Here is a 135429-nt window from a genome sequence, read left to right as displayed (position 1 = left end):
ACCCACAGGTCACCCTCTGCCTGCAGCACTGCTGGCTCCAGGCCTGTCCCACAGAGGGGACACTTGGCTCAATGCCGAGCACTGTAAAGTCCCCTTGTCCTGATCCTTCAGCCCTGGGGGGATCTGTGCTGCCTTCCTTCACCTTCTCATGGAAGCCACTGCACCAATGACGTTGTGGATCCGAGTGATGTTCAGCATGTTGGAGATGGCGGCCACTCCACGGCCCTCTGCAGAGATCTGCAAGGAACAAGGGCTGACATGAGCCTTTCACACCCCTTGGACAGGGATGGGCATGGGAATGGAAATGGTGTCAACAGACACATGGACACGGGCTGTCCATTCTGTCCCTGTCTGCCCTCAGGCACTCAGAGACCTGCTTGCTTTAAAATACATTTGTCTCATTTTAGCCAAGTCTGTGGTGTGATGTGGCTGCCCCATCCCTGGAAGTGTCCCAGGCCAGGCTGGATGGGACTTGGAAAAGCCTGGTCTGGTGGAAGCTGTCACTGCCCATGGCAAGGGTTGGAATGAGATGAGCTTTAAGGTCCCTTCCAACCTGTCCTATCCTGGGATTCTCTTTCTATGACCAGAGAATTGGCTTTTGGAGACCGTGTCAGCATGATCAGTTGGTCCCTGCCGCCTGCTCCCACCTGCACATTCCACAAACTGTCCCTCTGCTGGCTCAGGAACCAGGATTAGAGAAATGACCAGCCTAAAATAACATTTTTTTTCTTGTCTTCTCTCACATCTTTTCCTGAACTCTTCTCAGCTCTGCCTCACACCGAGCCCCACCAGTGATTTGTTCTGTGATGTGGGCAGCCAAGCCACAGAGGTGGAAGAGAGGAAGTTTTCCAGTTGGGATCTCTGCTGAAAGCCCCAGGAGTGAGGGCCATGCCAGGGCAGCCCAGTCCCCAGGGCAGGGGAACTCTTACACACCAGCTCTGCTCTGGCTCCTTGCAGCCACAGCTCTGCTGTTGCCATCTGCCTCGTGCCCAGCTTGTCCTTCAGCCTTTGCACCTGGATGTTGTTCAGCTTCCCCTCCTCATCCCGAACCCTCAGGAAGAACAAGGACAGGCCTCTGGAGCCCTGGGTACACTGCAAGGCACAGAGCGGATTTTATTACAATGCAACAAGGAAGAAAAAGAATGCCCCTGCTCCTTCCCCTCGTTCCCCAGACAACAGAACTGGTTTACCTGTCCTTCAGCATCTGCTATCCTGGCCAGGGTCAGTGCCATGTCAGAATCAGCTGCTGATGTGAACCACTTAAATCCATACAGGCGATAGGTGCCATCCGGCTGCTTCCTGGCCACAGTCTCAGTGCCATTTGCTGAAAAAGAGGAGAAAATTTCCTGGTCTTGTGGGAACTTCTGTGTCAATCAATGCTGATTTTACAGAGTAAGCAGCAGCTCCTTTAAGGCACTTCTTGCTGTGAAGATGGAGCATGGGTTAGCTGTTAATCTCTTTCATTGACCCTCGATAAGAAATGCAGTGTGTATAATCCAGTTCTTCAGGAGTTACCTCAGCTAAGAACACAAAGGGCTCTGTGTGCACAAGAGGACAGACATTGGGTCTTTTGTTGGTTAAAAAGCAGAGCTGTGCAGAGGATTTGGATGATTTCTGCTGAAGTCCTAAAGCTTCCTGAAGCTCCCTGGCTTTTTAGGTTCCCCACATCCTTTGAGTTTTGTTCTCACTGCCACATCGGCTCCCACCCCACAGCACATACCTACATCAGAGCCACCCCTTCGCTCAGTCATCCACTGGCCAGAGGTCCAGAACTTCTCAGGGTCCCGGGATGTCAGACAGTCAAAAGCGTTTTTCAGAGATCCAGGAATACCCAGTGACTGTTTGAGGGGAGAGAAAATAAACTGAGATGATCATAACACAATAGTTGACATTGTACAGTTGCCTTAACTGCTGTGTTCAGGGCTCAGCCAGGCCATCTGGAAGCCAGGTGGGTCTCCTGCACTGCAGAGGATCTGCAGGTGCTGCTGAGAGCCTGGGAGCCAGCACAGCTCCCAGCAGCTGCTGCAGCACTGTGCAGACAGGATGTGCAGACCTGTGTTACAACACAGAGTGCTGAGCATCCCTATCCCCTTGGATTTCTGGAGAGAGACGTCTCAAACAGCCCATGTGCCAGCTTCATGTACGCTGGATGTCACCAGCACCCAGAAAGCTGCAGGGAAGAGGGAACTGCCTTGTGCTGCTTTAAGTTTTGGTGCATTTAAATGCCCAGGGTTGGCTACCTATAGGACATTTTCCTCTGAATCCTACATAGCCACTGAGGCAATGCAAAGGGGGTCACTAAGATGCAGAGCCAAATGTTCCAATTGGTAAAGTCTCGGTGGTTTGGTGAATTTATGTCAGGTATGGATCTGGCCTATTATAGCTAACTGCCACTCCAGAAAAATATGGGAAAACAAATCATCTTGTAGTAAAAATATATTCCTAGGATCATAGAAATACAGAATGGTTTGGGTTGCAAGGGATCTTCAAGCTCACCCAGTGCCCCCCCTGCCATGGGCAGAGACACCTTCTACTATCCCAGGTTGCTCCAAGCCCTGTCCAGCCTGGCCTTGGACACTTCCACTTGGGACACCTTTCCAGCTACCTGCAGTGCCACAGGTGCCATGTGCAGCAAAGGCCTTACTGAACACCGTGCTGTCAGCGAATATAAAAGTTGGCATGGGCACAGAGGCTTTGTACTTCATGGAGAAAGGCAGAGGGAGACAAAGCTGAGTCACAGAGCAAGGAAGGGCTGTGCCCAGAACCAGATGGATCAGTGCTCCTCCATCCTTGGCTGGTGCTCCTGCCTCTAACCTGCAGTGCCAGGACGTGGGCTGTGCCCTCAGGGACCAGCCAGGCTCATACCTCAATGACTTTGGCTGCCCCATCAGTCATGGCCAGTGGACAGCTGAAACCTCCAGAGGAGCTTGAGAACAAGTACAGTTTGACAGCCTGGTACAGGCGGCTGGGAGAGGGACAGACAGAGGGAAAACAGATGGGTTACACAGCAGTGCAACAGCACGAGGATAAAATACCTTGACTGGGAAAAGAGGAAAAATTACAGCCAGAACCGGTGAGGATCAGACCACTCATTTCTGAGAGAGCAAAAACTGTTCCAGCCAGGAAGAGGGAAGAGGAGCAGCAGAGTTTCTCAGTCCCAGTGGGACAGCCAGCACCAGGCCAGCCTGTGCAGTTTTTAACAATAAGAAATGTGGGTCTGTCTCCATGGTCTGGAATACAAAACACCTGTGAGTGAAACCCCACATCTTCAGCTGCATTACAACTAATGCTCACAAAGCTGGAGTGGTGCAGGGAACTGCCAGGCCCCACAATCAGGAAGGTGACATCAAAGAATATTATGATCAAGTGTGGGCCATTAGTTATGGCTTATCATTGGTGAGGTGGAACATTGCAGTGGACAGACAGAGCTGCTGGCAACAGCAGGAGGTGTGCTGGTGTCTGTGCAGCATCTGCTGCTGGTTACACAATCAGCTCAGTCCTGCAAAACGCTGAATAAACCTTGCTAAGAATAATCAGGAAGGCACTGAGTCATTCCCAATTTGCCCCAGTTACCTCCAGTTGGAGTATCTTTTCTCATAGGCCTCAGCAATCAGCCCTTCTTCTGCTGAAATCTCCTTCATCCTCCTCCACGCCGAGCAGGTGTGGATGTGATCCACGCGCCGCCCCCAGGCATCGAACTGCCGGAACACGGGGGGGTTCAGCTCACATTCCCAGCTCAGAGGTTGGATCTTGGTCAGCAGGCGGTTTCCAAACCTCTCCAGGTCCTGATGCACCTCCTCCAGGACCTGTGGAGCAGCAAGGAGAGCCCTTCAGCACATCCCAGCCTCAGTCCCAGTGGAAAGGCAGAGGACTGACCATGCTGTCCTGCAGTGCCAGTGGTCTCCTGCCCCTTGGCCCTTCCATGCATTCCATAACACAGCATGACAGCTCCCTCAGCCTCTGCTGGCACAGCTGTGCTCTGCGGTCACTTTTTCTCTATTTTCCCTCAAAATCACTTTTTCACGTTACTTTTGGCAGCGTGTCTGGATTTCACAAAAGACAGAAGCACTTTAGTGTCAAGGCTGAGAATGACACAGATGCACACGAGCAGGGGGGTTGGACGAGACGGTCTCCAGAGGTCCCTCAGCTGCTCTGTGATTTACTGCTGGAGAAGAATGCCAGGGGAAAGGCTGCCAAAACCGGAATGCCTTCATCTGTACAGGAAAACTTCCACTGGGCTCAGCAGCTACCTGCCTGTCAGATTAGAAAAGGAGGGATGGAGCAGCCTTTTCAGCTTCAGACTGGCACACAACATGTCTAGATTCAAATTCCCACCCTGCACCCAGGGATCTTTCCTGAAGGATCCTTCCTGAGGGATTCATGTGCCCTCATCTCTGCTGGGCTTGGCTGACCTGCATGGAGTAATATGTCTGTAGTTAATGGAGGGAAACCAGCACTCACAGAGGACTGATTGATTCCAACCCCCTCAGATCCCTATTTCAGGGTGACAGGAATTGCCTTTTGCAAGTTCTCTTCCATGTCTAGGAGTAAAGCCAAATGAAGTTACCCAGATTTAAAAAACCTGAATATTAGATGACTAAAATCAGGCAAGGAGGACACAACCTCCAGCTCTGTTGGACCTCATTGGCCTAAACACATCCAAGACTGTGTTGGGTCAAAGAATCACCTGATTTGCTTCCGTGAGAGGAATATTTTTTGCTGTTCTCTGCCTCTCAAGAGATGCTCATTCCCTCCTCAATAATATAATAAAGGAGGTGAATGCCATAATTGCTGCGCTGAAAATCGTGCAATAATAAACCCCGTTAATTTCCTGTTGATGAAATACAAACATGGCTTTTTCCTTTCCCTGCCTGTCCCTGTATTGACCTTCCATTAATCTACACCCTGTGTGATTGATTCCTTCCTCCCTCTGCCATTCCATGTGTGTGATGAGGATCAAACACACATTCTCCAGGTGCCACTCTGGATGTCTCTGTCCTCAGACCAGCCAGTTTTGCTTCAGCAGAACAACAAAACAGTGTTAAAAATCACAAAACAAGCCAAAAACCATGCACGAGAGCCTGTCAGCTGCTCCAGCTCATGCCACACTCATATTTGCCATGGGCATGCACCTCTAATATTTATCACTGTTTGACAACAATTTGAAGGTTGTTTCCAAGGCATAACCCAGGAATCCAAAGTTCATGGACTTTGCTGAAGCACAAGACTCTTTGAACTGTTGACCTGGTGGGTTTTTGCAGGCAGAAGAACATGAGTCTGCCAAGCAGATCTCCTGGTCTGAGTTCATACAAGGAATTCATACAACAATCCTTTCACCATCATCCATATTTCCTAAAACCTCCCAAGTGCTTCAATGGGAGGTCATGCCCTGACCACACACAGCCTGCCAAACCACCAAATTACCCAAAAAAATGTGTTTATTTCCAAGGTGAAGGAACAAAATCAAAACTCCTACACTTGTGACTGCTGAATGTCACACACAGCAGCCTTGGTGCTCCAAAGAAAGGACATTGGGATGTGCAGAGGACAAAATCATTTGGGTCAGGGCTGAGGCTGCTGGGAGGTCTCCTTCACCCTAATCTGTCCTTTGATGTCCCAAGCATGAAAATATGGGAAATGTGCAAATTAATGCACATTAGGAGTGCCAATAGACATCCTTTATATTAAAGAATGTATTTTCAGGGCAGCAAAGCCCGACAGATCCCTCTTCACAACAACACCCAGAAAAAGCAGATGCTTAATTCAGTCTTCTCCTTAAATCATCTTCAAACAGAGAAAGAAAATTTTTGTGCCATTTCAAGAAAATTTCTGTGTTTGACATGGAATAGCACAACAGGAATCATCCTCCAGCTTCGGTGGGACACCCAAAGCTTCAGGGGCTGCCGCTGTCCTGGAGAGGAAGGTGTTCCCATGGAGAGCAGGCTCAGTGCTGCAGGCAGCAGCCCGGGCTCTCCTTTCCAGCAGTGAGGCAACACTGCCCCGCTGGGACTGAGTGAAGAAACGAAAGGAAAATGCTGCTCCCGGTTGTCTGGGAGGTTTTGGAGGAAGGAGTGGAAGCAGCCTTGTTGTACGGATCCTTTTATTCTCTGGGAGACCTGAATCAGATTCTTCTGAAGGCGCAAATTACGAGCAGGACCTTCATGGTTACCCAAAGGCGTCCTCCTTTCCTGTCTTCTCTTCTGCCAAGAAGGCCACAGTGGTGCTTAGGCAGGCCTCATTCCTCTCTTTTGGGATGGCTGTGACAAGCTCCCAGCTCTGCCACCTCACTCTTCCCACACTGTGTCTGCCAGGCCTCACAGACCTGGAGAGCAAGCAGGGGAAGTGGGAGCCTCACTGAAAACCAGGTCCCCTCCCCTCTGATCATCTGGTGGCTTCTGCTGGAATAAATCATGGAGAGAGGTCACACTCTGCTCCATGAAAACTGCTCCCTGAAAAGTGGGAAGCACTTGTGGCTCTTGGGGTGATGGCACAGGCCAGCCACAGAGGTGAGCCTCCTCGCAGGGGTTCCTGTAGGACTGGAGCTCACAGCACAGACATCCAGAGCCTGGGGCCTCACCCCCCATCTGCACCCCTGACATCCATACAGAGCCTTTCCTGGCTGAAAAAATGAACCCAGAAATGCCACCAACCTGTGCTAGGAGCAAGCAAGCCCCAAGGGGCCTTTTCACCTTCTTGAGTACTTGGCTGAGAACAGCCCCAGTCCTTAGGAATTTTCCTTAAAACCCCTCTTTCCCTAGAAAGAGAGGTGGAGGAACAAATCAGAGTTTGCAAGCATCTTAGTCTGATTCCTCTCTCAGAAATTCCTTTGTCTACATGACCAGACAACAAATGCCCACACTGACAATATCAAACAGCAGTGCAACACCCAGCCCAGTCCCAGGAGCCCACTGAGCCATTGCTGTGTGTGTCCTGGCAGTGTTTGTCACCCCTGCCCTCAAACACAACAGGTTTTAAGGAATGCTGACAAATTCCCTCCAGTTAAACACTCAAAGGCACAAAAAGGCTCAGACAAATGCTCAATTCAGAGTCTGAAGCAGCACTCGGCAGGGTCCTGGTGGGTACACACAGGAATGCAAACTGACCTTGGGAGGAAGGTGTGTTTGCAAGTAACTCCGAAGCAAAGTGTCTTCCAAGTACTGGTTCCCAGTCTCAGGCTGCTCTTGGAAGAGGGCCTCTGTGTCTCTCCTTGAGAGGTGCATTTCCGAATCTTCTAACATTTGTTTTTCCTTCATGCCGGCCTGTTGCTCCTGCCCCACAGTCGTGTTGATTCCTTTAATACTCAGCATTTGGCAGCTGCCCCAAGGCACAAAGTGACCTGATTGCCAGGACTTGCAGGTGACACTGGATCTCCTCCAGGGCAAGCGACAGGCAAACATGATCCAGCACAGCCCTGGGGGTCACGCCTACAGCTCTCACTTGCAGACACCCTTCCTCGCCCAGCAGCAGCACAGTCCTGGTTTGTTTGTGTGTTGTGAAATTATTCTTGTAAAATCAATGAGGTCTTTTCTCCTCCCTCAGGGAGGAGCTTTCCAGCAGCTGTTGTTAACTGAACTAGGGAAAAGGTCTTGGGAAAGAGATCAGAAAACGGTCTGGAAAAACACAAGTGTGTTTGTTGTCCTATCAGCTGGGCAAATCATTATAACTGGACAGACTGGCATTTCCAGAGCTGGGGGACCTGGGAAGGGAGGAGTGTGCTCTCACGAGCATCCCCCTGAATTGCTTGGAGTAGAGATGAAAAGGAAAGAATAGGTTTCCTTATCTGAAGGATAATAAATTGCCTGGAGATGGGAAGAATTGGTTTAGGCAGATTATTCTGTAAATAAGATACAAGTGAAATAGAACCCATATTCCTTGCCTAGATTATGACACTGGCTCCAAAACACTGCTCTTTGTGAAGTCTCTGACACCTTTGAGTTGGGATGATACAAAGTCTCCCTCTCCCTAGAAAAGTACCAGAGTATTCTAAGAATGTGGATTTGAGTAACTTAAAATTCCACCTCCTTTGGGGTTATATGCTGCTAATAAACCCAGTATTTTTCTATAAAGTGATTTTAAACAGGTATGATACCACACTACTGCTCCTGCCATAGCTGTGCTCTTGCAGGACTTTGTCCTGCCCGAATTCCTGGGACAAGAGAGCAGGGATAGGGACAGGAGCAGAAGCAGGGACAGAGACATGGGCAGGGACGGGGACGGAGACAGGGACAGATAGAGAGGCAGAGCAAGGGCAGGGATAGCCTTGAGAACAGGGCCAGGTGACAAGGCACGAACAGGTGCAGGTGCAGAGCAGGGTTAAGCCTCCGCCTCAAGGCTTGGGCCGCCCCCGCCGCCTCCCGCCCTCAGCACCGCCCACGCCCGGGCGCCGTGGCCGAAGGAGCCCGCGGAGGGCGGTACAGGGGTGGGCGGTACAGGTAGGAGAACCGCCCGGCCGGACTGGGGCAGGACAAGGCTGCGCTTTAGGGCAGCCCTCAGCACTCTAGAGGTTCCGTGTCCCAGGAGGGCCCCCCATTGTCCTTCAGGGGCTCATCAGGGAGCTCCTTACGGGGCGCCTCGGAGGGCCGGAGTTCCTGAGGGACCCCTCAGTGCCTGAGGTCCGCCCGTGCCTCACAGCGCTTCCCAGCGCCTCAGGGGAGCTCCGCGCACCTCAGGGGACCCCAAGTACCTCAGGGAGCCGCTCCCGCTCCCCACGGGAGCCCCTCTCTGCCTCTGGGGCTTCCCCCGCGCCTCAGGGCTCCCTCAGGGCTCCCGCAGCGCCTCGCGGCTCCCGCGCTTCAGCCCCGCCGCCCCCTCGGGTCTCAGGGCTTCCTCACGGTGCTGCTGTGCGAGGGGCAGGACCCAGCCCCGTGTGCACTCCGGCCGGGCCTGGGCTTCTGCTCATAAAACCCCTCAGGAGCCTCTCAAAAAATGAGTAAAACCCATCTTCGGAGCCATGGCTGCCTTTTAAAGGGCTGTGGTTCTTCACCTTTCCAACATCAGGCACAAGGGGCAGAGTGAGGGGTGCAGGGCTGAGGGTGTCAGGGAGCAGCGGGTTCCTGAGGATGCAATTTGTCTTTTCCCTTTCAGTACTAATTTGCTGATACTCAGAGATAAGGTGGCTGCAGAGTGGGGGAGCGTTGGAGTTCCAGGGCAAGTTCTGTCCTTCCAGTCCTGGTGAGACGCTGATGCTAAAGTCTTGTACCTTGTACCTGAACAGCTGGGCTGTAATGGGTCAGCTTGGTCTGGGTGATGTTTCCTCCTCAGTAAATCAATATAAATGTGCTATGGCTTATAAACCATGTTTTCTTACATCTTTGACTCACCTAAATCAGCTTTATTTAGTTAATAACCTCACGTTGTAATTACAACACCTTTGTCTGCTTTGATTGCGTTCCAATCCTGCTCACAGTGCCTAGGTAAAAAAAAAAAAAGCTACTTTGCTAAAATATTTAACACATTAAAAATTTTGCAGGTGTGTATTTGCTTAAATATACTTTTATAGCTATAATCTGTCCTCATTACTAAATGAAGCGCTAAATTTAGCATAAAAGCTGTCACCGTGTTCCGATCAACGTGTCTTAATGACTGCCAACAAATGGAAACGAGGCTTCCACAGGAGAAAAAAAGGCACAAAAGGTGCAAATGCAGAACAAGGTTTGATCAGCTGAGTTAATAAAAGGCTGCATTAGGTCAGGAGTTAAATCACCCTGCCGTGTTTGTGCTATTACTTTAATTGTTACTGGGGAAGTTGAGTAGCTGCGGACACAGCACCGTCCCTCTGGGACCCGTTGGTGGTGTTTCCTTTCATTAACATCCCCCATTTACAATGAGATGTGGAGATCTCCCAGCAAGTCATTTTTCAAACCAGTTAATGCAGGCCTTGTTAATTCCAGCTAATGGAAGTTTTTAATCAGGATTGTCAGATGGTGCTAAATCAAGCACCTCACTCAAGTGAGAAACATGGAATATCCAGTGTTATTGCCTGTACCAATCAGCTCTCCATTCTGGTAAAATGAGTATTTTCCTCTTCAATCCAGGCTTGTCTAACTGAAACAATTGGTACTCTCCCTTTTTTTTTTCCTTTTTTTTTACCTTTCAAGGTGTCCCAGAAGAATCATTCCCTTATTCTGGCCAAGACTGATGTTAGCACGTTTCCTGCTTACCCTTGCTAAGTTATTAACTGCTATTGGCAGACCTCCAGTTCTTTCACATTCCCCCTCCACACTTTCTAATGGTTGTAGGAATTAACATTTGTGGTTTGGAATATGAGAAATGCATTCTGAAGTAGCACCGACTGACACCAGGTGCACTTGTGGCCCTGAATTTCAAATACTATTGATTGTTTACCAGTGTGCAGGAGTTTTCATGCTCTGCAGGCTCAGTGCCATGGAGTACCCTTGGTTTACTTTGCTTTACCTGTCCTTCCTGGCAATTGGCTTTCAAACTCTGAGGAATTTCATTCTTACTTTAATATAGATAAGAAATAGCAGTAACTGTGCTTTCTACGTGTCTCATGCCTTCTTTATTTTTCAGGGTTTAGTTACAAGTGGAAGGCAGGTCTTTGAAACACAGGATGGCTGCTCAGCAGCTACTCAAGCAAAAGAAAAAGCCCTCTAAGGTAAAAAATTAAAATATGGTGGTGCAGACAATCTTAGCTCTCGGTTTGGGACCTGGTACGCCTGTGCCTGCGGAGGCAGGAAACCCTTCTGTTGTCTGCACTGCTCTTAGCTGGATTCATTCCAATTCAGTGAGAGGCAGTGTGGGGCTCTGACATGATTTGACTCAATAAATGTAGGCTCATTAGGTGTGCACAGAGCTTTATTAGCAGGAAGAACAGCAATAAAGTAATAGAAGAACTAAATTTAGTGCAGTGTCCACTGCATTGTTCATGTTGGCATCACGCAGTGTGTATTTACTGTAGCTCCAGGTGCTGTTTTACAGCTTGAGTTAAAATCACTCTGTTGGCAACTCAGGCTGCTGTCAGAGCTCAAACCAGCAGCCTTTGGTACAGCAGTGGCTGCCACACCAGCCCTGGGCTTGTGTGACTCCACAATTAAAACTGCACACCTCTTCTGAGGGGTGGCTGTCTGTTAGGTGCCAGCATTGGTGCAGTGGAGGGGGTGGGAATGTGATAAAGGGGAGGGCACATCCAACCGGTGCACTCTGCATCTGGGTAATGATGTCAGATCTATTGATCTCTGCCCTTAAATCATTTAATCCACCCACCTCACACACGAGTCTTCCCTGCCTAGCTTAAACACCAGAGAAACCTTAAAATTTCACGTTACATTTCTAAGTTACCCTCTTCCCACCTGCTGAGACTTGTTTCTAAATATAATCTGTGTTACACTTAAGAAGGTGCTATTTCTGGCCTTGCCGTGCTTTTCCAGGAGGCAGTGCTGTTCCCTGAGAGCATCACCACAGAGCAGCAGTCCCTGGTGCTGGTGAAAAGGCTCCTGGCCATCTCTGTGTCCTGCATAACCTACATGAGGGGGCTGTTCCCAGAGAGCTCCTATGGCACTCGTTATCTGGATGGTAACACCTGCACTTTGTGCTGAGGGCTTCTTTCTACTCACTGCATTTTATCTATAATCTGCCTTATGTGTTATCTTCTGGCTGCACATGTGGGTGACTTCGCTTTGGGTGGGGGTTGGCTACAGATTCTCAAATCTTCTCAAGTCTGGGTGCAGACAGAATTTCTGACAGAGAGCATGGAAGACAACCCTGAGCTCCTGGCTTCTCTGTCAGTATTCCACTTGGTTTAGAGTTATTCCTTGGCATTGCCAGCCCCATGAATCAGGTCTCAGAGCCAGAAGAGTGACTTAAAACACAGAAAGTTTTAAAAATTTACTCTTACTGGAATGTTTCATTTTCTTTTGGATCTTTGAACCCATGAGGTTCACATTTCAAATTTTCATTGGGAGGCTGAAATTAGATTTGTCCATTTTCATAGAATTGTGGAATGGTTTGGGTTGGATGGGACTTTTTAAAGACCATCAAGTCCAACCCTCTGCCATGGGCAGGGACATCTTCCAGTAGACCAGGTTGCTCCAAGCCCCATCCAACCTGACCTTGAATATTTCCAGGAATGGAGCATCCACCTTCTCTGTGGGCAACCTGTGCCAGTGTTTTACCACCCTCATTATAAAAACCTGACTTACATCTAATCTACATCATCCCTCCTTCAGTGTAAAACAGTTTCATTGTTGGGATTTGGGGTTTATTTCCATGAAAACTATCTCATATGTGCTTTGGGAATCAGAACTTTTTAGGGAAAAAAAAGAACTTTCAGAGCCAAGCTCTTGTCACACAATTCCAAGAATTAGTGATGCTTTGATTCATGAACATCTTTATGATCATTCAAGGTGTGAAATGTCCCCATGCATTCCAGTCCATTTCTGTGTTGTCCCTTATGGCATTAGTTGCCCTGAAACATGTTCACATGTACTTTGCAGATTTAGTTGAGGGCACAGAAATCCCAAGTTGGTTCTTGACCCCCTAACCCTGAAAAGCCACTGGTCAAATGTCAGGTCTGTCTAGTGCCTCTTTGATGAGAGGTGTTAACACCTGGCCTGCTCACATCTTCAAGGGCCCCTTGGTTGAATCCCAAGGTGTTATTAATGGCCCTTTTCACCTGTAGGACAGGTGTGCCTTTTGCCATTCTGAATGCCTGGAAGCACAGGTAGAAGGAGCTGTGTGGAAAAACTTCACAGAAAGTTGATTCTGAGCACAGTCCTTGGGACATCACTTCTCATGGATGTTGGTGAAGTCTGAATGCAGAAGGGAAGGTGTTAAGGGGTGGTCAAGGATGGAGTGGAGAAGAAGAGAGAGGAGAGGATGAAGCTGCTGGTGTAATAAAGCTATAACTCCATCCCTTCTTCTGGGAGAGCCCAGAGCTTCTGAGGATAGCTCTGACATTTGCAAACCCAGCAATAAGCTTGTGTCAGCCCACCTGGGACTTGGTGGAAACCCAACATTTCCGCTCAGGAAGGACCTTCAGATAAAGCTTTTATCCAAAAAAGGGAGGATGGACTGGCTTAGTTTCAGTGTTTGCCCAAGAACTGTGATAAGGATTGTAACTATGTGCTAAATCTCGTTTTGCAGACCTCTGTCTAAAAATTCTCCGAGAAGATAAAAGCTGTCTGGGATCATTGCAGATAGTCAAGTGGTAAGTGAGTAACAGTGAAACCAAGACAAGATTGTGCTGAGTAGGAGACATCTGCCCCTGCATTCTTCTTCTTCCTGAACTGGAAAACATTGTGCCCTGGTGCCAGGGGAGCTCCCACTGCAGCTGGGGGTGCTTGGCCCCTGTGTAAGCAGGACAGAATTAGTGACTGAGATCATGTGAGTTCAAGGTCTGTGGAAGTGTTGGCTGCAGTGAGGTCATGGTCAGGCCCCAGAGCACATGTGGCAGCAGAGGTGCAGAGAGAGGGTAAAGACTGTCATGAGATCCTTTCTGTTGGGTTTAATTTTTTCTAGTTTCACTTTGATAGGGATTCTTGCGCTTGTTTTTCAGTATGTACAATATTTTATCTCCCTCTCTAAGAACCCCACAGTTTTCTTCAGGATGTATTTCACAGTTGGCATGTTCCCAACAAGCAGAAAAACTGTCCCTGATGTGCTAGGGAGATACCTTGCTGCACATCCTTTGACTCCAAGAGTAAATATCTGGCCACTGATGCTTCAAACAATATTTACTACTTTGAGAAAATCCATTGCGGTAAACTCTGCATCAGATAACAGATTTACAAGACCAGACATGTTCAGATTGAGCCGAACTCTGTACAAGGCTGATGGGAAAAGAGCCATCAAAGCTCTGGCTGGGGAGCTGGAACAGAGCACTGAGCAGGGACACACTCAGAGCCAGCCTTTGGCCTCCAATCCTTGTCTTGGTCAGGATTTAAGCAGGCTCTGGGCTGACAGGATAATGCCCCAGAAGTATAAACAGTGCACAGATGCAGAAAGGAAAATGCTGCCTTTGGGACTGACCTGAAAAGGACTTCACAAGTCCCAAATGTTGTTGGTTATATTGACCTAATTCCAGAAAAAAAAAATGCACTTTAACCCACATCTAATGAGTATGTTTACAGATCAGGAGATAAATATTGCTGGTTAGTATTAACATGTGTTTTTTTTTCCCTGGCAGGATTCAAGGTTGTTTTGATGCTTTGGAGAAGCAGTATGTGAGTGTTTTTTTCACTTTTTATTAGAGTGTCCTATTTCTTCATAAAGTAAGCACAAAACTTTCCTTCCATTCCTGCTGGATTTCTGTTGGGATTTTTGATGCACCCAAAACCTTTACAGCTGTGGGACAGGGGAAAGACCCTGCCCTGAGTATGAGATTTGGGATTTTATGCCTTGAGCTCAAATCCTGTCCACTTTCTCTGGGCTCTCCTGTCCATGGTGTGGGAACGAATTTGCAGCCTGCAATGGATTTTCCTTAATTCTGTGCTCTACATTTGTGTTCTCTTACATCTGATAGAGATCCTGCCAGGCAGAGCTGAGATCTGGATCTCCTTCCTGTTTTTGTTTTCTTGAGAGAGGTTCTGTGCTTCTGCTGTCCTTCATCTCCTTTCCCCTAATCTTTCCCCTTCATCTCATGTTCTCTAACCCTCCTGGCTTTTCTCTCAGGCTCAGAATTTATCCCTTTTTTTTCCCCCTTAATTCACCAAATAAGATATGTAACCGCTTCCAGGACAGAACCAGCTAGCAAGTGCTCATATTCCTTGCTGATTTTCACATAAAAGCTGCCCTGCACAGGCAAAAGCACCAGTTGCTGTGCTCTGTGTCTGCACTGTTCACCAGCCCAGCTCCTCCAGACCAGGTGGAGCACTGGTTCTTCTGGCACTGATGATCTGAGTGTTCCTCAGACATCAGTACTGCTGTCAGTGTGCACAATTGACAGTGTTGTGAACACAGTTTATTGCTTGCTGACAGCTCTAGGAGGTATTTAGCCCTTTGTTATTCATGTGAGACATAAATTAATTGTTTGACAAGGATTAAGGAAAAACTGAGGGATTTAATGCATGTTATAAGATTGTTTTTAAGGGCAGTCCCATGTGCAATTCCTTGATAGAGTATAAATTAAATACCTTTGGGGAATTTCCTAGCAGAAAGCAAATATTAACCTTCAGTAGGGATGGGTGCTCTTGTGAAGAGTTTTAAACCAGTATTTGGGGATTTGTTTGAAAGGAGTCCCAAGGGAGATTACTGAGCATGGAGTTGTTTTTTGGGAAACTGTGTCAAGCCAGGCAAACTGGCCACTAGGTGTTGCTGATGCTGTGCTGGGAAGAATCTGCAAAAAGGGTTTTAACTCCTGGTTTGTTGACTGTATCTATTCTTTCTCCCTGTGTAGGCAGCCGGGGTTTGATAGGACTTGCTTTTCCTTGCCCGCTAAGGTTAGATGTTGATTTTGTGTTTTGTTTTGGTTTTCTCTCCTTAGCTACACGTGGCTGTCCTTGCAGTAAGTAAATGAATACAAAGTGGTTTTCTCTCCCCTCCCCTGCTTGAAAGAGATACAGAGTCAAGGTTGTGTCAACCCACTTGTGCCTTTTTTAAGGAGAAGCCAAAATGTGTGTGATTTTTAATAGAGCTGTGACCTGTCTTAGATACAGTAAATGTAGAGTTCAAGGCTGCATGGGAATGTTTTTCTCAGCACGTCAGACTTCTGACTGAGGCCTTATTTGTCTCCTTAAACTCTAAGAGTGATTCCTGTCATGGAAGCTGCCATGTGCTCTCCATTTCCCCCTGCAGAGGGGTCCTCCTTATTAATCTGATCCTGGAGAAACCACACACTGGTTGTTCTCACTGTTGGCCCCAGCCCCCTGCAAAGCACCAGGAGCTTTGCTCACCATCCACCCTGTACATCATCTGAGCAGTTAAATCCCAGGCATCAATAGCTGCCTGTGAGGGCTGGAATGGGAATTAACCTCATTCCTCCAGTATTGCACGCATGAGTGTCTTCACCTGTCTTTGAAGTGGTAAGTATTGACTGCAGATAGAAGAAGGCTCTTTCCCAGCCATTCCTTTCTCTGATCCCACACTAAAGATAGCACAGTCTCTGCTGTAAACTGAAAAATCCTTGTTAGTCACTGGTTCAAGTTGTCCTAGGGAGAATGTCCTCACTGTGCTTTCTTGTAACAGATTTACACCAATCCCGAGGTAAGAAAGAGTCTTAATTAATCTTTGAGGCAGCTGAAGACATGGGTGAGTACACTTGTATTCAGAGTGGAGTGGAGGCTTAAGTCCTACCCTGACATAGCTCCTTGGTGACCCCATTTCTGTTCCTGTGCCTTCACTCCAGAGTGCCAGCTCAGTGAGCTGCACTGTGATCAAACACCCGGCTGAGGGCCCACCAGGGCCTCAGGCAGGGATGTTAGCAGACAACTAATGGGCATGTTCACAGTTTTGTTTTCTTTTCCCAAAGAGAAAAAATGGGAAATTCAACATTACTCATTTGCAAACCACCTTTTTAACAGCTCTGATGAAAAGAGCTGGTTTGTCATGCAGAGAGGTGTAGGACATAAGTCAGGAATCCCTTCAGTCCTGGATGGGTGTGTTGGGTGGTGCCTGTCCTTGGCCTCTCTGTGTTCCCTGTTGTGTTTCTGTTTGGTTTCACCTGGGGTGTGTGATCCAGGAGTGAGGGTCTGCATCCATGCTCTGGATCAGAGAACAGCTTCAGACCCTTTGCATCTGAACCTGGTTCCAGTTCTGCTGTGTGGCACCTCAGAGTCTGGGGACAGAGCGGGAGCTGAGCCATGCCAAGGCTGGGATTTGCAAGGAAAGCTCCGAGTTAAGACCTCAGCTGAGCTCCTACTAATCGACCTCATTGTCTCCAGAAAAAGTGAATTATAGGCATGGAATTGGTGTACAATAGACCCTTTCTCTTGGGGGGAAGCTGTCTGTTCTTCCTAATTGTTTTATTCTTTAATTCTTTTAAATGGAAAATCATCCACTATTTTTGTCTACCTCAAAGAGAGTCCGAGACCAGTGAAGTTCAGCTATTTCCCATGTAATATTGTTTGGATTTCCCTGTGGGAAGAGTCCTCCAGGCCCTTGTCCCCATTCAGAGCACGGGGCCAGGCTTCCCTCTGGCACTGGTCACCTGAGCAGCTTCCCAGTTTTCCTTTAGCAAGGGACACTGGGAGGACTGGCCAGCCCTGGAGCCTTGCTAGAGACTGAAGTAGGAAAGCCAGGCCCACAGAGGAAGTGGAAGGAGGAGGCAGGAAGTTTGTGATTTTGTTGTGATTCTTTCGGTGCTAGGTAAGATGCAGCTGTTAAGAGAATTTGCCAAAGCCTGTGCAAGCAGTAACAGAGTTAAAATTGTCAGCATGTCACTAGATAAATTCTGTGTGAAAGGCAGAGAGTGTGAAAGGACTCTCCAAGCTCAGGGCACTGCTGGACACATCTTGTTTCTCAAAGTGATCCATTTCTGCTTCTCTCTCTTGTTACATTTCTAGACAGTCACTGAAATGTATCAATTCAAATTCAAGTACAAAAACAAGGTGCCCCAGATGGACATCAGCAGGTAAGGATTTGGGTTGATTTCTCAGGGTTACATTAAAAACTGTGTTCTTGAAGCATTAAGAAGCTGCACTTTATGATTGCCCAGAGAGGTTGTGGACTCCCCATCCCTGAAAGTGTCCAAAGCAAGGTTGGATGGAGGAACCTGCTTTAGTGGAGGGTGTCTGTGCAGATGGCAGGGTGGGGAGCAGCATGAGCTTTAAGGTCATTCCAAACCATCCTGTGATTCTGTCGTTTGAGCAGGTCCAAGTCATTCAGCAGCTGTAAATACCATCAGAGTTGAGGATATTCTCCTTACAGGGTATGAACTGCTGGGAGGATGAGCTGAAATGCTCTTTCACAGCACCACGAGGCCCTCAGAGTACACCTGAGCCAAGGACAATTGACAGAAGTGGTGCTTCATCAGGGAAGCCATGCAGAAACCAGCCCAGTTGTTGAGCTTGCTGCTGTCTCAGCTAACAACCAGTGTTCTTGCACTTCCACCGGCAGCCTCATGCTTTCAGATGAAACTTGCTCAGTTTGAGCCCTTTCACCACGATCCTGTGCCCCGGATTTTTTTTCCCTTGAGCATTTGCATACGTGTGTTCTGCTTGAGCAGCCCTGTGTGGGTGACCTGAGAGAACTTTCACTTAGGGTGCCTGAGCTGATGGTGCAAAATATGTGGCAGGAAGAAGCAGCTTTTTGCCTCTTTTTGGCACTCTCTGTTAGGTATTTAAAGCTGTGTTTAGTAGGCCATAATCCTGTGGAGCTTCAAATAAATGCTATCAAAGGCCATTTGCTATAACCAAAGCAAAGAAAAATTATTAACCTGTTTTTACTTTGTTCTGCAGCTGGCACTGGTGAAAGATGGATCTTGGAACCTGCCTGGACAGCAAGAGAGCTCTGCTGTCTTGTGTGCTCCTCAGGAAGCTCCTCCCCAGCACTCCTGGAGTGTGCCCTTAGCTGCTCTTTCTCTAAACACATTCAAATAATCTTTAACCATAAGGCAAAATTATTTTCTTTTGGGCAAATCTGAATTATCTCTGGAATGACTTTTTGGCTGTGCCCGCCATTTCTGCTTCGAAGCTGCTGTCCAGTGTCCTCACACTGAGGGGAAGAGGAGATCTGGGATTTGAAGGATAATAGATAGTCCTTGAGTACTTTGGGGTTTTAATCAGCCTTACTCATTAATTCCTAGAAATAAGGACAGTCCCCACATGGAGCTTGGGTGTCCTTTGTGTGATCCAGGGAGAGGCCAAGCCATCTTCCTCTCATGCTTGAATGTGCTCTGAGGCTCCAGAGCCTGTGGCGCTGGATTCCTGGGCTCTGTTTCCGTGGGGATTGGCAGTGCTGTGGCAGGCTCATGCGTGTCCCTGCAGTCTTTAATAATCCAGAGTTCTGGCACAGATCAGGGAATTGTGTCATCTTTGCTATCAGCTCCTTCAGCTGATAATGCTGCCTTTTACACCTGCAGCAGCTGTCCTGTGCAAACTCGGAGTTAATCACTCTGGGAGAAAGGTTTTGTGAGGCTGCAGCATCACATCCAAGGGGTAAGGGGAAACTTTCTCCTAAATGGTCCTTGCCTTATTTTAAACAGATTTTGGAGGACTTCCTTGCCACTCCTTCCAAGGTTCTGTTCCTTATCTTCTGCTTTTTGACTCCCTCCTGCATCAAATTCTCAGTCTTATTCCCATATTGAAGCAGTGCTTGACCTGTTAATTCCTATGGACATCTCGTTTCTTTTTTTCTTATGAACTTCCCTTTTGCCATTTCTCATCTGCTAATCCCACAGTTTGTAATGGTGATGGATATTCCACCTTAGGCACTGCCAGCATTATCCTCTCACTGTAGGTTTCTGAACATGCAGGATTTAATCAAGGACCACAGTGCACATCTAATACCACAGAGTTTGGACTTCATGGTCTTAGAGGTCTTTTCCAACCTAAATGATGCTGTGATTCCATACCTTGGGGAGTCCAGCTGTTCCACAGCCACCCCACTTTCATGACCCAAAGAAGTTCAGCTGGAAGGGGGAATTGCTCTTAATTTGTTCCTTTCTGGGAGTCAGTCAGTCAGCTTTACTCTGGGATATTCTTGGGTTACTTTTTTACTGCTTTTGATGCAATTTGGGATGATTGTGTTGTGCACCCTCCAGCCCACACATACTGTTAGGGGTCGTAATGAAGGAGCTACACATCTTTATGACCCCTTCTCATTGAAATTTAGGGAAGTTCAGGTCCCTTAGTCACCCAGTGATTCATCTGCTCTGAAGTTGGCTGGCTCTGAGTTGCTCATCTCATCTACCTCAGTTTTAATCAAAGAGAAACAAACTCCTCTGGAGCGCCATTCATCCCACTCATGTCACCCATGGGTCTCTGTCTGGACTGCTGGCTTGGAGCAGCCAGCTGACATTTGGATGGGTGAAGGAAGTGAGAGGAATGCCCCTTTGTCACTGCTGAAAAATGTGCCTCTGAGCTGCTTTTTCTTACATGGAATTGAGTGAGAACATGCAATTCACTTCTCTTCAAAAACTGCAGAATGGACTTGAAAATAGCCCCTGTGATGAATCAGCTTTAGATGGGATCCTCAACTCATTCCTCTCATTCCTGAAATTGCTTAGGTGAAAGGCACTTGTTTTATGGTCCTTTGATCCAATTTAATCATGTTCAAACAAGTGAGTCATGACATTTGTATAATGGTTGCCCCAGCTCCGAAGTCTGTTCAAATGTAAATGCCAGGCCTCTGAGTTTGGAGCGGGTGTTCTGGGGATGCCACCCCATCCCTGGAGCCTGTTTCACTTCCCTGTTTATCTGGAAATCACATAAAGACATTGTAGCTTTGTCACTGGTGGTTTCAGACAAGTCAGTGGGTGCTCTGTGTGTGTAATTGGATCGTGAATATTCATGACTGAGGATAACAAATCCATTATTCTTCTTCCATTGCAGCAACCACAGGGAGTTTGTGGCTGGGCTGTGCAGCAAGGATGTCAAACATGCCAGCAGGCTCCTGCTCAGGACCCTGTACCTGCTCATGCAGGACCTGGGGCCACTGCCCAATGACATCACCCTGAGCATGAAACTCCTCTACTACAACCATGGTAGGTGGAGAGCAGGGTGTGCCCTGGGGGAGACTTCCATCAGTGTCTGTAATAAGTGTGAGCCCTGTGAATAAAATAAAGCATAGAAAAGGTGAGATGGGAGAAGCTGTTGGCTGATAGCACTGAGAAATGGTGTAACATAGTAAATCTTTCTGATGCACAGGGGTGGCAGATGTTTTTAGGAAAGGTTTGAAATCCATATAAGAAGTACAGCTATGTGGTGTGAAAGGGAAAAATCCTTCTTCCCTGGTTTGTTTTTGTTGTTTTGTTTTGTTTTGTTGGGAGTTTTTTTGTTTTGGTTTGGTTTTTTTTTTTTTTTAAGTTTATTTCCTTAAGGAACAAGCAATGTCAGGTTTTGCTCCAGCACTTTATTGGTATCTCAGCATCCTAAAGTAATTTTTTCTTTGAGCTCCCTGATAACATTTGCTCAGCTCATTTTATTCTTTGCATTCTCTCCCTTCCTCCTAAAAAAACCCAAAAACCTGGAATATTTTTAGTAGTTGATGGTACTTGAAGCTGGTTCATAACTGCTCTTTCTAAATCAGACTGAGGAGAGATGGAACTCAGTTTCCCTGACCTCATGGGGTTCCCTCTCCCTGTGCAGTCACTCCCAAGGATTACCAGCCCCCTGGCTTCAAGGAAGATGACAGCCCTGGTGACCTCTTGTTTGCTGGGGATCCCATCAACCTGAAAGTGGGCTCAGTCTCCACTGATTTCCACCTCATGAAAGTCAGAGTAACAACTGAGAAGAAGAGGGTGAAGAAGGCTGACAGCAACCTGATCCAGAAGAATGGCCCTACTGAGATCTCCCACCAAGGGCTGGACTGTGAGGAAGATGAGGAGGAGGAGGAGTGCACAAAGGTATAGAAATAGCTCTATCTGATTCTCTCCAGAAGAATAGAATTTATCTAGCAAAAACCTCCTTAAAAGAAACATGTTCCTTATGGATTTACGACCTGGGTATATTTTTTAGGTTATATATGTTAAGACAAAACATCATTTGTTTTACAGAATCACCCTTGCCCTGTCAGAGCAGATTCAAATGAGCATGAAGGGGACAGAAGTGACACCCATCCAGGCAGAAAAACAGAAGCATCTTCTTTATGCCTTGAAGATAAAGGTAAATGCCCAGTTTTAAAACTGAAGGAGCTTCTGCTCCTGATTATATCCCAGCATAATGTATTCCACACAATGCCCTGGGTAAGGTCTTTCAGTGCTGTTAATAACAGTAGGTTATTTGAGATATTAGAGAAAAAAATTGTTCCCTGGCAGGGTGGGCAGGCCCTGGCACAGGTGCCCAGAGCAGCTGGGGCTGCCCCTGGATCCCTGGCAGTGCCCAAGGCCAGGCTGGACATTGGGGCTGGGAGCATCCTGGGACAGTGGAAGGTCCCAGGTAGGGGGTGGCACTGGGTTGGTTTTAATGTCCCTTCCCACCCAACCCATTCCATGATTCTGTGATTCTCTAATATTTAAGTTTTGGATGAGCAAAGTTTGTCAGGCTGTTTGTGTCGGGTCAGACTGGACTGTAACAAAGGACTGGTTGATTATGCTTGGTTTGTTAACAGAAACATTTGATTTTGTATCAGTATCTTTGTACCTCTTTATCTCAGCAGTTTTTTTGAGATATGGAGGAAATGCCCAGATCATCAAAACTGAGTTACATTATCTCCATGTTCAACAAAGCTCTTTTCCTTTAGCTGTTACAGTTTGACTTTTGCTAATAACTTCCATGTGGGAAAAGCTACATTAAAATACATGAGAAAAAAAAGCCTTTTCTGTGCCTTTAATCAACCCAGCCTGTGCTATACCATGCTGTTTGACCTTCGAGGCTCTGGGATATAGCCTGTGGAACAATACCATCTAGTGACAAAATGGTAAATAGCATTCCTGGGATTGTCAGGCAGTAGGATAGAGCAGCTTCCCTGCCTGTGAAATCACCTTTGCAGGTCTTTCCCCTGCAGATTCCCCCATGACTAATAAGGAATTAACTCATCCTGCCATTTTTGCTGCTCTGGGGATTTTTACAGGATCCTCCTTCTCTAAACAGTTGCCTCATCTCATGACACCGAGACACTTTGGACACCCCCTCAAATTTTATTGAAACTGTCTGAAAGGTTAATAAATATTAACCAGGGGGAGATCTCCCCTCCTTTCCCCCACCCCTCACACTTAGGGCATGTCTAGACATAAGCTTTGTTTTCTTAGATCCAGGTTGAAAGGGAGATTTTAATTGATAGAGCTGCTGCAAGCTGATGTTCAGATGACACTTCATGCTGAAATCTCTCTTTCTAGGAATAAACTGCCACTGCTGGCAGTGTCTGAGAGCAAAGCTTACACAATTTCATGGGATTTCTGCCTCAGTGGTTTAGTCAGGCTTCCAGATTTTTATTTTTTTTTTAATTAAGCACTTTGCAGCTAATTTTACTTTGCTGTTTGGGTTGCAGGTAGCAAGAAGAGAGGAATCAAGGAGACAGACAGGATGCCTTGCTCAAGGGCGTGTCAGGAGGTGAGGAAGCTTTAGTGGTTCTGAGATACTCCAGGCACAGAGGAATACACTGCCATGGATCATTGCATCATCAAAGATGACACAAAATTCACTAACATTAGTGGATTTACTGTGCAGGGTAACAATACATAAAGGCTACAGAGTAAACATACTCTGTTTACTCAGAGATGTAAACATAAACTGGAAGCATTTAGGAAGAAGCTTTCCATGATCAGTTTATTTCCTCTGCCCAGTACTGGAATTTAATTCTATTCTCTGGAGTTGGTACCTCTGAGTAACACACACAGAGCCTATCTCTGTCCCAGCCAGGCTTGTTTACCTGTGGGTGGTTTTAGATTAAGGGTCTGAAATCACTACCCTATTTTAGGTCTGAAGGGTGTATTTTTTGCCTAATATGGTCTTCACCTCTCCCCTCCTGCTTCCAGACTTTCTTTACATGTGAGTCACAGGTACCTAATGATTCCTATCCCTTTTTGGTTACCCCTCTGGACTAGGAAGAATTATCCCCTAGAGGTACTGATCTCTTTTTTGATGGTTGTTGGGGCAACTCAGAGAATTAGGATAGACCAGGTAGGTTGTTTTAGATAAGTAAAAAATTAATCCCACCCTGAAGGCTGGCCAGCCAAACCCTGAGTCACCATCTGAACCCAAATTCACATGCAGAGGTTTGTTCAGTGACATGGCAAATCTCTGAATACCACAAGACTTGCCACTTGATCCTCCTCCCATTCAAATTAGCTGAGAATCATGTGAGCTTGAATGGTCAGAAACTGCATCTTTACAGGATAAGTTAACGAGAGTAGGAAATTGCTACTAAAATTTTCCCCGCCTCTGTTGAAAAGAATCCCGGGGTGTCTAACCCAGACAGCAACTGCAGACTGCAGCTCACCCTGTCATTCTAAAGGCATCTGTGAGGTATTTGCCTTGACTCTGGATCTTAGAAGTGAACTTGTGTGCCTAGGCTGGTATTTTTCAAACTTTAACCACATTTTTTTTTCGTGTCACATCCTCCGCTTTCCTTCTGATCATTGTTTATTCTGTCGTCTGTGAAAACAGGAGCCTTTTTTGTTTGCGACTCATGGTTGCCCCACTGATTCATGCTCTGACCTTCTTTTGGGGCTGTCACCATGGCCAGCACAGCACCAGACACCTCTCTCAGCATGTGCATTTCATTAGAATTCGGTAGCAGGAGTGAGAGTGTCTGAAGGTGGTGGAAACAGCATTAGTTGCTGAAAAATGGAAGAATCACTTTATCCATCATGTGCTTCCAAAGACTTTTAAAAAAATCCCAAGCCCTGGGAGATTCTTTTCTTAATGTATTCTTTGATGCTATTTTTAAAACCTCATAGCTTAGAAACTGGCTAATATTTCACCCTGTTTAGGGAAAAACAAAGTCAAGCCAGTAGTTAGAATCATCACTGTAAAGCCTGCACTAATAAAAATTCGACACTTTTTTCCATATGAGAGGGACTTTCCCTTCTTTTCTGAAGGAAGTGGTTAAAACAAATGACCATTGTGTATTCCATATGAATCAGGAAGCCAAACTGGTGGCTGAGGTTTGTCCTAAAAAATGAGGAGAAGCTGGGGTGGAAGTCTGTGAGTTAGGTGTTGTCTGACAGGGTCAGGTGTAGGTGAGATGAGGAGGAGCAGACCTGGTGGGGTGTGAATGTGAACACCTTGCTGCCATGCAGACACTATTAATAGTGTTTTCCAGCTCTTGGGTTGGGGTGGGAATGCCAAAATCTTCCGAACGAACCAGAACAATTTAGAGTGTCACAGAAAATTGCTGTCTGCACAGGGATTTGATATTCAAGAAGTTCTGAGTTCAAAACCGTTACCCACAGTCACAAGTTGCTTTTGGAAATGTGGGTGAGCGCATTTCTGCTCTTCAGCTGGAGTGAATCCTTCTGATTGCTTGGTTACCAAAAATAAAAACTGGAATTGAGTTTATTGGTCATTATCTTGCTGACCTAGAGCTCTTCAGGAAAAGCAGGAATGAAAGTATTAAAGGCTTATTTTTGTCTAATTGACATGGGAGAGGCGAAAGGATGTGGATCTGCCAAAAGAGAAGCAGCTCTTCCTGCCCAGTGAGAGCTGGAGCTGGCCTTTAGGAGTGGTCACAGAGAGTCTGTGACAGAGAGCTTTGCAGGTTGGGGAAAAATTTTCATGTACTCCACTGGCTTCTTATCTGCCATCTCATGATTGATGATCCTTGGGATCAAATGAGAGATTGCCCTTTCCCAGCAGAGCATCTCTGCACTTAATCATCCAGAGTTAGGCACCAGCATGTAAATTAGCTCACCTCTCCTGGCTTCAGGAGCCTTCTGATTGCATCAGCCAAGGGTTTGTCCTCCTGTGCTATCTTTGTGCATCTTCCTTCTTTCCACTGGCATTTTAGGAGCTAAGAAAGGTTGGGGGAAATAGAGAATTGCTGCCCATTAGTTTAACTAATAGAAATCTGCTAGAATTGGGTCCTGCACTGAATTTGGGATTACTTCTGAGTTCCTCAGCAAACTCTTCTATCCTCTTGTAAAGAACATCCTTGAATGTCCTTGTCCTGAAAATTGATTTTGGTCAGCTTTGTCTTCGTGTAAGCAAACATGTTGCAGTGGAATGAGTTTGGAATGGAACAGAACTGGAAGATGAGTAAAATCTGACCATGTGAACGCCTCTGCAGGCATTTATCTCCCATCAGGAAGCTGTGGGCTGAAGTTCTGGGGTGGTCCTTGGAGCACAGTCTCAGTGCACAGTGAGGCAGCCATGCAGGGAGCCCTGGCTCGCCCTGAGCTGGGAATGGTGTGGCTGGATCAGCACAGCACCAGGCAGCTCTGCCTCCCAAGTTTCTGGCTTCATCAGCTGCTGCCAGACACTGCTCCTGCTGCTGGGCTGGCCGTGCTTGTAGACTGCTGTGGGACATGAGGGAGACAAGTGTTGACACTTGGCATTGTGTGGGCATCCCAGTGGGACCAGGGATGGCTCAGGGGTTCTGCTCTGGGATTCACTGGCTGCTGTAGGCAGGCTCCTGCCATGTGAATCCCCTCTCCTGACAGGAGCTGTCTGCAGCTGAGATGTCTGGGGAGAGGTTCATACCTAAGTGTTGTGAATCAGGGCTGCTTTAGGCCTCAGAGGACAGTCTGTCTGGCCTCCAGCTGCTGCTCCTTGTGCAGAAGACTTGGCTACCTGGCCATGTGCTCCTTCTCCAAGAGGCTCTGTGTACACAGACTTTCATGGATGATGCAGTAATACCTGTCTAGTGTGTCAGGGATCAGTGTCAGTTACCCTGACAGAGACCTCAGACCCCCTTCCAGGGCCCAAAGGGACTCCAAGAGAGCTGGAGAGGGACTTGGAATAAGGGTCTGGAGGGACAGGACACAGGGAATGGCTTCCCACTGCCAGAGGGCAGGGCTGGATGGGATATTGGGAAGAAATTGTTCCCTGGGAGGGTGGAGAGGCCCTGGCACAGGGTGCCACAGGGTGTCCTGGATCCCTGGCAGTGCCCAAGGCCAGGCTGGACATTGGGGCTGGGAGCAGCCTGGGACAGTGGGAGGTGTCCCTGCCCATGGCAGGGGTGGCACTGGATGGGTTTTAAGGTCCCTTCCAGCCCAAACCATTCCATAGCTCCTGTGCCCTGCTGAGCTGCAGTGTTGTACACAGCTTCTTCCTGGCAGTGAAGGTCAGCACAAGTGTGTTCAACTGCAGAACAACAGCCTGGAGATCAGGACCTTTGTTGTCTGATTTTTCCCAGGCAAACCACATTCAGAAGTACCATGACAGAAGGCAGTTGAAGGATGAAACCTGCCATGTGCAGAGCAATAGGAAAGCATTTTTCTGTGGCAATGTCATTATCTTGAACTTTCACAGAAGAGAAAAAAAGCAGCAAGGTTTATCTCTGTCTGTCTATCAAGAGAGTGTATCTGATGAGAAGTTCCCAGAACATTTTCTCCTCCAAACTAGTTGAAGCTACACAGACCCAAGCAATGAAGAGAGAAAGATTCAGAGATGAGCTTGCCTCTCCTTCCTGTGAGCTCAGGCCATGCTGGGAGGAGTGAGACAGGGAGGTCAGGAAATTCCTGGCTTCTCTCAGTTCACGTCAGATCCTTAGCTGTATCTTGGGGCCATTCATCCCTTCCATGAGTTATCCCTGTCTAGTGTGCAGGAAACAGTTTCCTAGTGATCTCTGCATGCAGAGGTGAGGCCTGTCACCCCACAGATCCAGGGAGATTTAACCCTTGCACCCTCAGATTCCCTGGCAGCTCCCCCAGGGACATCTGCGGGAAGACGTGGCGCTTCCGTGCTGGCTGCCACTCCTTGTGTTCCTGCTGTGCAGTCTAGCAGCCAGACCCTCTGGAGAAATCCACATAAATTAAGGTTGGACACATCTAATATCCCATGAGGACCTGCTGGGTAGCAGCCTCATAGGCAGAAAGAGTGTCCATTGTCTTTTTCCCCTCAGTTACAGAGTTGGAATCAGAATTCTGGGAAATGATTGTGATCCAGCAATGAGAATGTCCCTCACGGAAGTGGACAGTGTGATTGAGGGCCCTGGAGGAGATTAGCAGGAGAGCTGTTGGTAATTTTGTCTTCTAACAGAAATTTTTGAAGGTGGAATTTTGGAATTTTTGAATTCTGGAAAGATCTGTTCATTATTCCTTTAAAAGCTACAAGATACACGACGTGCAGAATGGAGTGTGAGACAAAAGAGTGGCACTGAATGACAAAGGTTTATCAAGAGCTGAGGAAAAGGAAGAGGACTGGTGATAGTCAGTGATGTGTTGGCGTGGTTTCCTGGGCACATAAACATGGCAGCTTTCCACAGCAGCACCACACTGAGGGTCCCTCATTGTTCCACCTGTGTAAGTTGGCTTTCACAGTAACCAGCGTGATCCTCCTGCACAGATGGAAATCAGGAGGGATTCCTCTGATGTCAGTGTGACCACGGCACTGGAAACTGTTGGGAGCCCAGTGCTGGGGTTTAACCACAGAGCCACCCCTGCACAGGCACCAGGGTCAGCAGGGCCAACCAACCTGCTCAGAGCACAGGGGAAGGGAGAGCGTTCCTTGGGACCTGCTCCTCTCAGGTGGCGAGTATCTGCAAGGAAGGAGGCTCCACAACCTCCCTGGCTGACTTTCACCACTACTTGGTTGCCCTCACAGTAAAAAAATTAAAAGTTTGTCCTTATGTTTAAGTGGAATTTCTTGTATTTCCCTGAAGGTGCTCAAGGCCAGGTTAGATGGGCTGTGGAGCAACCTGGGCTAGTGGAAAGTGCCCCTGCTTATGACCGGGGAGTGGAATGAGAGGAGCTCTAAGATCCCTTCCAACACAAACCATTCTGGGAATCTGTGATTCTGTGGTTTCAGTTCGGGTCCATCTCCTCTCATCCTTCCACTGACACCATGATGTGTCCTGTGACCCTGGGATTTTGCTGTGCTTCGGAGCACGGAGCCGGCAGCTGTCAGTGAGCAGGCAGGAATTAGGTCTTAGGGGACCAATCTGAAGAGTCACCAGGTTGATTTTTGGAAGTGACAAGAGTTTGTTGTGCTGTTGAGTCAGTGGTAGCTGCAGCTGAAATCACAGGATGCCTCAGGTCACTCTGATTAACATCTCTGATGATGAGAGTCCTCCACACAAACTGTGTTGTCCTGACACCTGAGGGTCACTCTGCCTTTCTTCAGCAGCTCAGTCTTGTATCTCAGCCCTTATTCTTCCAGCTTGCTCGATGGAACTGCACTTCTTTTGACATTCATGTGCTTGTGAATTTGTGGTGATAGTTACAAGGTACCAAACAAAACCCTCCGTGTCCTGGACAAAGGGAACTCTTCTGAGGACATACAATCTGCCAAGTGCCAAACCCCAGCATGGGGCAGCCCAGGGACAAAGAGGGACACAGCCGAATGCTCTTGTGCAATTTTAGCTGTTCTGCATAAGATGCCTTGGGAAGCAAAACACATGTCAGGAGAGCTGTAAATTTTCTTCAATTTATGCTGGGAATTTTTGGCCGGAATATGTGGGGACACTGGGGATTGCAAGCTGCAGAGCACAAGAACCGGGTCCTGATTGTGTCTATCTAAGAATAGCAGTGTGGCTGTGGTCTGCTCACTCTGCTTCGTCCACCAGTCTGCCTTGGGAAGGCTTTAATCTAAGTCTAATCTATTTTTAGCCTGATATCTTCTCCAGACAACTCGCAGCTGTCCTGTGAGTTTTATGCCAGAAATTAGTAACACTTGTATGATTCACAAGTTAGCTGCAGTTCTACAGGAAAACTCCTGCGGCAAAATATTGCCTTTTTACACGTAGTAAAACAGGAGATTCACACTCACTGTGTGTTCATGATATGACCCAGACCCTGAACTCTGCCTTGGACTCAGAGTCAGGAGGTCATGGAGCTGCTGCCTTTGCTGCTTGCTCTGGGCTTGTCCCACCTGTCAGCGTGGTCCCTTTTTGGGGTGAGGGTGCAAGGGGCTGCACCTTGTTCTACCTGCTTCTGCAGCTCCTGGCTCATCCATGGGGCTGAGGTTGTGTGTGAGGAAATGCAACATTCTCACAGCCCAAGCTCTGACATCAGTTATTCAAGTGAAGCATCCCAGTACGTGGGAAAAATTAGAATTAATTAACTTCTGAAGTCTTTGATTGTATGTTTAATCAATGGGAGGGATTTCCTGCTTCTCACCACACCGTTGAAGAGGTTTACTTTCTGCTTCAAGTCAAATAAGCACATGTCGGATCTGACTTAATCCCCTTTAGAGCCACATTTCTGGGGAAGAGGCTGGAGTGTTTGGTTAAGGATGGGACCTGAAGTTGGACTTGGGGTCTGTTCCTGGCTCCAAGCTCCTAAGTGAGCTTGGGCAGGGACAGGCCAGGACACGTTGGCTGCAGTGAAATAGCTCTCACTGTTGACATCTGATTCATTGAATGGCTGAATAGTGCTTCTCTAGAGCCCTCCACGGCTTCCTTGGATGTTTTCACTCCTCATCTCAGGTTCCTGTGAGGTGCTCATGCTGCCTGTGGTAAAGGGCAGGAGACCTGGGGGGAGCTGGAGTGCAAGCAGCTGCTCATTGTGGCTATTTCTCCACCTTACAAGTATCCCATCCATGCAGGAAATTCTGGAGGAATAGCAAAGGGGTAAAACCTTCACTGAGTAGCTTTCTGGGCTGTGGAAGGTCCATTCCTCCGGAAATTAAAGCACCAGCTCGAGCTAGGTTTAAACAGAAGGAGAGCTGTCTCATCCAGGTGATGGGGCTGGGAGACTGGGAATTGTGCCCCTGCTTTGTTGTGTGGCCAGCAAGACAGGGTACAAACCCTGCAGCTGTGTTAGCTCTGCAGAGGTTTGGATGCAGGGTTTCCTCCTCTGGGCCCTTCACTTCAAAAATAGAAGGAAGCAGACGGGTTAAAACAATGTTAGGGAGAGGAAAGTAAATTGCTGCCAAAAATGCCAGTCGGAGCAGCTGAATATCAGGTGAGGAGCTGTAACACATGGATCTGTCCTCAAGCAAACACACCTTGGGCAGCCTTGGAAAGCTCTGTCAGCCTGACTGTGCAGGGTGAGGGAGAACCTGCCCAGCCCACTTTGGCACATTCTTGTTTTCTCTGCTTTTAGGGAAAGGAAATTGTACTTTTGCATTAAGCAACATTGTATGGCTCATAATGAAGAGGAGGGAAGAAAAACAAATTGAAACATGATAGAGAGGCGAAGGGAGGCTGTTGCAAAGTATTTTGCTGTTAATCCCTAATCAGAGCTATTTCACACATTAGAAAACCCATTGCTATGCAGAGATTGCCGAAGCCTCATTCCAAGGTCAGATGGAAAGCCAGCCTTGGTGACGTGAGTGGGGAATTCTATAATGACCACATCTTGTAATCTGAAGACCTTGTGCTCATCCCCGGGATGTGTTCTGGAGCAGCTCTTCATTAACTCCTTGTGCTTCCCCTGCTGCAGTTCCGGGGTTCCTGGTGCCTTGCAGTGACACTAGAGGGAGGCACTCCTGTTTGGGAGCAGCAATTCTCTTAGCACTCCTTTCCCTCGCCCTTCACCTCGCTGTCATCCAAGTGAACTTTGTTTTGGAGGAGAAGCTCTGCGCTGTGGTGTGTCCCCTCAGCTCCAGTGAGAGAGGCCACAGTGCCAGACTGTGCTTTGTCCCTTCTGGGTGGGCGACAGCCCACATTGCTCTCAGCAGTTCCAGATTATTATTGTAGAAATGCAAATATGTGACATGATAAGGAGGATAAGTGAGTTTGTCCCCTGGCACAGCCAACACTTCAGCTGTCGTCCTGGCTGTCCATCTCCCTGTGGTCTGTCTGAAGTGTCTGTTCCATTGACTCACTTATATTCTCACGTATATTTATCTGTGTCTTTTAACCTCTTGGGTCGCAGGCTAAGAGTATTTCTGGGAGAGGTTTGTGTCTTTCTAGAGGGAAGTTAAGCGTTTTGGGAAAATGTTTGCTTGGCTTAGTTATTTTTCACAGACTCACAGGTAGTTTTGAAGCCTGAGATTGACCAGCTCACACTGAATTCCCTGATGTACAAACAGAGGGACTGTGTGTCTTCTCCTGAAAGGCTGTGACAAATTTCACCTACAAGTGCCTCCTGCTTTTCCATATGTTGTGATTATCTGAGGTTGGTTGAGAAACAAATGCCCTGTCAGCTATTATATTCCTCAAGGATCTCCTTGCTCCTGCTATTTTCTGACAGTGATGGGGAGATGGGTCCTGTCCCCTTGCCACAAAATCCATTCCCTGTCCCTGAAGCCGAACCTGTTGCTTGCACAACTGTTACATTCCCAGCTCCATCCAGTACTCCAGTTTTGATTCCTTGCCTAATTGCTTTTCTGGAGAACAGGATCACACTGAGCAAAGCCAGGAGGATCCAGGCATACACATGACACTTTTGGAAGCTGTACTTTTTAACTCATGTTGCAGGAGCGTGCCCTGTGAGAATGATCCCTGTTTCTGATGGTTCTTACAGATAAACCTCCTGAACCTTGCCTTCAGCCAGGAAGAGGTAATAGGACCTGAGAAGAAAAGGAAGGTCAGTGAACCAGAGAAGCTGCCTCTGAATGGCAGGAGATTATGTTCGTTCTGACACACAATACATTTGGAAGGTGTGAGTTTGCATTGTCATCTGACTGGTACAGACCAATGTTTAACTCTTCCCCATCCCACGTGTATTTCTGCATGTTCATTTGTCTCGTGAAAACTCTGGATTGCCAAGAGAGAGCAAGCACCAGAACTGCCATGGCATTGCCAACCAGCTGCACTTGTTTGATGTTCTTAAGCTGAGAATTTATCATTCCACATGAACGGTGTCTGTGTGCTTCTTTCTGCCTCTTTCCCTCACACCCCCTGCCCCTCACTGGATAAGTCCTCTCCTCTGGGGCTGGACTGTCCTGTCACCCTGATTTAAGGCATTATTTCCAGATGAACTCTGATGTATCAATGCCAGCAGGCAGCATGTCTCATGATCCACCACACTGTACTTAACTTCATCCTTTCTGCTGTTTCCTGGAGCTTAGATTTTTTTTTCAATGAAGGGGTTTTATCTCTATTGAGTGCAGAGATAAACTAATCTGTACACATTTTCTGCTGGTGCTGGATATTTAGATTTTTCTTCTGACTCTGCAAGTAGTGTTGCCATGACTGTATTATCAGCTTATTTCTAAGTCAGCACCCCACCAAGGGGTGCCGAGGGGCTCAGCAGTTATGTGATATAAATTGTGTTGCAAAATACCCAGTTTAGAACCTGCTGTGAGAAAGGTACCTGGTGGCTGCAAATACAGGTAAGGAGAGCAACACATAACAGTATCTGATCCATAGAGTCTGGAGCTCTCATCTGCTGTGGCAGTATCCAAGATTGGCTGCAGACATCAGGGCCCTTCCTTCCTGCTGGAACAGGGATCTTTCCTTGCCTAAAGCTGCCAGGAGATGGGATTGATGCATCTCCCTTCTGTTTTGACTCTGCTTGGCCAGAAAGTTAAAAAGCTTGAGTTGAAAGCCAAGGCTGGACCTGCCTGACTGAGCAGAGGTAATGCCCAGACTGAGCCCCCCGAGATGTTCTGCCACCCTCCTTCTCCAGGCAGTGGAGTGTTGGATTGCAATCCTAAAGCCAATCCTGCAGATCACAGCAAACAGATCCTGCCTGTCCCTGAGCCCCCCACAGTGTCTGGCAGGTTCCATGGCCTGATACCTATTTCATAAAACCTGCAGAGCACCAGAATTCTCCATTTTATCCTCACTTTCACTCCATGTTCTCATTTTTGCACCTGTAGCCTAATAAGCCAGTTTGTTCACATGCCAGAGCCAGCCAGAAACTTTCCTTCTGCCCAGGTTTTGTAACAGTGTTTGCTCTCAGGGCTGCACATCCACAAGTGAGCCAGGCTCTGCACGTGGGCCTGCTGTCACCTCACAGCTCTGCCCTGGCACTGCTGGGCTCTGAGGGCCACATTCCTGCAGCCCTGACTGCACCCAAAGCTGTGTCATGCTGTTGGGTCACACACAGAGGTGAGAGTGAAGCATGGCTGTGATTATGGCTGCTCCAGCAAGGTGGTCTCACTGCTCTCCATGGGATTCCCAAGGTTTAGGGGCACATCAGCCTGTCTGGTGCAGACCGGGGGGTGCCAAGTGTCCTTTCCCCAGTGAAAGTGCACACACAGGTGTCCTGTCCCCAAGTGAAAGTGCACACACAGCCACCACCAGGTCAACCCACGCCTTCACTGGCCTTATGATGCCCTGGTCTCATAGCCAGGGCCAGGACTCACTGTCTCAGTTCACATGGGGTTCTAATCAGCTATTTTACGGTAATGACTTTTAGTCATTTTCATTTCAGGCTTAGTTAGAAGTAAAGCAAGTGATGATGAAGTGCCGCAGTAAGCATCTGATTTTTTTCCCCACTTGTGGTTACCATCATTTTCTAAGAAAAGTCTTTCCACTGCAGATTGGAATCATCTAAGCCACTTACACATATCCTTTTATTTATTGGTGATTCTGCTTGGCTAGTTAAAGGTGAAAAACCCTTTTTCTCTTGTGTTTCGGTCGCATTTCTAGTTAATACTCATTAACTGACTTAATGTATGTTACACATGATCAACCTGATTCACTACTGACATAAAACAGAAGCGATTCGTTAGTAACGGTCCCTTGCCAATTAGTGAACTAAATTACGTTTGAACAATTTTCTTCAAAGATTCTCCTCCTCCCCTCATGCATCATTTGGCAAGTCCCCTGCATGCTTACAGTAATTGTGTGCGTGCAGTGAAAGGAGACTGTTACCTCCTCAACCAAAATAAATGAATATGTGATCCTGGTGCTAATGCAGCACTGAGTAATACAAAGAATCACAGCCATCCTCCCTTTGATCACCCAAAGATCCCAACAGCAATTAAGATTTAAAACTGCTTAAAAAAACCCAGAATATTAGGAACATTCTGTAAGGGGAAAGTGAATGCTCCCCGGGTTTTTCAGAAAGCCAGCAAAGAAAGGGAACCTGTTCTCGTTTATCGCGACCGCAGGCTCTTCAGTCGCTGTGGTGTGGATATCCTCAACCTGCCGAGCCACAGCCAGGTGAGTGGGGCTTCTGGAAATCCTTCCTTCTTTCTGGGACAGCAGTTAACAAGAAGAGCAATCTGTTGGTTTCAAACTGAAAGTCAAACTGAAGTCAAACAGAAAATGCATCGTCTCAACCACATCCTTAAAAATAGCCTGTCCTCAACAGGAAAATAACCCCAGCCCCGGGGGCTGTTGCGGGAAACTGGTGGACAGGTATCAACATTTGATTTTCACCTGAAACCAGAGGATTCTTTTGAGATTTCCACAGCTGTGTGTGATCTAGAAAGAAATTTGATCTGATCACTGCTGCTGCTGTTTCAGTTTTGGAGATATGACAGAGAGGAGAAACATGACCAGGAGGAGGAGAAACGAAAATGAGTTCATGCTAAAAGCAGGAGAGTTCTGCCATTGATTTTAATGGGGCATGGAGGGGCCTCTATCCATGGTGGTGAAAAAAAAATCACTGTCCCAGTGAGCTGAGTGCTCATGTTTTCCCTCCAGTGGATTTAGGAAGTGACCCCAGTGGAATGTCTTGGCTATAACTTGCTCTGAAGGTGTTTAGAAATCAACCAATGTTTTCCTGAGTGTAATTCTAATCATCAATCTTTTACCCCAGGGGCTGTTCTGTGAGATTACCATCTCGGGATTTTGGCTGGAAGTTTAATTTTTGTAGGTTCTGCATTCTTCCCCTTGAGTCAGCAGGTAAGGTATGTGGCTGTGGCCTGCATTTGTCATGCCACAGGGCTGCCATTCTTGGGGGCCAAGGCCCTCGTGCCAAAAGCAATGTCACCCTGCTGGAATCCCACCCACGTGTGTCACCGGGCAAGGTCTTTTCTGTTAATGGATGAGTAAAATTTCACCAGGCTTTTGTTGTCATCACGAGGTAAGTAAGAGGGATTTGCATCTGAGCTGGCACATTTTCCAGAATCAGTTTCCAAGGCTAATTTAAGTCTGGTTGGCATGTAGATCTTTCCTTTAAGCGGAGGCTGAGATTCCGAAAGCTCACAGTTTTCCATAGGAAACGCCGCCCTGGGTGTCCGTGTGCCAGACAGGCCTGTTTGGCATTTCCCAGAGCATCAATGACCCACTGTTCTACTGCAGAATCCATTGGCTGATGGTGTGAATACCTGGCTGGGGAGCTGGCTGCACACTGGGAAAATAGGAATGCAAATACCCTGGCTGTGATCAGTGGATTCAGCACTCACATCCCTGGAGTGTCCAAAGCCAGGTTGGACAGGGCTTGGAGCACCCTGGGATAGTGGAAGGTGTCCCCATGGCAGGGGTGGGATGAGATGGGCTTTAAGGTCCCTTCTCATCCAAACCGTTCACAATTCTATGAATTAACGCCCTTCAGGAAGGTTTGTGGCTGTTTATAAGAAAAGCACCCAGCCCAGCCCTGGAAGGCTTTGGGCAAACACCAGAGGGAGAAGGGGGATGTGGGAGGCAAATACAAGGTACTGGTTTCTTTTCCAGGCATGTCATACTATATTCTGTTCATGGTACTTGTGTTTTGCTACAGGACGTGCAGTGAGGGGATGTTTACTGTGATGAAAGTCTGAGCTTGATAACAGGAAACCAAGTCCTTTGTGCAGTCGATTGACCTTGAATCACACACAGACCTTTTTTTCAGTAACAGAGGGTAAGACTGTGTAAAACACAGGAAAATGGTGTCTCCAGAAAACAAAACTGGCATTTGGAGTTGGCTAGAATGTGCCCAAACCTCTGCCAGCCTCAGCTCCCTGAATGTCAGCCCGAGCAGGTGGTCGAGGCACAGCCACGGGTCAGGGCCTTGTAGGAGAATCAGGGGGACAGTTGCTTTTTGTCCCTCAATACTTTTCCTTAAACGTTCACTCTAGACAGAAAAACGAAGCTGCATGTGCCTGTGGGTGAGGAGCAGTGCTGGGATGCAGGTGACCCTGCAGTGTGGGGACATTCAGCGGTTTAGGGAAGGACTCCCTCCCTCCCAGTCTTTCCCCACAGAGGGAGTGCTGGCCTTTGGGGCAGGAACCATCTCAGGAGCCCTTGCAGGAGCTTTGTCACAGGGGTTTGATCTGTTGGATATTTCCAAGAGCTTCCTCAGTGTTATTAAAACAGCACTGCAGAATGCAGCTCCATTAATAACCAATAATTCCAGAGTGTAGGAACTTCTGCTTACATGCAAAAACATGCTGAACTCTGCTCACACATCTCCAGCTATTCTCTGCTGCAGCTCTCCAGGCACAGAATAACAGAATGCTTTTCATGGAAAGGGACCTTAAAGCTCACCTCACTCCTCCCCCTGCCATGGGCAGGGACACTTCCCACTAGCCCAGGTTATTCCAGCCTGGCCTTGGGCACTGCCAGGGATCCAGGGGCAGCCCCAGCTGCTCTGGGCACCCTGTGCCAGGGCCTGCCCACCCTGCCAGGGAACAATTCCTAATTCCCAATATCCCATCCAGCCCTGCCCTCTGGCAGTGGAAGCCATTCCCTGTGTCCTGTCCTTCCATCCCTTGTCCCCAGTCCCTCTCCAGCTCTCCTGGAGCCCCTTTAGGCCCTGCAAGGGGCTCTGAGCTCTCCCTGGAGCCTTCTCCTCTCCAGGTGAGCACCCCCAGCTCTCCCAGCCTGGGTCCAGAGCAGAGGGGCTCCAGCCCTTGGAGCATCTCCATGGTTTCCTCTGGACTGGCTCCAGCAGCTCCACATTCTCCTTGTGCTGGGACTTGGAGGCAGCTCTGCAGGTGGGGTCTCACTGTGGAAGTTAATTTCCATCTTCCAGTCCCAATATCTTCCCTGCCATTAACTGAAGACTGGATCTTATCCATTGAAGGCCATCACTTGCTGTTCATTCCTCCTGGAGCACACTGTCCCACATCAGCAGGGCTCTGGTGACTCCCAGCTGTGTCCCCCAAGCAATGGGCTGGGAAGGGACAGCACAGGTAGTTACAACCTGTGTGTTCTCCTGAAAGCTTGAATCAGCTTCCCATGGGTTGGGTTAGTTTTCATCCAGAACCTTTCCCTGACCTGGCTCCCCCCATTGCCAGCAGCTGATGAGGGTGGAAGGGGAATTATCCATGGGGCAAGGACCCCAAGAACCTCTTGTTTTGGCCCAAACCTCCACATTGACCCAGCTCAAGAGGAGCCAGAGCCTGTAGCACAGCACAAAAACTCCTCAGAAAAAAATTTGGTGTTATTCCATGGCAAATCAGTGCATACTTCAGCACCTGGGAGATGCTGGCAAGCAGGACATCCAGGCACAGCTGAGCTGCCTGTACAATCAAATATTTCCCATTCCTGATGGTTGTTACCTGGTTTCCCTGCTGAAGTACTGGAATTTCACTAAAATAATAAAGGAATCAGGCCAGTTGCCTGACACTGTGTTCTTTCTATTTTCAAAGAGCTGCACAGAGAGTTTAACTGGAAGCCGTGGAGCAGGAATATCCAAAAAAATCCCCAACTCCCAGTATTTCAGTACATTTTAGCTAAGGCCAGATGGGCTCATCCAAGTATACTTTGCTGCATGTGTTAATTTTGGGGAAGCTTTGTGTGCTTTAAAGCTTTTGGTGACTTGGAAATCTGACCCACAGTCAACTCACAGTGCTTCTGCAAAGGAGATCTAAGGATTTGACATGGATGTGTCAATTTTCTGCTTTAAAAAAAGACATCAGCCTGCAAGCAAGCTTACCATGGCAGTGGTCTGTTGGAGGGCCATTACCTACTTATTTCCAAAAATTATTTAGCCGACTGGCTGGCCGCCTTTCCTTTTTCCCAGGCTCTTGGAGAGAATGTAGGAGCTGAGCTACTTGGCTACAAGAGATTTTCTCCTCTGGAATTGGCAGCTGCTCATTCCGGAAGAGCAGCAGCATATTTGGCCACTGATTGCAAAAGCAAAGGGAAAACCATTATTTTTTCATTTCGCTTTTTTAGCTCTCCAGTGGGAGACATTGACTGTGTTTGGGTGACCCTTGTTGCTACAGCATTGCTAAGGCTTCCCTATTCCTTAAAAGTAAAAAATTAGGATATTCAGTTCTTAAAAATGCATATATTCCCCTTGGCCAGGCTCGGAGCAAGCGGGTGCCAAGTGTCTCATTGTGTCAGGCCTTACACAGCAGCACATTCAACGTCACAGCTTCATGAGTCAGGGTTTTCTTTCTGAAAAGGATCACGTCAAGAAAACCAGGACAAAAATTCCCTATAGCCCAGCAACAGAGCATGCTGTGTAAGAAGCTCTGTTGGGCAGGAGAGCGAGCTGTGAGAGTCAGATCTGTCCGCCTGGGCATCCTTCCACGCCGGACAAAGGCAGTGACGGTCAGCGCAGCTCCGTGACTCAAGTGCTTTGATAATGGTTCCAGCAGGAGCTGGGCCTGGCCAGACCTGTGGCTGTGCTGATGTCAGTGCACCTTTGAAGCCTCTCCACGAGCTCCTCGTCGCTCACGGTGCCGGGCTGAGGACGCTGTGCGGGACCGCGGGCGCCGTGGCTCCTGTTCAGACCTGCCGGGATCATCGCACGGAGCCAGGGGAGCTCGGGGGCACCAGCGGTGTTACATCAGAGGGGCTCTGCTGCTGTCACCAGCACCCCCCCCGTGCATCACTGTGGCAGGAAACACTGCCCCTGGGCAGGCTTGGGGTTTTCAGCTGCTATTTCCTCTGCTTTCCATTAGTAATTCCATGAATCCATCAGCACGTATTGCATTCGCAGGTCACAAGGTTCTCTGTAAAGGAGGTTGAACATCTCATGTAGGGAAGGATGGGACACAGGGAATGGCTTCCCACTGCCAGAGGGCAGGGTTAGGTGGGATATTGTGCAGGAATTATTCCCTGTGAGGCTGGGGAGTCCCTGGCACAGGGTGCCCAGAGCAGCTGTGGCTGCCCCTGGATCCCTGGCAGTGCCCAAGGTCAGGTTGAGAGGGGTCTGGAGCAACCTGGGGTAGTGGAAAGTGTCCCTGCCCATGGCAGGGAGTGAGTTTTCAGGTCAGGATGAGTTTTCAGGTCCCTTCCAACCCAAATTATTCTACAATTCTATGAGCTTTATGCCCACTATAAAGAGGGAGAAGCTGAAATTCCAAGTGGAAGTGACTCTCCTGAGGTCACAACTCTGCCAGCCAGGAGTGATTTGACAGAGCTCAGTTCTTCAAGGTGCTCTCAACAGATACTTCTCTGCCATTTCTGATGCTATGTAGATTTCTGTGAGGAGTTTCCTTTATTAGTCCAGAATATTACTGGAGAGCCTTGTGAAGCAGGGCTTTGGGAAATTAATTTTCCCTAAATTCAGTGGTCTGCTGGGGGCCATCTCACTTTGTCCTATGATCTGCACCTTAGTGGTGACATTTGGTATTTGAGGGAGGCATCAAAGAGAGGTGCATATTGGAGGGATGTTGCTGAAGCTGAAACCCTTTCTGTTGGGGCACCCACTCCAATTTCAGGTGTTTGAAAGCTCTGACTGAAGGCCAACGGCCTCAAACTCCGTATTTGGTCGAGGAAGCGAGATCAGCTCTTTCCCAGGATGATTCAGAGTGGAGACAGGCTCTCCTTTTGAATCACTGAAGGAAGCCTTTCATCCCTCTCTCCGTTATCTGCAGAGGGACTTCTCCCTCCTAACACTGGTCTTTGAATGAGCTGCTGTGGATCCCACCTGCATCCCACTGGTCTTAGCCAGCAAAACCTCTGGACTTGCTCCTGTGCCCCTGTGGGGGATGATCAGAAGTCCTGCTCAGGCACAATATTTTGTGTCTGTGCACTGAGGAGGCTTTGCACCTTCCCCTGGAGCATCTGTTGGGAGTTACTGCTGGAGACAGAGATGGGCTGGATGGGCTTTAGGTCTGATCTGGCCCTTCCCATCTTCCTTTGATCTAGAATAATGTTTAGCCATCGCTTACTGGTGCAGGAAGGACGAGGATTTTGCTGATTTCAGTATTTCTGCAGATTTTTTGAGAAACAAAGAGTCACTTTCTTTGGGTTTAGTGAGTCTGGAGATTAGCACTGATCCCCATGAATCCTGTGGCGTGAGCAGCATTCCTGGGAGCTGTGTAGGGACTCCCTGGGTGAGCACAGGCTGCCTTGGGCTGGCTCACGGGGTGGACGTGAGAGAAGATGGTTTGGTGTATGACACTGGAGCAAAGATGGAATGAGATGGGAATCACTGGGGGGCTGAGCTAGGGGTCATGTTCAGGTGGTTTTGCTGTCTATTTCCAGTTCCTCTGAAACTTGGTTTTCTGCTGAAAAACTATCTCAGGGGAATTTCTGTGAGGATACTCAAGAGCCACACTGAATTGAGCTTTTGAGCCTTATCTGTGGTATTTTCTGAAGAAGACAACAGGTGAAGGAGGGTGATAAAATTCCCCTGGCTCCAGGCTCTGCTTCCAAGACATGGCAAGGGCAGCACTGGCCTTCTCAAGCCAAGGCAGGAGGGAAAAACACTTCATTCCTGGGAGCCCACCTGCTCTCCTGCTGCTGCTCCCACAGCCAAGGAACATTCCTTTGCTCAGGAAAGCAGGAGCTCTGTGCCAGGCACTTCCCCCACCTGCGTGGGCCGGGAGGAAGAGGAGGCCAGGCCCGGCAGCTGCCCCTCGCCAGGCAGGAGCTTACGGAGAAAGCTGGATCCCTTCTGAGTAACAGTGAATTCCTAAGCCAAGTGAGGGTACAGATTCCCTTAGCTGGGAGCAAGGCAAGTCTGTTCTTGGTGGGAAGTTCCTTCTCAGAGGCTCACCTGGGGGAGAAGGAGGGGGATATGGGAACAGCCAGGCTGCGTGGGACTGCGGGGCCGCAGCCGGCTCCGTGATGGGCCAGGGAGCAGTGGAGTGATTTCCCTGGCATGTCGGGATGTCTCACCCACGGACATGAATGAGCAAAGGTGGGGGAGAACCTTGGGTTTCCCCTTGCCCAAGGTGCTCAGATTCCTGGTGCTTTCCCACTGAGACTCAATGAGAAGCTGCCTTGCCCCTCTCCTTCCTCTTCCCAGCCCGGCCCACAGCCGGGAAGGATCCTCATGGATCCAGGGACTCGGCTGTCTCCTGCATCAAGGGTGGGCAGCATCAAACAGTCTCCTCTGCTCTTCTCACAGAATCACAGAATAGTTTGAGTTGAAAAGGACATTAAAGCCCATCCCATCCCATCCCACCCCTGCCATGGGCAGGGACACTTTGCTCTAGCCCAGGCTGCTCCAAGCCCCATCCAGCCTGGCCTTGGGCACTGCCAGGGATCCAGGGGCAGCACCTTGTGCCTTGACCTCCCCATCATCACAGGGAACAATTCCTTCCCAATATCCCGCTTATCCCTGCCCTCTGGCAGTGGGAAGCCGTTCCCTCTTGTCCTGTCATCCTTGTAAAAGTCTTTCTTGTAGGTTCCGTTTAGGAACTGTAAGGCCACAATTAGGTCACCCCAAAACTTTCTCTTTTCCAGGAGGAACAATCTCAATTCTCTCATCCTTTCCTCACAGCAGAGGGGCTCCAGCCTTTGGAGCATCTCCATGCTCTCCTCTGGACTGGCTGCAGCAGCTCCAGGTCCCTCCTGTGCTGGCCCCAGGCCTGGGGCAGCTCTGCAGGTGGGGTCTCACCTGGGTGGGGCAGAGGGGCAGAATCCCCCCCTCACTGCCCACACTGGGGCTCAGCCCAGGACATGGAGGGTGTCTGGATCCCAGTGCACACAGCCAGGGCATGGCCAGGCCTTCCCCACCAGCACCCAAAGTGCTTCTCCTCAGAGCTGCTCTTGAGCCCTTCATCCCCAGCCTGAACTGATCCTGGGGATTGCCCCTGACCAGGTGCAGCAGCAGAACTTGGGCCTGTTAAATCACATGGAGATTCCCATGGACTCACTGCTTGAGCGTGCTCAGGTCCCTCTGGGTGGCCTTGCCCTTTGGGTGTGTCACTGCTCAGCTCAGTGTCATCTGCAAACCTGCTGAGGGTGCCCTCCATCCCTTCCTCTGTGTAACTAATGCAGATCCTAAATACCACTGATCCCAGCACAGACCCCTACAGCAGCTGCAGCTGGGATTGAGAGATGCTTAAGCTCCAGCTAACTGCAGGATTCCACACAGTGCCTCCCTCCTGCCCTGCTCCTCGGGGCTGCCCCATACTTGGACCAAATTCCTGGGCTGCAGACCAGGCTGAGCACCTGAAGGTTCCCTGTGCCAGCAGCAGCCGGTGGCAGGTCTGGCTCTCTCCCAGCACACGGCATCGGGAGCTGCGGGCTGACCCCGCGGGGCTGCGCCTGTCTCTGGCACCCAGCACATCCCGGCGGGAATGGCAGGTGGCCCCGGCCAGGATTTCGGGCTGGCATGGAGCGCCCTGGGCCGTCCCTCCCTGCCAGCTGCCTGCAGTGCCCCGAGGCAGCGGCTTCGCAATTCCGAGCAGCGGAAGCGGCAGCCGCACGTCGAGCCACTCGTGGCAGCGCCACGGGTCACTGCCAGCCCCGCCGGCCGCGCTTCCTTCCCCTCCGGCTCCCGGGAAGGGAAGCTGCCCCAGCAAAGTGCCCATCAGCAAAAAGGCTGCGGGTGCCGCAGGGACGCCCAGCTGCCTTTTGGATCAGCGCCCGAGGAACTTGGCAGGAATTGCGCCAGAAGTGTGGAATAGCAGAGCTGGGAGCGCCGGGGGATTTGGGAGATATAAACGGGATGAATCCAGCCGCGGGGCTGGGGACAGTTGCTACCTCAGGTTATTTTTTGAGGTGTTTGGATATTTCTAGGGAACTGCCTTGCCTGTGTTTTTTGCCCAGCTGGCTCTCTCCTCTCCTGTGGTTATGGAAAGATGTTTTCCAGCCAGAAGTGCCTTGGTTCCGCAGCGCTCCCCGTGTGACACTGCCTCCAGCGCTGGGACCGGCACTCAGTGCTTTCCCACAATAGGCTGGACACCGCTGTGAGGACGCCAAAAAACCTCCTGGCTCCAGATGGGATTTAGCCCAGCAAAGCCTTTCTGAATTCAACCCCTCATCCTGCCGTGCTCGAGCCACTCTTGCTTCCATCTTCTCTCAACCGAGCTGCTTGCACATCCCAGCTGGGAAGCTGAGGTTGGGAGAAAGTCTGTGGAACTGGGGAGTGAAGCTTGGAGATGCTGCAGTGAGCAGCTCCTGCGTGGGAGCGAGGCTCCTGCCTGCTCTGCATCCCTGTCCTGTCTCTTCCTGGGGCTCTTGCACAGGCAGCAATCCTGGAAAATCAGGAAGATCTCTTCTGAATGTCTCTCGCTGTGGTCAAGGCCCCGGAGTGTCTTGTCCCACCCTCCAGTGGCGGACAGCACAACACTCTGCTCTGCTCCACCACATCCCCTGCACCTCCCACTCCGCCTTCTCAGGCTCAGCAGGCACTGGGCTTTTCCTGCCCCTCTGCCAGGCTGTTTCCCATGCTGGGTCAGGGCTTTCTCAAAGTCATCACCTCATCCCATGAGCTGGCAGCTGGTGGAAGAGTGGTTCCCATGCTCTGCCAGCCACTGCCAAAGTTGCTGCCAGGTCCTGCTCATCCCTGCTCTGAAGCCTGCCTGCACCAGCTCGGCTTCCCAGTGCTCCCCCATCCCATCCTCGAGCACCATTTTGGTGGTCTCCATCCAGCTCAGCCCCTAAACTGGTGCTGACACCTTTGCAGGCAAACAGACCTGTGCCCAGCAGTCCCCTCAGGTGCCACCGGCCATGTGCCCACTGGGAGAGGGTGGCATCCCTCCTCCCACCTCTCTCCAGGCGTTTGCTGCAGTGCTCGCGTGCAGGCAGCTGGAGGGAATCAGAAGAGCCGCTTAGAGAAAATCTGGGCAAAGACAAGGGAAAAAAAAAATCCTGGGACCTGGCAAGAACCTACACAAGTTTCCATGAGAAATCCAACGTGGCCATCCAGCCCGTCTGTGCTGGAGCGTTCCCAGGCCTCTCCCGGGGTCAGCGGCGTTGCCAATGCCCACCCAACTTTCGGCAGAGCCCTGTCCAAGCCTGGTCTCCTGCCCACGGTTCCTGCAGCTCCCGATCCCATTCTCCCTCCCTGCTGCCAGTTCCCAGCCGCCCAGGGAGCTGCCTGCCTCCCGTTGCTCCCGTGACATATTTATTGCTATCAGTTTAGTCTTTAATTTCCTTTGTTTCAGAATATCTGACGGCGCAATTAAGAAGGCCCGAAGGGAAGCGTGTGTGTGCTCGGTCATCAGACCTGCGGTTACCGTCTGTCTGGAAGCGGCGCTGGAGCGGGGCTCGGCAACAGCTGCCAGGCTTCCAGGCTTGTTTTCATTTTCTAAGAGGTTAACTGAGAGCCCGACGCGCAGAGACACCCGTACACACCCAGAAACCCCGCCACACACACGGAGCCACACGCACCCGTACGGAAACACACACATAAACACAGATGTGGGCCGGCACGGGGACATGTAAACACAGCCCTGCTGCGGAACCGGCCCCGAGGACGCGGGATGGGACCTGTCTTATCCCGGCTTTCCACGGGCCGTGGTGCGGCAGATCGGGGCTGCCTCACAGGGAGAGAGGAGCCCTTGCACCCTGCGCCTCCAATCCACCAAGCGCAGCTCGTTCTGCCCCGGCTCCGGCGCGGTGGGGCCGGTCCCTCCCGCTGCTCGGTCCAGACCTTCTGGGGGAAGAGCCCGGTCACAGTAGCTGTGAAGAGGCACAGCTGGGGCTTGTTTCCTCCAGGGCTTGGCTGCAAGGCGAGCATGCGAGGATGTGGATGCGCCCGGGGTCGGGACTGCGGGGCTCTCCCCGCCGGCACCGGGAGCCGGGCTGGGCCACTCTGCCCAGGGTGCTGGAGGCAGCAAGGGAGGCTTTGACATTAATTACAGCAGGGTCAGGAAAGGAGAGAGCCTTTCACTTTGTCCATAGGGATTGGTAAATCCTGAGGGACTGTGGCTCCTGGTGCCCTGGAGACTGGTGGTGCTGGGGTGATGGAGACCTGTGGTACTGGGGTGGTGGGGACTGGCCCTTTTGAGGTGCTGGGAACTGATGGTACTGAGCTGGTGAGGACTGGTCCTGTTGGGGTGCTGGGAACTGATGGTACTGGGGTGGAGGGGACTGGTGCTGGTGGTTTCTGGGATGATGTGGACCTGTGTGTCAGGGTGATGGAGGCTGCTGGTGTCAGGATAATGGTGACCAGTGGTGCTGGGGTGATGGTACCAAAGGTGTTGGGGTCACCTGTAAGCCCAGGGTGATGGGTGCCTCAGAGAGCCAGTGCTGCCCTACAGCAGGCTGACACACAGCAGCACCAAGGTGAGATGTTTGCCAGCACAATTTGGCAACACCAAGGTGGGGTGACCACAGCTTCCGTGTGGAAATCCCCATCCCAGAGATGCCTGGCAGGCATCTCACCAGGGCTGCCAGGAAGAGACTGACTTCACCCACCCATGGCTGTCCTTCCTGCACCAACAGCAGAGCCCATGTGGAAAATGCCAGGCTGGGGAAAAAGCACAGAGAAATCTTTCTAGGAGCAGGTTTGTGCCTCACATTGCCTGGCTGCAGAGGAGGAGAATCTCCAGTGGCTTTTAAGGACTGGGTTCATGCTGCTGCCGTGGGGCCTCATTTGGAGCTTGCTCCTCTCCCTCTTCTGTCTTCACAAGACGTGTAGGAACTTCCTATCTCTGGAGCCTCGGGCCCTTAGTCAAATTTGGTTGGCAGCCACAGGCGCGCACACGCTCGCCCGGCGGGATTGCACGCACACCTTGTTTTCTTAGGAAACAAGAGGGGAGCGTGACCCAGGCCAGGTAGCGCTTCATTCTGCTGTAATAAATGAACATGTCAACTCTTCTGGCCCTCAGACCTGTCCCAGATGCCCTGAAGGCCGGCGGGGAAGCTTGGCATCCTCATGGTGAGCTCAGCCAGGTGAGGGAGGTGCAGCCCAGTTCAGTGAGATATCCAAGGTGCCCATCAAGGTTCAATCCCTGCCTTGCTGCAGGCATGGGCTGGGGGTCCTCAGCAGAGGGGTCCTGCTGGTGTTGGGTGAAGCCCTGAGCAGGGAAAAAATGGGTGGGACATCCCCAGTTTTAACTGAGACTGTCCCCCCTCTTCCCCGGTGGTGCCACTGGGCTGGAAGTGCTGCTGGGCCCTGGGGTTGGAGAGTGTGGGGAGGGCAAAGAGCAGGGTCAGACCCGTCAGTCTCAGCCAGGGCTGCTGTCCCTCTCCCCTTCATATCGAGAGGAACCTCTGTTTTCCTTTGCTCTGTTTCTCCAGGACTCTCCACTCCTTTTGCTGACTCCCTGATTTAGTTTTAGTGGGAAGAGGGACAGCAAGGGCTCCTCTTCCCCCAGAGCTGCGCTGATGGGCAGCCAAACATGGCACAACCCCGTGTGCCCTGCAGGGCTGGAGGCCACCAGCTGGAGCAGCAGGAGGGGTACGGGGGGCTCCAGTGGCATGTGCCCTCTCTGCAGCCCTGGCTCCAAGGGGCCTGGGGACCTGCCACAGCTCCTGCTTAGTCCTTCCCCACTATCCCTGCCAGCCTAATCGGTCTCTCCCAGCATTGCCTGCTCTTCTGGAGCCTGCTTGGGATTTGCTTCCAAACACTTTTCTTCCCATCTCTTCACCCTTGCCACATCGACAAAGTGCCCTCCCTTTCCTTAGGTGAGATCTTTCCCTTGAGCCCTGATTTCCTCCTCAGGGCCAGGAATTATGTGGGCTCAGGCCATCTGAAATGCCTTGTTAAGCAGATGTGTCTCAAACAGCTTCAACCTCACAGGTCCTGCTGAATTTTGGGCTTTGGGCTCAGTCCTCAAGGCAGATTCCACATCCCATGAGAGCAGAGCAGAGGTGGAAGAGCCGGGATGTTCACTCCCTTTTGGGCACTGATGTCCGAGTGCTCTGCATGCCGAGGGTCTGGCCAGGGCACTGAGCACTTTATCGAGCTCCTCCATCGGTGCCAAGCGCAGCCGGGCTGCGGAAGTGCCCCGGTGCCTGTTGGAGGGCGATAGCTGCGCCGAGATAACCGCGCTATCAGATCCCCGGGGCTGGCCCCGCCCGTCGCTCCAAGGCAGCCCGAAGCATCCCCTGCCCGAGGGAGAAGGGTCCCTGAGCCCCGTGCGGGGGTCCCCAGCCAGCCCCCAGCTGGGGTGCAGCAAGGAGAGGCCGCTCCAGCAGCTCCGCTGGGCTGGAGTTGACCCCGCTCCGAATGAGACTGAACACTTGCTGAGCAAAGCTGCCGACAGGGGTCTCGGGGGACCATGGGGATGTGTCATCCCGCTCCCGAGCCAGCGCCGAGCTCCAGCGGTGTCACACAGAGAGTGGCTCTGCCGGGGGGTCCGGATCCTGCCCCCTGCCCTCCCCCCGGCTCTTGCGGGCCTGTGCCAGGTCCCCTGCTGGGCACGGGGGCGGCTGTCGGAGCCGGGTCCTGCGACAGAAGTTGCGTTCGTCTCGCCTCCAGCCCATTGTCTTGTTTATTTGTCACGGTTGGTCCCCAATTAGGAGTTCGAGCCGTTTGGGACAAGAGCTGTTTCTTCCCATGTGAGCGTGCGGTTCCCGCTCCGCCGGGCTGTGATGTGGCCGGCGACCCGCAGGAGCATCTGCTATTGCAGCAACAGTGCCCGAATGCGTTTCAGATGGGCTCGGCTCTGCTTTGCGTGCTCGGGCCGGCGGCCAGCCCGGGATGGAGCCTCCAGCCGGCCCTCGGGATGCGATGTTCCCGTCCTCGGGGACCAGGCGTGGGGACCTGCTGGGGGCATGGTCACCAGCCAAACGCGTCTGGCCGGTGCCGAGCCTTGGGGGCACCCCTGGATGGGGAAGGGGCTCTGCCATGGGCACCAGTGGGTCCGACCCAGCCTGGCTGCACACGGGGGAAGGTGGGATGCTCCACCTGGGATCTCTCGGGGAACGACCCGACCACCACCCCGGGCTCTGCCGAGGTCAGCCCGGCTTGGGATGCTCCTGCCGGCTCGGTGCCGGGGATGCAGCGCGGGTCACGCCGCGGAGGGGACCCGCAGCCGGTGGTGCCCCAGCCCCGCACCTGCCCCGCGGACGGCAAGTCCCGTCTGGCCGTGGCCCCGGGGCAGCGCAGGGCCCGTCCGGCCGGGTTCGGCGGCGTCAGGCAGCAGCACATGATCCGCGCCGCGGGGCCAAGGGCTGAGGTCAGTCAGTCACACCCAGGAGCGGCACTGACTTCACCGCGGGCAGGAGCGGCTCCTCACGTATCCCGCTCCCCGAAGGCAGCGCTGACCCGCCGCTCGGGGCCCGCGGTCAGGCCGCTCCGTTATCGGGGCGCGGGCATCGCTCCCATCGCAAGGGATGGCTCCCCGGAGCCCCTCCTGGCTCTCGTCCCAGCCAGCCTAGTTCCTCTGCTCCTGGGGCCGAAGGGGAGTCACCGACAGGGTCCTGCCGGTGCCGCTGGGGAAGCCGCAGCGCCGGTTCCTTCGCGGTGCTCCCGGTCCGGCCCGCGGGGCTGGCCCGCTTCCCCGGGGCGCCGGCTGGGTGGGATCAGCCGCTGGCTGAGGTAATTGAAAGCCCTTTCCATCCCTCCCGAGCCTGGGATGAGCAGAGCAGCGCGTCCTGCCTCGCTGGGGCGATGGCACGAGCAGGGCGCCACCGCCGGCCCCGGCACCGAAACCTCGCGGGAGGGTAGAGGAAGGGATTTGGGGAACTTTAGGGGCTTGTCCACGCGTTTCCAGGGAAAGAAGAGTTAATCCCCCGCCTGCTGCTAATGAGCCTTAACTGGGAATGACCCGACACAGGGGAGAAGTGAACCCATTGTCCTCGCCTGTGTTTGACTGTCTTCCAGGGAGACTCATGAAAAGCAGAGCCGGGGCGTGAGTTCCCGATTTATGTCAGGAGGCTGTGATTTATTCTATTTATTTATTTTTGCCATCTGGTTGAGGAGGGATGTTGAACACAAGCGTGAGAAATCCAGATGTGCACAGCTCCTCGCTCACAGCGTCCCCAGCCCCGCTCCCGGCCCTGCCCCCGGGCCCTGCCAGCCCTCGAGCTGCCCGGGGCGGGTTGGTGGCTCCCCATGGCACCCTCTGCATCCCTGGCAGGAACGAGATGTGCGTGTTGATGCAAGGAAAGGCTGCGTTTGGATGACCAGCCCTAGACTTCCCAGCATAGGAAATGTTGGCCACATAATGCCGTGGTCACAACAGCCATGGGGACACCTGTGTGTCCCCAGCTGCAGGGTCAGGGTGACCCTGGCAGCCATCAGGGAGCCATGGTGCCAAATGCCACACGACTGGCCCCGGGGTGTAATGCCCATCCTAAAGTGATGATGCCCTGGTCCGTGCCTGTGTTTTGGGGAGGTTGTATTGCTTTCAGTGCAGCAGGAAACGGGCCCCACAAATGGGCTGCAACCCCAAAATGGGCATCCTCCAGGGCAGGGACACTGGGGACACTCAGGGTCCCTTCCCTGGTGGCAGGCTGGGTGATGGAAGAAAGCCACACCATGGCACCCAGGGATGTCCCTGAGTACCTCGGCTGTGGGATGGAGGAGCCTGTTCTGTTTTGGCATTCGCCCCTTCCATCAAAGGACAGCAGGGCCAGGCTGGAAATGGGCACAGCTGGCTCTGCTGTCGCCACTGGTGCAGCACAAGGCTGCCACTGGCACAAGGCAGTGCCAGTCTGGGGTCAGACCCATGCCATGAAACCTCCATAGGAGCTGGAGGGCACAACTGGGCAACACGGCCCTGCAGGGCAGAGGAAGAGGGGCTTAGGGGGCAACTTCTGATTTTCTGTGGTGATCTTTAGGTCGGGGCTCCTCTGAGACACGAGAGATGATCACACAGGATCTTAGCTCATCCGCTTGCTGTCTCATGCCTGGGAGGTTTGGCCAGTGGCCCAAGGGCTCCGGAGGAGGAGGAAAATTTCATCATCCTGCTCCAACGTCTCCTGTATAATCAGGCTCTTGTTAACCGATACAGCCCCATGCAAGGACCCGGCCACTGCTGCAGCCTTAGGTGGTCTTGGCCCCGGCAGAGCTCTGCTGAGCCTCTCCCAGAACAGCCTGGGAAGCGGCTCTGATTTTATCTGGTGTGTCCCCTCCACCTCGCACATGCTCACTCTGCTCCCTCAGCCTCTTCCCAGCCTTTCTCCATTTCCCCAGGAACTTCCAGGGTTGCCAGAGTGGGGCTCCCCACACCGAGGTGCTCCACACACGCTGGGATGGTCCCCTCACCGTGATGGTGCCCGTGCCATGATGCTCCCCACGCTGCCATGGTACCCACACCACGATGCTCCCTGTGCCAGGACAATCCCTGCACCACGATGGTCCCACATCATCTCAGCACTTTTGAGCAGTGAGTCAATTTAAACATTCCCCACACCCAGAAAAATATCTTTCCAATCAGCCATGCCATAGCAGGTGGGAAGGGAGGAAAGAATGAGGTGACAGGGGACTGATCCACAGCGATGTCTTGAGGAGTTTTGGGGCAGTCTCAAGGGTGCTTTGGGGGAGCAGAGGTGTCTGAGGGTGAGCACAAAAGGCATCCAAGGAAAAGCAGCCAAATACAGTCTGTTTCTATTGGTTTATTTTAAAAAAGTAGAGCAAGAAGTATAAAAAAATAAATATTTAAATAGAGTTCCAGTGATATATTACCACAAATCTTAGTAATAGTAATTAATTATTATTAACAATAAAATTATAATAGTCAGCTCTCAGTGCACGCTGGGCTTTCCATGAAGTCAATAAATAACACTCACACCTGCTCTGGTGCCAGGAGCGAGCCAGCGCCACCTGCCACCGGCCTGGGGCCCGTCCCTGTGTCCCCACATCCCCATGTCCCACATCCCTATGTCCTTGTGTCCTCGTGTCCCACATCCCCGTGTCCCGCATCCCCGTGTCCCACATATCTATGTCCTGGTGTCCCCATGTCCCACGTCCCCATGTCCCACATCCCTATGTCCTCATGTCCCTGTGTCCCCACATCCCCGTGTCCCACATCCCTATGTCCTGGTGTCCCCGTGTCCCATGTCCCCACGTCCCCTCGTCCCACGCCCCCATGGCAGGGCTGCATTCAGCCGTGCAAAGCCCAGCTCTCGGCCGTTAGTACATTCAGAGCCCTTCCAAAGGGAAAAGCACTTTTCCAAAGGAGAGGACATTCCGTGCCCCGCCGTGCCCGCGCGGGGGGATGATGCTCCACAGTGGGGTGACTGTCCCACACAGGTGGCCTTGTCCCAGACGGTGGGACCCAGCCCCAGCCAGCACAGCCACCAGTACCCTCAGTTTGGCTCCTCGCAGGGGAGCCCAGCCTTAAAATGTGCAGGGGGAGCGTGTCCCCACGTCCCTGCATCCCAATGTCCTTCCTCACAATCCTTTCTCCAGGGAAGCGACAGCCTTCACACAGTGCTCAGGGATATCAGTCCGGGTGCTCTCCGTGGTGACACCGTCCGTGGGGGACAGAGTCCGGCCCTGCTGTCCCCCCCACGGCTCCCCGCACCCCGTGGCAGCCCGGGGATGGCTGAGGCACATCCCGGGACCAGCCCGTGCTCCTCGGAGATGCGCTGCCTCGTCCTGCTGGGTGCTGGCTCTGCCCTGCCCGGGACACTCCGGGCTGCAGCGTTCACCCCCTCAAGGGGCAATAAATTACCGGAGGGCGGATGGGGCCGGCGCAGGGTCCGGGTAATAAATAGGAAGGCGGGAACAGGGGAGGCAGCGGCGGGGCCGGCCAGCAGCAGAGAGGCAGCGTAGGCGGGGCGGGCGCTCATGAGGGGCTGAGATGAGGTAGGAGGACACGTGCTGCCTGCCCGATGACCTGCACGTACTTCCTGAGCACCTGGCAGCCCTGCTGCTTCTTCTTGAAGGCGCTCTTGCCCTTGGAGCTGTCCCCGTACCTGACGTCCACCTGGAAGATGTTGTAGTTCTTGCAGAGGAGGCAGGTGAGGTTGGAGATGAGGCCTCGGGTGGTCTTGGTGGTGTTGTGGAGCCTCTCGAGGAGCTCTTTGGCCATGGGGTTGAGCTCCTCCTGGTCGCGCGTGATGTTGCCCAGCGAGGCGTTGAGGAAGGCGAAGAGCTTGTACATGGCCACCATCACCTCCTTCCTCTCGCTCGTCCGGTTGACGCGGAAAGCGGGGAAGAAGATGCCGGCGGGGTTGCAGAGCTTGTCACTCTCGCTGCTGAACGGCTCTCCCTGGCACTTCAGCTGCGAGGAGAGGCGAGCGTCACCCCACGTCCCCTGTGTCCCCCCTGCCGCCGTCCCCGCGGTGTCCCCAGCCCTCCCTCTTCTCGCACCTGTGGCTCAGCCCCCCGGCCGTGACCCCCGGCCGTCCCCAAGCGCCACTTACGTAGAGGCTGAAGAGCTCCTGGGCGGTGGCGTTGAGCACGGCCACCTGCCTGCGGGTCTGCTCCAGCACGTTGGAGCGGCACAGGCCGTGGCTGGGGCAGCCGGAGCCGCTCACCAGCAGCGCCCGGCCGGCCACGGGCCGCCGCTGCAGCAGGAGCAGGGCCACGAAGGGCACGACGCCTGTGAGGGGAGAGAGGCCGCTGTCACCCTGGGGACCGCGACCGGGCGGTGCTGGCCCGTCCCGCTGCCGCTGGTGCGTCCACGCGGGATGATCCCAGTTCCAGGCACCCACAGGGAGGGTGTCCAGCTGGAGCAGGGGCTCATCCCGCCCGGGTGTGCGCCCAGCTCAGCCGGAATGCCCAAACCCCCGCTCTGGCCCGGCCGTGCCGCGGCTCCCGTCGCGCTGCCGTCGCCCTCACCTGCCCCCCGGCAGGCGCTCCCCCGCCTCCCTTCCCGGCGGGGGCCCCCGCAGCATTCCCACATTTCGCAAGCGGCCCGGTGGCGACCTGTCGTGTTTAATCTAACGTGCAAGAAGCTTTTTCCTCCGTTATCCTGGTCCGGGCGCTTCGGGAGCAAGGCCCCACCCCGGCCCGGCTGACTCAGCGGGGCTCCCTCAAGGAAACCTGCTCTCGGCGTGCCCTCCCTCCTTCCTCCCGCCCCCGGCCCCACCGCCTGCCTCAGTTTCCCCGTCTGAGAAGTGGGCGCAGCGCCGAGGAGCCCTGGGGAGAGACGACGCAGCTGCCAGAGACTCCAGCCAGGAAATCCCTGGACGCGGAACAAGGGGACCCTTGAGCCTCCGGCAGCTGGGTCACCCCTGCGTCCCCTCCTGAGAGCGGGGCGCTGCAAGCCCCGATCCGCCGGGACCCCCCAAAGCGCCATCCATCCCTGCTCGGAGAGGCCAAACCGCCTCTGGAGCCGGCAACTGCGCTGGGCAGCCTCGGGGAGGGTGGCCAGGGTGTCCCCGCCGCTGGGTGACCTGGATGACACCGGCAGGGCCCCGGCAGGGTGGGGGTCCCGTGCTCCAGGCGAAGTCCCCGCGCCGTGACGAGCGCCGAAGTCGCCCGCACTTGTCAGCGCCTCGGACGTGCCGCCGGTGCCGGGTAATCCGAGCCTCGATTTATTTACCCTGCCCAGGTGGGACAGGACTTACCTGGGCGTGTTCCAGTCCCTGACCCGCCGCTCCCCTCCCGCACGGGACGGGGGCACCCTGCCCCCCGCGCCCCCGGTGTCCCCACGGGGTGCATCAGGTCCCCCGAGCCCTCAGGAGCCCCTCTCGCTGCGCGCCCCGGCCGCTGTTCCGCCCATTCACAGCTGGGCAGGGACGGGCTCTGCCCCACGTGCGCCGGGGATCGGGGTGGGTGGGGAGTCCCCGGTGAGAGCTGCCCCGCGGGACCCCCAGAACGGCTTCTGGGCTGGGGGCTGCTCCCTCCGACCCCCCTCCTGCACTTGGCAGCCTCCCCATCCTTCCACCGCTCCGGCACGGCAGCGGCTTGGGGCATCGGGAGACCCAGAAGGAGGATAAGCAGGAGTGGGGGGGGGAGAAGTATTTAAAAGTACAAAAAATAAAAAAATCCCCCCCTCCTTGAGATTTTTTTTTTTTTTCCTTGGAAGCATTTCCAGTTATATAAGTGTCCAGATGTTGGCTGGACCGCGCCAGCGCCGCGCTCCGCTCCCGCTGCCAATTCCCAGAGATGCTCATCCCGGGGGGGACGCAGCGCGGCGGGAGCCCCGCTCCGGCTCCAGCGGCGCATCCAGCCGGGACCCGCCTGCGCCCGAGCATCACCGGCAAAAGGAGGGAGGGGGAGGAAAAAAGGGGGAGGGGGAGAAGGGGAATTAGTATCCCCAGAGTCGGAATTTTTTTTTTTTTTTTTTACCTGCCGGTACGAACTTCATTGTGAGCCGCGTCCCGGGAGCGACTTAATAGGGATTGGTGTTGGCAGAGGAAGTTTTCAGAAATTCATGTTCATACTGGGGGACTTCTCGGGGTTTATATACCGGTCCGTCAGGCCTGTGTTGTAAGAGGGAGGAGAGAGGGGGGGTGGGAGAATCGAGTATCGCCGTATTGAAATCGCAGGAAGTCGGAGGGCACTGATGATTCTTAGAAATAAACTTTATAAAGTAGTTGATGACACACTGCATTTTGTGTCCCCCTTTGTTTTACGCGCGGGCTCGGGGGAGTGATGAATCGCAGTGGGCTGGGAGGGAGGAATCGAAGCCCCCCCGGGGGAGGTGCGCGGCCGCACGTGGGGTTCGGGGGTGTCGAGGCGCGGGGCTGCGGCTCGGGAGCCGCAAGCGCTTCCACCCCCGGGGCCCCCTCCCCGGGCCGAGGCTTCCCCGCTGGCTGCCGGAGCAGGCAATAAAATGAAGGAGGTAAAAAAGTCTGGTTTGGGGTTTGTTTGGGGTTTCGGAGGGATGGCAGGCGCGGGGAAGGGGCGGTGGGTGCCGCGCTCCTCGGTCACGGTGGGATCGGCCGCGGTGTCCCCCAGCCCGCCGCTGGCTCATCCCTTCGGGCACAAGGATTATCAGTAAAGGGTGGGTTTTCGGCAGGAAAAAGGACAAACCCACCCAGGGGAGAGGCCGGACCGGCCCCCCCAGGGTTAACCCTTCCCTCGGCCGGGCTGTCCCCGGCCTGGAGCGGGCAGAGGGTGCTGGAGCAGACAGGAGGGCGCTGGGTCACGCTCTCCTGGGGACTCCATGGGACCAGGACACTGCGGGGCTGTTCGCTGCCCGATTTGGGTGAAACACAGGTTAAATGGATTTTTTTTTGTCCTTCTCTGTATTTTTTTTTTCTCACCGGGGCCGGACTGAAGCTTTAATCAGGTTTAGCCAGTTTGTGCCCCGGCAGGTGAAGCAGAGGTGACAGTCCAGGAACGGTGACGCAAGAGCCACCACGACCCCGGGCGTCCTCCATTGGGGGGGACACGGCCAGGGGGGACAAGGAGACCCCTCTGTGCTGGCTGAGTCGGGCCATAGCTGCTGCGTGCCTCAGTTTCCCCGTGCAAGGAGCAGCCTGGTGTGCCGGCGGCATTGATGCCCCAGCCCAGTTTAGCCCAGTCTGGTCCTAGCGGGACGTCAGGGATGAGCTGGGGACAGTGGAGGGCGGGGAAGATGAGCTCCATCTCCCTCCCTGCAGCCGCATCCCAGTCTTTTTGGGATATGGGGAGCAGCACCTCACATATTGATGGACATCTGATGGCCTGATGCACCTAATTAGCTGAGGAATTAATAGCGCTTAATTGTTGGCATGGGAACCTCCTGGGGGGTTGTGTGCAGGGGTTGACACGGATTTGCCCCTTTCTTGGATTTCCCAAGGGGTAACTGAGTCTAGGCTGAGGCTGAGCTGGGCTTTGGGGTCCCCTGAGGAGTGAGGGACCCCTGGTCATGGTGGGGTCACCAAGGTGGCACCGGTGTCCCCACCTGCAGCTCAGCCCTTGGGGCAAAAGCGTTAGGATTAAAGGATGGGTTTTCTCCAGGAGAAAAGGCAAACCCGCGGGGAGACGCTGGACCTGAGCAGGGGGGATGCTCCGGTGGGAAAACCCAAATTCCTGCTCCAGACAGGCTGGACAGGGAGACGGCAGAACGGGAGATGCCGGGGTGGGAGGTACCGGGAGGGGAGGTGATGGCCAGGAATGTCCCTTCCCCGGTCCCTTTGGCAGCAGGGACATCCCGATGCCCGTGGAGACGAGCAGCAGGAGCGAGGAGACCGCGACAGGGGCGGCGTCCCGAGGAGGGAGCGGGAAGGGGTCGGGGGGAGCCCTCCCTGTCAGGAGAGACTGAGGGTCAGAGGGGACCTGTGGGGTCTGGGGGCCCCAGGAGGAGCTGGGGCAGGTTGGTCAGGGGGCAGCTGTCCCCAGTGTCCCCAGTGTCCCCAGTGTCCCCAGTGTCCCCACCGCCGACCTGCCCAGGGACAAGAGGACAAGCCCCGGGTGTTCCAAGGCCGCCGCTGCTGCTCCTCTGGGTCCCTCCGAGCGCTCCCCTGTGAGCATCCCTGCCCATCGCTGTCCTCAGCTCCATCGCAGACACCCCACCCGTCCCTGTCCCTTTCCTGTCCCCATGACGCCTCTGCCGCATCCCTGTCCCCCTGCTGTTCCTCTTCCCTGTCCTTACGCTGCCCCCTCCTCATCCCTGTTCCGTGTCCGCTCATCCCGGGCCCATCCCGGTCCCATCCCTGTCCCCGTGCTGCCCCCTGCTGCCCCAGCCCAGAACTGGCCTCTCCCCATCCCATAATTGCCCCCCACACCCCATCCCAACTCAGAACTGCCCCATCCCATCCCTGCTCCGGAGCTGCCCCCTGCCCCTTCCCCACCCCGGACCTCTCCTGTCCCCAGCCAGCCGCTGTCCCCTCCTGCCCCTCCCCATCCCATCACTGCCCCCCTGCCCCAGCCCTTCCCAGAACTGCCCCAGCCCCTCTCAGAACTGCCCCGGCTCCCCCCATTACTGCCCCACCCCATAATTGCCCCCCACGCCCCACCCTTATCCCCCTCTGTCTCCTCTCCAGGTCCCCATCCCGCGATGTCCCCGTGCAGGGGAACACCCCGATCCTGGGAACACCCCGATCCCAGGGACACCCTGATCCCAGGGACACCCCGATCCTGGGAACACCCCGATCCCAGGGACACCCCGATCCCAGGGACACCCCAATTCCAGGGACACCCCGATTCCAAGATCACCCCGATCCCAGGATCACCAAAAGCCCCAGGTGTCCCCCAGGAGTGGGGGCGAGGCCGTGGTGGGATCGGGGCTGTCCGGGGGTGTCCGGGGCTGTCCGGGGGTGTCCGGGGAGCCCTCCCGGGGGGCTGAGCAGGGGCTGAGCGGGGCAGGGGCTCCTGGCTCAGGGAAATCCAGAGCTCGATCACGGAGGGCACCAAATTCCCCTTCGACTCACGATGGGTCCCTGCTGGGGCTGCCTCCCCCTGTCCCTGTGCCCACCGATGTCACCCCACTGGTGCCACCCCACTCCAGCCACCCCACCAGTGTCACCCACAGGCTTTTCCCATGTGTGGGTTCCCTTGGGTGTCCCCTTGGGGACACCAGAGAGGCCACCAGCCCTTCAGTGACACTCAGCTGGTGTCACCCCGTGTTTGGGGTCACGTACCTGCGCCCTCCCCTCCGCAGCCCTCGCAGGCTGGCCGGGTGGTGGCACCGTCACGGTCACTTCCACGGTCACTCACAGCACGCCAAGCTGGCCCGGGCTGCTGCATGGTGACATTGTCCCACCACGGGTGTCCCCAGCTGGCCGTGGTGGCCGTCCTGGTGGCACTGCCAGCACTGAGTCAGGCTCGGGGCCGGGCAGGGCCGGGCGCTCCGGCACACGGCACCACGGGAACGAGTGACTCCTGGGGACACATGACCAGGTCTTGGGATTTTTGACTCAGAGGTGGCAGCGGGTGGCCCGGTCCCCATGGTGGCCCTGGCCAGGCTGCAGGACGCTGCACTCAGCGTGGCTGTGGTGGTGGCCCAGATGGGGCTGTGACGTGTGGCACAAGGTGTCGTGTGGCCTGTGCCATTCTGTGGCACATCCCTGGCAGTGCCAGGCCCTGTGGTGGCACACCACAGCCTGTCGTGTCACATGCCCTGTGCCAGGCTGTGTCGTGTGCCACATCCTGTGCCACATCCCCTCGTGTGCCACATTGTGTGCCATGCCACGGGCCACATCCCAGCTTGTGCCAATGCCATTTGTCACACCGTGCTGTCCCACATGCCCCACACCACCCCATGTCACATCTCCTGTGCCCTGGCAGGGACATCAGGCACAGCCTGGCCACCAGAACCCAGCCTCTCCCTGCCCACAGCCACCAGGACAGACACAGGGACACAGGGACACAGGGACACGACATCTCAGTGGCCCATGGGCCAAGGTCAGCACTTTATTTCCTTCTGCCATTGTACAAAAATAAAGAAGTGCCACATGGGCGGGGGCACTGCCCTTCTCTCTGTGTACCAAAAATATCAATATTCATAAATAAATCCTTGTGATGCTCATAGTTCAACACCATACAAAAAAATATAATAAAAATAGATATTTATATATTAGAAACGTCCTTAAATACTTCTGCAAGCTGCAGGAGTTAAATTAACCCTAACAATCAATAAATACAATAAAGTAACAAATAATAATGTATAAATTAGGGGGGAGGCAGTGGGGGCTGTCACCCACTGTCACAGTGCAGTGGCCAGAGCTGGGTCCCGGCTGGGCACAGTCAGGGCTGTGGTGGCACAGGGGGCTTGGGGGGGACACGGAGGGGACAGGGATGGGTGAGAGCAGAGACACCGAGCACAGGGACACTGAGCACAGGGGACACCGAGCACAGGGACACTGAGAGCACAGGGGACACTGAGCACACAGGGACACCGAGCACAGGGGACACTGAGAGCACAGGGGACACTGAGAGCACAGGGGACACCGAGCACACAGGGGGCACTGAGCACAGGGACACTGAGAGCACAGGGGACACTGAGCACACCGGGACACCGAGCACAGGGACACTGAGCACACAGGGGACACTGAGCACACAGGGGGCACTGAGCACAGGGACACTGAGAGCACAGGGGACACTGAGCACACCGGGACACCGAGCACAGGGACACTGAGCACACAGGGGACACTGAGCACACAGGGGGCACTGAGCACAGGGACACTGAGAGCACAGGGGACAGTGAGCACAGGGGACACCGAGCACAGGGACACTGAGCACAGGGGACACTGAGAGCACAGGGGACACTGAGCACACAGGGGGCACTGAGCACAGGGACACTGAGAGCACAGGGGACACTGAGCACACAGGGGACACTGAGCACAGGGGACACTGAGCACAGGGGACACTGAGAGCACAGGGGACACTGAGCACAGGGGACACTGAGCACACAGGGGACACTGAGCACAGAGGACACTGAGAGCACAGGGGACACTGAGAGCACAGGGACACCGAGCACAGGGGACACTGAGAGCACAGGGATGTGCAAAGGGACACCGAGCTCGGAGACCCCGAGCACAGAGGGACACAGGACGGTGCAGGGACACAGGATTCCCATCCCAGCTTCTCCCTGCGAGCAGAGCTGGCCGCGGGCAGGCGGGGGGGTGACAGCACCGGTGGCAGCCGCCGGTGGCAGCGGCGCTCTCCGTGGGACCGCGGCGGGTGCTGGGCGAGCAGCTCTGAGTCAGGCTGTGTCAGCCGACCCATTGAATCACTGGAAAATCCAGCAGGGCCCGGGGACAGGGAACAGCTGGGCACCCGGGGGACACCCGGCTCCACTGGGACCACCTGGATCCGGGGGAAAGCGGGGCGGGATGTGGGAGAGCCAGCCCGGGCTGTCCTGCAGCCCAGCGGTGGCTCGGGGACAGCAGGGTCCCCACAGGAGCCCGAGCGGCCGGAGATGCTGTCAGTGCGTCCGAGCCCTCGCTCCGGCGAGGTGAGAGAGGCTCCGTGGGGCACCCCGGCCGTCGGATGCCTCTCCATCCTGGGCATGGGGTTGGGATCGCCTCACACGGGATGGAGATGGAGATGATGGAGATGATGGAGCCGCAGACGGGCGCTCCGGTGCGGCGGGGCTGCCCTAGGCCCGTGCGGGCCGCCCTGAGCCCCGGGCCGATCTCCCCTTCCCCTTCCCCTTGTCCCGGCGCGTCCGGCGGCTCCCGGCGCTCAGCTCGGCGCTGCGCTCGGCCATGAAGCGGGCGTAGCTCCAGAGGACCTGGCACCCCTGCAGCTTCTGTCGGAAGATGCCGAGGGATGCCGCGGGGCTGGGGAGGGGCCGGCGGCCGGGCCGGGGGCTGGGGGCCGGGAACAGCCCCGCCAGGTTGCTGAGGAGCGCTCGCACCTTCCAGTGGGTCCTGTTCAAGCGGCGAAGGATTTCGGCCTCGGGGTGGTGCAGGTCGCGCTGGTGGCGGATGATGTCCTGCAGCGCCTGCTCCATGTGGATCATCGGCCGCCGCAGGCGCCGCAGCCCCCAGGGCCCCTTGCCCGGCCTCTGCAGCCACGCGGGGGTGGCGTTGGTGCGGCAGATGTTGTGGATGTCCAGGTGCTGCTCCTTCTCCTGCCCAGAGATTGGAGAGGAAGATCAGGGATGTGGAAGCAGCACGGGGAGCGTCCCCCGGCTGCCCTGTGGGGGGACAGGCGGGACCCCTCCGCCCGGGGAGGGGGACTCACGTAGAAGGTGAAGAGCTCCTGCGCGTCCTCGGCCATGAGCCGCACCAGCGCCTGGGTCTGCGGCACGGTGGGGGCCAGCGGGGACCTGCCCCCCTGGCCTGGCACTGCCCAGAGGATGAGGAGCCCCTTGGCGACAGCTGGGGACGAAGAGGAGGGAGTCAGGGCCCGCTGGGGCATCGCTGGGCGCAGGGACAGCCCTCTCTCACAGGGTCACCACCCCCTGCCAGGAATGCTGCCTGCACCACCGACCCAGCCCCTGCGCCAAAAACCTGCTGGGTTCGTCCATCCACCCACCCATCCATCCATCCATCCATCCATCCATCCATCCATCCATCCATCCATCCATCCATCCGTCCATCCGTCCATCCATCATCCATCCGTCCATCCATCCATCCGTCCATCCGTCCATCCGTCCATCCATCATCCATCCGTCCATCCATCCATCCGTCCATCCGTCCATCCGTCCATCCATCATCCATCCGTCCATCCATCCATCCGTCCATCCGTCCATCCATCCCTCCCTCCCTCCCCCGGCGGCAGGACGAGGAGGAGGGTGCTGAGGTGCTCTGGAGCGGCCGGGATGCACAGAACAACCACAGCAGCTGCTCCAGCAGCTCCCCCTGCAGCGCGGGCCACCGCAAAGGAGGGGACAGCAGCGACACTCCCGGATGCAGTCCCGCCGTCCAGCTCTGCCAGCACTGTCCCAGTCCCTCTGTCACCCACAGGACTGTGGATATGGCACTGGGCCGACTCAGCCTCTGTCCCTTTGGGCAAGCTGACCCCTGACCTTCCGCCACCGGTCCCCAAACTGTCCCCTCCTGCCTCCCGCTCCCAGCATCCCTTCTCTCCCAGGCTGCCCGCTCCCGGTGCTCCCCGTGTGCCACAGCGGGCAATGTCCCCGTCCCCGCCAGCGCCCGGGGGAGGCGACACCGCCGTGGCACAGCCTCGGTGCCGCCTGCCCCGCTGGCTCCGCAGCCACGGGGGCCGCGCTCACTCCGCGGCTCCGGCCGGGGCCAGCGACAGGGGAGGCGGGGCCGGGGCCCACGGGCACCCACGGGCACAAACGGGCACACACGGGCAAACACGGGCACACCCGGGCACAAACGGGCACCCACGGGCACCCACGGGCACCCACGGGCACAAACGGGCACACACGGGCACACACGGGCACACCCGGGCACAAACGGGCACACCCGGGCACCCACGGGCACCCACGGGCACCCACGGGCACAAACGGGCACACACGGGCACACCCGGGCACACACGGGCACACCCGGGCACAAACGGGCACCCACGGGCACCCACGGGCACAAACGGGCACCCACGGGCACACACACGGGCACACCCACACGGGCACACACACGGACACACACACGCGGGCACACGCGGGCACACACACACGGGCACAGGCGGGCACACGCGGGCAGCCACGGGCACACGGGCACCCGCGGGCACACACACGCGGGCACACACCCGGGCACACACACGGGCACCCACGGGCACACCCGGGCACACGCGGGCACACGCGGGCACACCCGGGCACACGCGGGCACACGCGGGCACACGCGGGCACCCGCGGGCACGCACGTACCTGCCAGCACTGCCCAGGGCCGCCGGTCGCACCGCATGGCCGGGGCAGGGTGTCCGCCCGGGGCTGGCACAGGCACTTCCTTGAGCGCTCGGCGAGGGGGAAGCGCGCTTTTAAAGCGCACCAGAGTCACCCCCGCCTCTGAAGGGAGGCAGAGAGAAGTGAAGTGCCCCAGTGCAGGGTGAGAGCGGGCGGGAGGAAGGGTGGATGGGAATGTTCTTCGAGTCAGTTCCTCGAGGGAGTCCGGGGCTGTGCGGGGAGGCTGAGGTCCCGCCGCTCGCCCGGGTCCGGCGGGACCCCCGGGCCTGGCTTCTTGGGACAGAGAGCTTTTGGGTCACGCTGGTGTCGCCCCTCAGCAGCCGACAGGCTGAACTGAAACCAGCGCCGGCTGCCCCGAAACCCCAATGCAAAAGAGGGCGGCTGGCAGCGGGGACAGGGGTGTCACCCATGTGCCCCCACGGGGGGTTTCGCACCCCAAATCCAGCTGCGGGAGGCAAAAATCTACCCTGGCAAGGAGGGAGGTGGAGGTGTGGGGAGTGCACGGCATCCCAGCACTGCCGGCTGCTCCGGGGGATGCTCCGTCCGCCTGCTCACACCCACTCTCACCTCTGGGTGACAAATTTGGGTGCTGAACCAAGTGGGGGCACCAGGCTGAGCCCCTGCGCCCGGCAGCACCACGGGAACACCGAGGGTGCCGGGTATTGCCCAAGGCAGCGCTGCCCCTTGTGCAACGCTGCCCTGGGAGAGCCCTGGGGCTGCCACGGCCTCGGCGCAGCCAGCAGCACCCAGGACAGTCCCCTCTGTCCCCCCGGTTCCCCTTCCTGGCAGGCGGAGCCCGCACCCACAGGGGTTTTCCCGTTCCTTGGAGGCGAATGGCTCCGCTCAGCGCGCCGAGGTGTGTCGCAATCCCGCGGATTTTAGCGACCCTCGCCGAATTTACGCATTTGGAGAGTTCGGTGGCGGCGCAGGGACACGAGGCAGAAGTTAACAGCTCCTTCCAGGAAGAAGGACGCAGCGCTCACTCACTTTTAGAGGTATTTTGTTTTCCCAGAATTTCCCTGCCCAGCCACAACGACCTGCACCGCCTGCTTCCTCTCCCCACTGCCTCCGCCGACTCCTCCTCTTCCTCCTCCCCGCAGCGGGGCTCCGTGGGGCCGGGGTGTGCCCAGGACAGTCCTGCAGAGCTGGAGGAACCAGGAGAAGAACTTGCTCGCTCCACAGCAGTTTGTCCATCCCTCAGGCTGCCTCGACAGGCTGTTCACCAGCTGTCCACTTGTGTGTGTGTCCGTCCATCCATCCCTCCATCCCTCCATCCATCCATCCCTCCATCCATCCATCCATCCATCCATCCATCCATCCGTCCATCCGTCCATCCGTCCATCCGTCCATCCATCCGTCCATCCATCCCCATCCATCCATCATCCATCCATCCATCATCCATCCATCCCTCCATTATCCATCCATCCATCCATCCATCCATCCATCCATCCATCCATCCATCCATCCATCCATCCATCATCCATCCATCCATCATCCATCCATCCCTCCATTATCCATCCCTCCATTATCCATCCATCCATCCATCCATCCATCCATCCATCCATCCATCCATCCATCCATCCATCCATCCATCCATCCATCCATCCATCATCCATCATCCATCCATGCCCTGCTGTCAGGGTGATCAGGGCTCCCACCCTCAGCTCTCCCCTGCCCACAGCTGGCTCTGCCCCCCCATATGGCACTGTCCCCCCCTGGGCAGGGCCAGCAGGACACTGTGGCATGGCCACCCCGCTGGTGGCAAGTGTGGCCAGGGCTGTGCAATAGCCAGAGGACAGAAATAGCGCGGTGACCGCACGGCCAGCAGCAGTTTCTTCATCGCCGGCAGCGCGTCAGCGGCGTCCCATGACTCGGAGAAGGGAGCGAGACAGGAAGGAGAGAGCCCGTGGAGCTGGCAGGAAGCTGGAGGCTGCAAGAGCGCGGGGCTGACGTGGGCACGACGCGCCAGGATGGGGGCACAGCCCTGCTGGGAACGTGGCAGAGCAGGGGATGGCTTTGGGGACAGGATGGGAGCAGAGCTCCCGCCAGGCTCTGGCTGCTGGGTCTGGCTGAGGGCCAGGCCCACCCTGGGGGCTCCCCTGGCTGCAGCACCCCCAGGAGGGCACAGCACCCACCCCGTGCACCCCACTCTGGCACAGGATGCCGCGCTGCCAGCAGGGGAAGAGGAGGTGGGGACACGGTGGCGGTGTGACAGGGACACCCCCAGGCCTGGGGTCAAGCCCCTGCCTCAGTTTCCCCCCAGTCTGGCCCAGGGTGGGGCAGGAGGAGAACATAAATGTGGGCCTGGGTTTTCCCAGGGTTGCTGGGGGCTGCAGCTTTAACCCATTTTTTCACCCAAAATATCAGCAAAGTGGCTGTGTCCCAGTCACCTCACAGCCAGACTCTGTCCCCCTGTCCCACCCCAGCCCCTGCCACCAGCACAGAGACCAGCTCTGGGCAAACTCCCTGGGCTACACAGAAATAAAAATAATAAGAATTTTATTGACTTATCAAAAACTATGTGAAAATACAACTCGTGAGGAGCTGGGAGTCACTGTCACCCCTCCATGACAGGTGACAACCAGGGCTGGCATTGAACCAGAGCCCCCCCACTGCCCCCTTGGAGATTTTTGGGGTGCCAGGGGTAAGCCCAGCTCCAGGAATGCTCTCCCCTCCATGGGGCTGCTCCAGGGCTGCCCCTGAGCATCGTGGCCACCGCTCCCTTCCCAAGGGGACACATCCCATCAGCCCCAGGCTGTCCCCTATAGCACCGTGGTGGCACATCACTGCTCCTTGGCATGGCCCCCGTGTCCCCTCCACCTGGACACACTCACTGTCCCCGGGCCACCCACCCCACCCAGGCCAGGCTAGAGGAGAGGATGGCACCCAGGGACCGACCCCTCTCCTTGTGCCCACTGCCACAAGGCCACCACGTCCCCAAAGCCACCACATCCCCAGCACAGAGGGAGCAACGCTGAGCCCACCTCTGTCCTGGGGGATCATTAAAATCAACAATTAACGACAGGGGTGGGGAGCAGGGGGGACACCACACCGGGACAGCAGCCTGGGGACAGCCAGCCGCTATCTGCTGCTCTCCTGCCGCTGCTGCAGCAGCTGGATCACCTCAGCAATGCCCTCCTCGGGGACCTGCCGGGGCACAGAAGGGGTGTCAGCCTCAGGGCACACCCCGGGGCTGGCAGGGGTGCCCGGGGAGGGGCAGGGCTCACCAGGGCGTGATCGAAGTTGAAGGTGCTGATGTAATAGGCCGAGATGTCGGCGGCCGCCAGCGGCTCCGCGATCTGCGCCACGATGCCACACTCGTCTGGGGACAAAGAGGGCCTCAGGTCACTGCCACGGGGACATGCGGGGACAGCAGTGCCCCAGAGCACCCCCTGGGTGGCAGTGGCACGAGAGGGGACACGGCCACCAGGGCCACACTCACCGAAGCCGAGGGGCTGCCCCCCGATGCGCACCATGCGCCACAGCTCCCCCGTGGAGCTGGTCAGCAGCAGGTCACTGGGGAAGCTGAGGGGGACAAAGCCAAGTGTCACCCCCTCCCCGAGCCCCCAGAGCCAGGGACAGAGGGACAGACAGCCCTGGGATGGCACCTACCGCTTCTGGGTCTCGGCATCCATCACGATGGAGATGTAGCCCTCGATGAGGGAGAAGGAGAAGAAGGTGATGGAGTCGAGGTCCTGGCTGCCGGGGGCTGCGTCCCACGGGGGGCTGCGAGGGGCAAGGGGACACAGAGAGGGGTCAAACCCCCAAAATGGGGAGGAGAAGGGCGTGGTGGTGGCTCTGGGTGTCTGAGCATCCTGCTGGGGTGCTGCAGGGTGGGGGAGAGGGGACAGGAGCAGGTGGCCCCACAGGGTCTGCAGCTCACAGGTGACACCAGGTTCCGGGGCATTCTCAAAAGGACAGGGTCACTCTGGAGCAGGAGCATGCCACCAGCAGGGACACTGCTGGGACACTGTCCCATCCCAGGGGACACTGAGAACCCCACCAGGAGCATTCCCTCCCCCCAGCACCGTTCCCACTGCCTTTCCCAAACCCATCCCTTCCTGCTTTAGTCTCCCCCCTGGGATTTGGTACAATGGTGGCTTTGTCCCTTGTGTCACCTCGGGGTTCCAGCTCCCAGGAAGACAAAACCAGTTTGGAAAACACACCCGGGGTCTGAACACCCGCTGGGACCAATGGCAGGGACCAGTGTCACCACAGTTGAGGTGGCACCAGGCAAGAGGCCACCCCCACGTCCCCATCCCCAGGACTCACGCGTGGGAGTAGAAGAGGACGTCGATGAGCATGGTGGCGATGGCGGGCAGCGTGTCGGGGGCCACCGTCAGGACACAGAAGCGCGTCTGGGGGCTCTGCACCGGGTGCAGCGTGGGGCTGGCGGCTGCCAGGGGAACGGCCGCGCGTCAGGCCTGGGGACAGCTCGGGGACAGTCCCGCAGTGCCACCCCGTGGCCACCGCGCCCACGGCCCGATGTCCCCCAGGGAGCAGAGGGGTGGCCCGGGGTCCCAAAGGATGTGGGTACCACGGGTGCGAGCTGCAGCACATCGGTGGGGACTGGGTGGCCCCAGATGGGCATCTCCAGTGGGAACTGGAGCATCTCGGTGGGGTCCCTCAGACACGTAGGTACCACTGGTGGGAGCAGGAGCACCTTGGCAGGGACTTCTGTGGTCCTGGGGACAGGGTGACCATGGGGGTCCCCCAGGATGTGGGAACCACCCATGGGAGCAGCATCTTGGCAGGGATTGGGTGGCTCTGGGACAGTGTGGTCTGGGGACAGGGTGGCCTTGGGGGTCCCCCAAAGATGTGGGTTCCACTGGTGGGAACTGGATCATCTCTGGGGACAGGGTGGCCCTGGGACAGGGTGGCTCTGGAGGCCCCTCAAGGATATGGGTACCTGGGCGGGACCGGGTGGCCCCAGGGCACACAGAGCCCAGTGTCACTCACGTGGCTTGGGCTTGAGGAAGCCGTTGCTGACGTCATCGCAGGTGACAGGGACACACTCGCCACCCTCCTCCTTGTAGATGTCGAACTCCCCAGCCAGCGTGTGGATCACCACGGGCAGGTCCCGCTCCCGCACCTGTCCCGGGAGCGCGATCGGCACTGCCACCCCTCCTCAGGGCACAGAGGGGCCCTGGGACGGCCAGCCAGGGGTCCCCGTGCCCGTCACTCACCAGGATGAAGTCGGTCTGGTACGTGGAGAGCATCAGCACCGAGACGTGGTGCTCGGCCAGCGGCGCGATGACCGAGCGCGCGATCTTGGTGACGCCGGTGGCCTGGCAGCCGGGGGGCTCCCGCCCGTTGGAGACCACGCTGAGCACCAGCCACGTGGAATCCGCCACCTGCATGAACTCGGAGGGCGGCAGCTCTGCGAGGGACAAGGGACACTGAGGCAGGTGGCTCCGCAGGGCTCGGCACAGCAGGACACAGAGCCAGGGCCAGCTCAGGCACTGCGTGTCACACTGTCCCCTGGCTGATCCCCCAGGCAGGATCAGCCCCACGTGTGGGGACGCTGGTTTGGGGGTGCAGATCCACAGGTGGAATGAGCCAGACAGGGCTCAGCTGCTCCACACTGGGATCTGGCCATAGGAACCAGGGGGGCCAAGGCTAAGCCCCCCAGACCCCAAGACGTGTCTCTCCTCCCTGTGGCAGCACCCAGGCTGGCTGCAGGGGGGTGTTGGCATTGCACCCCAAAACCAGCACCACCAGGGCCGTGGGGCTGCCCAGCTCATCCTCTGCCCCAGGAGCCCCCAGCCCTGTGCCCACCACCAGGGATGTTCAGGGATGCACACAGGGCACTGGAGGTGATGAGGGGAGGGTCACCCCGCTGCCCTGGGGGTCCCAGCACCTGGTGCCAGCCTGGTGGAGAGAGGCCAGGCTGGCAGAGGGCCACGGCTGCTTCCCAAAAATCTGCTGGTGTTGGCAGGGTGGGCATAGGCCACCTGTTCCTGCCTCCCACCCCCCTTGCTCCCACCCTCCTGCCCAGGAAAGGGGCTGGCACTGCTGGGGCGCCCCAGCACTCAGCCAGGGTGCCCCCTCCTCTCTGGGCTCCCCTTCCCAGCACAGGACAGGCCAGGGCACCCAGGGGGTCTCCGGTCCCCTCCTCCCATGCAGGACGGGTGGGAGCAGCTCCCATGGGAGATCACACAAGCCCCCAGCCCTTCCGTGGGCAGCCGGTGCCCAAGCCCAGCTGAGACCCCAGACTCATCGCACCAGTGGTGGGGGGAGGTCGCACGGGGGGGGTCCAGCACGCACTGAGGGGACCCCTGAGGGGACAGGCTCTGTACCCCGCTCCCAAACTCGGCCCGGGCAGGGCGGGAGCGGGGCCGGATCCAGGGCCCGGCGGGTGTTCCCAGCGCCTGTTCCTGTGCAGGAAGCGCCAGAACAGCCTCGGCTCCGGCCCAGCGCCCAGTGCTGGGAACAGGGGGGCGGGACAGGGACTCGGGGACATGGGGACCTGTCCCAGAGCTCAGTGTTTAATTGCTTTTCAACACCACCCTGGGCGAGGCTGAATGCACGGGGACCTCGCTGTCCCTGTGTCACCCACCCCAGGGCTTTATCCTGATCCCAAGGGAATGGGGGGTGCAGCTCACCCCTGCTGGGGGTCCCCTTCCAGCCCGGCAGCAGGGGGACACGGGCAGCCCCCAGCCAAGGGGTGTTCACAGGGCACTGCGGGGCTGCAGGCTCACAGGACCATTGTTCAGCACTTCCCGCCCTCCCCTCGGGATTGAGGAATATTTGTCTGCAGGCCCCAAAATAAAACAATACATGGGGAACAGCTCTGGCTCCGGGAGCGGGGAGAGCCCGGGACACGGTCCCGTTGCACAGCACAAGGAGGTGAGCCTGGGACCCGGCCATGAGTGCCCGCGGCCGGAGCGCTGCCCCTCGCTCCCCGGGTCACGGCCAAGGCTCCGCGGCGCTCAGCTCCTGCGGCCAAGGCAGGAAGGTTTGGGCGTGGGGAGGCGGGCCGGGATCCGGACCCTCCGGCTCGGCCCGTCGGGCCGGTACCGCGGCAGGGCTGGCGACGAGGGTGATGCACGGCACACGCCAGGTCACCAATGGCACCTGCCTGGGACAGGGACTGGCTTGGAAGGGATCAAACCGCCCCAGGACACCCCAAAAGCTGACCCTGCTGCCGGACAGGGCTCACCCCTGCCAGCCTGGCTGGGTCTGTGCTTTGCCCTCCTCTGCCAAAGCTCCAGTTGGCCTCAGCGGGAGGAGGGACGGGCTGAAATCGGACGCGGGAATGATGACAGGAGCGCTGCCAGAGCCTGGAGCGCTGCCCGCGGGCGTCCCGGGAGGTGCCTGCGCCCTGCCGGGAGCACCCGGGCTTCGGGGGGCAGCTGTGCCCGGTGCCACGAGCCGGGGGGCAGCTGTGCCCGGTGCCACGAGCCGGGGGCAGCTGTGCCCGGGAGGGGCTGTCGGAGCGAGGGCAGCTACGCCGGGAGAGCCTCGGCCGGGCAAGCCGCTACATCCCCGGCGCAGGCGCCGAGGGGACGGGACGGGCACGTTCCGAGGGAGCCAAGCACAAGCCGGGACTCGCTCCCTGCGGCCCAGGCGCGGAGCCGGGCTGGGGACGCGCACAGCCCGTGCCTGCGGTGCCAGCCCGCCCTGCCAGGGGGCCGCCGCACCATCGGTACCTTTGAAGCCCTCCTCGTCCAGCATGACCGTGTAGTCCTCGGGGGTCTCAGTCAGGCTGAAGAACTTGCACCTGAAGCAGAAGAAATCGGTGCTGCTGACCTCAAAACCGCCAGCGTCTCCCGGGACCGGGAGGCTGGGGAAGAAGAGGAGGAGGAGGGTGGTGGGCGGAGAAAGGCCGGTACCGGCAGCGCTGGGGCAGGAAGAGCAGCTTGAGCAGCGGGTGGGTGTAGAGCCAGAGCCCGCGGCGGGCCAGGCTCAGCACCCGCACCCGGTGCTCCAGGATGTGCAGGTCCATGGCGGCCGCGCCGCCCCGGGAACCGCCGCCGCCGCCGCTTTAAGGGCGGACACGGGACCGCCCCGGAACCGCCCTGCATCGCCCCGGGACCGGCCCAGGACCGCCCCGCATTGCCCCGGGACCGGCCCAGGACCGCCCCGCATTGCCCCGGGTCCGCCTCGCATCGCCCCGGAACCGCCCTGGGACCGCCCCGCCTCGGTTCGACAACGCCCTGTGACCGCCCTTATCGCCCGGGGACCGATCCGGGAACGCTCCGCATCTCGCTGGGACCGCCCTGAGACCGCCTGCCTGGGCCGGGACCGCCTCGCATCGCCCAGGGACCCGACCCGGCACCGCCCCGCACCGCCAGAAAGGCCGCGAGCCGGGTCCGCCGTCCCGGGAGCAGCCCCGGTTCAGGGCCCCGGGATACCTGCACCGGAGCCTCGGAACCAGCCCCAGTACAGAACTCCATGGTGCCCAAACCCGCCCAAATTCAGCCCCCCGGGGTGCCTGGAGCAGCTCCAACTCAGAGTCCCAGGGTACCCCCAAACTGCAGCCCTGGGGGTGCCCAAGGAGACCCTCTGGGAGCCACTGCCAACCCCATGCCACCCCCAACCCCAGCACCCAACCGGGTCCCACATGCTCAACACCAGGCCTGGAGAGGGGATTCACCAAACCAGGACCACCCCCAGGAAAAAGGGGGTTCTGGAGGGAGGAATGGAGGTTTGGGCAGAATTCCTGCCTGCTGGAAGAAGGAGAGATGGCCTGGGCACCATTTTGGGATGGGAAGCTGAGTTCTGGGATGTCATGGGATTAATTAGGGGTCCCCTGGCTCTGTTCAGCCACAGGAGCTGTGACAGTGGGAGAGGGGGAAAGGCCTGGGTGCTGGGATGGGAGTGCACCAGAGCATGGCAGCCACCACTATCACAAGCTGGGGCAGGTCTCAGTCTCCTCCCATTCCACTTCAAACGGGCAGCCCCAAGGCTGGGTGAGACAGCAGGGCTGGGCCACCCTCTGCGGTGACAGAGCAGTGACAGAGCAGTGACAGCGGCGTGGCCCTTCCCTGGACGCTGCCCAGCACTGCCCCCCAGGACAAGGGCAGCCAGGGGAGATGGGACCCAGGGAAGGGTGCATGCCAGGGTCAGTGCAAACGGGATGCAGGGGAGGGTGCCCTCCAGCGATAGAGAACCATGGGTAGGGTCCAGGTGCCCCCCAAAGCTGGTACTGGTGCAGCACGTGGAAGGTGACACCACCTTTGCCTCCTGCCACCCTCCACCCCCATGCCAGGCCAAGAGAGGTGGGAGCCAGGGCTGTGCCTTTACACACTCGCTTTATTGACCCCTTTGTACAAAACTGCTTTTCCCGCTTTATTTTACAAACCCACCACCCACCCTCGGGGAGGGCAGGGGGGGCAGAGGGGACCCCACAACCAGGGAGCACCTGGCTGCTGCTCACCCACCCCGTCTCACCTGTGCTGGGGCCCGGGAGGGGCAGCAGCGGTGGGGTGAGCCCGGGCAGGGTAAACACTCCCCCTGAGCTGTGGGGAACTTGGGGATGGGAGGGGATGGGATTGGGGGGCTTTAGCCCCAAAACTCGGCATCAAATCCCGCTGCCTCTAGCGCATCCTGCCTCGGTCCCTGTCCTGCCTCGGAGGAATAATAAATAGGCTCAGTGAGTAGGTAAGTTGGGTACTACATAAAGGGCTACAGCTTGATATATCCTCACTAGATAAGAGGGGGGCAAGGGGTCCCAGGGCTCCTCGTGTACCCCCAGTGCCCCGCGCCAGGCCTAAGTGCTCGGGAGCCGGGGCGGGGGCTGCCTGGCTGGCGCAGGGTGGGGGCTACAGGGGGGACCCGGGGGGTGATGGGTCGAGGGGCTCTGGGACGGGGAGAAGGGCCCGAGGGGCAGCCCAGCCCCCCGGTGTGGGGAGGGAGCTCGGGTGGCTCAGCCACCCCCTGCCCGGGCTCCCACCGCTCGTGGTGCCAGCACCCTGCGGGGTGGGCACCCAGCGCAGACCCACGGTGTCCCCTTTGGTCACCACACCTGGCCAAGCTCCACGGATGCCCCGAGAGGGCCACGCTGTTCTCACGGAGCCGCACACCCCCCTGTCCCATCCCTCCAGCTCAGAGCCCCCAGCGCCGGGTGCCAGGGGTCCCCCTCGGTGTCCTCGCGCCCGGGTCCGTGCGCAGCCCCGCTGAGCCCGGCTGCCCGGGGTGTGGGCCGGGCCCTACAAGTACGTGTCCTCGCTCTCCCGGGAGCTCAGGCTCTCCTTGGACTGGTGGTGGGGGGAGACCTGGGGGTGCAGCAGCTCCCGGGTCGTGCCGGGCGCCCCGTTGCCCTCGGCCCCGGGGCCGTTGGCAGGACTGGCCGGGCCCTTTTCCCGGCTCTTCTCCTTGCTCTTGCGGGCCTTGGGCACGGGGGCGGGCCCGGGGGAAACGATGATGGAGGGGACGGGCTCCAGCGCCTTGCGCGGCGCGGGCTCCGCCTCGCTGATGGCCTTGGCGCCGTGCAGGCGCGTGGGGGACTTGCACTGCAGCTCTCCGTGCGTCTCCCGCCACTTCTTCAGCTGGATCAGGTGCTCCCGCTCGATCTGACGCTCCGTCACCGGCAGCTCGATGACCTGCAGGGACACTTGTGCCATCAGCGACAGTGCCACCGGGGCTGGGTGTGGGATCACCCTCAGAGCACAGGCCACTGCTAGCCAAGCTTTTTGGGAGCTGTTTCCCATGCTCCGCCCACCCAGGGACAGCCCAGCCTGGCAGCACTGGCCAGCTGGGCGGCGCTGGGCCCCCACACCGTCCCCAGCACCTCACCTCCTGCACCAGGAAGGCCTCCTGCATGATTTTGGGGCTGAGAGCCCTCAGCCTCTCCATGGTCTCATACTGGCCCTGGCAGGATTTGAGCTTGTCTGAGGAGCCCAGGGTGTGTTTGAGCAGCACCAGGCCCACCCGGAAGATGATCTTCACTCCTGCAAGAGGAGACGTGAGGCAGTGAGTACCAGGCAGGACAGGGTGACACTGCCACCAAGTCCCTCAAATGCTGTGGGGCAGCAGATCCCAGTCCCATTAACAGTCAGGACATGCAAGGGGGTGAATTTGGGATGTACACACCACCCAACCCCCAGGAAAACAGCCCACCTCCACCACAGGCATGTGGCTGCCCCAAACCTGCCCTGCTACAGGTCCCATGGCCGTGGGGAGTGCAGTCACCCCAGGAGGAGGATGAGGATGAGGATGGTGGGAGCTCCCACCTTCACAGAAGAACATGTCCCAGACGCGCAGGACGGAGCTCCAGGGCAGCGTGCGGGAGAAGGCGCACATGAACCACTCCGTCATGTACAGGATGGGGTCGATCTTCTGCTTGCTCAGGTGCTTGTAGGCCACAGGTGAGACCTTGTGCAGCAGGGAGAAGAGGATCTGTCCGTCCAGCTGGATGGCTTCCTGCGGGGACAGGGACCAGCATCCCAGTGAGTACCCCAGCCCTGCAACAGCCCCCAGTGCCTGGCCCCAGCGGGGGCAGCCAACCCTCTACACCTGATATGAGCAGAGCTGTGTCCCATGGATGCTGCACTGAGACCCCCATCCCTGAATGTGAAATGCTTCTGGGAGCCACAGCACAACAGGGACACTCTGGGAATACCCAGCCCCTCCCCAGACCCTTTCTTTCCCTATGGTGAGGAGCTGTTTTGGCCTGGAGATTCAGAATCATGGAATGGTTTGGGTTGGAAGGGACCTTAAAACTCATCACATTCCACCCAACTGCCATGTGGTACCTCCCACTATCCCAGGCTGCTCCAAGCCCTGTCCAACCTGGCCTGGAACACTTCCAAGGACAGGGTGGCTACAACTGCTCTGGGCACCCTGTGCCAGGGGCTCATCACTCTCCCAGGGAACAACTCCTTCCCAATATCCCATCCATCCCTGCCCTCTGGCAGTGGGAGCCATTCCCTGTGTCCTGTCCCTCCATCCCTTGTCCCCAGCCCCTCTCCAGCTCTCCTGGAGCCCCTTTAGGCCCTGAAAGGGGCTCCAAGGTCTCTCTGGAGCCTCCTGTTCTCCAGATGAGCACCCCCAGCTCTCCCAGCCTGGCTCCAGAGCAGAGGGGCTCCAGCCCTCAGAGCAGCTCCATGGATTCCTCTAGACTTGCTCCAGCAGCTCCAGGTCCCTCCTGTGCTGGGCCCCAGGGCTGGGGCAGCTCTGCAGGTGGGGTCTCACCTGGGTGGGGCAGAGGAGCAGAATCCTCTCTCCCCTGCTGCCCACACTAGGGGCTCAGCCCAGGACACATGGCCAGGCCATGGCCAACCCTCACCCAGCAGCACCCCAAAGTCCTTCACCCCAGGGCTGCTCCTGATCCCTTCATCCCCAACCTGGATTGATCCTGGGGGTTGCCCCAACCCAGATGCAGCACCCTGCAGGTCCCTGCCACTGCTGAATGCACCATGAGCCCTTTACTCACCAGTTTCTCGCTGTAGTAGCCAGGGAGGTACTTCTCACAGATCTGCACCAGGCACCAGAACGCTTGCTGCAAGCCAAAGGGCAGCAGGTGAGCACCCAGAGGACATCCCTGTGACCCACTCCCTGCTCCCAGGGACCACGGGAGAGGGTGGGAACCAGCAGAGCACCCCCCCAAGGGGTCTCACACCCTCCGGGAGGTGCCAGCTCTGTCCCCTGAACCGCGTGCCCATACCTCGGCTGGCATGTGCATGAGCAGGACGGCGGCGATGGGCGCCTGGGCCTGGCAGTACCCCTCCTCAGGGCGGTACAGCGTGTACGCCTTCAGCACCCGGAACAGGTCCTGCTGCCTGCGGAGACACCGCGCACGCACAGCTGGGCACACGGCAGGCACAGCTGGGCACACGGCACACAGCTGGGCACACGGCATACACACAGCGGGGCACACGGCACATGCACAGCTGGGCACACGGCACACAGCTGGGCACACGGCATACACACAGCGGGGCACACGCACAGCTGGGCACACGGCACACGCACAGCTGGGCACGCGGCACACACAGCTGGGCACACGGCACACGCACAGCTGGGCACACATGGCACACACAGCTGGGCACACGGCACACACACAGCTGGGCACACGGCACACACACAGCTGGGCACACGGCACACACACAGCGGGGCACACACACAGCTGGGCACACGGCACACGCACAGCTGGGCACACGGCACACACAGCTGGGCACACATGGCACGCACAGCTGGGCACACGGCAGGCACAGCTGGGCACATGGCGCGCACAGCTGGGCACACTGGGCACACACAGCTGGGCACACGGCACACGCACAGCTGGGCACACGGCACACACACAGCTGGGCACACTGGGCACGCACAGCTGGGCACACGGCACACACACAGCTGGGCACACTGGGCACGCACAGCTGGGCACATGGCGCGCACAGCTGGGCACACAGTGTGCACGTGGCTCAGTAGCCTTCTCCATGCATGCCAGGCAGCAGCCTGGCTCAGTCCCTGGCTGGGATCCCTTCTCCACACAAACCCAGGGCTGCAGGACACAACAGGGCTCAGATCCTGCCTGGATCTGGGAGTCAAGGCATGGAGACAACCACCCTGCCCAGAGTGAGCCGTGGACAGGCAGGGACCCAGCTGCAAGCACAGGGGCACCAGAGGCACAGGCACTCCCCAACACACTGGGAGCAGCATTTTACTGGTGAAATGGAGAGCACAGGCTGCCACCTCCTCCCTCTGCCCTCCTGTCATGGCAATTCCCACCCCACTGGGTGTCAGAGCTGGCCTGAGCCATCCTGTTTTCAGCCAGTGGATGCTCTGCGACTGTGGGAGTGTAGGGAATGTTGGAGGAATGGGGAGGACACTGGGGACATGAGTGTGGCTCCATGAGCTGGGACAGACAGTGCCCACCCCATCCATGGCTGCTGAGGGCTGGACACACAGTAGCTCCACATACCCATGGCCTCCACGTGAGACGAACATCTCATGGAAGGGGAACTGCCGATGGAGATCCCGCTCGATCACATCCAGCCACTTTGGATCTCCTGTGAGGAGGTCTAGTTCCTGGGGAGGCCAAGACTGGGGTGAGCAACACCCTTGACACCCCCCCCAAGATGTCTGAGATCCCAACATACGCCCAAGCCTGAGCAGGAGCCACCCCAGCACTGCCCCCTCCCTGGTGGTGCAGGAGGGTTCCCAGCAGGACTCACATCAAACTTGCCCATGTTCTGCTCCAGCTTGACCTTGCTCCCAGACAGGTACTGCCAGGCACGGCCCCGCAGCGAGGGCGGGATCCCCTTCTGGCACCGCAGCCGGATCTGCGGGAGAGACACAGAGACACAGCGTCAGGGGAACCACAGAGCGCTGGAAACAAAGACACTCCCGGGGCAAGGGGGGAGCCAGGCCAGCACCACGGCCACAGGCTGGGCCCCCGCCGCTTCCCAAACAAGGAGAAGTGTCCCTGAGCCCCTGGGATGCAGGGATGCCAGCTGGAATGGCAGTCAAGCACCAGCAGCACGGGGGAGCTGCCAGAGGCCCAGCAGAGGCTTTGTGGCTTGCAAACAGCTCCAAACAAGCCTGGCACTGCCTCAAAGGCAGATCCTGCTGGGAGCTGGAAAAGCAAACACTGGAGTCAAGGTGGGGAGTGAGTGGCTCTGTCCCACATGGGAAGCACTGAGGACACAGGGGAGGCTCCCTAACCCCCAGTCCAGCCCCCCACCCCCACTGTGGGGCCATGGAAAGCAGGGATGTGCACCCTGACGAGCGTCTCAGCCTTTCCACCCGCTCATCCTGGGCACAAGGGCAGGTCTGGTTCTGTCTCCGTGCATGGCCAGATCCTGAGGCCCCTGGAGCCAGCTCCATGCCCACAGTTTCCTGTGCCCCTGATTTCCTTGGCACTGGGCACCAGCCAGGACCAAAGTCCAGGCGAGGCAGTCGGTGCCTACCCTGCGTGGGGAGCTGAGCCAGCTTAGCCCTGGTGCTGCCTACACCAGCAGGGACCAAAACAGAGCCCCCAACATCCCAGTCCAACTCCTCATCACAGCAGCAGCTCCAAATCACACAATGATGGAATGGTTTGGGTTGGAAGGGACATTAAAGACCATGGGCAGGGTCACCTGCCACTATCCCAGGCTGCTCCAAGCCCTGTCTAACCTGGCCTTGGACACTGCTGGGGCAGCCCCAGCTGCTCTGGGCACCCTGTGCCAGGGCCTGCCCACCCTGCCAGGGAACAATTCCTAATTCCCAATATCCCATCCAGCCCTACCCTCTGGAACTGGAAACCATTCCCTGGGTCCTGTGCCTCCATCCCTTGTCCCCAGTCCCTCTCCAGCTCTCCTGGAGCCCCTTTAGGCCCTGCAAGAGGCTCTGAGCTCTCCCTGGAGCCTTCTCCTCTGCAGGTGAGCACCCCCAGCTCTCCCAGCCTGGCTCCAGCCCTTGCAGCATCTCTGGTGCCTCCTCTGGACTCTCCAGCAGCTCCACATCCTTATGTGTCCTTTTCCCCAAAGTCACCCCCCACAACACCCTGCAAACCCTAGCACAGCCTCCCCTCCCCATGTCCCTGCTCGGGTGGCACATGCCAACTGTGCCAGAGCTCTCAGAGCAGTGGCCAACAGCTCCCAAATCCTCTCCTGCCTGCCCAGGGCTGTGTTTCCCTGTTTGCTGGAGCAACTGAGGAGCAGGTGGTTGTTTCCAAGCACAGTACCATCACCTCCCCAGAGGGTTTGCTGCTCCCTCACTGGTTGTTTGCACGGGCAGGTCCCTTTGTGCTGGCAGGAAACACAGCGGACGATGCCCAGGGCTGCTGTGGGCAGCTCCATGGCTGCTGACAGCTCCCATTTCCAGCCAGCTCCCCTTCCTGCTGACTGAGCTGCCAGGAAGGAAACTGCCTCGCTGGGTTTTGGTTGGGCAGCCCCTCCAGCTGGCTGGGCCAGCGCTGCCAGGGCTGAGCAGCTCATCCCCTTGGACCCACGTGGGGTCCTGCCATCACCCCTGTGATCCCACTGTGATCTGGGAGTGTGTCTGGGCTGAGGGATGCTGAAAGCAAGGTGAAGCTGGAGTGCTGCCCGGGCTGGGAGAGCAGTGGGAGCTGCCCACCCACACGTCTGCCCTCCTTCCAGCATGCGGTGCTGGCACAGTGCAGCACCATGAGGGATGTGGGGTCAGGCTCTGCTGGGATCGGGGCCAGGCAGGGAGCGTTTTGGGATGCTGGAGCGGCGCAGGTGTGAGCAAGCCCGGCAGGAGCTGGCCCAGGGATCCATGGGCTGCCTGCCAACCCTGGTGAGGCAGCCAGAAAAGTACTGGGGTTTTTCAGAGGCTCAGGGAGCTCCCCCAGAGCAGCAGGGACCTGCACCAAGCAGGCTCCTGCCAGACCAAGGATAGTTGACAGCATCCAAGGCCAGGCCTGGCAGCCTTCCCTGAGCAGCCTCAGGGATACAGGCACAGAGCAGCATTCCAGAGCAGCCTCTCCAAAGCTCCAGGCATGGATTTTTGCTGCAGGACAGACCATACAGCACATCAGCCCTATGGAGATTCCCAGAGGCTCGGGCCAAGCACAAGGGAGCTGCTGTGCCAGCTGGAGCCCTCACCCCATCCCAGAGGGCACCCTGTGGCACATGGCTGGAGAGTGGCGGAAATTGCCCGTGGAACAAAGCGCCCGCCTGCCGTGGCCCAGAAAACTCTCCCAAATCCTTTAAGAGCAGCCAAGAAACAGATGAGGGATTCCAGTGTCATTCACCAGGCACTGAGTAGGGACAGCACTCCAGCACACTGAGGAGGCTCTGCCAGCATGGGGAGGAGGATGAGGAGAAGGCCCTTCGGCCACTCTCTGGCACTGCTGTCCCATGCCAGCAGCCTCACTGCTCCCAGCAGACACACAGCAGCAGCCCTGGACTTGCTGTATCCCAGTTCCTGCCTCATCTGCAGGCTCAGGGATCAGGGAGCACCAGCAAACCAAGCCATGGAGTCAGCACACCAGGAGTCTCCCAGGGACCCCCGTTCGCAGACCAGTGTCACGCAAATCAGACTCAAACATTTCCTACACCGAGCTTTTTTTGGTCTGCAAGATGCTCAGAACAGAAGTTTCCATGAGCAAACAATTCCCATGGCTGCCTGCAGGCAGCCAAAGAAGCCCTAGGAAGGCTCCAGCCCGGCAGGGAAGAATTGGAGGCAAAAGTGGGCTGGCTCAGGACCACTCACTCCCCCAAGCTCCACTTTCCAAGGGGAGTGAACAGCCCATTCAAGCCAACAGCATCACCCAAAAGCACCCAGACGCCTGTCTGCAGGGAACCAGTGACACCAGGCTGCCCCAAAGGGACACTGCTGTGCCTGGCTGTCCCTCACTGCCACCTCCCAGAGGCGACATGGCTGTCACTTACCTTCTTGTGTTTCTTGGCCATCCATTTGTCCCAGTTGTTGAGCATATCCAGCCACTTGGACTCCCGCTGCCGGAGCACCTCCAAGGGCACCTCCTCCAGCCTGTGGGAGCGGGAGGAAGCGGCCGGTCAGTGGGTGCCTGGCCCTCTGTATGGTGCTGAGGCCCCTGGCCTCCCGAGCACCCTGGGTGCCCCCCAAGCTCAGGTGGCTGCACCCCTGAAGGCGCAGGGCTCAGGACACGCTCAGCAGCTGCCGGAAGCGCTCGCCACCACCCATGAGTGAAGTCACTGCACCAGCAGAGCAGCTCAAACCTCTCGGGAGCAGCCTGCACTGCACACAGCACATGCTGCAGCATCCCCAGGGACACGCCAGGAAGGTGAGGGATGAGCAAGACCTGATCCCTGTAGCGGGGCCCAGCTGCACACAGAGAGAGCCGGGGCCATAAGCATCGTGTCATTCACACAGCTCCAGCCACACTGCGCTCCCAACGCCTGGCGCTGCTCCAGGCCCGGCGCCGAGCCCGGAGCAGGGTCCCTTAGGAGGGAGGGGAGTGTTTTCCAGAAACGGCTCAGTCTAGCCAGGGAATCCGATTTAACCCTGCTGGGGCACGGGGGATGCTGCAGTGATGCTGAAGTCGGCACCGCGGCCTCCAACCCCCCGTGGCACCGCATCTGTGCAGAGACGGGTGACAGGCAGCTCGGGCAGGCCCAGGCAGGGACATCCAAGGAGAGCAGACGCTCCTCCAAGCCACCAGTGAAGACTCGATGCCTTCCCAGGCTCTGCTCCACACTGTCCTGTGGCCACACCAATCTCAGGAAGAGTCAGATCCTTCCTGAGGACCCGAGGCCAGTGGCCTGGTGCTGAGCATCCTCCAGCAGCCAGCCCCACTACAGGACATGCAGGCCCTGCCTCCTCCCTCCACATGCCGAGCTGGAAAGCAGCGGCAGGGTGAGCCCAGGGCCGCATCCAGCTGGCAGCGCTGCCCTGCGCCCTGCCCAGCCCTTCCAGCCGAGTCCCACCCACAGCAGCGGGTCGGACGGGGCGAGCGCGATTGTTCCGAGAGCAAACCCGCTCCCAGAGGATCTGCTTTGCTTGGCTCCCCACCCTCCCCAGCATGGCCAGGCATGGCCGGCAGCTCCCCAGCCCGGCACGGGGATGGAGGCAGCGCTGGCCTCCAGCCGGGGCTCCGCGAGGCGTGGGAAGCTCGGGAGCGCGGGACGCTGGATGCAGGAGCTGGCTGTGGGCCTGCTGGAGCTCTGCCAGCACAGACTGGAAGCTGTTCCCAGCTGATGGCTGCTTGGCAGCGGGCAGGGAGCGAGGACCGGCTGCATTTCATATGGCCCAGGCGGGAGGGTGGGGGCACTCCAGGCGGGGAAGTGACGGGATGCCCTGTGCTGGGAATGCGCTCCTCTGCATCCACGCTGGGTGACATCCCCACAGCTCGGCCCTTCGCGGTGCCCTCAAACCCTCCATGGATGCTCGGATACCCTGCCTGCCCTCCCAGCAGGGCAAACCCAACTCTGGCAGCCACAGTAGGAGGTCATGTATTCCCCTTCATCCCCTCCTGGACAGACAGCGAGCCAATAAAGGCCTGGAGCAGGGCAGGATTGGGCCCCAGCACATCTGTGGGGTGCTGCAGGAGGCTCAGTCCCCAGTGACTGCAGCCACCATACTGTCAGCACCCCTGGGAGCAGCCACTGGCCTCCAGCACCACGACCTTCATCCAGAGCTGCTGCAGGGACAGGGACACACCCCAGGGACAGCCACAGGAATGACAGCCAGGACAAGGGTCCCCTAAATGTGCTGTGTGTTCAGGATAGGGTACAGCACCACGGGAAGGAGAGGCCACACCGCTCCCACAGTGCTGATGGACAAGGTTTATCACCCGGAGTGATGCACCTTGCCCAGCGCCAACATTCCAACCTCCAGCACCTTTTCACCCCACAGACCCACCCAGTAACACCCACAGGCTATGGGGGGTGAACACTGCTCCTCACAGACAGGGAAACTGAGGCACAGCTGGCACCAGAGCACTCAGGTGGGCAAAGCCCAGGGAGCGTGCTGCAGGCCATGTCCCAGCAGGAGAGGAGCCGGCTGCCACGCGCTGCTCCCGCTGCCACCCCGACTTTCTCTGGGCGTTGCTGTGAAAGCAGGGCCAGGAAGGCAAACGCCAAACACGCTGCCGAACCAGCTCGACAGCAACAGCACATTCCTGGGTGTCAGCACCGCCCTGGGGCCCAGCGCCTCGGGTTAGCCTCACTTCCTCCGAGGGTTTCCTCCGCGGAGCGGGGTGACCCTGGCGCCCAGCACTGCCAACAAGGGGTCCTTGGAAAGACACCATGGCCTGGCCTCCTTGGCTTGACAGAGGCCAAAAGTCCACTGGAATCAGTGCCTGGAGCTGACCAGACACTGACCTCGTGTGCTGGCAGCTCCCTGATCCCAAACGGGGTGGACACCACTTCCCAGCCACTCGCTCTCTTCAGAGAAAGATGGGACAGCTAGAACAGCTTTTGGGGCTCTTCACACAGCCATCACAACATCATGGAATGGTTTGGGGTGGAAGGGATCTTAAAGCTCATCCAGTGCCACCCCCTACCATGGCAGGGACACCTCCCACTGTCCCAGGCTGCTCCCAGCCCCATCCAGCCTGGCCTTGGGCACTGCCAGGGATCCAGGGGCAGCCCCAGCTGCTCTGGGCACCCTGTGCCAGGGCCCTAGCACCCTCAAACAGAACGATTTCCCTCAGATATCCTATCTAACCTTGCCTTCTGACAGAAGGAAACCATTCCTCCTTATCCTGTCACTCCAGGTCCTTGCCCAAAGGCAGGAGACCAGCTTCCCTTGCAGCCCCTTTAGGCACTAGAACGGGTTCTAAGCTCTGCTCGGAGCCTTCTTTATCTTCTCCAGGCTGAACAGCCGCAGGTCTCAGCCTGGCTCCCTTGTTTACATCCCGGCCGCTGCGGCCTCCGCCGCGGGCACGAACGATGCCTGACAGCGGTCCCGGGCGGCCCCGCGCCCAGCCCGGGGGCGGCGGGGACAAACCCCCCGGGGCGGGGAGAGCCGCGGCCGGCCCGGCCCAGCCCCAGGCCCGGCCCTGCGGGGCCGAGCGGCCGGAGCCGACTGGGCCGGGCCTGGGGCGGCTCCTCGGCGCCTCGGTACCCCAGTGTCCCCCCGGCCCCTCACGGCCCCGGCCCCCCTCACGGTCCCCCGTCACGGCCCCACTCACGTCCCCTCGGCGCCGCGGCTGCCCACGATGAAGCCGAACTTATCGACGCGCCGCTCCTCGGGGCCGCCTCCGTTGATCTCGGAGTCGGAGCCGAGCGAACTAAGCTCATCGCCGCCAGGGTCGGCGAGGCTCTCGCGGGTGCCCGCCAGGCTGCGCCCGCCGGGCGAGCTGGGCCCGCCGCCCCCGCGGCTCTTGGCCATGGCGGCGCCTCAGCGGCGGCGCGGCCGCTCCGCCATGCCGGGACACGGCGGCGGCCACGCCCCGCTCCGGCCACGCCCCCTCCCTGCACAGCCATTGGGCGGGAGCAGGGACTCGGCCAATCAGCCGCCGAGATTGCGGAAAGTAGAGCCCGCCCCCGAGGCTGATTGGTCGAGAGGACGAGGAGAGCTGTCCGTCAAGTGCCGGCGGGTGTCGGTGAGGGGCGGGGCTCCGTGCGCCGGCAGTGGGGCAGCGCTGGGGCGGGAGGCGCTGGGACCAGTACGAGACATAACGGGATGGACTGGGACCAGTATGAGACATAACGGGGTGGACTGGGACCAGTATGAGACATAACGGGGTGGACTGGGACCATACGAGACATAACGGGGTGGACTGGGACCAGTATGAGACATAACGGGATGGACTGGGACCAGTACGAGACATAGCAGAATGGACTGGGACCAGTATGACACATAATGGAGCTGTACTGGGACCAGTACAGGACATAACAGGATGGACTGGGACCAGTATGAGACTTAATGGAGCTGTACTGGGACCAGTACGAGACATAACCCGCTGTACTGGGATTGGTATGAGATAAAACACAGCTGTACTGGGATTGGCATGAGATACAACACAGCGGTACTGGGATTGGCATGAGATATAACAGCTGTACTGGGACCAGTGTGAGATAAAATGGGCTAGACTGGCACCAGTATGGGACACAGCAGAGCTGTACTGGGACCTGTATGAGGGGGCTGCAGCAGGACCAGCCAGCCACAGCGGGGCTGTGCTGGGGCTGTACTGGGATGGCACTGGCATTCCAGGAAGGCTGGATACCGGGACTGCAGGAGGGCTGTGCTGGGAAGCACTGGGGCAGCCACCGGGATCTGTTTCTCTCTCCAGAGCTGTCCCTGCCCTGCAGATCCCACAGCCAGACCACCGCTGTGTCACCTCAAGAGTCACCATCCACAGCACCCCAGACAGGTAAAACCAGCCCGGCTCTCCCAAAAATAACACACCAAAGGATCTGGAGGAGACTGGGATGTGCTGGGACCTGTCCCAGGTAAAGCCTGCCAGGGGCAGATCCATCCCACCTCCAGAGCCCAGTGCTTCATTTCCTCCCTCTCACAGCCCAGAACAGGGGGTATTGGAAGGATCCCTCTCAAGGTGGTACCGTGCCAAAAGGAAGAGGGAATGAGGTTCCTTAAAATCAGCAACTCAACCTACTTGCAGATTTTTCTGGCAGCCAGGCCCCACCAGTCCTTGCCACTGAACTGGGAGGCTCTGATGGCGCTTGTTTTGTACCAGATCTCCACACACACAGTCTGTTGCAGCATTCATCCCTCGGATTTAGATGGAAACAGGCTGGCAAGGCTCCACAAAAGTGATTTCCAGGGGAAGTTTTCTTGCTGGAGTGCCGGTAAAGGGGCTTGGCTGACACTGTTACCGAGGGCACAGAGGGAACAGCTCCCACCAGGAGCTCCGTGGTGCCCAGCACAGCAGGAGGAGGAACACAGGGTGACCTTCAGCACAGCCCAGCCCAGCCCCGGATACAAACACAACTTCTCCATTTCAGAGCTCCCTTGGCAGTTTTTTTCTATCCGCTCTGGAAAACCCCGCTCACTGCCTGTTTTCTGCAGGATTGTACCTATTGTCTGCTTCTGAGGAGAGAAGGGAAGTGATTATCCTGCCTTCCTGCAGGGCAGGAGCACCCTGCACCCACCATCCAGCCCCACGCTCCGGATTCCTGCAGCAGGGAGGGGGAGCAGGCTGTGACAGGGACATGTGGGGACCTGTCAGAGACAACAGCTGGACTCTGTGGCCAGGGAACACCTGGGCTGGGCCAGTGCCAGCCACCTTCCCCACAGCCACTGGGCTTCCTCCTGACCCCAGGGGAGCACAGCAGAGGCAGGAGGATGCAGGCTCTTCCCTCCTGCTTCATCCCTCTCTCCCCTCCTAAGCATGGAATAAGGTAAACAGGATGTTCCTATGCTGCCTGACCATGACTAAAAATATATGTAATACTAAATGTATGGCTTTGGGTTACCCAAAAAAAACCAGAGGTACCCAAATTCCAGACTCCTGCCTGTTCCTGGGCACCTCATTCCATGGAATAACTTTGCTGTGTTGTGTTTCTATCAAACGCTGATTGAAGGCCCAGGAATCATCTGTTTTCCAGACCCAGATGCTCTCCAGGACCAAGAGATTCCAGCTGCAGGATAGAATTGTTAAATCACATTTTTCCGATAAAATTCTTGCTAAGTTCAGAGTATTTTTCCCCCCTCACACATAAGCATTCCTTCAGGAATGACTGAGGAACACCAGGGAAACTTCAACAAGCCCCTTTTCTTGCAGCTTTTCCCAGAAATTAAGAGGATTTCCTATTATAAACTGCCTAATTACAAATCCTGGTGTATTTCCCCATCCGGGTGCTCCAAAACCAGGCACATCCCCATTAAAAACCCCAAACCCAAGGAAGGAGAGCTGCATGTTTATTAAAATGAATCACAGGCTGTCCAGAGCAGACCCAGACCTCCTTTATCACAGGAACAGCAACACAAGCTCATGCCACAGGAGGAAAAACTTCCAAGTCAGGGTCCGTACAAGATCCAAGGCAGGGAAAGAACAAGAACAAGGGGGTTAATAAATGGGTGGAGAAGAAGTTTTCAATTAGCAGGAGGTTAAATGAAGCACTGAGTGCTGAGGGCAGACAGATGATGCTCCTGGCCACCATAAATCCCTCAAAGATGGATCTAAACTAAGCTGGGCATGACCTTGATGATGTCTTTTCCCGAGGGGATTCAAGGGAGAGCCTGCACTCAAGCAAAGCATTGATCACTACAGACTATGCACTACTCTGACACATTTTGGGGCTCCATCAGCTTCTCATCAGTGGGGGTCAGAGTCTCTCTGTTCAAACTACTGCTGGGGGGCAGTGGATGCAGCCCCCAAAAGGCCAGAATGGAAACAGGACTGGGAGGGTTGGGGTTACAACAGGGACACGTTACGTCTCAGGGCTCCACACCTCCTATTTCTTCCTGCCTCCTCTCTCTTTGAGTGCCAGGTGAATCAGAGAGCCACTGGTCATGTTGTAATAAGCCAGGGAGTTGGAATCCTTGATGAAGATGCCCTGAGGGGAGGAGAAAAGGATAAAAACAACACAAAAGAGCAGTCAGAGCACAAACCTCAGTGTTGCCTTCCCACAGAATCCCACCCAGATCCCAACCCTCCTGGCTCTACACTCAGAGCAGGGTGATGACAGAACACTGCAGGCTTTGAAAACCCCAGAGAGATTCCAGTGTCCAAGGTGGACAGTGGAGGTGGGTACAGAACCCTAGAATGGTTTAGGACCCTAAAGATTTCCCCATCCACCCCCCTTGCCATGGGCAGGGACACTTTCCACTAGACCAGCCAATACAGACAATGTGGCTCCTACAACACACAGATAAAGAGTCACCACAAGGGGAGTTACTAAGGCTCCATTCTCCCCCCACCTTTTTTTTTTTCCTTAAAAATAATCAGCTCAGCTCCCCTTCTTGTTAAGGGTTAACCGAGTATCTGCCCACAGATGAACTCTGAGGAGACAAGTGTGCAAAGTTCACTGCTTAGGCAGCAGGTTGTGCCTGCCTGGGCACATGCATGACTGGAAATAAGTCATTAAAAAGGAACGGGGCTTTTCTCACAGCTCTGGCTCCCAGAGGAAGAGAGAGAAGAGAGAGTGAGCCCTTCCCTTCCCTGTTCTGGAGAAAGCCTTCCCTGAGCTGCCAGGGTTCTAAAGCACGCTCGCCCACCTCCCCGAGCAGAGCTGTGGGAGCAGGCTGCTGCAGCTAAATGTCAAAACAAAAAAAAAACCAAAACAACAAACTCTAATAAAACAAGAGGCTGGTTTCAGAGAAAGCCACACCAAGTTTGGAGGACTCATCTGCAGCAGCAACAATGTGAAAATCCACTGATTTAATCACCTACTAAAAGCCTGTCCTGCTGTAACAGAAGGCAGGTCTGTCACAGCTGTGCTGTGCAGGCAGGAAAAACATTCCCTTTGCTCTTCCAGTACCTCAGAGTGCATTAAATTATACATCATAATTTTTCTTTTTAAAAAAGATCATGTGAGAGAATGCACTGAAGAAACAACCAGCATTTGAAGACCTTATACCCACCTCATACTGCAGCTTCTGCTTCCCAGCTGGCATCCCTGTGGCCTCGTGGATCTTAACCTTTATAACAGACACCTGGGGGGGATCAAAGGGCTCCTTTAGAGCTTTTGTCCCAGTCCTGCTCCCCAGCCCCGTGGAGCTGCAGTGTGGGGAGCAGGCTGAGCTCCCAGCTGCTGCTCTGACAGGCAGCACAGGGAGCAGGGCAGGGCAGGAGGATGAGCTACATGCCTGGTCAGAGAGGGGCAGGGTGAACACCAGCACTTGGCCATTCAGCTTCCATTCTGTCTTGTCCTGCATGTTGGGAACCTGGACTTTGACCGTGACCGGGCCCTATGGGAAAACACAGATAAAGTCTCTCAGGGCTGTGATAACACAGCACCAGACTAAGTGTTCATTTCCATATCTTGGCTCCTCAGCAAACACAGTGAAATGTGTTTACAAGTTACTCCACTGCTCCCACAATAAAACATTTGGTTGGATTTCTCTCCCTTTCGGGTGCCATCTATCAAGCACCACACACGCTGACAGTGTCACAGGTGAGGGTGTGAAGCACCAAGCAGGAGACAGCTTCTCTGTGCCCATGAAACCACAGAATCAGATCGGTTTGGGTTGGAAAGAACCTTAAAGTCCATCCAGTCCCACACCCTGCCATGGCCAGAGGACACCTTCCATGATCCCAGGGTGCTCCAAGCCCCATCCAACCAAGGACACCTCCAAGGATGGGGCAGCCACAGCTTCTCTGGGCCTCTCCACCTTCCCACGGAACAATTCCTTCCCAGTATGCCACCTAAATCTCCTCTCTTACTTTAAATATTCCCAGAAAAACCATACAGTCCTTCCTAAGGATTTAAAACTCCTCCTGTGACACTGGCACTCCACAGGAAGGAATGGAGGCTCACATTTAGCTCACCTTGTTATGGAAAACACCACATTACCCTACTATCATGCTGGCATTGATACTCTAATCTCTTTGCATCTCCAGCTTAGCCCTCCTCTCTTTAAAAGCTCATTAGCAACTTTAGTTCTTCTCTGCAGTATAACCTACCTCTCACTGCCCTTAATTACAGAAGAGCATTATCCCACCCTGTGTAGCTCTTCCCAGTAAGAGACAAAGGAGTTTGGTTTGCTCAGGAATGACAAGAGAAAGGAGATACCTCAGGCAGTCCCTTTCTTGCCAGGTATTTTTGTCCCTCTGTGCAGGGAATTGGCTTTACAGCCCCTTTGGAGCTGGAGTGGAGCAGCCAGGACTCTGACCCACACATGTACCTTGTTCCTGCGCAGAAATTCCTCCTCTGGAATCAGGCTGTCCTCACTCTTCAGTTTCTTGGAGACTGGCTCATCCTCCATGGGTGGTGGGGGGTGGACGGGAGGCATCGGCGCCGGGGACGGGACCGGAGCCACGGGAGGAGCAGGGACAAAGGCTGGAATGGATGGGGACACACAGCACAACCCACAGTCACCCCCTGAGTGCACAGCAAACACCCCCTGACAACAAAAACGCTTTGAGCAGAGCTGCACAGGCTGAAAAGAAATGCCACAATACATGGAGGAAGTTACAACCAACAGCAACATGCAAACTTCAAACATTCAGAGGGCTCTTATATTGGGAAGCATTCCAGGAAGAGATAACAAGGCATGAGAGCTTCCTGCAGATCTTGCAAAAAAAGAACACGCTCTCAGTTTGGCAGGCAGCGGTGCCAGCTCCTCCAGTTAGGGAAGAAAAGAAGATGAAAAAAAGGAAGAATTGCTTCTTACATCATGCTTTTTAACTTCAAAGCACCTAATGAGGAAAAGGGCCAGCAAACAGCTTTTCCTCCAGCAGCAGCAGCTTCTTTAAGGAGCTGTAACACCCACTGAGGTGCTGGCAGCTTCTCTTTACCCTGCATTCTTAATTTTCACCCGGGCAGGCTCCTGGGGTCACAGGACTCCCTGCATTTCATGGTGCAGGAAGAGCCTTGAGCCCAAAAGCAGGACTAGGTAAGACATACCAAACACCCCCAAACCCTTAACAACACCACTTAGTGCCTGCAGTCCCAGCTACACACCAGAACCAGGGCACAGCAGGAAAAAGACTCCAAGCTGAAGCCCATCTGAAGGAATTACCCAACAATTCCCCAGGAAAAGTGAAGCCACCGAAGCCACTGACCTGTGGGGACGATCATGGGGGGCGGGCGGGGGCTCATGATGGGGGGAGCAGAGGGGGGCATGGGCACCACGTTGATGCGGGGGGTGTGGATGATGGGAGGCATGGGGGTGGCTATGACAGATCCCGGGGGCAGCCGGACCACGGACGTCATGGGGGGGCGAGGCATGACCGGCACTGCAGAAACCACGGCGGCACGGACAGGAGGAGGCATCTGCAGAGGGAAGGTGAAGCTGCTCAGCAGGAATGCCCAGGGCTGGCCACAGCCCCGGTTAAAATAACAGGGAAACACACAACCACGGGTTCTGCTGCCCAAAGACTCGCAGGGAGCCTTAGTGGCCCCACCATATGGGCAACCCAAGCTGCTCTGAGCAGGCACAGAAGCCTCATTAACAGATTAAAGGAGTCCTCCTTCCCCCTCCCGCCTTGGGACCAGACCTCCAGGCACTTAATTCCTTTGCTAAATTGCTGTTTGGGACTCACAGCAGATCCCTTCTTGTTGCTTTGATTTTTTAAGATTTCTCTAAGCTTTCTGATGTTAACATTTTTGTAGCGAACTTTTTTACACACTTTCTGTAAGTAACTCATTGTTTTGCATTCTTTTATAAAAAAGGAGAAAGTTGATAGACTGTTAGTTTGTCTAGTGTCATTGGAGAGGTGGCACTGTCACCCTCCAATCCACTGTCACTTTTGGAGAACTATAAATGTTGGAGTCAGAAAATAAACTTCTCTTTTTTCTTCACCTTGAAAACAGCGGTGTGAGCTTGTGTTCTTTCGTGTCCTATAGTGACACTTCTTACCTTGGGCTGCTTCTGTCCAACATCACTCTACACCTACAAAGGCCCCCAGCCATCCCTTTCTTAGCCATATTCTCTGCCTCCAAAATCCCACTGCCCAGCTGATCCCAGTCTTTTTGATACCCTTAAGGCAAAAACTCCACCTAAGTATGATATTCCATTTTAAACAGCAATTTCAATACGGTTCTTCTAGTATTTCCAAACTACTCTTAAACCACAAACTTCCCACAAAATTATCTTCCATGCCAGCACACTTGCTCTCCATCAGGATCCCTCCTAATTAACTACAGCCCCAGTAATTGGCTTCTGAGAGCCCAAACACTCACGGTGGGTGGGCGAGGTACAGACGTGATGGGTTGGGCACTGGCAGGGGGGTTGGAGGCTGAGGAAGGAGGGGGTGGCTGGGGTATCTCATTGGGTTTGCTGGGCCCAATCTTCTCCTTGCTGTCATCCTCTGGCACCAGTCCCTTGGCCTTGTGGATGGCTTCAATTTGCTCTTGCAGAGTGATATTGGCCTGGGCAGCCTGCTGTGTGCGGGCCATGCTGCCCGAGTGGCCATCCCAGGTCACCTGAGAGAGTAAAATAAATCAGATTAACTCAACCTGGCCAGACTGCAAAGAAATCCAGAGAGCAAATCTTGATAGAAATAAAAAAATGCAAGATTCTTGTGTCTTTGAGCATTCACAATGCTACAGGAACTGATTATAAAAAGAACTCCAACCAATCAGACACAAATTCCCAATTTCTACTCTACCTTTTCCTCTGGTTTCTGGATCTCTTCTTCACCAATCTTTTTACCAATGGCAGTCTCCTCTACACCAAAGATATCAGTACGACGCTCTGCCAGCTGCTTCAGGCTGCTCTCAATATCCAAACCTGAGGGAAAAAGAGCAATTCTTATCTCAAGGAACATAACCAAGCCTCTTACTGATCTGTCAGTTGATACCTAGTGGCTGAGTGATGCTCTTTTCACACAGAATATTCTGAGTCGGAAGGGACCACAAGGACCTTTAAAGTCCAACTTTCCTTTTCTTTGGAAAGACAGTGCCCAGCAACAGCTGACAAACATTCCCATCTCATTCTCACAGAAAGGGCATCACATACAGAGCTCCATTTCAGATGGTCCTGCTCAGTGGGGGCAGTGAGGGGCTGTGCAATCAGTGCTCAAGCTGACCTGGGGCATAGACCTCGTCATCACTCTGCTTCTCCCGGATGGATCGATCCCGCTGCTCCAGCCACCGGGGATCCAGGAGCCCAATCCTCATGTGCTCCTGCATTTTACTGGCAGGAATCTTTTCTCCAGTGATGGGAGACACCAGGTACTCATCAGGAGCCGGGGCGGGTGGCAACGGTTTTGAGGCTAGGAGAACAAAACCACAGTGTTGGTTCAGTCTAGAAACAAATGGTTTGGGATTGTTCAGGAAGAAACAAAGGTGGTTTTTCAGTTTGATTTACCTTTGGGGTCGTAATCTTTCCGCACAATGACCTGATCTGGTGTCGGGGGGAGTGGGGGTGGCATTGGGGTTTCTGGAGGAGGAGGAACCTTCTGACCTTCATCTTCATCATCTGACCCCTTATTGAAAAGGAAACAAAAATCACAACCAAGTTCCAGTGGTCAAATCCCTTTAAGACACCCTATACAGTGCTTAAGAACAGACTATGCAGCTTCAAAGCAACGGAGCTGTTTTGGACACCTATGGCATAGTGGTTCCTCTGGACCATGACTCAGAAATTCAGCAGCCCCAGAAGAGGAAGCAAATATTCCTCAGCTTCCACATTACAGCAGCCCTGTGCACAGGGGCTCACAGCTAACCACACTCTTGTTCCCTGTTACCAGAAAAACAGCTTACAGTGGGCAGAGGCTAAGATGAGTCATCTTTCAGTGCTCCAGACTCTGGGCACAAAATAGCCTGAAAGACTTAAAGCCACAGAAATATAAAATCCACACCACTGGGTGCCAAGATTACTGGATTTTTCTCTTGGAGCTTGTATTGTCATGGAAAACGTTAAAAAAACAACCTTATTCTGGCAATAACAGGTTGTTTGGAGATGTCATCAGAGGGAAATTTCATTTCCTCAAGAAACTGAAGAATACTTACAGTGAAAGTGGGGACCATCATAAACCACATGAACTTCAGGGGACAAAATCCTGTTGTCCAGTTACCTCATCCATATCCTGCACTTGTGTGTCCTGATCCAGCTGGGCTGGAGGCTCATCTGTTTTCTCTTGCTTTTCATCTTCCTCATCTGATTCCACCTCCATCTCCACCTCCTCACTTTCCCCAAACTTCTCGTAACGCTCCTGGATCAGGATTCGAGCTCCCAGCTCTTCTGGAGTGGTGGGAGGAGGGAAATTCCCTACAATGCAGAAAACAGAGCTTCTGTTTCTCTATCCCATTTCATTACTCAACACACCCTGACAGAAATACCAATTCTTCAACAGAAAGCACTGGCAACAAAATCCTTGGCAGCCAGGGGATAAGGAAGGGAATGGATGGAGTCTATACAAACACCAGCATGACACATGAAGATAAAGTGACTTATAAATGGAAGCACTACTAGAAAGTGGGACAAGCTCTGCTGTCTTGGTGGAAGTGGAGAAGTGGACACTACTGCAGTTCTGGACTTCCTTCAAGGAGAACAACAGTGACTCCAGAGAAAAACAACAGCCCTGCAAAATGTCAGTGTAAGGCTTTTCCCTTCAACTCTGAAGGATAAAAATGCTGTAAACCCCAATGTCTGCCTAAAAATAGCACTTCAGGATACATTTCCTGACAACATTTAACATCAGTACCTTGCTCATTGGGCTGGAAGTCAACTGTTTCCACAACCACAAAGTCATGCCAGTCAATCTGGGCATAAGCAACACGCTCCTTCTCCTTCTCCTCCTCCTCCTTCTTTCTCTCTCGCTCCTGGAACTTGGCCCACTCCACTCTGTAATAGACCTGCAGGAGCAGACAGAGGATGGTGTCAGACAAGGAACAGCACAGCTGTCCCACTGTTGGTTTGGTAATGAAAGGAAGAACAGCTGGAGCAGTGTCAGGCTGAGCTCAGGGCAAGGTTCTTCCCCCAGAGGGTGCTGGCACTGCCCAGGCTCCCCAGGGAATGGGCACGGCCCCGAGGCTGCCAGAGCTCCAGGAGCCTTTGGGCAGCACTGCCGGGGATGGGCAGGGTGGGGTTGTTGGGGGTCTGGGCAGGGCCAGGGACTGGACTGGGTGCTGGGATCCTTCCCACTCAGGATATTCCAGGATTCCACTTTGTAACCACTTGGAAATGGGGTTGTGCAGTATCTCTGTGCTGCCACAAACTACCCCCAATACGAACACCAGCTGCAGCTTAAAGCAACTTTGAGCCCCCTGTACTTGAGTGACAGCAAGTGACACATCCATTTTATTCTCTATTTGCTGCCAACAAGCCAAAAACATGCAAAGAGAAAAAATTCAAAACATAACCAAAATGTTTCAGCATTTTTTTTTTCTGGAATACCTGATCTAGGACTTCCTTGGGATTTTCAGCCTCCTTCTTGAGCTTGAGGAGCAAGCCCTTCGGTGGGATCAAGATCTGAAACACATTTTGCACAACAGTTGGTGACAGTTCTTTGTGCCAAAGCCTCTTTCAGAGCAATTATTCCCTTTCCACACTGCTAAAAATACCAGCAGATCCTGAGGACTATATCCCATTTATTCTACTGCAGCCTTCTCAATACTTACTGCTCATCTCTGCCCTTCAAAATATAAATTTCCAACTTACATTATATCTATATATATAATATTATATACAATTATACTTATTTATTATATATATATTTATTTATATTTTCTGTATTATATTTATTATATATTTATATATAATATATAAAATAAATATAAATAAAATAAACAATATTATATTTTTGTATATTATATAATATGTATAATGTTATATTTATATTATTATATAAGCTTCCAATTATCCTCCAGGTTAAAAAAACAAAATTAAACCAACTTTAATAGAGATTAAAATAGCATGTGGTACATTTAGGTGACAGCCCACTGTATTGAGCACAATATCCACTCTGAAGAGTAGGATTTCAAGGATGGATTCCTGGATATTTCCAGCCTGGCTGGTTTGTAGGGCTTCATCAGCCCCATTCCTGCTGTGGAAGGAATCCCCCTGCCTGGAGCACCTTTGTGTAAGTACCTTTGTGTACTGCTCCACCAGCTTGGTGAAGTAGTTGAAGAGGCTGTGCTGGGGGCGCAGGAAATCAAACTGGTAATTCCTCTGCTCCTTCTGCATGAGCTGGGTGAGGAACTGCCTCCCGTTGCGCGCCACGAACTGCGCCGTGAGCTTCACCACGTCCAGGTCGAAGGCCGAGATGGACGGAGGGTCCGCGATGAACTCGAACTCAGGCGGGGGCTCCTTGGGAACCACGGTCTCCTGGATCACCTGGGCCTGCACCTGCAGGGAGAACACACGGCCCGTGACTTCCTGGGGTGCCTTGGGAAGGCTGAGCTACAACAGAGGCTACACAGTGTTGGAACTCAGCACATCCCTCTGGGTGTCCAGAGCTGCCGGGACCCCTGCCAGCGGGCTCAGAGACCCTGGCACACAGCCCAGAACACCTGGGGTTTGATTATGACCCGTGGAGCAAATTACCAGCTTTGTATGAAGACCTGAAAGCCACAGAAGTTTAAGCAGTGTAATAACAAAATTATCACTAGGTGAAAAAGTAGATTTTGGGGTTTTTAGAATAGGGGTTTTGGGGACAAGATGGAGGGACTTGGGTGTGTCCAGCCTTTCTTCTTCTTCTCATCTACCTCCATCTTCTGCTGTGATGGTGGCACTTTGGGATTGGTTTAGAATAGAAGCTTACTGTCTAACATGGGTGATAGGTATTGGAAAGTAATTGTAAACATGTTATACATGGTTTGTAGTACAAAGAGATAACACCACCCTGGGGGCAGGCAGAGTGCCTCTGGCTGTCCTGCTGAATGGACCTCGGCTGGACAGGAGAAAAATTTTTATAGATAAGATACAATAAACAACTCTGAGACCAAGAACTGAAGAGCTCCGACTCATTCCTCAAACGTGCAGCTGAAACAGAGACTTGGCACGTGTCCCAGGGCTGCAATAAACTGTGAACTCCCGAGAAGACAGAGCTAAAGGATAAAGTAGGGATTTTACCCACCTTGGGCAGCACAACCCAAAATGGCCACAAAATGGGCAACCGGTCACGGGGTCTCCCACTTCTACAAATTTTGCTCCATTGCATATTGGAGCTAATTGTCCAATTCCAGCTTTAGCCTCTGCAGTCCCATCTTTCTTATTTTCTCTCTTCAGCCTGTGTTGTTTGTGCTCTTGGGCCTGAGATTTGGATCATTTGTCCTTGGTCCCCAGCTAGAGAAGGAATTGTTTTGTCTCCCTGCTCTGTGCAGAGAGCTCACCATCCCCTCATATGAAGCCTAGACTTACACACTAAAGCAGAATAGAACCTGAAAAATACAAAAGCTAAAACCTGAGGCATCACCTGCAAGGAACAGTCACCAAACACTTCCAGCTGCTGCAGGAAAGCAATGCCAGTTGCCATCCTGGCAGGTGCAAGAATAAGAAACCATCAGGTATAATTCAATACTATTAAAATTGTTGTTCCAACAACAAACAAATCTGGAATGTATCAGGACTTTGCTATAGGCCTCCCAGGGCCAGCAGTGGGGCTGCTGCTCACACCAAGCATGGAAAAGCCCTGGATTCACTCCATGCCCTTCCCTACCCAGAATGTTTAAAGGCACAGCTGAGCAAGGTGAGCAGCATTTTGTACCCCAAGTTTTAAGGGGAGGTTGATCCTTCTACAAAACTGCATGCAACAAGGCCAAGCAGAACTCCAAGGGATTCCCAAGGCTTGCTTCTGCCACATCCAGTCCAAGTGGATCCCTGGTCTAAGTACTTTGTAAGTCAACACAGAGCTAAAGTTAATTAGCATGGACCAATTAAACTGTATTTGGCAGTTTCAAACAGCTCTGAGTTCCCAGCACCTGGGAGATACACATCTGCATCAAAACAAAGCCCCAGACACTCAACTCCAAGCCTGTCACTGCTGCTATTTTGACATCTGTACAACCACTGCTCCTTCTTGACTTCCAAGCTGCCTTTCTTCTCAACCCCAGGCTATGACACCACTCCAAAGTGGCCAAATTCTTCCCCAAAGGGATGAAAAGGAACCCTCACCTTCTGTGGGAGCTGCTGCTGGGCACTCTGCTGCTGCTGCATGACCTTGGGGATGGCAGCCGAGGGCTCCTGGGCTTTGCCCTCCTTGAACTCGCTGACCTTGTGCCGGTAGTAGGCATGGTAAGGGTCGTTGGGGTTCAGGAAGTTGAACTTGGGGTTGTTTATTTCATTCTGACGAATTCGGGCTTCAAATTCTGGACCATTTCTGGGGAGCAAGAAGAAAATTTGTTTAGATCATCATCAACTCAAGGGTAAATGTTTCTTTCAGACTAGGACATGTTGAGGCACCAGCCCCTTGAAGACCATTTTCTCTCTCACATGTGAGGAGTTTCTCTTTCATTAGCTCAAACCCAGCTGGTCACACACAGGTTGGATACAATTGTCCCCCTAATTCTGTCTTTAATGTGAATTTTAAAAATTCACACTCACAAGTGTTCCACAGTCACATCTGTCTGCACTCAAAGGTCATTTCCACCACTGACTGAACTTTACAGTTATGAAGCATGAAGTTGACAAGTTAATTACTACATCAATTTTATCTGCTCTATTAACAAGTTCTCAAGACTAATTTCAGTTCCAGAAAGATCATATAAAGGAAAAAAATCAGGTAAACATCAGCCTGTGCAGGGACTGAGCAGCCCAGAGTGCTGCATTTAGGAGCCCCAGCCCAGGTAACACCCCCTCCTCCCACCTGAAGCACAAGCCAGCTACTTCAGGGCAGTCTGAGAAAATTCCCAGCTGCCACAGGGTGTTCCTCTTCAATTCTCTGGATATCTCCCAGTCTCATTTAAACACTCCACCTCCTCCAAAAGAGGAGGTCTCTGCAACCCCAAGGGATAAACACAGTCCCTTATGCTCAGAAGCAGCCAACACTCCTTGGCAGCACTTTGGAGATGAGTTACACAATAAGGGTTTGACTGGAGCAGCATTTAGTAATTCTCTGAAACCAAACCCCACATTTTAGCACTAAAACACATCCATAACTCCTGTACCAAGGCTCCCTTTGCACGTGGTATTTGGTTTCCCCTTCAGATCATTTAGAACAGGCCCTGTTACCCAGTTATGGCAGCAGCCACTGCACGTTTGAACAAGGATTTTATTTATTTACTACCAGTTTCTCCAGAAAAGGCTATCTTACACCCTCTTCAGTAGAATATTGTTGTTTTCTTTTCTCAATCCTTAAAACCCTTCATGCAAAACCACAAAACTGGGACCTGCCTCAGCTTCTAGAGCTGCACTGAACAGCAGAAGGATGAAAATCCCAGGTGAAAGAGACACCAGCAGTGCCACTCACCTGGCTACAAAGCTGGCAGTCTTGTCCACAATATTCCTGACCTCTGGAGGAGGGTAAATAATCCCCACCACAGGCTTGGCTGGTGCTGCCTCCTCTTTAGGCTCCTCTTCTGGCTGTAATAAAGACAGTTTCATTGCAAAAGGTGAAGGGGTGTCAGGATCAGGCATTCCAAACACTCCCAATGGCACACAGGAACCTTTATCCACCCTCCTCCTCCTCAGCACTGAACTGGCTGAAGAATCTGGATCATCCATCCCACCAATTCCTTGGATTCTCAGGGACAGGGACAGCAGGACAAGGAAGGTGCCTCCAGGAGAACCACAACAATTTTCACTGTACCAGCCTAGACCCCAAGGCTGTTTTTAAATACTCCAGTAACATTTCCAGGAATAATTCATCATTCCTCACCAGCTCTGGAAGTTCTGTATCTCCCTAGGGGCCTGTGGGACCTGAGTTATTAACTCCACATTAAATAAATCACAGCTTTTAATGCCATTGTAGTTGCAACAGAAGCTGTTTTGAAGAGAAAATCTCCAACAGAGTGTTTTTCTGAAGTTACAGGAGGATCCCAACTAAAATCCCAGAACCCTTCCTGTGGATGGCTCTGTATTCCAGTAAAACCAGGAGCTGCCTTTGCAGGACACTAAAGATGCTGCTTCACTTTCCTCACCAGGCAGCTTCCAAGAAAAGGTGTCATAAACCAGGTCAGATCTGCTGGAAATGTTTATAATCCTAACAGGAACGGTCAGGGATAACTTAAAATCCAGGGATAACTTCAAACCCACGGAGAATCCGAGCCAGAAAATGATCTCAGGTCAAACTGGTCCCTGGCAGTGCCCAAGGCCAGGCTGGACAGGGCTGGGAGCAGCCTGGGGCAGAGGGAGGTGTCCCTGCCCTGGCAGGGGTGGGGTGGGATGGGCTCTCAGGTCCCCCCCAATGCAAACCATTCCATAAAACACAACCCTAACAAAGTGTGTTAAGAGAAAGGCACCAGGAACATTCCTAGTTTTCATTCCCACTCCCTCAGAACATCATCTTGAGGAGCTCAAGGATGGGGCAACACCACACTTGAGATGTTTTATTTAACAGTGGTGCCAAGCTGCCTTGGTAACATAAAAGCCACGGGGTTTTTAGGGGGAATCACAACTTCCCAAGGCTCTCAGTGGGAGCAGCTCCCTGTCAGCTCCAAGAGTGCTGATGCTGCAGTGTGAGAGTCAGGACAGCAGCTCCAGCCCTGTGGGAGCTGAATTCCCATCTCAGGAATGCATGAGGAATGAATATTCCCATCTCAGGCTGCAAAGAACACGAACATGGCCAAGAGAGAAAGGATCTGGGAGGGTGCTGGGACACACAGCCCTGCCATGCTCCCTCAGACTTTCAATCCTTCCTCACATCATTCCTGGAGCCAGAGCAGCTCCCCCAGCTCCTGGGAACCCCCCACACTCACTGCAGCCAGGGAGGGGCTCAGCTCCTGCCCAGCCCCAGCAGGATCCTGCTGTCCCCAAGGAATCCTGCAATGCTTTGGGTGGGAAGGCAACCTGGAGCTCATCTCATCCCACCCCTGCCATGGCAGGGACACCTCCCACTGTCCCAGGTGCTCCCAGCCCCAGTGTCCAGCCTGGCCTTGGGCACTGCCAGGGATCCAGGGGCAGCCCCAGCTGCTCTGGGCACCCTGTGCCAGGGCCTGCCCACCCTGCCAGGGAACAATTCCTAATTCCCAATATCCCATCCATTCCTGCCCTCTGGCAGTGGAAGCCATTCCCTGTGTCCTGTCCCTCCATCCCTTGTCCCCAGTCCCTCTCCAGCTCTCCTGGAGCCCCTTCAGGCCCTGCAAGGAGCTCTGAGCTCTCCCTGGAGCCTTCTCCTCTCCAGGTGAGCACCCCCAGCTCTCCCAGCCTGGCTCCAGCCCTCAAAGCGCCCCCATGGCCTCCTCTGGGCTCTCCAGCAGCTCCAGGTCCCTCCTGTGCTGTGCCCAGGGCTGGATGCTGCCGGGGGGGTCTCACCCGAGCGGGGCGCAGGGGTCAGTGCAGCGCTCCGGACTAAACCGCAGCTCCCCCAGCCCAGCGCAGCCCGGTCCGTGAGGGCCCCGCTCCCCCTCACGCGGTTCGCTCCATCCCCGCTCCCCTCCCCTCCCTCACCGCCCCTCCCGGCCCGCACCGGTTTGCTCTCGGCGGGGGGCGCGGGCTGTGCCGGAGGCACGGCCTGCACGGGTCCGGCGGGCATGGCGCTGCCGGGGCCGGGGGCTCCGCGCCGGGCGGGGCCGATCGAGGGGCGGGCGGGGCTCGGGCCGGAGCGGCGGCGGCGGCGGCACCGACCGGGGCGAAATGGCGGCGGCGGGCGCTGTGCCGCGCGTGCGCGCCGGAAGTGACGCAACGCCGGAGGGCAGTGGGCGGGCACAGAGCGCGCCCCCGCTGTGGGATGTACCATTAGAGTCTGGCCGGGGGAGAGGACACCAAAGGAGGAATGCACCACCGCGGTGCGGGGGGGCATGGTTGCCATGGCGACAGGGCTGGGACGCCGAGGCCTAGCACGGCTCCCGGGCCCCGCGCTTCTGCTCCGCGGTTGCTGCTGATTGCTCCGATCGCCCCGGTTCCCTCCGGCTCCCCAGCACTCCTGGAGACCGCCGGGCCCGGGGGGTACCGTGCCGGTCCGTCTCCAGCAGCCTGTCCCGATCGGGCGTTCCCTGCACCCCAGGCTTGGTGGCCCCGCCGTTCCCGGGCCCGGCCCGCACCATGGCGCACCTCCTGGGCCACCGCGGCTGCATGGAGAGCCTGCGGGCCGACCTGCGGGACCTGCAGGCCGCCATCGCCGACGTGTGCTCCCGGGCCGGCGCCGTGCGCTTCCCCTCCTGGAAATTCCCCGACAAGGTGTCCTGCGAGCTGGACATCGCGGTGCTGCTGCAGCGCTACCGGCACAGCGACAGCGAGCCCGAGTTCAGCCAGCACGCACACGTGGTGCTGCTGGAGCTGCTCATTGACAGGTGAGAGCCCCAGGCAGCCGGGAAGGGCAGCTGTGTGTCTGACCTGCTGAGTTATCCAAGCCCTGGCGGACGTTTTGGGCACCTCGGCACAGGGAGAACTCAAAGGTGTTAGTTACTTAGAGAGCATCCAAATGAGGGCTGAGGGTGAGAGCACCTGGTCTGTTCAGCTGGAACAGAGAACACTGAGGTCAGAGCTGCAGGGGCTGCAGCTCCTCCCAGGGGACAGCTCTGATCTCTGCGACCAGGGATGGGATTCAAAGAATGGCTGGAGCTGTGCCAGGGAGGTTTAGGCTGGAAAGCAGGAAAAGGTTCTTCCCCCTGAGGGTGCTCAGGCACTGAACAGGTTCCCCAGGGAATGATCACAGAATCAGCTGGGTTGGGATAAAAGACCTTGGAGATCATCAAGTGCAACCTATGACATAACAGCTCCTTATCAATGAACCCATGGCACCAAGTGCCACATATGGCCCCGAGGCTGCCAGAGCTCCAGGAGCCTTTGGCCAGTGCTCTCAGGCACAGGGTGGGATTGCTGGGGTGTCTGTGCAGGGCCAGGAGTTGGACTGGATGATCCCTGGGTCCCTTCCAGCTCAGGATATCCCCTGATTTTATGAAATCTTTTGGATGCTTTGTTCCCCATGTATTTCCACAATGAGCAGTGCCAGCACCACGGCCTCATGCCCTGCTGAGCTTTAAAACCCAGCTCCTTTCCCTGCTTAGAGCTCCCAGCACAAACTGGCCACAAACAGCAGAGCCAGAGGTGGAGCAGATGGGACAGGCTGGTTAAACTGCCTCCCAAAACGTTGGGAACACTCGGACACAGCTGCATCAACAGCCCTGCGAGGCCAAAACCCCTTTTGCAGTCTGGGTGAAATAAATCCAGCTCTGGTTTAAAAGATGAGCCATTCCCACTGAGCTGTTGGCCCTAAAATCAGGATTTACAGCAGCACAGATACCCCAAATCTTTGGATTAAGCACAGCCTCTCAGAAGTGGCTGCTCCATGAAGTGATCCACGCTGGGACAGTCCTGGGAGCACCAATGCCACCCTCCTGCATCCTGCTGCTGCAAATCCCGATTTTAGGGCCAACAGCTCAGTGGGAATGGCTCATCTTTTAAACCAGAGCTGGATTTATTTCACCCAGACTGCAAAAGGGGCTTTGGCCTCCCAGGGCTGTGGAGGCAGCTGTGTCTCAGTGTTTCCAAGGTTTTGGGAGGCAGTTTAACCAGCCTGTCCCATCTGCTCCACCTCTGGCTCTGCTGTTTGCGGCCAGTTTGTGCTGGGAGCTCTAAGCAGAGAAAGGAGCTGGGTTTTAAAGCTCAGCAGGGCATGAGGCCGTGGTGCTGGCACCATGGAAATACGTGGGTGTCTTGGTTTGGAAAGACAGGAGTCTGCTAAGGAAGGCAGGAGCCTCCCCTGAAATGGAGAATGTAAATCCTCCCCACCCCTCCAAATTGCTATAAATTTGAAATTAAGGGGCTCTCAGGCAAAAATATGGGAGCAGGAAAGAACAGTTCTTTAATAGGGAAAGGGAAAAAATTAAAGGATAAAATAAACAATGCAGTGCACTAGAACAACACTGCCAGAGTCAGAACCCAAGCTGACACCCTGTGGGTCAGGGTGCTGGCAGCAGTCCCATTGGAATTGTGGCTCAGCCCTCCTGCAGTGTCAGGGGTGGTTCTGCTGGAGTAGGGATCCTGTAGAGAAGGATGTATTCTTCCTCTGAAGATCCCGTGGAAAAGACAGCTGCTGTTTCTCTGGGAAATCCCGTGGAGGAGGCGAGCTGGTGTCTCAAAACCTCTGGATTATATCTGGGTAGCAATGCTTGGCTCCTCCCTCTGGGCTCACATCTCCCAATGGGATGCTGTAGTTCTTATCAGCCATGCAGGGACATTCAATAGTCTGTTATCAGCAATGTCCCCTCCCGAGGGAGGTGTGAATGTGGTCACTCAGAGAGAGAGAGAAAGCAAACTGCTCACTTGACAAAGGTAATCTGCCATACAGATGGTAATGGAAAACATCTTGCATTGCAATCTGCAACAATGGGGAACAAAGCATCCAACAGACTCCATAAAACCATCGCTTTGCCTGGGTGATGGGAGGGGGCCCAGCCGGCATTCCCACTGTGTTTTCCCGTCGGGCCAGGCTGCTGCTGCTGCTGCAGAGCTTCACGGGCTACGCCGAGGCGGTGCTGAGCGGGCGGGCGCTGCCGCCGCCGCGGGGCCCCGGGCCCGGCATGTCCGCGGGGCTCACGGCCAGGACCTTCTGGAGCTCCATGCTGAAACTCGGGGCCCTCTGCCAGCAGCTCCGGGACCAGGTGGGACATCGGGGCTGGGACATTTGGGGACATCCCATGAGCTGAGTCACTCCCCTCCCCTCCCGGATTTGGGTCGCGCTCCTTCTCGCCGCGCCAGATGTGCGTGCGGGCTCTGAGTGCTGGCCCCTGTGTCACACATCTGTCCCCTCCCAGTCCGAGTCCCTTCCCTCCCCTGCATCCGTCCTGCTCCAGATCGCGGGATGAGTGAGCTGGGCCACCTCTAGAGCTTGGGAAATATTCTCCTGCTGCCAAAATGCTGCAGCTCTGCTGATCCCACTGCGGATCTGAGCTGCCTCAAGACAGTGAAATAATCGGTGGTAAAAACAACCTCTCCTGCATTTTATTTTCCCCAAAATTATCTTTCTTGTGGGAAAGCCTCACAATAACCCATGTGGCGAAATAACCCAGGAGGCAGTGCAGGGGGTGGGACAGAAGGGATGCTGGGGAGTTGGGGAGGAGGTTTTGCTGCTGAGGTTTTCCCGTGGTCACTGTCCCTGGGCTGCATTGCTGTCCCATCTCCACACCTGAATTAGGCTTTTATGGGTCATTTCCACTCTGATCCGGGCTCTGGTTTTGTTCTGTGCTCTCTCCCTTGGGAGAAGGGTTGCCGGTGGGAGATCCCCACACAGCAATCCCCTCCACTCTCTGCTCCCCAGGTTGGGAAATATCAGAAGGAGCACCTGAAATGCATCTCACCAGAAGTTGTGGAGCCAGGAACTGCCTCAGAGGCTGCCCAGCCCACTTCTGTGTGCCCAAATCTGAGTGTCCAGCCCAGGGCTGGCCCCAGCGTGGCTCTGAGCACCCGCAGTGTCCCCACACAGACCCCGGGGTCACCCCTGGCCTCCTGTGACACCTGCTCCAGCGCCCAGGCCAGCCTGCACGAGGTGGGCAGAGCCATCACCAGCATCTGCCAGAGCCAGAACATCCCTTCAGCTCTCAGCAAATTCCAGGAGGTGCTGGAGGACGGCGCAGGGAGAAGGAACCTCTCTGCAACAGACATGAGCTACTGGGCCTCGGAGCAGAGCAAGGACCTGTCCCGCATCAACAAACACCTCCAGGGGCTGCTGCAGCAGCTGAACCCCGTGAGGGCTGAGCTGGAAGACATGGGCAAACAGAAGGACAAGCTGCAGAAACAGGTTGAGGACTTTTCCAGGAAGCTGCAGGCAGAGAAGAACACCCAAGCAGAACAGCAGAAGGCAGCTGAGCAGAGCCTGAAAGCCAAGGAAAAGGAGCATTCCGAGGCTGTGGCCAGGCTGGAGCAGGACAAGGATGACCTCAGGAGAGGTACAGAGCTGTTCCCAGCACCCCCTCTGTCCTGGGTTAACACCCTCCCAGGCCTGGGGGCATTTGCAGGAATAAGAACAGAGTCCATGGGCAAATTCTGGCCCCATTACCACCAGCAGGGCTTCTTGCAGGTGCTGGGGGATTTTCCCTGCTGTGAGGCCTATCCTGGGCAGTGGGAGCTGGCTGTGTGTGTCCTATCACTGCCTCCTCCCTGGCAGCACAGCACGGTCACTGGATGAAAACACTTTGGTGTGGCTGCTTGCTGCCCCTTGGTTTGGTTGTTTTTGAGGAACTGATTAAAGAGAAAGTTTTTGTGCTGGTTTGGTTGTTTTTGAGGAACTGATTAATGAGAAGGTTTTTGTGCTGGTTTAGGAGCTGCTCTGCTGGAGGAGCAACTCTCTGCCCTGAAGGAGGAGCTGGCAGCGAAGGAGGTGGCTGTGCAGGAGCTGGGTAAGAGGCTCACCCATCTCACACACCCCCACCTCCCCCTGGCCTCATGAGTGTTTCACAGCCCTGTAGCCCCCAGCACGCCCAGGCTGTGGAGCTGTGGGGATGGGCAGAGGATGGGCCTCCTTCACAGCAGCACCCCAACATCACCCAGTGCCAGAGTAGGCTGGTGCTGGTGGAGGTTTGGGGGGGTCACAGGCCTCCTGTCAGACCTGCCTCCCTTTGCCAGGGCCTGTGGAGGGCATCGGGTGCCCCTGAACCACAGAGTCATGGACTGGTTTGGATGGGCAGGGACATTAAAGCCCATCCAGTGCCACCCCTGCCATGGCAGGGACACCTCCCACTGTCCCAGGCTGCTCCCAGCCCCAGTGTCCAGCCTGGCCTTGGGCACTGCCAGGGATCCAGGGGCAGCCCCAGCTGCTCTGGGCACCCTGTGCCAGGGCCTGCCCACCCTGCCAGGGAACAATTCCTGCCCCTTATCCCATCCATCCCTGCCCTCTGGCAGTGGTCATTCCCCCTTGCTCTGTCACTCCAGGCCCCTGTCCCAAGTCCCTCTCCAGCTCTTTTGGAGCCCCTCTAGGCACTGGAAAGGGTTCTTAAGTTCTCTCTGGAGCCTTCTCTTCTCCAGGCTGAGCACCCCCATCCCTCTCTTCACCTCCACGGTCCTCCAGCCTCTCTCCCCTCCCAGCCTGGGCCATGGTGGCTCTGTCTTCCCAGAGCTCTCCAAGACCACCTTGCTGGAGGAGATGAGCACCACGATGGTGGCCCAGAGCCAGGTGCTGGAGTTGGAGGAGAAGGTGCAGGTGCTCACAGGCCAGAAGGACAGCCTGGAGCAGGAGCTGAGTGCCAGCAGGGTGCAGCTGGAGCAGGAGCTGAGTGCCAGCAGGGTGCAGCTGGAGAAGGAGAAGGTCCGTGTGGAGAGCCTGCTCCGGCACGAGGAGGTACGGCCGGAGCCTGGGATGGCTGAGCTGCTGCTGCTGCTGCTGGCAGGGCTGTGGGGAATGGGGCCACAGCCCCACACGGGCTCAGCCCCCTCCACAGTCCCTGCAGGTCAAGCAGAGCACCCTGCTGCAGCAGCTGGACAGCCTGGACAGGGAGCTGGAGGAGCTGCAGGCCAGCCTGGGACAGGCCGAGGAGGACAAGGCGCGGCTGGCCGAGCAGCTGGAGCAGAGCCAGCAGCACAGTGGGAAACAGCTCCAGGCACAGCAGGTGAGTGCTGGCAGCCAGGTGTGGGACACAGCCTGTGCCACACCACTGCCCTGCCCACACCCACAGCCAGAGCTTTCCCAGCAGGGGCACTCTGGGACCCAGGGTGGCACTGCCACACGGCCACGTCCTCATGGGATTCCCTGGGGAAGAGGCCTCTCCCTCCACTCTGTACCAGACAAGGCTCTGGTTGAGTCAGGGCAGAGGAGAGCAGCAGGGACATCTTGAGGTGCTTCCACATCTCCAGTGTTCTGTTCTTGGACACCTGGACACGCTCCACACTTTGTGGTTGGTGCTCCTGCTTCCAGCACACACAGGGATCTCACACAGCTAGAACCCTGCACGTTGTCCATCTCCAACTGCCATGGGACATCCTCATCATCAGGGCAGGGTGGGAGCTTCCCATGAGGGGCTGAGTCCTCACTCCTGCAAACTTCATCTCCTCCCTGCTGTGCCATGCAGGAGCTGCTGGACACGCTGCAGCAGGAGAAGCTGGCACTGGAGCAATCCATCCTGGAGCTGCAGGCGAACACAGCCCAGCTGCAGGAACAGGCACAGGAGCTGAGGGAGCGGGAAAGGCTCCTGGTGTTCTTCCCTGATCTCCACATGCCCGCTGAGACGCAGTTTGAGAGTAAGGGAGCAGGTGGAGCACAGTGGGTTTGTGCCTTGGGGTCTCCAGAGCTCCCAGGGGATCCTGCTGGCCCCAGACACTCCTGCTGATACCCAGGAAGGGCTCAGACCCCGTGTGAAGCTGTGACTATGCCAATGTGCCTCTGTGCATCCCACATCAGGGCCAGGACATGGCAGAGCTTCCTTTGCCCACAGGGCTTGGGGTCCCAGCTGCCACCTCCCGGGCTGTGCCACCACTGCTCCATGCCCAGGGCGGGCAGGAGGGGTGCCCACATCTGTGAGCAGACAGGCAGCAGCACGCTGGGCTCTGTTGGATTTTGTCTGCAGGCAGTGGGAACTTAACAGAGGACATGAAGAGTCAGCTCCAGGCCAACAAGATCCGGATCGAGGTGCTGGAGAGGGAGAACACACAGCTCGAGGCTCTGCTGGCCAAGGTGAAGGCAGCAGCCGAGCAGGGCGTGCTCAAGGTGAGCTGGGTGCCCAAAACCACCCCGTGGCCCCCAGACATCCTTTGGGTAGCCTGGGAGGGCCAAGCCCAAGCTCCTCATGCTGCTGGGAGGTTGCTCTGGTTTAACTGGTGTTGCTTGAGGTGCCTGGGGCTGGTTCCAGCTCCTTTCCATCATCCATCAGTTGTGGTGGCCAAGGGATGTGACTGGAGCTGAAGGTGGTGGGGGAAATTTCACCTCCTCTTCCTTTCCCCAGCTCGTCCCACAGGCCCAGCTGGGGTCCCAGCTCCACAGGGCGGCCAGCAGGCAGGACACTGGGTGAGTAGGAGCCCAGAGGAAGGGCTGGGGTGGGTTCCCTGCTCTTCCTCCCCTTTAACTGCTCTCCCCCGCAGGCGGCTCAGCAGTGGGAGCAGCGGGGACAGCCCACGGATGCCAGGATGCCTGGACAAGGCCTGGCACAGAGCTGCCAGCAGCCAGCACTCCAAGAAACTGCGGGCAGAGCCCTCCCCCCAGGCCAAACCCTGCCTCACGCTGCCAGTGCGACGCCTGGGGCTCGGCCTCCCCTCGCTGCACACCGGGGCTCACCGCAAATAAACACGATCAGTCTGCATTCCCTGACACAGAAACTGTTCCACCTGCCCTGCCCAGGGGACCTCGTTACTGGTTCTTTGTGCGTCAGGAAGGGAAAGCTGGGCTCTGCCCGGTTCCTTGGGGAGCTGCTCCAGGGACGTTGCTGGGCACTGGGATCAGTCACCCTTGGCTACGCTGCTGCTGGAGCCCCCAGGAGAGCCCTGGGGCTGATGCCAGGGCACAGTGTGTGCTAGCTCCTGCCAGGAACCATTCCCAAGAGGGGACTGGGATGTGGCCACACTTGGAAGAGGAAAGCAGAGCTGGCCTGAGATGAGAGGAGTCCAAACCATGCTCAGCCCACCAGCACAGCCACAGCCTGGGAAAGTCATTCCTCCCTCTATGAGCCCCGAGGGGCTGGGAACCACCAAGCCACTGGCACAGGCTGGCCCTGACCTCTGAGCTGCCTCCCCAGCACTATGAGCCCCGTGCAAACCCCACACAAACCACACAGCCAGCCCTTGCTCCATGTTTAATAGGGATGGACACGTGCCACGGTGCAGCCCGTGGGGCAGGACCCAGGCAGGCCCCATGGTGTGTCCCCAGTGACTGTGCTGGTGAGCCGAGCCCTGTGCTGGCTCTGCAGCTGACTCGTGCCATCTTTTCTAATAAGTTATTATAAATAAAGCATCCAACCCCTGCCCTCCCACGGTGAGGCCGTGAGTCACCCACAGCCCTGCCAGCCCCAGCCCTGGCAGAGCTGTCACCCACCTCCCAGGGGGCCTGGCACTGCAGCCAGGCTCTGCCTACCCTGCCACGGCCACCAGCAAATAGACAAAAAAACCCAAGACTTAGAAAAATTGCTGTGAAGAGGGCAAGAGCACAGCAGGACCAGGGCTCTCCCTGCCCCAGCCCCCACCCTGTTACACCCATGGGTGCCCCAAATCTTCCCTCCCCAACACTGCCCATCTGGACCCCCACCCCTCTACTCACACCCAGCAGGAGAGCCCAAAGTCCTTCCCTCTCCAAGGCCTGGGCACTGTGATGGGCACAGCCACACCAACCCTGCTGTGGCAGCAAGTGCCTCTCGTGGGCACCCCCCGCCCCCTCCCTGTCCCTGGAGCAGCCGTGGGTCTGTCCCTGGAGTGTGTCCTTGGGCCAGCTAGCTGTCCGTGCAGCAGTTCCCTGCAAGGGAGGACAGACAGACAGCCTTGGCACAGGGAGCCTGGCAGGCTCCAGGTGCTCCCCAGGCTGTGCCCCAGGGTCAGCAGGGGCTCGGCTGGGTGCCAGGGCGGTTCTCACCCAGGATGTTGCGCTTGCAGAGAGGGCAGGTCTGCTGCAGCAGGAGCCAGGGATCCACACAGTCCCGGTGGAACTCGTGGGAGCAGGGCAGCACCCGCAGCCACTGCCAGCAGGGAAGTGAGGGCACGTGTGAGCACAGCTGGGTGGCAGGGATACAGCCCAGCCCCTGCCAGGGACACCCCAGCCCCTGCAGGGACACCCCAGCCCCTGCAGGGACACACCCCAGCCCCTGCAGGGACACACCCCAGCCCCTGCCAGGGACACAGCCCAGCCCCTGCCAGGGACACCCCAGCCCCTGCAGGGACACACCCCAGCCCCTGCAGGGACACACCCCAGCCCCTGCCAAGGACACAGCCCAGCCCCTGCAGGGACACACCCCAGCCCCTGCCAGGGACACCCCAGCCCCGGCCAGCGAGCAGAGGCTCGGCCCAGGGTGGGCTGCAGTCCCACCTGGCTCTTGTGGAACTGGTCCAGGCACACAGCACAGCTGTCGATCTCACAGGCCCGGCTCCGGGGCGGCTTCCCAGGGTGGTACCGCCGCGTTTTCAGCGCCAGCAGCCGCCGCCGGATGTGCTGCTTCAGGTCCAGCTGTGGGGCAGAGCCGAGGGTCAGAGCCCACCCAAACCCCGGGCATGGCACACACAGCACAGACATTCCCACATTCCCACCTCGGCATCCCGCTCCGACAGCTCCTGCCGCGACTGCCGCTGGGCCTGCACCATGACACCGGTGCAGAGCAGCAGGGCGATCAGCAGGATGGTGTTCCACAGCTGCTGCAGGTACTTCTGTGGGGACAGCACCGTGGGCACGGGAGCTGGAGAACTGGCTCCATTCCCAGCCCTGCTCCTGGCCCCACTCCCACCCCATTCCCAGCCCCATTCTCGACCCCACTCCCAGCCCCATTCCCAGCCCTGCTCCCCACCCCATTCCCAGCCCCACTCCTGGCCCTGCTGGAGCCCCGGTGCCGTACCTGGACCTGCGAGCTGCTCTCCCCAGGGCAGATGACCCCCTGCCACTCCCCATAGAGGCCCCCTCGGGACAGGCCACAGGTGGACCAGAGCGTGAGGGTCACTCCCTGCAAGGCAGGACACGGCATTGCTGATGGCCACAGCAGCATCCAGCAATGGGAGCACACGTGTCCCGCGAGGAGGAACGCTGCTGCCGCCAGCTGCCCTGTTCCCACAGGCTCCCTTCCCTTCCCTTCCCTTCCCTTCCCTTCCCTTCCCTTCCCTTCCCTTCCCTTCCCTTCCCTTCCCTTCCCTTCCCTTCCCTTCCCTTCCCTTCCCTTCCCTTCCCTTCCCTTCCCTTCCCTTCCCTTCCCTTCCCTTCCCTTCCCTTCCCTTCCCTTCCCTTCCCTTCCCTTCCCTTCCCTTCCCTTCCCCCTGCAGCTGCTCCCCATGGATCAGAGAAGTCTGGCTGGGCACAGTCATGCCCTGCTCTCCCACTGGCAGAATGAGGAAGAGGAGGACAGACAAACATACCAGGTTCTCCAGCAGCACTGCCTGGTACGTGATCTTCGCCGTAGCCCGGAGCCCACTGTGAGCAAAGACAAAAGTGTCAATTCCATGGACACAGCAGGATTTGGGGACAGCTCCCCCGTGCCAAGGAGCACCCCCTCCCCACAGGGATGGGCAGTGACCGAGGGGAACCAGAGGAACACAGAGGGGAGGTGACAGCAAGACCCTTTCTCCCCAGCTGTGCCCAGTGACCCTGCAAAGGGCTCTTCCTCCCAACCTTGTGCCTCAGTTGCCCCATGTGTGACACCATGGCAGCAATCCCAATGTCCCACATGTCAGGAGGATAGACAGGGTCCCACTGCTGCTGGTGGTGAGAACAAACACCCACAGAGGCTGTGGGGATGGCAGTGCCATGACAAGAACCAACCAATCTGGAAAATTTCTCCTGAGTCCTAAAGCTCTTGGCTGAGGCCACCTGCCAGCCACCACATGGGGACCCATGGAAGGGCTCCAGCCCTGGGGAAGGGCTGGATCTGGCCCAGATCTCCCCTAGAAACACATCTCATCCCCAGCTGGCCTTGGCATGGGCCAATGCCACCCCAGCAAACATGATGGGCTGAGTGAGAGACCCCAGGGTGGTCCCTGGGTGTGGCAGCCTGCTGGGGGACAAAGCAAGGACAAGGACAAGGCAGTGACAAGGCAGGGAGCAGGCAGGCTCCAGCCCCTCCACAGCCCAGGCCGTACCGCAGCAGCGCTCCCAGCAGCCTGGTGACATTGTCCGAAGACTGGATGACGATGACAGGCTTGGCCAGCAGCTGGGACACGTCCAGCTGCAGCGGGAGGGAAGGCAGCGGTCAGTGGTCAGCAGAGCCCGCCCGGCCCCGCCCCGGCACTGCCCTACCTCACGGATGGCGTTCTGGTTCAGCGCCAGGATCAGCAGGGCCGAGGCCCCCAGCACCAGGGCTCGCTTCATCTGCAGGGACAGCGGGGACACGATCAGGGGACAGCGGGGCTGTGTCCCCGACAGGCTCCTGTCCTGCTGCAGGAAGCACCCAGCACATCTCTGCCATGGTGAAGGGTCACAATGGACCCAAGAGCGGTCAGAAGCTGTCAAAGACCCCCTGGGCCACTAAGCACAGACCAGAACCCGCCAGACCTGGCCAGGAGACACCCCAGGTGACACCCCTGTGGGTTTGTGACCTGCAAACACCACGGCAGCCCTCAGGGGACAGGGCCAGGCAGAGGAGACAGGGTCACACAGAGGGTCACCTTGGTGACAACGGCGGTGGTGAAGGATTCCTCCTTGGCACCGCGGGGGCCCTCGGGCGGCTCCTCAGCGCCCACGGGCACCACCCCGATCCAGCTGTCAGCAGCACCCAGCTCCGGCTCCACGTCACCCACCTGAACACGGCAAGGACAGGGAGAGCTGGGATGGACCCCAAGGTTCAGGGCACCCCCAAAGCACCCCGATGCCCCAGGGGTCCTGGGGAGCTGGGCACAGTGTGGGGACAGGGACAGCAGGGGGGTAACACAGGGAAAACGGCCTGGCCCGCAGTGCCGCTGTGCCCCTGCCAGCACCTCCTCTCTGCTGCCGACACACCCGAGCCGCGGGTGCCTGCCCTGGTCAGTCCCCCAGTGTCCCTGGCCGCCCCATCAACCCCCCAGTGCCTCCCAGTGCCCTTCAGCTCCCTCTCGTCCCCTGCCTCATTCCTTTCCCAGTGCCCGAGGACTCACCGCAGCACCCACCGGCCCACAGCGCCCCGTCGCTCCCACTGCCCGCCGCCCTGCCACTGCCCCCTGGTCCCCCAATGTCTCCGAGCTGCCACCGCGTCCCCCTCACCACCGCCACCCAGCACCCACGTCCCAGCCCCACACTCAGAAGCCCCTCAGTGTCTCCCAGTGCCCCCATTCCCCACTGTTCCCCTGCCACCCCCAGTATCTCCCGGCGCCCTCCGGTTCCCACTTCTCCCCTCCCAGTCCCCGGCCAGTGCCAGCAGCAGCACCCCCAGCCCCGCTCGCCGTTTCCCCGCGCTCACCAGCACCAGACGGCCTTGGATCTCCATGTCCTCCCGCTCCCCCGCGGGCCGCCCCGGCCCGGCCCGGCCCGGCCGCCCCCCGCTCCCAGCACGGCCCCGCGCAGAGTGTACGAGGCGCCGGGCCCCGCGCCTGCGCTGCCGGCCCCGCCGCCGGCCCCGTCCCCGTCCGGCCCCGCCGCCCCAGGCCCCGACACGGCCACCTCGACCCGCGCGGGGGTGGCGGGGCCCGAGCCGGCCCGGCCGAGCGCCAGCAGCGGGGCGAGCAGCGCCGCCCGCACCGCCGCCATGGCTGCGCGCCCCGCGCCCCGCAGCGCCCCCTGCCGACGGGGAGGACCCGCCGCGCCACACACCGCCCGCAGGGGGAGCCCGAGAGCCCCGAGCGGGACGAGGACCGGGATCGGGACAGGGACAGGGACAGAGATCGGGACAAGGAGAGGGACCGGGACAGGGACAGGGACAAGGGCTCGAATTGGGACAAGGACAGGGACAGGGACAGGGACAGGGACAGAGTTTGGGATGGGGACCGGGACCAGGATCAGGATCGGGACAAGGACAGGGATTGGGACAAGGATTGGGACAAGGACCGGGACAGGGATCGGGACAAGGACAGGGACAGGGATCAGGATGGGAACCGGGACAGGGATCAGGAGGGACGAGGACAGGGACTGGGACAAGGACAAGGACAGAGTTTGGGATGGGGACCAGGACCAGGATCAAGATCGGGACAAGGGCTGGGATGGGGACAGTGACAGGAATCAGGACAAGGACAAGGACAGGAATCAGAACAAGGACAGGAATTGGGATGGGGACCGAGACCAGGACAGAGATCAGGACAAGGGCTGGGATGGGGACAGGGACAGGGATTGGGACAAGGACAAGGACAGAGACGGGGATTGGGACCATGATCGGGACAAGGACAGGGACCAGGATCGGAATAGGACCAGGACAAGGGCCAGGACAAGGACAGGGACAAGGATTGGGATGGGGACCAGGGCAGGGATCAGGACAAGGGCCAGGATAAGGACAGTGACAGGGATCAGGATGGGAATCGGGACAGGAATAGGGGCTGGGGGGGTGGAGATGGGGGGTGGGGATGGGGATGCAGACCAGGATGAGGACAGAGAGCAGGAGAGATGCAGTGACAGGGAGCAGGGACCAAGACTGAGACAGGAACAAGGACCATGCCCAAGCTGGACACTTGGAAGAGCAGGGACAAAGAAGGTGATGGAGACAGGGACCAGGATGGGGACCAGGAAGAGAACAGGGAGCAGGAGAGGGACAAGGATGGAGATTTAAACACAGACAAGGGCTGAGACTGGGATGGGAATCAGCACTGGGAGAGGGATGGGGCAGGGACAAGGACAAGGATGAGACTGGGATGGGAACAGAAGCAGGAACCAGGTGCAAAACAGGAACAAGGAGAGGCACTGGAAGAACAACAGGAAGTGGGATCAGCATGGGGACAAAGGCCAGGACCAGGACCAGGATGGGAACAGGGAGAGGGACCAGGAGGAGGATGGGAATCAGGAGAGAAACAGGGGCAGGGACTGGGAGCGGGAGCAGGACAGGGACAAGCACTGGGACTGGAATGGGAACCAGCAGCAGCAGCAGGACAGGGACAGGGATGGACTCAGGGACCAGGAAACCAACTGTCACCAGGAGAGTGACAGGGACAGGAACAGGCATGGGGACACAGATATCCACATCCCCGTGTGTGGATACAGGGACATATGGGGACACAGGGACACGTGTGCTCTGGGGGAACAGGGACATGGGCACCCACATCCCCACCCCAAGGTGACATGGACACCCCTGGGTGACATGGACACACACCAACACCCGAGTACCCAAAACACAACTGCCCCCTGCATCGGACACCCCTCAGCAGCCCCAGCCTGGGGGCGCCCGGCAGCTTCCAGTGCCCCATCCTGACCCCCGAGTGCCCCATCCTTACCCCTGAGTGCCCCATCCTGACCCTGGGGTGCCCCATCCTGACCCTGGAGTGCCCCACCCTGACCCTGGGGTGCCCCATCCTGACCCCTGAGTGCCCCATCCTTACCCTGGGTGCCCCATCCTGACCCTGGGTGCCCCATCCTGACCCCCGAGTGCCCCATCCTTACCCCTGAGTGCCCCATCCTGACCCTGGGTGCCCCATCCTGACCCTGGGGTGCCCCATCCTGACCCTGGAGTGCCCCATCCTGACCCTGGGTGGCCCATCCTGGCCCTGCTCTGGCCACGTGTGCCCAGCACATGTGCCTCCAGGGGATTTGCCGGCTGGATTAGCTGCAGCATGGGCCCAGGCTGACCTGCTTTTGGCAGGGGCCACGCCGGGAACGGGACTCGGGGGCTGTGGGACCCGGTTGCCGTGGCTGCAGGGTGCCATGGGGTGGGTCTGGGTGTGTCCCTCGTGTCCCCATCCACGTTTGAAGTGCGGGGGTGTAATCACAGGGTGGGCACATCCCTCCTCCCACGGCCGCGGCCAGAGCCGGTTTAACCACACGGTGAAACGTCCCGATTGCAGCGGGTCTGGCTGTGCCATAAACAACAGCCGGGAGCACGGCTGGCTCAGGAGCAGCCTGGAGAGTGGGGACTCTGTGGGTTTAGGGGGGGAAACACCAAAATGGGGCCTGGGGGTGGCTCCTGCCAGAGCTGCCCCACAGAGGGGACACATAAAGGGTGTGAACGCTCTGTGGAGCATCCGTAGGTTTGTGGGATATGAGTGGCTTCCTGAGCATCTACAGCTCCAGGGGACATTTATGGGTCCACAGAATGTGGATGGCTCCATGGGACATCTATGGGTTCCAGTTCCAAGGGACACACACGACTCCATGGCACATGAATGGTTCCTTGGGACATGCACAGACCGGACACAGATGGCTCTGTGGGACATCCACAGCCCCCAGGGACGTGTATGGTTTCATGGGATGTTTCCATGGGTTATCCATGGACATGTATAACTTCACAGGACACCCATGGGACACCCACAGCTTCATGGGACAAATAGGGTTAAATAGGGTTCCATAGGACATGCAGAGCTCTCTGGGACAGCCATGTGTCCATGGGGGAAACAGGGCTCTGTGGGACATCCATGGGACACACACAGCCCCATGGGCATCCTGCCCCTGATCCCCATCTTCCAATCACTGCACCTGAGCCCTCAATCTGTCCCTGTCCCCATCTCCCATCCCTGTCCCTCCTACCTGGCACCCTGCCCCAGTCCCTGCCCCACTTTAGATCCCTGTTTCCACCTCCCATCCCTGTCACTGCCCTCATTGCTGTCCCCTCTCCCTGACACCTGGCCCATATCACCATCTCCCACCCCACAGCCACATCTCCCTCCATACCCCAATGTCCCCCCACAACGCCTCCACCTCATTGTGTTCCCCAAACTCTCATAGAGCCCTCACCCTTTTGTACACTCCATAGCCCCCAGAGCCCCCTACACTCATCTCTCCCTTGCCCCCCCAAATCCCTGTTCCCCATGCTCCCCAAGGCCCCCTGTGCCCCCATTCCCCATATTCCCCATGCACTCCTACCCCATATGTCCCCTACAGTCCCCAAGGCCCTCTATGCCCCCACACCTCCAGTAGCCCCACACTCCCCATACCCCCTAAGCCTCCTCATGCCCCCATACCCCCTATAGGCCCCAAACCCTCCTAACTCCTCCATACCCCCCCATATCACTTACAGCCCCCACACTCCCCTATAGTCCCCAAGCCCCCTGTGCCTCCTCATGCCCTCATACCCCTATAGCCCCTGTACCCTACAGCCCTCCATGTCCCATGTGCTCCCCATGCCCCCATACCCCTCCATGACCCCAATACCCCCCATGCCCCCATACCCCCCCATGACCCCATACCCCTCTACGCTCCCATAACTCTCCATGCCCCCCATACCCTCCCATGCCCCCATACCCCCCATGACCCCCATACCCCTCCATGCCCCCACATACTTCCATGCCCCCCATAGCCCCCAAGTTTCCCATACCCCCACACCCCTCTATAGTCCCCAAGCCCCTCTGTGCCCCCATATCCCCTCTGCCTCCATCACCCCCGCACCCCCATCCCGGACCCCGGGGCGGCGGCGGGCGCTGACCGGGCGGGCAGGGGTCGGGCAGGGTCCAAGGCCGCGGGGGGTGGGCGGGGGCCGGGCCGGGCGGGCCGGGGGCGGGCCCGGGGAGGTGCTCGGAGCCTCCCCGGCCGCCGGGGCCGGGCAGAGCCGCCCGCAGCGCACCATGAGCGGCCGCGTCGGGGACCTGAGCCCGCAGCAGGCGGAGGTGCTGGCCCAGGTGAGCTGGGACGGAGCGACCGGGGAGCTGCGGGGGGACCGGGGCCGGGGCCGGGGCCGGGGCCGGGCTGTCCTCCCCGATGTGCGCCCGCATCCGCCGCGGGACCGGCATCACCCCCACCCCGCAGCACTTCTGCTCCCGGCCCCGGGGGGCTCCGCAGCCTCCCACAGCACCCCGAACCCACCGGCATCACCCCCGCTCCCGGCCCCGGGGGGCTCCCACCGCCTCGTCCAGCCCCCTCATTCCCGGCTCCAAACGCACGGCATCACCCCCGCTCCGGCCTCCGGAGAGCTCCGCACCCCAAACCTCCCGGCTTCACCCCGATTCCCGGCCCCGGGGACGTCCCATCGCCTTCAGCCTTCAGCCACCCCGCCCCCCAAATCCGGCCCCGGGAGGCTCCCACTGCCTCCATCCCTCCTCCCGGACCCCAAACACGCGGGCCGAGCCCCACTGTGGCACTGCCCACAGGGCCGGACCGTCCTGGGTGGGTCCTGGCGGTCCCACTGCCTACACCATCCCGCTGGTGGGCCCCCATCCCTTTCCCATCCTCCCCGGGACTCGGGAACCTCCTGCCTCACTGCGGGCCCTTGGGACGGTGCCCTTCTGCCACCTCCATCCCACCCTGGACCGCAGTCCCACGGGCTGAGTCCCCGTGGTGCTGCCCACCAGGGAAGGACCATCCCGGCTGTCCCGCCACACTGGGCTCCGCCGAGCCCCGTTTTCTTCTTCCACCATTCCCATGGGACCGCAAAACTTCCTGCCCTCACCGCCGGGATTGCAGGCCCAGGGACACCCAGAGCCGATGATTGTCACCCACCACGGCCACCGCTGCCAGGCGCTCGTGTTTGGGTGCCAGCTGTTATCGGGGCTCAGTGCACCAGGAGGGCACCCCCGTGCCTTTATCTTATCGCTGCCTTTCAGCCCCAGCCAAATTCCACTGGCGGGCGATGACCCCGCCGGGTGCCAGCACGGGGGGCAGGGGCAGGCGTGGGGCACGGGGCCCAAGCCGTGCCCGGTGCCAGCTGTGCCCTGGGCGGGTGAGGGAGGCAAGTGGCCGAACCCGTTCGTCCACCACCACCGGCTTTGTCCCAGGGTGAAGGAGCTAATCCCGGGTTTAATTACCCCTAAATTCAGCGGGAGATAAGCTAATCAGGCTCATTAAGGGGAGGGCCTCGGCTGGTACCGAGATTTGAGCTGTAGCCTGGTTGGGGTGAGCGGGGCCACATGGAGAGGGGACCCTGGGTCCCCCAAACCTCCCAATGCTGCACCCCAACACCCTCCTGCCTGTGCTGGGGGGCTGTGACCCACTGGGGGTCACAAACAGCAGGGGACACATCCAAAGGATGTGTCCATCCCAAAGGATGCCACTGGTGGGGACTGGTCTGCTTGGTCCCTCCCTGAGGGGACCCCAAATCCCCCAGTCCTGCACCCCAACACCTCCTGCTTGTGTCACAGGGCCGTGACCCACTGGAGTGTCACTGAGACGGGGACATGTGGCAACCTGCTGGTGACTGGCTTCATCCCAGGGATGCCATTGGCAGGGCCTGGCCTGCCTGGTGCCTGCAGGGCCCCCTCTGAGGGGCCCCAGCTTTCCCAACCCCCCAGTCCTGCACCCTGGCACCTTCCTGCCTGTGCCAGGGGGGCTGTGGCTCACTGGGGTGTCACTGGAGCAGGGGTACACACAGTGACAGCCTCCATCCATCCCAAAGGACAGCCCTGGAGGGGACTGCTTCACCCAGTCCCTGTGAGACACCCTGGGAGGAGCAGGGTGGTGACAGCCCACACACCTTATGCAAGGGCTTGGGGACACCCAGAGCATGGCAGCCGGCCTGGGGACAGTCCCCTGCCAGGTGATCGTTGATCCTGGCTGCATGTGGGGCAGGGAGGGGCACAGGGTGGTCCATCTCCCCTGGCAATGTCCCAGTCCTGGCTGGCATGTTTTTGGGGGCACGATGAAGGGACAAACCTCCAGCCCTGAGGTTTTTGGGGAGGATCAGGGATCCCTTCACCAACTGTCCCTCTTGTCCCCGCAGTTCCGGGAGAAGCTGCAGGACGTGCTGCCCTCCCTGCCCTCCCAGGACGACTATTTCCTCCTGAAATGGCTCCGAGGTAACCCCGAGGTGGGGGCAGCGCTGGCGGGGGAAGCCCCCATGGGGCTGGCGGGCTCTGAGCTCTCTGCTCTGCTCTCTTGCAGCGCGCTCCTTCGACCTGCCCAAGGCAGAAGCGATGCTCCGCAAGGTGAGAGGGGCACCCTGCTTTTGGGGCACCCCGCTGTGCTGGGACAGACCTGGTGTGGGACCCCACGCCCTGGGCCACCAGCCCCAGCAAGGGGGACCCACCCACGGGGCTCACCCTGTCCCAAATCTCACCCCGGCCCGCTCTGCCCCCGCTGCAGCACGTGGAGCTCCGCAAGCACATGGACGCTGACAACATCCTCGCCTGGGAGCCACCTGAGGTGAGTGTCCCTGGCCTCCCGGGGGTGGCCCTGGAGGGGACCGTCCCCCTGAGTCCCGTGGGGTGTGTGTGAGGTGCCCTGAGCCACACTGCTCCCGCAGGTGATTCGGAAGTACATGTCTGGCGGGCTGTGCGGCTACGACCGCGAGGGCAGCCCGGTGCGCTACGAGATCATCGGGCCGCTGGACGGCAAGGGGCTGCTCTTCTCCGCCTCCAAGCAGGACCTGATCAAAAACAAGTTCCGGGACTGTGAACTGCTCCGGCTAGCGTGTGAACAGCAGAGTGAAAAGGTGGGAATCTGCCCACACTCTGCTGGCCCCAACAGCTCCTTGTGTCCACATCTGGTCTGCCCCTACCAGTCATCATCTTCCCCAGCCCTACAGGTCCCTGTTCTGTCCATTTCCCTCTGTCCGTGTTCCTGCCAGCCCATGTCCTGTCCATCCCCACCACTCAATGTCCTCCCCAGCCCCATATGTCTACCTCTGGTCCATCCCTACCACATAAAGTCCTTCACAGCCCTATATATCTTATAGGTCTCTGTCCTGTCCATTTCCCTCTGTTCATGTCCATTCCCGCAACTCAAAGTCCTCCCCAGCCCATCTCCAGTCCATTCCTACCAGACAATGTCCTTGACAGCCCTATAAATCTTACAGGTCCTTGTCCTGTCCATCCCCATATGTCCATCTTTCCCAGCCAATGTCCTCACTCGCCAGCCCTACAGGTCCATGTCCAGTTCACCTCCCTCAGCCCCACAAGTCCATCTCCTGTCCACCCCACCATGGACCATGTCCTGCCAATCCCATATGTCCATCTCTGGTTCACACTCCCACCCCACAACTCTGCATCCTGCCCATCCCCACCAGTCCTTGTTCCCACTGTCCCTCAGCCCAGTTCCCTGTCCCAGCTCCCATGGTGCCCCTTCTCCCCACACCAGCACTTAGGAGGAGGCTCTGGCTGGTGTTACCAGCCTGTTGGGGCCACCCCATCCCTGAACCTCCCATGGGTCCTGCCTGATCCCCCCCATCCTCCTGTCCCAGCTGGGCAAGAAGATTGAGATGGTGATGATGGTGTACGACTGTGAGGGCCTGGGCCTGAAGCACCTCTGGAAGCCAGCTGTGGACACATATGGGGAGGTGAGGGCTCCTGCGCACCCCACTTCCCACTGGACCGCAGGGGCCGGTCCCTGGATGATGCAGGAGCGGGTCCCTGCAGTGCCCTGCACGCCCCAGTGTTCTGGGTGGGTCCTGCTGGGTGCATGGCATGGGTGACCTGAGCTCCCCCGCCTGCAGATCCTGTCCATGTTCGAGGAGAATTACCCTGAGTCCCTCAAGCGCCTCTTTATTGTGAAGGGTGAGTTTGGCCCTGGAGTCCTGCTGCCCTTATCCAGGTGCTGATGCCCCCCTGACGCCCCCCTCTGCCCCCAGCCCCCAAGCTCTTCCCCGTGGCCTACAACCTGGTCAAGCACTTCCTGAGCGAGGACACGCGCAAGAAGGTCGTGGTGTTGGGATGTGAGTCCTGACCCTCCCCAGCGTGTCCCAAATGGGGGTGACACGCCCCCACTCTGCTATCACCCCATTCAGGGGGGATACTCCAACTTGCAGCCCCCCAAACCCGCTGTCCTCCCCCGCAGCCAACTGGAAGGAGGTCCTGCAGAAGTACATCGACCCCGCGCAGATCCCGGTGGAGTACGGGGGGACGCTGACGGACCCTGACGGGGACCCCAAGTGCTCCAGCAAGGTAAGAGGAGCCCCCGCGGGGTTTTTTAGGGGTGCTGGGCAGTTCCCCCACCCCCACATCCTCCATCCCTTCCAGATAAACTACGGAGGGGACGTGCCCCGGCATTACTACGTGCGGGACCAGCTGGCACAGAAATATGAGCACTCGGTCGTGGTCAACCGGGGCTCGTCCCACCAGGTCGAGTACGAGATCCTCTTCCCCGGCTGCGTGCTGAGGTGAGGGCGGCTCCGCGCCGCGGGGAGCGGGGGACAGCCCCGTGTCCCCAGCGCACCGCAGCACCGCCCCTGCGCCCTGCAGGTGGCAGTTCCGCTCCGAGGGCGCCGACATCGGCTTCGGCGTGTACCTGAAGACCAAGGTCGGGGAGCGGCAGCGGGCGGGCGACATGACCGAGGTGCTCCCCAACCAGCGCTACAACGCACACATGGTGCCCGAGGACGGCTCCCTCACCTGCTCCACGCCCGGCATTTGTGAGTGCCGAGCCCTCCTCGGGCCGCTGCGGGACCCCCCTGTCCCTGACCCCCCGTGTCCCTGACACCCCACCGTGTCCCTGACACCCCACCGCACCCCTGACACCCCCTGTGTCCCTGACCCACCCGTCCCCCCGCAGATGTCCTGCGCTTCGACAACACGTACAGCTTCCTCCACTCCAAGAAGGTGAGCTACAGCGTGGAGGTGCTGCTGCCCGACACGGCCTCGGCCCAGCAGATCCAGGGGGAGTCCCCCAACCACAGCCCCTGAGCCCCCCGGGCTGCACCGCGCCCCCAGGACGGCCCCGCGGGAAGATGGAGCCGGGGCTGAGCTCCGGGGCTGCCGGACTGAGGCGGGAGCCGAGCGGGGCCGGGCGCCCGCAGCCCCCCCAAACTCTGTGCCTTATGTGGGTGCTGCACCCACCGCTGCTGCTGCTGCCTGGGCTGGGGAGTAAAGGGATGGACTGAGCGCGCTCTGCTCCGTTTGTGGCTGCGCCTGCTGCCCGCCGCAACCCTGCAGCCAGCCCAGCTGCCCCAGCCCTACAACTGCCCCCAGCCCCACATCCGCCCCCTCAGTCGCACATCTGCTCCCCCCAGCCCCTTGACTGTGCCCCAGACCCACAATTACCCACCCAGCTGTCCCCAGCCCCACAATTGGCCCTCCAGACCTACAACTGTCCCTCCGGACCCGTAACTGCCCCCCAGCCCCACAACTGCCCCCCAGCCCCACAGTTGCCCCCTCAGCCCCCGCCCCCGTGACCGCCGCTGACGCAAGGCCGCGGGGTCACGTGGGCGTCCGGGCCCCGCCCCCGCCGCCATCCCGCGGCCCTGAGGGGCGGGACAGAGACGTAACAAACGGGGTGGGGCCATGCAAATCAGTCTCGAATGGGCGTGGTTTGCTGACGTGCACCGGGGGCGGGGCATGCAGCGGGAGCGGTGGCGCGCGCCATGGGGCAGGAGGAACCCGACCTGTACCGGGACACGTGGGTCCGATACCTGGGTGAGCACCGGGAACCGGGCACTGAGCGCTGACACCGGGAAACGGGTACCGGCACCGGGCACTGACACTGAGCGCTGGCCCCGGGAACCGGCATCGGGCACTGACATTGAGCCCTGACACCGGGAAATGGGCACTGACATTGAGTACAGAGCACTGACACCGGGTACCGGCGCCGGGAGCTACGGGAGCGCCGGGAACCGGGCACTGACACTGGGTACCGGGCACAGGCATGGGGACCTGGGCATTGACATTGGGCACTAACGTCAAATACCCCTACCGGGACCCGGGCACTGACATCGGGTACCGGCTGTGCAAACGGGGCAGTGATACTGGGCACCGGCCCCTGTCACAGGGTACCAACACCAGGGACTGGGCACTGACTCACCAGACGCTGGTACCAATGTCTGGCACCACATGAGAAACCAGGCACTGACAGCCAGCCCTGCTTTAGGAACGTGACACCAGACACTGCGTCGGGCAGCGGGCACCATGCACTGCACTGCCCCGGGTGCTGGGCACCGCCCGTGGTACCGGGCACCGACACCCAGCACTGGTACCAGAGTGTGCTGGGTCCGTGGTGCTGGGCACCAACACCCAGCACCGGGTACTGCACACTGTACTGGGCGCTGATGTGGGGTTCTGGTACCAGATAGGAGCACCACACAGCAGGCCCTGGCACTGTGCACTGGCATGGCACAGCACACAGGGTAACAGCACCAGGTACCTGTCGCTGTCACCAGCACCGACACTGGCTATGGCACCGTCCACTGGCACTGTGCAGGGACACTGGACCCCAGGACCAGTTACTGGTTCCTGCCAGGCACTGGGCACAGACACAGAGCCCACTGGGCACTGTCACTAGCACTGGGCAGTCACAGACACCAGCCCTGGCAGCGGGCACCCCCAGCCCCGCTGTCCTGGTGGCAGTGGGTCCGAGGGGACCCAGGCACCACAAACACCCCCTGTGCGAAATCCATCCGGTGACACTGGGACACCCTGCAGGGGTGACACGGGGACAGCCGGTCCCTGACCCTACCATCCCCTCAGGTTACGCCAACGAGGTGGGCGAGTCCTTCCGCCCGCTGGTGCCAGTGCCGGTGGTGTGGGCCAGCTACGGCGTGGCCACCGCCTACGTGACCGCCGACGCCATCGACAAGGGTCGCAAAGCCGCCGCCGTGAGTGCCACCCCCCTCACCCCCCACCTCTCCATCCCTGCCTTCCCCTGAGCCCTGTGTCCCCCCCAGGCCCACCCGCAGGACCCCACACGCGTGGGGGTGGCCGTGGTGGACACCTTCGTGTGGCAGAGCCTGGCCTCGGTGGCCATCCCCGGCTTCACCATCAACCGGCTCTGCGCCGCCTCGCTGGCCCTGCTGGGGGCCCTGACCCGCTGGCCCCTGCCCATGCGCCGCTGGACCACCACTGCCCTGGGGCTGGCTGCCATCCCCCTCATCATCACCCCCATCGACAGGTAACGGGGACACCCCCGGGGCGGGGACAGGCGCTGCCACCACCCCATCCCACAGCCCACAGGGATGGAGCACGTTTGTCTCCTTGGAGACCGGTCCCAGTATGGGCTTGGGGCTGGGAGCAGCAGGTGGTGATGGGCTGTGTCCACTCCAAAGGGGCTTTGCTGGGGTCCAGCCAGGACATGTCCCTGCCAGGACGGGGATTATCCGGAGCTGAGCTGGGATTAGCGCAGTGAGGCTGTGCTAAACCTGGTTTTGGTGGCGCTGGTGTCTCAGGGGATATTAAGGACAGCCCCACCCATCCCACATCACATCCACTGCCCCAAAGAACCCCGTGCCTCACTGACGCCCTCTCCTGCCGCAGGACTGTGGATTTCCTGATGGATTCCAGCCTCCGCAAGCTTTACAGGGCACCAGGAGAGCCCCCGACATCCCACTGAGCACCACCCCACGCACTCTGGGGAACCTGAGGCATGCTGCTGTGACCCACTGACTGTGACCCCTCACTCTGGTGACCCCCAGAGTGGCCACCCTGCTCCACACTGGTCCTAATAAACCATTTCAAACATGACCCCTGGTGGGTGATGCTGAGGTGCCACCAAGGCCAGGCCCTGTCCTCTCCTGGGGGACACATGGGTCTGGGTGAATCCCAATCTCTCAGGGTTCTCTGCCTGCCCAGAGCAGCCTTGCTGTCCCCACCCTGGAACCTTCTCCACCTGCACAGTGTCATGGGACATCCTGGGGACTGTCCCCAAGGAGCTGTCACCACATCCATGGTCTCCAAGGACATGAAATCCACCCTGCCAGGAGCTGCCATCTCCAGCACCACAGGCTGGGACAGTGCCACAGCACCTGGAAGCCACAGGAACCTGCAGATGTGTCTTGCCAGTGCAGGGGCACATCTCCATCCCTTGGTGGCACCCACACGCTACCAACCAGGAGAAGCTTTAGAGAAACCAAAACCACATTTATTGGTGAGAAAGAGGCTCTGGCCCCATCTGGCCCTGTTTCTCTGTCTCCCTGAGGAGCAGGGCCCCCACCACGCTCTGCAGCTCAGCCTGGAAGGGACACCTCTGCCTCGGTGGCCGCTGTCCCCTCCGGGCTCTGCCCAGGCGCCAGGTGGTCAGGGCCAGCCCCAGCAGCGCCCCCAGCACGGTGACCACCAGCACAGCACTGCCCACCAGGGCCAGCAGGAGCCTCTTCACCGTCCGGCACGGGGCTGGAATGGCAAAAACACACCTGGGGGTCAGAGGGGGGTTCAGCACAAGGGGTGGGGGTTTTGGGGACGTGGGAGAGCGTTGGGTGTCCCTCACCTTTGTACCATGGCAGCTTCTCCTTCTGCACCAGCACTGGTCCAACAGTCTCCCGGTGGAGTGTCCCCTCTCCTGGGAATGCTGTGGGAGGATACATCCAGTGCAGTCCAGCCCAGGTCCAGGAGCCCTCCCAAGACCCCAAAACACCCTGGGGCCACCCTGTCCCACCCCTGGTACCTGGCATGTCTCCATGGAGGGTGTCAGCAGCGGGACAGCCGGTGTCACAGCAGTGGCATGGGGTACTCTGGACAGGGTCCTCTGCGTTGTGCCAGCTGGGAGAGGAGAGGACAGAACTGGGGGGTGGCTCTGGGGGTCCCCAGACTCCACCTCAAGACCCACATGGTGCCACCCCAGAGGAGATGTCTCCAAGCACCTCCACAACACCTCTGCGGCACAGGGGAGCTGGGATCTGTGGTGATGCCCCCACTGTCTGCCATCGAATAAGAGGTGACATCCAGACCACAGTGGGGTGACTTGGTCTTCCCAGAGGTGGGTTCTGCCCCCAGCACACCCATGGGGTGCTCGTGTCTCCGGACACCCAGCGTACCTGGCCGTGGTGTGGCTGTAGAAGCAGGACCTGGTGGCACGTCCTTGTCCCCATGCCATCAGCAGGCAGTGCACATAGACCTGCTGAGGCACCACGTCCTTCCTCAGGGACCCTGCTCTCCTTCTGCATGACCTCGTGGAGCTGAGGCCACCCCAGCAGGAGCACTGTGTCTCAGGATGGACAATGTTTTGGGACACCCAGGTCATCCCCCTCCCTGGGACCTCCATCCCACCAGCAAGGGCATCATCCCCACCTCACCTGCTCCTCCTGGGGCTCACCCTCCAGCGTGGGGGCCAGGATGGAGAGCTGGAGGTCAGACCCCCCTCTCTGGTGCTGGACAGACACGTTCCCCAGCTTCTCCCCGTGCAGGCAGCTGTGGCAGGAGAGTGACACAGGACATTCCAGGGCTGTCTTCAGGCTCTGGACATCCCTTTCCATCAGGAGGTCCTGCAGAACCCCAGGGTGGCTGGAGAAGGAGCCCCTGCTTCCTGCCCCACCAGCACTGACCCACGGCTGTTGACCAGCATGAGGACCCTCCTGGAGTGTCCTGGCTGCTCCGTGGTGGTCCAGTAGCACTGATCCACGTGGATCTTCATGGAGATGCTGGGACTGAAGTGGACACTGGCTTCCAGGTGGATCACAGAGCCAAGGCTGAGCACTGGCAGCTTCTCTGGAGTGGCACTGGAGTCCTCTGAGAAGTATGGGTTCAGTGTGACACCCCCAAACCTGTCCCACCAGAGATGAGGCCACCAGACACATCCTGGACCACCATCCCTACAGCTTCTCCCTTTTAGAGCCCACCTCCCATCCTGGCTCTGTCCCCCAGGCCTGCTTTCCCTGCTCTCCAGAGCTTCCTGGACCCTCATGGGGCTGAGAGGGACCATGTCACCCATCGGGGCAGAGCTGACCCCAAACCCCATTGTGGTATTGGGCACAGGACTAGGAACATCTCAAAGCCCGACACCCTCCACAAGGACAGGAGGGGAGCTCCTGCAGGGACAGCCACCTTTCCTGGTGGTCCAAGTCCTGGGGCCAGCCAGGAGAAGGCACTGACTGCTGCTGATTGAACCCAAGGGTCTTGGCTGGACCCATCCCATGGTCTCACCCCCAGCGTTTTCCTGCACTCACCATCCAGGAGCCTCAAGGTGAAGTTCATGATGGGCTCCTCAGAGTGGGGGTGAGCAGGAACCCTCCCTGTCCTCATGCCTGAGGACATCACTGGAGCTGTCACCGTGTGACCAGGGGGCTCTGAGGCAACTGCAGCCATGGTGGTCCCTGCAAGGGAAGGGCTGAGCCAGCAGTAGCATGTCCCAGACACAGCAGGGACATCCAGGTCCTCAGGTGTCCCCAGGACTTGTTGGGGACAGCAGCACAAAGGCGGGGAGAGCAGCCAGGAGCACATCAGGGGCTCCTCTGTCCCCAGCCCACCTACACTACAGGAACACACCAGGAGCATTCCCAGCACCGTGACCCTGCCCAGGGCAGGGGACAGGCCAGGAGCTGCTCATGGGGTGGGACACCACTGCCAGCAGCCACAGACCCCACCAGTGCCTCTGATCCCCCTCACCCCAACCAGGACCCACCCACCCTGCTGGGACCTCAGGGGAGCTCCTGGCAGCCCCTTGCCCCAACCCTCAGAGCTTGGGATCATTTTAGGAAGGCTCCTCTACCCCAGCCAGCCCCCAGGTGACCATCAGGAGCCAGCACTGGGCAAAGCAAGGGGCACCCACCACCCACAGGACAACCAGGGGAGGAATGAAGGGGGATCCCAGCCCCACTCACCTGCCACCTCCAGCACAGCCCCACACAGCAGCACCAACAAGCACAGCTCCATCCCCGGTGAGCAGCATCCCCACCCCACCAGCTGGGGGTCTTTAAGGACTTGGGGCTGGGTGTCAATGGGTCCCAGCTGGCACTGATGGGGCTGGAGGCTTTGCTTGGTCTCTGCAGCCATTGGCAGCCCCACATTTGGGGCTGGTCCCACCTCTCACACCTTCCCAGTTCCACCACAAGAGCCTGTGCCCATCTTCCAGGCCCCATTCCATCCCACAGCCCCAGTGCCACCACTCAGACTGGTCCTGCAGGTGGTCCTGAGCATGATCCCATACCCACCAGTTAGTCCCGGTCCCAAATGCACCAATCAGTCCTGCTCCCAGTGTGATGCTGGGCTCCCCATGCCATTGTTGTGGTCCTGGTCCTCAGGAAGGTGCAGATCCCACCACAAGGTCCCATCCCCACCAGTCAGTGCTGGTCCTGTGCATGGTGCTGCTCCCACCATGTCCTTTTACTCCTGCACATGGTCCTGATCCAAGCAGATCCCAGTTCACCACATGGCCTGGTCCCATCACTCAGCCTTGGTCCCTTGGATGTCCCTGGTCCCACCTCAAGGTTCTTAAGCCCACCCCAGTTTTGACCCCACCATTGGCAGGATCCCATGGCTGATCCTGGTCCCACCAAAGAGTCCCAGTCCCCAGCAGCCCTCCTTGTCCCATCATAGCTCTGCTGGAGGGGAACACCACCTGGGAGCAGCAGCTTGGTCACAGCCAGAAGAGAGACCTGCTGAAGTGCTTGTGTCCCTGGGTCCTGCCTGTCTCAGGTGTCCCCATCACAGCCCCAACACTCCCCCACAGGTCTCCTCTGAGTGGGCTGACCTGGTGGCCTGGCTGCAGGGGGAGTGTGGAGAAGATGCAGTGCAAGTCCCATGGCCACCCCCAAAATGGGGTTCCCCCACCAGCAGCAGAGCTGGAACACGGTGGCACGAGTGGTTTGTGTCACCAGGGATGGCTGGTCCCATGGCTCTGCTGTCCCTGTGAAGCCAGCAGACCTTCCTGGGGGCACCTGCACACCATAGGGGTGTCCCCCAGCACCCAGCAGGGACACTGGGGACAGACCCAGGCACCCCACTCGCACTGAGGCTCTCATTCCTCAGCACTGCCTGGGGGACACAGGGCCCCCCACCCCCAGAACTGATGGGGACAGTGCTGCCAGGACCCTGGGGAGCTCCCAGAAGGAGCAGGGACTGGCTGAGCATCCTGCTGTGGCTGTAAGAACATCCTCACCCCATCCCTCCTATCCCAGAGGAGGAGGAGATGGCTGGAGACCAGCAGGCCCATCCTTATATCCAAAACTACCAAATATACAGTTATATTACAAAAGTAAATAGTTTTTTTATTTCTGGTCTTTACAGAAGGAGCTGAACACAGGTAGGGGGACAAGGGGGTCCCTTTGCTGGGGGGTGGCTCAGCCACAGGTGCCACCTCTGTGCCCAGCCAGGGCTGCTCTCAGTGGGACGTGGTGTCACCGGTGTCATCCAGCCCAGCTGGGACGCACGAGGTTTGTCCCCAAGGCAGGGTGGGCACTGGGGATGGCCCCTGCCCCCAGCATCCCCACCGTGCCCCGGATGGCATCATGGGGACGGTCCCACTGCACCCACTCCCATCTCCTCCCCACACCAGTTGTCACCAGACCCTCTTGGCCTTTTGGGATGTCCCCTGTGGGGAAGACCAGGGCCACGGGCTCCTCTAACTGGGATGATGGGGGACAGTGAGGGTGTGCCCTGTGCCACGGGGACCTGTTGACAAAGGCCGGGGCTTTTGGGATGGGTTTTCCAATCTCCAAATGGCTCCGGGTGCCTCTAGGTCACAGCCTAGCTGTTGGTGGGCTGAGAACATGCTGCACTCATCACACCCAAGAGCTGAGGCAGTGCAGCAGGTTCTGATATTCCCACACTCCAAAACCAGGGCTCATGGGGTGATTTGAGGAGCTCCTGGAGGGCTGGGTTCCCTGTGGACATGTCTGCCCACCCCGGGCAAGGGAGACCCTCTACCACTGCTGTCCCAGCCCATCCCTGCCTGCACCCAGCAACCTGGTGATGGATGTCCTGCTCCTGCTGTGACAAGGCCACATCCTTCATAAATCCCTCCTCCAGCTTTTCCATGGGGAAGGAAGAAGTGGATCCTGCAGGAAAACGCCACCCCTGGGCCCCCAGTCCTTGACCCTGCTGACGGAGGCAGAGTCTCCGCTCTCCTGCCCAAGCTGGGGCTCTGCAGGAAGGTGATGGAGGGTCCCCCCAAAAGTTCCCGGGCTCCAGAGCCTCCAGCCAGTTCCAAACCAAGAGAACCATGAGTAACAAGAATGAAAGCACCTGGTTCTTCCCCAGGGAAGTGGGGCACCTGCCAGCCCCTACCACTTGAGGAAGTCCCGCACGTGGCTCCATAGCTTGGTGATCCAGAGGTTGGCCCCCAGGTCAGTCAGGTACTGGATTTCTGGCGTCAGCATCTTGCGGCACAGCTTCTGGTGCTTCTTGCTGATCTTCTTCTTCAAGTTGTACCCCAGGATGGTCTTCTCCCCCAGAGGCTGCCAGGGCTGCATGGAGGACTCCTGGATGGCGCTGGCGTCCACGGCGTGTCCCCCGTCGATGCAGATGCTGGTCATCTTCTTGTTCTCCCTCTGCAGCTCGGCCACGTCCCTGGCCATCCTCTCCCTCCCGTAGGCCTCCACCTTGCGCCAAAAGGTGGCATTGAAGTAGCGGTAGAGCTTGGCGTCGATCAGGTTCCAGGCGGTCGCCTGCTCGTACAGCTCAGGGGTCAGCCGGGACACAGTGGAGCCCTTGCGGGCGTTGAGCTTGAAGTAGAGGACGTCCTCCAGCTGCCAACACAGCAGGTCCTTGAGCAGCACCAGCGACTCATCGAAATACTCGAGCAACATGACGAGGTGGAAGCGGCGGTCGATCTCCCGGATGTGCTCCTCCACCAGCGGGCTGTTGGCGTCCATGCTGCTGTCGTAGCCGAAGTCGAAGAACAGGAGGTTTTGGAGGTAGTGAGCGTTGAACCCGTTGGGGTCATAGTAGTGCTGGGGGTCCCGGAGGAACTCGTCCAGCTTGTCCTCCCCCGTGATCTTCCAGGTGAGGGGGATGACGGGCCCGAAGTAGTGGAAGGAGGACTCGAAGAGGTACGCGGGGTCCCGCAGCACCGTGACGAAGGTGGCGTCGGGCGGCAGGAGCTTGCGCACCTCCTCGTAGTGGAAGCGCATGTGGTTGCAGATGATGTTGAAGCACACCCCGGGCCGGTAGTGCTGCACCTGGCTGCGCTCGAAGAAGGAGGGGTAGTAGAAGTCGTTGCGGCCGTTGGGGAAGGCGAATTTCAGGCGATGCTTCTCCCCGAAGCGGAAGAGGATGTTGAGGATGGTGCTGCTGGCTGTCTTGTGGGTCTTCATGAACATGACATTGAGCTTGGGCCGGCAGCTCCACCCCGAGGCGCTGCCCGAGCTGTTGGACGGGGACGGAGCCTGGGCCAGGTGGGAGGAGCAGGAGAAGGGCACGGGGATCCTGGGTGAGAGAAGAGGTGGAGCACCATGGTGAGTGGCACTGGCACTTAGAAGGCTTAGGGATATTCTGTGCTGGTGGAGCTGGGTGTGGGGATAGGTTCTGGACCTGGGAATAGGTGCTGAACCTGGGAATGGGTGTTGGACCTGGGGACAGGTGCTGGACCTGGGAATGGGTTCTGGAAATGGAAATAGTTGCTCGAAATGGAAATAAAGCAGGGAGTCTCCACGGGCATGGCCATGGTGGTCGTGGAGAAGGTGATGCCAAAAAGTGCATCAAGGGGAGCTCTCCATGGCCACAACTCCATGGAGAGGAGCAGATAACATTTTTATGGGATATGAGAGCTGTCAACCCTTTGTAGGATCTATGGAGGAGGCTTGGGAGCTCTCAACCCTGGATTCATGCAGGGGGGCCAGTGAGCTCTCAGCCCTTTGTAGGATCCATGAGGGAGGCCTGGGAGCTCTCAATCCCCTGTAGGACCCATGGAGGAGGCCAGGGACCTCTCAACCCCTTATAGAAGTCATGAACTTCTCGCAGTCATGAACTCCTCCATGGAGGAGGTCTGGGAGCTCTCAGCCCTTTACAGGAGTCACAAACCCCTCAAGGGATCTGTGGAGCTCTGGCACCCCTCAACACCTTGTGGGATCCAAGAAAGATTCAGCTCCCAGCAAAGAGGGAAATAATTCCAGAGCCTGGCCCCACAGATGAGTTCACGGGCCCTGGAGGAACATGTGAGGACACAAGGGACGTTATCTGATCTGCCTGAGGCAGTGAGCAGAGCCCACAGAGTTGAGTGACTTTGGACACCTGTAATCAACTTGCCAAACTGATCCTTAATGAGGATCCCCACCCAACAGCGCCAGGTTTGTGAGGCATGTGAACCTTGTTTACAAGCTTGGAGATTATTTTGATGACAGGCGGCACAGCCAGGAGCTGAGCACTGCGGAGCTCCAGCAGTGAAAGAACCCAAGACTTGAGTCCTCTCCTCTCCTCTCCTCTCCTCTCCTCTCCTCTCCTCTCCTCTCCTCTCCTCTCCTCTCCTCTCCTCTCCTCTCCTCTCCTCTCCTCTCCTCTCCTCTCCTCTCCTCTCCTCTCCTCTCCTCTCCTCTCCTCTCCTCTCCTCTCCTCTCCTCTCCTCTCCTCTCCTCTCCTCTCCTCTCCTCTCCTCTCCTCTCCTCTCCTCTCCTCTCCTCTCCTCTCCTCTCTCCTCTCTCCTCTCCCCCTTTCCCCCTTCCCTCCCCTTTCCACCCAGGAGCACTGAGTGCCCCACGGTGTCCCCAGCCCTTCCAGGAGTTGGGGACTGCAGGAAGGGGACATCTTGGTGTGAAGCCACCAGGGCCTGGAAAGCCCCAGGGCCATCTCCATGTCCCCCCCTCCAGCTGGGGGTTGCTGGTGTGGAACAGGGAGCCCGAGCTGCAGGGGGCACACGGGACCCCAGACTCACTCAGTGACGCTGACTTGCAGCGGAGGGACGGCGTAGGAGTAGAGCAGCAACATGAAGCTGGTCAGGAGGGTCCCCAGGACCAGCCCCTTGCACATGGACCTCCAGGGCTTCCCATGCCACAGCATCCTGGTCACCTGCAGCCAGAGAGGAGAGACGTTGGTGCCAGGGACACGGGGTCTGGGGGTGTGTGGCTCCAGCGAGGCAGGTGGACATGTCACAGGCATGGCAATTCCCAGGAAAGCATCCCACTGGTGCCTGGCATGATCCACAGCACATCTATGGCCCAGGCCCAGCGGCTCTGCCCGCCCAGCCAACCTTTGCCCGCCCTGGGAAAACCGAGTGACTCCCAGCGGGAGAGGCTGCAGGGCTGGGATTGGAGGAAAGGGGAGCCATGGAGAGCCCAGGGGCAGCGGGCAGCCGAGGGACAGAGTGGCCATTCTCCACTGGGACACCACCAGCACCAGCAGGCACTCCCTGAAGGTGCTGGGATCCATTTTCCCAGGAAAATCTGCAGGCCGGAGCAGGAGCTGCAGCAGCTCGGGATGGTTTGGGTGCTGCAATACCCTCCCAGTGCAGCCTCTCCAGCCCCACCAGCAGCACTGGGGGGCTCGGGGGCCCCTCTGGCCATGGCAGCTCAGGCTGGCCCAGGTGGGGGCCAGGAACACAGAACTGGGGACAGAGGGGTGCAGGCAGGATGGCATCCCCAAACACACAAAACACACACACACACAGAGGGCACACACAGACAGCCCCGTCCCCTCGTGTGCTCGTGTGTGCACCAGGACACACAGCCCTCAATGCGTGTTCATACACACACAGGGCACACACAAAATGTGCACACACATCAGCCGTGTACACATGCGTGTGACACACACACACACAGACACACACACACACAGACACACACACACACACAGACACACACACATACACACACACAGAGCCCCTGTGCCCGCTGCCCCCTCCCCAGCGCTCCCCCCGTGTCCCCCATCCCTGTCCCCGCCCTCCTCCAGGGACACGGGGGTCACCCTCGCTGTGACACCGCATTGCAGCAGGGCCGTCCCCTGCGGCAGGACACAGGGACACGGGGACACGGGGACACGGCACTCGTGACCGCAGCCCTCCACAGCAGAGTTCGGCGCCCGGGAGCCCCCCCGAGTTGGGGGCTGAGCCCCCCCGGCCCTGCACCCCCATTTAGCGGCGGGAGCAGCATCACCCGCCTGCCCCAGCTCCCGCTGCTCCCGCTGCTCCACATCCTCCGGAGCCCCTCGGCCAAGGCTGGCTGCGCTCCCACTGCGTAACACCCCCGAAAATCACCCCCGGCCCCCCCCCCCCGCCTCGCATCACCCCCTCAGCGCCGCAGGGCTCCCGCGGATATCCCGGCGGGATGAAATCGCGCTGCCATGAGCCGCGGATCCCAGCCCGGCACATCCCAGCCCCAGCCCCGAGGCAGAGCCCCCCGTTCCCGGCTCACCCCCAGCACCGCGGTCACCGCCGATCCCGGGGTGCCGCCGCTGCCGCCGCTCCCCCGCTCCGGCCCCCCCGGCTCGGATCGCCTCGTGCCGCCGAGATTTCCAGCTCGATGAATAATGAATGGAAAATGCAACCGGAGCCCCGGGCTGCGGCCGGTGCTGGGCACAGCGCCGCGGGCAGGGGGGGAGCTGCCAGAGGGGCACCTGCAGCACCCCAAAAGCTCATCCAAGTCCCCTCCACTTCCCCTGGAGCCGGGACCGCTGGATCAGGCAGGGCTGGTGCATCCAGCCTCTTCCCGAATGGCTTTCATGTGCGAATGGGGGTGCACGGTGTCACCACGGGGGGAGCAGGTGGCTCTGACAGAATCCCAAAACCACCGTGTGGGTGGGAATGCCAGACGGCTCCAGGAGCAGCTGGAGTTTGGCTTTACACGGTGGCTGTGATTCCATCACAGTCATCGCCTGGCACCACCTGGAAAAGCCACTGGCCCTTTGAGAGGGCTGGGGAGACACCCACTTTTGTGGGTGCTGCCAAGAGGGAGCAAAGCTGGCACCAGCTCCACAGGAGAGAGTGGAATGGCACCATAAACCCCTCTGATGAGTCCCAATGGATCCCAGTGAGTCCAGATGGGTCCCAATGGATGCTGACAGATCCCTATGGGACCCCACCAGGCCCCCAGGACCACACAGCACCGAATTCCAGAGCTGTGGGATGCCAAGGGGATGCCTCGCTCCACCCTGCCTGCCTCCCAGGGGTGGTTCTGGCAAACACTTCCCAGCCAAATATTCTATTGACTTTGCCTTCAGTGAGCAGCTTAATTATTAATAGCTCGTTAGGAGAAAGCGGTGCACTGGGTGTTCTCCTGGGGCTCCCACGGGTGGGGTGTGCCCGCGGCGCCAGCCGGCTGAGATGCCCAGCTGGAGAGCACGGCTGCACCCACCATTTCCTCAAGAGCTACCCCCGGGCCAGGCCACCCAGCTCTGCAGGCCCCTCTCCGTGTCCCAGCAGCTCCCCATCTCCCTGGGGGCACCCCAGAGTCTGCTTTTGGGTTTTCCCTACAGCATCAATTTTTTTTAGGGCCAAGCCCCTGCCATACACAAGGCACATGCCCCTGCTTGCTCCTGATCCCACAAATCCATGGACGCACTGTTTTCCACAGGCCCCATCCCACACAGGCACGCTGCTTCCTACCCCCCTGTCCCCTCTGTGCCCCACAGGTACACAATTACCCTCATCATCCTGCCCCACAGAGCTGGTTCCTGAGCATCCCACTGCCCTCCAGCACCCCAACACCCTCCAGGCATCCCAAAACCCCCTCAAGCATCTCACGACCTCCTTATCATCCTGTGGCCCCCTCAGCATCCCACTGCCTCCCAAGCAACCCAACAAGCATCCTGCTGCCCCCCTCCCACCCTGCCACCC

General features: G+C 57.2%; 11 protein-coding genes across 13 annotated transcripts in view; 4 read left to right on the top strand and 7 right to left on the bottom strand.

Annotated features, from left to right (window-relative positions):
• The window catches only part of LOC115909595 (acyl-CoA dehydrogenase family member 11-like), a 16161-nt gene extending 8810 nt beyond the window's left edge, over window positions 1-7351 (bottom strand). The window contains exons 1-7 of the mRNA XM_030959069.1: window positions 7104-7351; window positions 3574-3806; window positions 2866-2965; window positions 1721-1838; window positions 1191-1324; window positions 934-1092; window positions 143-237 (exon numbers count right to left, since the gene is read on the bottom strand). Of these exons, the coding sequence (XP_030814929.1) occupies window positions 143-237; window positions 934-1092; window positions 1191-1324; window positions 1721-1838; window positions 2866-2965; window positions 3574-3806; window positions 7104-7307 (1043 nt within the window). The 5' untranslated portion in view covers window positions 7308-7351. The remainder of the gene's footprint in view (window positions 1-142; window positions 238-933; window positions 1093-1190; window positions 1325-1720; window positions 1839-2865; window positions 2966-3573; window positions 3807-7103) is intronic.
• A 3219-nt stretch (window positions 7352-10570) lies between these two features.
• HORMAD2 (HORMA domain containing 2) lies at window positions 10571-32179 on the top strand. Its single transcript, XM_030959084.1, has 12 exons — window positions 10571-10615; window positions 11388-11532; window positions 13102-13165; window positions 14144-14180; window positions 15440-15460; window positions 16141-16158; window positions 17457-17524; window positions 20445-20596; window positions 21201-21457; window positions 21608-21727; window positions 23049-23102; window positions 32063-32179. Exons 1-12 carry the CDS (start codon window positions 10571-10573, stop codon window positions 32177-32179), a joined length of 1098 nt encoding a protein of 365 aa, XP_030814944.1.
• A 20002-nt stretch (window positions 32180-52181) lies between these two features.
• On the bottom strand, window positions 52182-53243 carry LIF (LIF interleukin 6 family cytokine). Its single transcript, XM_030959260.1, has 3 exons — window positions 53180-53243; window positions 52762-52940; window positions 52182-52619 (listed from the first exon to the last, which is right to left on the bottom strand). Exons 1-3 carry the CDS (start codon window positions 53241-53243, stop codon window positions 52182-52184), a joined length of 681 nt encoding a protein of 226 aa, XP_030815120.1.
• Window positions 53244-65058: 11815 nt separating this feature from the next.
• On the bottom strand, window positions 65059-70507 carry CASTOR1 (cytosolic arginine sensor for mTORC1 subunit 1). The gene is made up of 9 exons (XM_030958916.1): window positions 70367-70507; window positions 70184-70254; window positions 67718-67911; window positions 67491-67623; window positions 66804-66927; window positions 66144-66257; window positions 65974-66056; window positions 65759-65853; window positions 65059-65678 (listed from the first exon to the last, which is right to left on the bottom strand). Exons 1-9 carry the CDS (start codon window positions 70477-70479, stop codon window positions 65613-65615), a joined length of 993 nt encoding a protein of 330 aa, XP_030814776.1. The 5' UTR covers window positions 70480-70507; the 3' UTR covers window positions 65059-65612.
• Window positions 70508-71772: 1265 nt separating this feature from the next.
• TBC1D10A (TBC1 domain family member 10A) lies at window positions 71773-83290 on the bottom strand. The gene is made up of 9 exons (XM_030959188.1): window positions 83035-83290; window positions 79811-79910; window positions 76646-76753; window positions 76393-76499; window positions 75142-75256; window positions 74911-74976; window positions 73709-73898; window positions 73272-73426; window positions 71773-73078 (listed from the first exon to the last, which is right to left on the bottom strand). The coding sequence occupies exons 1-9, from the start codon at window positions 83232-83234 to the stop codon at window positions 72686-72688; spliced, it is 1434 nt and encodes a 477-aa protein (XP_030815048.1). The 5' UTR covers window positions 83235-83290; the 3' UTR covers window positions 71773-72685.
• A 2424-nt stretch (window positions 83291-85714) lies between these two features.
• Window positions 85715-100079, bottom strand: SF3A1 (splicing factor 3a subunit 1). The gene is made up of 16 exons (XM_030959128.1): window positions 99985-100079; window positions 97828-97940; window positions 96534-96738; window positions 94509-94766; window positions 93816-93890; window positions 93124-93274; window positions 92494-92687; window positions 91785-91902; window positions 91504-91689; window positions 91084-91205; window positions 90656-90898; window positions 89536-89746; window positions 88656-88810; window positions 87618-87719; window positions 87393-87464; window positions 85715-86365 (listed from the first exon to the last, which is right to left on the bottom strand). Exons 1-16 carry the CDS (start codon window positions 100048-100050, stop codon window positions 86264-86266), a joined length of 2373 nt encoding a protein of 790 aa, XP_030814988.1. The 5' UTR covers window positions 100051-100079; the 3' UTR covers window positions 85715-86263.
• Window positions 100080-100318: 239 nt separating this feature from the next.
• Window positions 100319-107746, top strand: CCDC157 (coiled-coil domain containing 157). Of its 2 annotated transcripts, XM_030959253.1 has the most exons (10): window positions 100319-100807; window positions 102949-103120; window positions 103777-104404; window positions 104777-104854; window positions 105569-105792; window positions 105893-106060; window positions 106520-106688; window positions 107015-107154; window positions 107390-107451; window positions 107526-107746. In XM_030959253.1, the coding sequence occupies exons 1-10, from the start codon at window positions 100560-100562 to the stop codon at window positions 107725-107727; spliced, it is 2091 nt and encodes a 696-aa protein (XP_030815113.1). In that variant the 5' UTR covers window positions 100319-100559; the 3' UTR covers window positions 107728-107746. The 2 variants fall into 2 exon arrangements, with proteins under 2 accessions (XP_030815113.1, XP_030815114.1); XM_030959254.1 differs by lacking the exons at window positions 107015-107154; window positions 107390-107451; window positions 107526-107746 and having other exon boundaries at window positions 106520-106946.
• RNF215 (ring finger protein 215) lies at window positions 107708-112782 on the bottom strand. The gene is given in 11 exon segments (XM_030959255.1): window positions 107708-108885; window positions 109003-109105; window positions 109453-109590; window positions 109671-109787; window positions 109973-110077; window positions 110484-110538; window positions 111204-111289; window positions 111361-111432; window positions 111729-111860; window positions 112496-112534; window positions 112537-112782. Coding segments are annotated over 11 exon segments (1116 nt in total). The 3' UTR covers window positions 107708-108862.
• Window positions 112783-116683: 3901 nt separating this feature from the next.
• Window positions 116684-121896, top strand: SEC14L2 (SEC14 like lipid binding 2). Its single transcript, XM_030958864.1, has 12 exons — window positions 116684-116783; window positions 118817-118892; window positions 118978-119021; window positions 119179-119238; window positions 119339-119527; window positions 120275-120370; window positions 120527-120587; window positions 120662-120745; window positions 120868-120974; window positions 121050-121189; window positions 121272-121441; window positions 121582-121896. Exons 1-12 carry the CDS (start codon window positions 116730-116732, stop codon window positions 121710-121712), a joined length of 1212 nt encoding a protein of 403 aa, XP_030814724.1. The 5' UTR covers window positions 116684-116729; the 3' UTR covers window positions 121713-121896.
• A 456-nt stretch (window positions 121897-122352) lies between these two features.
• MTFP1 (mitochondrial fission process 1) lies at window positions 122353-124478 on the top strand. The gene is made up of 4 exons (XM_030959077.1): window positions 122353-122441; window positions 123489-123616; window positions 123686-123909; window positions 124272-124478. Exons 1-4 carry the CDS (start codon window positions 122390-122392, stop codon window positions 124345-124347), a joined length of 480 nt encoding a protein of 159 aa, XP_030814937.1. The 5' UTR covers window positions 122353-122389; the 3' UTR covers window positions 124348-124478.
• Window positions 124479-128914: 4436 nt separating this feature from the next.
• The window catches only part of GAL3ST1 (galactose-3-O-sulfotransferase 1), a 6711-nt gene continuing 196 nt past the window's right edge, over window positions 128915-135429 (bottom strand). Inside the window, exons 1-3 of one of the 2 annotated variants that reach the window (XM_030958967.1) lie at window positions 134009-134097; window positions 132535-132668; window positions 128915-131093 (exon numbers count right to left, since the gene is read on the bottom strand). In XM_030958967.1, coding sequence (XP_030814827.1) covers window positions 129950-131093; window positions 132535-132659 — 1269 coding nt within the window. In that variant the 5' untranslated portion in view covers window positions 132660-132668; window positions 134009-134097 and the 3' untranslated portion in view covers window positions 128915-129949. Of the gene's footprint in view, window positions 131094-132534; window positions 132669-134008; window positions 134098-135429 lie in introns of those variants that run through there. The other variant, XM_030958968.1, reaches the window with a different exon arrangement.

The sequence above is a fragment of the Camarhynchus parvulus genome, chromosome 15, assembly GCF_901933205.1.
Source record: "Camarhynchus parvulus chromosome 15, STF_HiC, whole genome shotgun sequence".
Classification (NCBI taxonomy): Eukaryota; Metazoa; Chordata; class Aves; order Passeriformes; family Thraupidae; genus Camarhynchus; species Camarhynchus parvulus.
This window is presented reverse-complemented; position numbering and strand designations above follow the sequence as displayed.

Excerpts from the sequence above, each read along its gene's own strand:
- HORMAD2 (XM_030959084.1), top strand. The coding sequence starts at position 10,571 with ATGGCTGCTCAGCAGCTACTCAAGCAAAAGAAAAAGCCCTCTAAG. Across the intron at positions 17,525-20,444 it reads CCCCAGATGGACATCAGCAG|CAACCACAGGGAGTTTGTGG; the intron begins GTAAGGATTTGG and ends CTTCCATTGCAG. Across the intron at positions 21,728-23,048 it reads AAGATAAAGGTAAATGCCCA|AAGAGAGGAATCAAGGAGAC; the intron begins GTTTTAAAACTG and ends GCAGGTAGCAAG.
- LIF (XM_030959260.1), bottom strand. The coding sequence starts at position 53,243 with ATGTGGGAATGCTGCGGGGGCCCCCGCCGGGAAGGGAGGCGGGGGAGC. Across the intron at positions 52,941-53,179 it reads GAGCGCCTGCCGGGGGGCAG|GCGTCGTGCCCTTCGTGGCC; the intron begins GTGAGGGCGACG and ends CTCCCCTCACAG. Across the intron at positions 52,620-52,761 it reads AGGAGCTCTTCAGCCTCTAC|CTGAAGTGCCAGGGAGAGCC; the intron begins GTAAGTGGCGCT and ends CTCTCCTCGCAG.
- CASTOR1 (XM_030958916.1), bottom strand. The coding sequence starts at position 70,479 with ATGGACCTGCACATCCTGGAGCACCGGGTGCGGGTGCTGAGCCTGGCC. Across the intron at positions 66,928-67,490 it reads CTTCCTCAAGCCCAAGCCAC|CCGCCAGCCCCACGCTGCAC; the intron begins GTGAGTGACACT and ends TTCCCCTGGCAG. Across the intron at positions 65,854-65,973 it reads GGGGCAGCCCCTCGGCTTCG|ACGAGTGTGGCATCGTGGCG; the intron begins GTGAGTGTGGCC and ends CTTTGTCCCCAG.
- TBC1D10A (XM_030959188.1), bottom strand. The coding sequence starts at position 83,234 with ATGGCCAAGAGCCGCGGGGGCGGCGGGCCCAGCTCGCCCGGCGGGCGC. Across the intron at positions 76,500-76,645 it reads AGAACATGGGCAAGTTTGAT|GAACTAGACCTCCTCACAGG; the intron begins GTGAGTCCTGCT and ends TGGCCTCCCCAG. Across the intron at positions 74,977-75,141 it reads TCATGCACATGCCAGCCGAG|CAAGCGTTCTGGTGCCTGGT; the intron begins GTATGGGCACGC and ends TTTGGCTTGCAG.
- SF3A1 (XM_030959128.1), bottom strand. The coding sequence starts at position 100,050 with ATGCCCGCCGGACCCGTGCAGGCCGTGCCTCCGGCACAGCCCGCGCCC. Across the intron at positions 94,767-96,533 it reads AGCAGCAGCTCCCACAGAAG|GTGCAGGCCCAGGTGATCCA; the intron begins GTGAGGGTTCCT and ends TTCTCCCTGCAG. Across the intron at positions 91,690-91,784 it reads GAAAGATTACGACCCCAAAG|CCTCAAAACCGTTGCCACCC; the intron begins GTAAATCAAACT and ends TTGTTCTCCTAG.
- CCDC157 (XM_030959253.1), top strand. The coding sequence starts at position 100,560 with ATGGCGCACCTCCTGGGCCACCGCGGCTGCATGGAGAGCCTGCGGGCC. Across the intron at positions 107,155-107,389 it reads CCGAGCAGGGCGTGCTCAAG|CTCGTCCCACAGGCCCAGCT; the intron begins GTGAGCTGGGTG and ends TCCTTTCCCCAG. Across the intron at positions 107,452-107,525 it reads GCCAGCAGGCAGGACACTGG|GCGGCTCAGCAGTGGGAGCA; the intron begins GTGAGTAGGAGC and ends TCTCCCCCGCAG.
- SEC14L2 (XM_030958864.1), top strand. The coding sequence starts at position 116,730 with ATGAGCGGCCGCGTCGGGGACCTGAGCCCGCAGCAGGCGGAGGTGCTG. Across the intron at positions 120,975-121,049 it reads ACCCCAAGTGCTCCAGCAAG|ATAAACTACGGAGGGGACGT; the intron begins GTAAGAGGAGCC and ends CATCCCTTCCAG. Across the intron at positions 121,190-121,271 it reads TTCCCCGGCTGCGTGCTGAG|GTGGCAGTTCCGCTCCGAGG; the intron begins GTGAGGGCGGCT and ends TGCGCCCTGCAG.
- MTFP1 (XM_030959077.1), top strand. The coding sequence starts at position 122,390 with ATGGGGCAGGAGGAACCCGACCTGTACCGGGACACGTGGGTCCGATAC. Across the intron at positions 123,617-123,685 it reads AGGGTCGCAAAGCCGCCGCC|GCCCACCCGCAGGACCCCAC; the intron begins GTGAGTGCCACC and ends TGTCCCCCCCAG. Across the intron at positions 123,910-124,271 it reads ATCATCACCCCCATCGACAG|GACTGTGGATTTCCTGATGG; the intron begins GTAACGGGGACA and ends CTCCTGCCGCAG.